Source organism: Colossoma macropomum, unplaced genomic scaffold, assembly GCF_904425465.1.
Source record: "Colossoma macropomum unplaced genomic scaffold, Colossoma_macropomum, whole genome shotgun sequence".
NCBI classification, from domain to species: Eukaryota; Metazoa; Chordata; class Actinopteri; order Characiformes; family Serrasalmidae; genus Colossoma; species Colossoma macropomum.
This window is the reverse complement of record NW_023494805.1, coordinates 16,062,083-16,182,504: the sequence shown is the minus strand read 5'-3', so window position 1 is coordinate 16,182,504 and position 120,422 is coordinate 16,062,083. Positions and strand designations below refer to the sequence as shown.

Here is a 120,422-nt window from a genome sequence, read left to right as displayed (position 1 = left end):
AGCAGGTTTGCCTCCAAAATGCCTTCGCGCACTTCTGAGGTCATGGTCCTGTCAGTGAATACAAGCTCACCAACACCAAGAAAAACAGACCCAGACTTTTCCTGATGTTTCCTCCTCTGTGCTTTACAGTACTCTTAGTGCAGTGTGGTTGGAGTTCCTGGAGCATCCAGAAAAGGCCTCATCCTTTATGAGCAAGGAGTGGTCAAAACTCACCATTTTGCCCAAAAAAAAGTGTCAGTGAGTAATCCAACAGTTTTTGTGATGGATAGCACCACATGGGCATGGGAATACGCAGACAAACAAACCGTTGTCAGTAAACACAATTTGTTGCTGTATCCGCAAATGCAAGTCAAGACTGAACTGTGCACAACAGAGTCCATATGTCAACAATTCCAGATTTCTCTGGACTCAGGCTCTTCTGAAATGGACTGATGCACAGTGGAAATATGCACTGTGGTTTAACGAGTCAACCTTTCAGTTTGTTTATGGAAAGAATGCAAGTTATGTTTCAGGCCAAAGGAGAAAATGACCAACCTCATTGTAACACTAGTGTACAGTTCAAATGCAAGGGTCCCTCATGGTATGGGGGTGTATTAGTGAACTTGGCATGGGTAACTTGCACATCTGTAAAGGCATTAACGCTGATAGATATATACACAATTTGGAGCCACATATGTTGCCTTCTAGACAACGTCTTTTTCAGAAACCTCCATAATTATTTCAACGTGGCACAGCCAAGCCACATACTGCACCTGTTACAACAGCATGGCTGCATAATCAGAGAGTGCAGGTGTGAGATTGACCTGCCTGTAGTCCAGACCGGTCTCCCACGTGTGGTGCATTGTGAAAAGCAAATGGCATACATAGCTGTAGACTTCAGCTTTTAAAACAGTCCCCAAACCAATTTTAAAGCTACACTATGCAGGAAATTGGGGGTTTGGAAACCTCTGTGGTGGAAATGGTTTCATAACATAGGTTGTGCTTCAGACCCCCACAAGCGTATGAAGCTGACCTTTGGAAGTACATTGAAAGAGTATTCGAAGATAACTCGGTCAAAACTTGGTGCAGGACATTTTTTTCCAAGGATGTGAGTGAATTATCTACTATAGTCATATCTTCATCCGTATAATGTTGATTTTGCGTTTGAGACCTAACATTAAGTCAGACCTTCTTTTGACTCTGTGCATGTGACATGAATACGTAAAGACATGCCATAGTCCGAAAAACACCCGCCAAATCTGTCCTGGTATCTCTGACTTTTAAATGACTATTTCAGGCTTTGAGGGGTGACACAGCAGCTCACACAGCGACACTATATTTTCAGTATGTATTTACATAATCAGTAATGCTGCTTCTTTCAGTTTTAACAAAAATATTATATAGTGCTGCTTTAAAAGGAAAGATGCAACACAGTGGTAAAACATGCTCCAGTCCTCTTGTTATGCAGCTTTTTTGGAACATGTTGCAGGCATCAAATTTAAGCCGAAACATCAAACATTGTGTTTTTGTACTGTTTTCAGTTTAATACAGGTCAGAATTTACTAATACCTGCTTTCTGTTTTGTCTTAGCATTTCACATGCTGCCCCAACATTTTGGGAATTTCAGTTCAGATATGTTTAACATACAATATAGGATCCCATACACATACATAAATAGATCACCCACTTCTTATACATTTCTGCGTCACAGCACAGAGGAAATATATTATTGTAATTTCCTTCTATGATTTGTGCAGCAGATTACATTGAAAACTAAGTTGGCTATCAGTGTGACTAAATAGGAAAATGCTTTTTGTTGTGTCAAAACCACAGTTCTTTCAGAAAAATAAAACACTTAGAAAGCACATTTTAAAACAACACATTCAGACAAAATGTTCATTATGGTTTGCAAATTGTCAGTTCAAGGAAACTCTTCACACTTTATGGTGCTGAAGCAACACATTTATATGCCTCTGTGCAGGCTTTAGAAATATCACCCTTGTGATACAGACCTTTGGTGAGTAGAAAAGATGCAATCTCACATGACCTATTTCAGACAGATATGCTATGTGACAAAGTTTCTGTTTTCAGTTTCTTTTTTTATTCTTCTGTGAGACCCTTACTAAGAATTCTTCTTGTTCTAATGATCCGATTGGTGTAATAAACATTGTCTTTTTTTATGTGGTTTAATATACTTTAGTGCCTACAGATTATAAGGAACATTAGGTTATCACCTCCAATGTCAGTCATTTTTATATTTATTGTTCAGGGCAGACAAGTGTAGACATTTCTTAAGCAAAGTAGGCTGATATTTTTAGAGGTAGTGTGGTTTTCTAAGGAATAAATGACTCAATTATAATTCCATTTGTAAGTATTAAAGTAAACCTTTAGGTAAATGACAGTAAAGCCGAGTTCCCCAAAGGCAGTATATGTTTATCTCACAGCATTAGCTTGGCATGAAGAACAGCTCAGAGACTTCTATAAGACATTCATGTCACTGTTCAGACAACTTCCTGACTTCTGTGAATTATGCTGAGATACTGTGAGGAGTTTACTCAGAATGCTGTTTGCAATGCCAGTTTGGCTTATTTTCTAAAGGAATTCTTCACCATCCACGTGACAAAATGATCGACTTGTAACTTGATCCGTTGAATAGACTCAGTTGATTTACTATGCGGAAGCCAACAATGCTGGAGGCTTACGGATGTGGTTCAGTGAAGAGGGAGAAAGAAGGCCAATGCGGCAGAACTGACAGGAAAGAGTGGTGGGCGATCAAAATTAAGGTGAAGGGTAATTTTTTTTGGTTCCTTTTTGCTGTTAAAACTGCACAATTAAGTCAGCAGAAGTAGTATCTGTTTTTACAATAAATTCTTTAAAAAGAGGCCAAGATATTGGGTAGTTATAGACATCACACACACACACACACACACACACACACACACACATATATGCATCATAGCTTGTATCAGAGGGATTTCTAAAATCCACCACAAAAGTAAATTTATGTCATTTCAACTTGGAGAGTCCCTTATTCGCTTATTCAACTTGCAAAATGCCAGTGACTTCTCCAGTGTTTCATTTTTTAAAAAAACCACAAAGTGGTAAGTTGAGGTGTTTTACCTTAATGCCACAACCACAGCAGTAACAGACTATCACTCGGTCTTTTTGCCAGAATTCCTCAGACTGCAAAAAAAGAAACTGTTTAGTTTTTGCTCACACAGGCAGCTCTAATCTGATATTTTGGCCTTATTGTCTTATTTGAGCAGGAAAGATTTTCTGCTGTGTGAATGGCAAAAGGCCAAAAGAAGTCATGTTAGATTCAAGCCACATTGGTATGTGCCCTTGATGTGGCACTGTGAGCAAATCCAACTAGTCTGAGGCTTGAAGTTTGGTTACTTGTAACTCGCAATGTGACGGCACAAATCCAATTTGCCCTGCTGTGTGAACAAACCCTTGTTTTTAATGTATAAATGGTTATATCTTAAAGGGCCTATGTTATTGAAAACTACAGTTCCCTCACTTTTTTAAAGTGAGAGAGTTTGATGCAGAATGTAACCACATTACTTTCATGTTTACTTTCAAACATGCCGTCAGCTCTCCAATCTCATACGGTCCGCAGATGGAAACTAACCTGCAAAAACAGGTTTTTTCAAAAAATTTGGAATTAATTGTTTTTGTAATGTCATGTTTGCTACACATTTATGCATTTACATAGCTGCCTGTTCAGCAGTTTAGCCCTGCCCATTCACTTTGAAGTCATAAAGAGTGTTTCAGTCCAGACTGCTTTTTCAGTGTACACAGAACAGGACATCCAATCAGAACATTTACACTTATTGTGTGTATTTACACACACAATTCAAAGGTACTCTTGGAGCACATTGTGAATAGAATTTATGTTTTGGTTTACTTTATTATTACTTTCTTACTTTCAGGAAAGTTATAACAACCAGCAATAACCACCAGGTTCACTAACTGAAACTCAGAATGATCTCAGTAATTCATTAAAGATTTAAGTAAGTCGTCTAGGAATGGACTAGTGGTCTGATGGTCAGCCAGGCCTCTTGGATGTTCTCGTTGATGACCAGAGCAGGTTTTGAACACTTCCTGAAAAAATATTTTTGCATAAATAATTTTTTTTTTGCAATGCAGACAACAATTAGTGTGTTTTTTATAAAGATTTTTATTTCACATACATTTTGCATTCTTGATATTACTGCAATATTAAAAGTAGCCTGTTTTTGTATGATATTTTAGGAAGGCGTCAGGTAAAAATTCACTTGAATATGTGTACGTTCACGTATCAAGTGTTTCCCCCCTCTTACATAAGCTGGTAAAGCAAAACAAATTAAGACAGAATACCTTAGATAATACAGTAGTATATACAAGAAACTTGAGTAAAGGGAGCACAGTTTACAAGTTGACTGATCAGTCTTCAGATTGTCGCTGTTCAAAAAAAAAAAAAAATCTCCAGAATAGTAACTGTACAGGAGAAAGCAAAAACTTTCTTAACTTTTACTGTAAGTTAATGTAAAAAGATTTTAGAAGTGATTTTGAAACATTTCAGTTGGTCCATGTCATGAAATTGGCCGTTATGAAATGTTTACAAAATGTAATAGACGACTGTCATGTTCAAATATGTTTAAAAATTAAAAAGTATTAAAAAGTAAAAATGAACAAAAATGTGTTACTAGTTGATTTTTTTTTTTTTTGGACAATGACGATAAACATCATCAAGATAACAAAGAAGAGGTTATTATTTTATCCACATTAACTCTACTTTTTATATAAAATCATGCTGCTTTCAAGTGGTCTTGCTTTTACCAGCAAAACAAGTTTTCCACTAGGAAACACCACATGAACACCAAAAATAATAATAATAAAAAGTTTGAAATTTTTGCTACACAAATTGGTATTGAGTTGTGAAGTCAACACCATTTGTAACATGGCTGAGGAAAGAGGTGAACAGTGCATTAAGAGAAAGCAAATATATAACACTGTACACTATAATAAATGTAATAATAATGACTTCAGACTACAATGAAAACAAACATTTCACATCCTCCATGTGTGTTTACTTTCTACATAAACCACATAAACGTGAGCAAGCTTGGTGAACTGGTTCCTCTTCTGAGAAACCACCAGCCAATCTGCATCTGTTCCTCTTGCAGGTGACCAAAGTAAGGCAATTCTGAATGTGCTATTTCTTTGCTGGCCATGTGCATCTATTTTTGTCAGTGAGGAGGCCACAGGAAAGATGTTCTTGTTGACATAAATGGACTAGTTCCTCATTACCCTCAGTAATATCCAAACTAATGCATAGTATCTTTGAATGCACCTCAACTCAAAAATCACTTTAGAGTAGATAATGCTGCTGTGATGTTTAGAAACATCTTGTCATTTTATTTTGTCTTTATGCCGTGCAGACTCTATACAGTCATTAATGGCATGAAGTTGCTTTGGAAAAGTTAAAAAGACAAAGGTCACATACAACTCAGTATTATAGATTCTCTTCCCGTTTCTCTACCATATTGCTGGATGTGGTTATGATGTATCATTGCATCAGTGACGCAGATTTTGTGTAGCATGCTAAAGTGGTCACTAATCATTGTTTGATAGCTTTAACTGAACTTTCCTTATGAATCATCCTCCACTGAGTCAAGATAAAATGTGCACGCAATGCCAGCGGAAATCATGCTGTATTGTGAAACTGATCATAGTACTGGATGTACATTTTGCACACTACTCCTAAAACAGAAACAACAAAATGTGTACTGTGGCACTGTGTAGTTACATGTTTTTGTGAATGATCTTTGCAACATCTGCTTTATTTCTCCATATATCAGTGTATAACATTATGCCACATTGTTTGGCTGATGGCAGAATTCCAAAATGTTGAGGGCCTAAAATTTAAGGTGACTGTTTCACGTACACTCTTTATGGTTCTTTAAGTGCTCTTTAGTAAAGAAAATGGTTCTGTATAGAAAAACCCTTCTCATGATTAAACGGTTCTTTGCATGGTGAAATATTCTGGTGGAATTCTTCAGATAGATGGAGAATGTGCTATAAACGGTTCTATACACAACCTTTTAGAAAAGCTTTATATAGCACCAACAACATGCTATATATTGTTATTTCGTTGTCAAGTTTGTAACAACAGAAAGTCCCTTTTTATAAAGGTTCTGTATAGAACCATCTATAGCACTTTCTCCATCAATCTGAAGAACCATTTCACCATGCAGAGAACCCTTTAATCATATCAACTGACAGTTTTGAGTTAGTGGAACTTTTTTCTGTTGTGAAAACAGGACCCTGACAAAGCATTTCTCAAGTTCATGATTATTACGTAACTGTTTGTGGACAGTAATTTTGACACCCACTAGGCAACAAGCAAAATTGGAGCCTTCAGGTATTGAGAGGCGCTCTGGAACGGGTGGCTCCATCTGAGCTGTGACTGTTCATGGGCCACATCCTCCAAACAATATCAATGTCGACGTTTTTGCGGAACGTCTCTGTGGTGAAGTAGTAAGCCAGTGGGTCCAGAGCAGCATTCAGGCAGGCTATCATCAGACTGTATTGGTAGGCAGATATCGCTGAGCATGGCATGCTTTTTGTATGCCTACTGTAGGAGTATAGCACAGCCAACATGAGATGATATGGCAGAAAGCAGAACAGAAAGATGGCCAGGTTGGTGCTAATCATCTTCTGGATCTTGCGGCTGTTGACTAAGCCATCTGTCTGTGCAGCAGTGCTTTTCTTGATGGCCCGAACAAGTCCCCAGGAACAGAGAACCATGATAACCAGTGGGATCCCAAATCCTATGGCTATGGAAGAGGTCATGGCGGATGTTTGTGTGGCAAAATGTGGAAAGCTTCTGAAACAATGCTCTTGTCCTGTCTTGTTTATTTTATTTTTCCCTCCATCCAGGTACATGGGCAGGCTAGCTCCTATGGTTAGCATCCAAATCCCTACGCACACTAGTGGTGCCTTTTTGCGGCCTTCACGCACTCGGGAAGACATAGGGAAGCAGACGGCCAAGCAACGGTCAAGGCAAACACAAGTGAGCAGGAAGATGCTTCCGTACATGTTGACTAACAATATAAGCCCAGCAATTTCACAGGTCTTCTGTGGTAGCTTGTGGAAATAATGATAGATCCTTAATGGCAGAGTGCAAACTAGAAGAAGGTCTGCTAAAGCAAGATTGGTCATGTAGACAATGGTGTGTGAGCGTGACTTGGTTTGGAAGAAGAAAACTAAAAGCGCCATAAAGTTGAGGATGAGCCCAGCGACGAAGACGAGAGCATACACCACGGCAAAAAAGAACGTTTCATGTCCCTCTGTTTGATTCTTACACAGTTCAGCTATGTGCTCCAGGCTGGAGGAGTTCAACATTGTTCTTCTTTGGATGGAGTTTGAGCTCAGTTTAGCTTTCAATAGGCTGAAAAGAAACACAAAAAAGATGTTACCACAGGATGTTAGCATGGCTCCTACTGTAAGACAAGCAAATGCATGATTTCAAGCAATTATGTGTAGTCACCAGTGCTAAAAATAGACTTGAAATTTCCTGCACAAGAAAGCGATGTCCTTCTAAATGTCTTTGAAAGAGAAAGGCGTTCCACAGAAAAAACCCCTCACCACTTATTTTTTCCAGAAATGTCAACTGACACGTGTGTTACTAGGGTTCGCATAAGTAGTAGGCGGCAATGGCTTGCGTGTTATTTTGAAGACAAGCAACATCAACTGATGCTCTTTCTACATAATGTTTACTTGTTCTTTTCACACCTCCAAAGTTCAGTCTACAAAGTTGGTTACATTTTTTGCTTCTCATGATCCAAGTAATCCCAAACACATTCAGTTATATTGAGGTCTGTTGTTAGGAGTCCCATTTTCTTTATATCTTTTTAATTATTTTATGGACTTTTGGAAAACCTATTTTCCTTTGACTCTCCCTTCCTTACGCAAGTGGCTTATCTTATATTTAATCTATTCAGAAATGTCTCTGATTTTTGCACAGTACAGTGCGTGATTTTAAAAGACTTTTTGAACTGTGACATTTTCTGGATGTAGGATGTGTAATATCAAATAGGACATCAAAGCCTTTCTTAAGAGGGTAAGAATTCATAAATTTTCATGGCCGATTCTGATTGTAGTTTGTTTACAGCCAAATTACCCAGTATATATTACCCAGTCTTCTGTTTAACAAAGTACCTGGAGCTCAGTCTTTGTGGGTTCAGTGAACACATGAAACACGCCAGTGCCAGTTCTTTCCTTAGTTAAATTTGCGACATAAACAACACCATTTGCTCTTTACTTGGCACGTTAAAATCATAAACAAAAAAAAAAAGTTGCCTATTTTAAGACACATGAAACCAAATAAAGTGCCACATCAAAAGTAAGAGGAAACTGGCTATGTAGCATGATGATTCATGTATAATCATGCTACATTTTGGTATACGTGTAGGAGCAGCATTTAAATACAGCACAAGTGCACTTGGCTCACATTATTTACATCATGAAATTGCAAAACAGATTGGCCAAAATCAAAATAATAAATCAAGCAGATGCTAATTGTTTCACATTAGCAATTCAGATTGTGCAACCCTTGTACTGCGCATTACTTTATACTTCAGGTTTTGCTTTTTCGGATGTTGTGTCTCTATCCTATATGAAACTACACGTCTTCTGAAAATGTAGAAGGCAGTAAATAGTAAGGTTTTGGCTACTTAACAGTCATGACTATTTAAATATGGCTTAGAATATCAGCACTCTTCCAGCCTGCTTTTATATGTTCTACTTTTGTATACAGAACTGTGCAAAAGTCAAAAGCACCTAAGTAACTTGTTTAATATTAGTTATCTGGGCAGTAAGCATGTTTTGGTTGTAAAAACACTGCGTAACATTGGAATAAATGCAAACATTAATGCAGTAAAAAGTTTACATGTCTTATTTTTAAAAAGCAAAACGTAGTGTGTAGTGCCAGGTAAGTAGCTTTTTAAATCTAAATTTCTCAGGTGCCTAAACATTTGGTACAGTCCTGTATATACCACTTTGTATAAATGTATATACTGTATACTTTTGTCTACTTTTTTGTAACTGTTCACAGAAAACTTCATGCTGTTACTTTTATTTTTTTTTAAAAATCAATATTTGAGCAGACCTGTCCAGGGTGTATGCTGCCTTCCGCCCAATGACAGCTGGGATAGGCTCCAGCACCCCACCGCGACCCAGAAGGATAAGTGGTTTAGATGATGTATGTATGTATGTATGTATGTATTTGAGCAGTATCATGTAAAACTACAAACAAGCTACCATCAGTACTGCTATCAGTACAAGCTACCATCAGTTATAAAGGCACTGAAAGGCGTCCTTCTTGAAATAGAATGAAACAACAAAACTCTCATATCAGTAGGTTCAAGTCATAATTAATGAATGACTCTAATAAAAATATAAAAGTCATGTTTAGATTTAAACAAGAAAACCTTTAAAATAGAGAAATGCAGTTTAACCATTTCAACATTAAATAAAATTGCATAGCAGATTTAACTTGAAACACAATTATGACGTGGCTTACCTTCTGTTTATATACACAAATTAATTCCTGCTTGGTTAGGATATAAATTTTATTGAACCTGTGATACAAACAATGTATTGAAAATATTGTAACAGGTCCAACCTAAACCTCATATGAAAATAATAGGTTCTCAGGCTTTGTTAGTGTTATGATTTGTACAATGTTGTCTACAACATATTTCCAGTGAACCTTGTCATCCAGATCACCGAGTCGTCCATAAGTTGTAAGTCAAGGCTACTTATGGTGAAAGTTATTTCGAGTAACTACTGTTTGACTAATCCAACATAATATTTGCCCTTTCTTAGAAAGTTGTTGGGTATTTGCTTCAATAGTGAAAATAAATTGTAAGTCAATTTTATATTAGATTAAATTTAGACCTTTTCCTATTTTTACCCTCAGCCACTTCTGCTGTCATGTATGTATGCACACTGTAAACTTAAATTAGTTCACTTAAAAATCATGTAACTTTATTGCCTTGAAAAAAAAAGAAGCAAAATTACTTAACAAGTTTAATCTTAAATAACTTTATATATGAGTTAGTTACTTTCTAATTTTCAGTGATCCACACTTCTGCAGCAAGTATGGTTAACTCAGTCAGCCCAGTAACTCTAAATAGTTTTCACTGAGCTGAGAGTACTCTATTTTCACAAACTCTTGAATTATTTAGGTTAACTTGAATCTAATAATCTTCTTTATGTAAAGTATACACATCGGTAAAACTACTCCATTATATTTAATAGAATGCCTCCAAACTCAACTGTGAGATTATGCTATGACACAAAAATAACAGTTTGCAAAGAGAATTATATCTACAAAGTAGAAAAATATAGGTTAACAGAAACCAACAAAACTGCTAAGAATGCTGGGAAGCTTCTTGAGCACCTCTGCAGTCTCATCCAACATAACTGTAGGACTGATCCAAATGAACTGATCTTAACTACATTTACCTTAGTGAGTCAGGATTAGACAAGACATAGTATGTGTTTTTAGATTTGTATTAGTAATTTTACCCAATACGTAAACTAAAAAAAAAAAAAAACTTACGGCAATTGTAATGTTTTACAGTGCAGTGTAAAAGCCTAACCTCACGTTCTCGGCCCACTCAGCACCAGGCAGTATTTCACATCAGAACTTGTCCGTTACATTCATTTTCTCACTGGTCACCCACAGAGCCACCCACATCTTCACTGCTAGATATCTCTCAGCAATACTGCTGATGTCTGTCATTTTGTCTTGCTGCTGGTAGAACTGTACTGATCATTGTACCACCTAATCTGGTTTAGTACTACTGTGACAAAAGGCTGCTGTGAAAGCGCGACTTCAGAATATGTCCTTGAATTCATGCGGAGGCCTAAGTTTCAGCACTCAGAAAAGCACATTTTGGGTGGCCACTTCCTTAAGCATTTCCTCTTGTGTCTGAGACAGTTACTTCATTTCTACTCCATACTCTGAGCACACTATTTGAACTAAATAAGTTTTTTTAGATGACAATTACTGTAACAAAATTTCAGCAGAGCATTTTATCATATAGATTTATCAATGCATTTTAGAGCAGCTTTATAGTTTTTAGAATTATGTTATCCTGTCTGCATTAAACTGCAGCTTCTCTTTTTTTCTCCTTTTAACAATTGAAGAAGCAATCTGTAATACACTTTCTGTATTTCATGTATCAGCATCACCTGTTTTAATGTTAACATCCAACATCCAACATCTTCAAATCCTATTTGATTTACATTTAATTACAGTATATCCCTTTCAATAGTTCTCACATAGTGAATGTAAAATAAAAGACTTGACTAGATGTAAGATCTAATTAAAAGACTTAACTAGATATGAAGCGTAAAGTTGCTCTTTCTTATCAGTTGCTAAGTGGCTGAGATGATTCACAGCCCTGAACAAACCGCTAGATCTTCACACTTACCCAGAGAATATTTTGTAGAATTAGTTCTTAACTCCACAGAAGCGTTGAGCCGTCTCTATGCTGCTTGCTTTACTTCGTCATTTCTCTTTGCATGTTGGAGGCTGTGTACACTCAGGAAATACATCTCAGAATCGCATAGTACCCTACTTTTTTTTTTTTTCCGTTTTCGTTCACTGTGACTTTTCACAAAGCTTCCTGAAAAAATAAAAAGCTACCGCTATCTCCTAGATGCGAGAACACGGCCTCTGTTCCAATCCACACAAATTCTCACTGAAAGAGAAGCATACCCATGGCACCCTATTTTCGTGACTGGAAATGAAAATGGGGCATTAGAATTCAAATCAGCTGGAATGTACCTACCAAAGATTTTGAGGACCCAGACACCACAAATGACAAGTAAATGTGAAACTTGTGGGTGTGACATCTGCACGGTTCACATACAGTGTGAAGCCACATTTAATGAACAAGATTTCATTTCTCTTTACAAGACATGGCAAGCACACATTGAACTCAAAATTAGTACACAAGCAGTCCAAAATATATGACTAAAAAGGTTTTACTTACAAAATGCAACCAATAAATGTAGCAAATTCACAGTCTATTGGCGGTCTAAATAATACATAGTCAAAAACTATTATTTTGACTGTTTTCCATAAAACATACAAATTCTTTGCAGTACAATGTCCTTCAAATGAAGAAGTTTCCTTATTTTAAAAACACAGTTGTTCACACTAGAGCTATGATATTAGCATTGTGTCAGCATGTGTTGCAGCTAGGGCTAGGCAATAAGATGGTATTTATTATTATTATGATAAATTATTTCACAACATGCTTTTCTATTGTGAATATCGTCAGTACTTCTAAAACACTAAAGAACTGCCTGTTTTGTTACAGTAGGAGCAGAATTAGTCACACTGGATTTAGTGCAGTGTGCTAAACATTGAATAAAAATCATAAAAATGAAATAAAATGGTTTTATAGTCAATATATAGTATTATATAGTAAATATTACATAGTAAATATAGTAAATATGCCAACACTCGTCCTTTTAACCATCTGTTCCAACTTATCAGAAGTCAGAAATGATGAATACCGTGAAATTTCTTTGGAACTGAAGTATTGTGATTTTTATTATATTGCCCAGCCAGTAATGTAGCCGAATAGGCTGCTGATATTTCTCGAGGCACTGAGGTTGCCGTCGGGGTGGATTGTTGATGATGTCTTTATGATCAGGCTGTCCCTCCTCTGAAAACATTTTACACCTGTGGATAATCAAAATTGTAAGACTGATAGACTTCATGGACAGAAGATTTTATGAAGAATGCACCAACATATTGACAGCCCTCTACTTTCAATAAACAAATAGCTGATTGCGGTTTTCAGTGACACTTGCTGTGATTGTATTTGAGAGACACCGGTTGTGGTCAAACAACCATCAGTATCTGAAAACCAGAAGTAGTTATTTAAGATGAAAGGCTATCACTTCATTCTGAATAGCAACGGACAGACTAAATTAGTTGTTGAAGTCGGCTGCTGAAGCCTGCAGTAACCGGTGCATTTACGGGCATATTTCTTGAAATCATACTAAGCTGTATGGTGTCTCACCGATTTGCTGTTGCAAGTACCACAGAGGCAACCAAAGAGGCCATTGACCGCCTGGAAGCCGCACAGTATCACTTCCAAACAGGAAGCCACCAGCAGAGTGCTGAAAAGGCCAATGTTAAACTGAACCACATCCTTGGGCTCCTTGCAGGTATTCCAGATGTCAGGATTTTGCAGGTAGCTGCCATTACTGTAGAGAAAGAAAGAGTTGGTATGCACTTAATAAGAAAGGTGCCAGAGAGGGTCCTGTGGAATGAGAATCTTTTTGTTTATGGCAAGGTTGCCAAAAGTTGGCCCATGAGGATGTTTGAGTTGGCCCACCAGTAAGTTATCCTAACCCTACCCCCTCACCCAAAGATAATTTATACTAGATATATTTTGTTTGATTCTTCATTTTGAAACAAAATGTGATGTAATGTTATACATTTAAAAAAAAATGTGTTTGTATATTGTTTTGTCTTTTTGGCTCTCAGCATACTACAGACACTATATGGCCAAAAGTATGTGGACATGTGACCACCATGTCACTTGGCATTGTGTGTGGTTGTTAGGCTTGTGTGCAGCTGCTCAGCCATGAAAACTCATTTAATAAAGCTGCTGATGCACAGGTCTTATGCCGATGTTGCTTTGAGGGGCAGTTTGGAACTCTGTAGTGAGTGATGCAGCAGAGGATAGGCCAATTTTACACGCCACACCCTTCAGCACTTTGTGGCCCCACTCTGTGAATTCGCATGGTCTGCTGCTTTGTGCCTGAGCTGTTGTTGCTACATTTGACAATAATATCACTTGAAGTTGACTGGGGCAGTTCCAGCAGCGCAGAAATTCCACAAACTGACTTGTTGCAAAGGTGGCATCCTATACCACTACGTTATGCTACGTTTAAAGACCGCATGATTATGTGCTTGATTTTATACACCTGTAAGTAATGAGTGTGGCCAAAACACCTGAACTCAATATTTAAGAGGGGGAATCCACATATTTTTGGCCATATAGTGTGCATGAGCCTCCTACATATAAACATTGCCCTTTGGCTGCCAAAGACAAAAAGTTTAGGCACCCCTGGTATATGGCATTGCTCAAAAGAACCAATTCTGGCAGCTTTGTTTTTCAAAATGTACCATATCAGCTTGAGAACAGAACAGTGTTATCTCTCATACTTGTCATAGAATGGTCTTCCCCAGATGCCTGAGGCATTACTGCAGACGGGTCCATTAGCCAATCCTGCTGCAGCCACACCCAGGCTGTACAAAGCTCCAGCCACACCAATTGCAGCGAAGCCAATAGATAAGAACATCTAAAGGGCAAAGTGCAAAATATGCTGTCAGTGACAGTGATGCTGAAAGATACCCCAGCAAAGACTGTTACATAATTTGTTATAGCAGATATTTTTGATGTGATTACGGAACTTCTGAAGGGTGTTTTAAGTCAAACCTAAAATAACATTCCCAGACTTCCATGTGAAAGTACATTCAAATATATAGAGTATAGAGTGATGTTCATGTGAAATATGGGCCAGGGTTAGGGTAAATGAAGTAAAATGAAAAGCATGTAACATAAAACTCACTCCACATCGGTTGGCACAGCAGCCCTGTTTCCCTGTCAGGTGGATGTGAATGGCTGGGATCAGCACCTGCAGACCAAAAAAAAGAAAAATTCACTGCTATACCTTGAGCCAGGATAAACAGCAAATTGTGCCAGGACTGGAAACCATTTCATGTACAGGTTTAATCAAATGCAGGCCTGGAAGTGGCTTAGAGTATGACATATTCTGAAAAATGAATTAGGCCTGCTAGGTTTGGGGTTAGGATTAAGACCAGGGTTAGTTTAAGGGTTATGGTTGGTTTTAGGATTATATTCAGAGCTAAAGTTAAGGTTAAAATTGCAGCAAGTGTTAGATATACAGTTGGGGAAATTTAAGATGATGTTAATAGGGTTTAGTTGAATGTAAGTTTATGACAAGGTACAAATCTATGAAGTAGATCTACAGTGGACCATCCAAAAAATGCTCCACAGGCAGTAAGAAAGTAATAGAATCTGTAAAAGTGGGTCATGTTTGATTGGAACTCACCAAAATGCCACCTCCAAGGACACCTCCCATGTATTTGACTTCATTTGTAAGACGTGGGGTCTCTTCTGAGTCGTCCTGTGCATACTTTACCATCCAGTCAGGGAAGAACAGCAGTACGTTACAAAGGATGGACACAACAGCCAGAGGATAGAGTGTAATGCCGATAAACTTGGAGCACTTTCCGGTACACATCGTTGCACAAAGGACAGATTAGCACCCCACAAAAAATGCAAAAATTAAGGTTTAAAAATGTATTGAGAAGGAGAAAGTCCGAAACTCGAAAAATTGTGTGTCAAAACTGAACTTGGTTGCAGATCCAGTTCCCTCTTGCTTTCCAGATTTAACAGAGTGTTGAACGAGACCAGTGAGCATAAATACTGTTGATCCAGGAGTTCATAGACGGTGGTGGGGGTGATGAGGTGATAACGCAAACACATCCACCAATCACTTTCCATGTGCATGAGAGAGGTACATCCTTATCATATATGAGCTGTTATAAATGAGACTGGCCAATATATTGTAAATGTTATAAGTTTATCGAAAGCCATGAGTGAGTAGGCAATCCAGATAAGGAAGGAGATGTTCTCAGATGAAACAATAGAAAGGCAAAGTTGAAGAGATTGAGGTGAGAGTGTAAAAGATTACTGCAAAAAAAAGTTAAATAATTAACATCTGACAATTAATATAACTAAATTATCTGACAATCATAATTATTCCACTCACATCCAGACAATGTTTTTATTGTCACTGGAGTTCAAATTGAAATTGTATTGTTGCTGTTGTTGTTATTATTATTATTATTATTATTAATAATAATAATAATAATAATAATAATAGAAGAGGGAGAGACACAATTATTTTTTTAAAATACTTTTTTTTTAATATTACCTTTTCTTTTTAAATATTTGAGCAAGATCCATCTTTTAAAGAAACAACCTATGCATCTCTGTAGGTTTCAAGAAGTTATCATTTCTGAACAATTCAGTCAAAAGTGGAGTGTGAATGTTACTGCTTACACCATAGGCAGGGTTAATTGTAATAGACTGAGAGGCTAATTGTTGTTTGAACCAGACAAGCCTTCCAACCTAAATACATAAAAACATATTCATCAAAATAAATAAGATTAGTAAAAAGAGGCTGTGTCAAATACGGAAATTTATTTTTGACCACAAAGTAGAAGAGCAAGTATAACATTAAATATTGACATGAAAAGAACATAATTTTTATAGAATCTGTGGAAAAAAGTTTTGAATATATATGCAGGGAAATTAAGTTCTTTCTTTGGTTACTTTGGGAGGCCGTGTTAAAACTCCACCAGTCTGTACTTTAGTCTGGCCCTCGCTTAATGTTTAGTTGTTTATTTGCTTCAAAATGGTGCTGTATTACAGCCACTAACAAGTTCAAGATAACAAATAATATTGTGACATGTCTCAGTAACTGAATGTTATACATGATGAAAACACAGTCTTTCATAGTGAATCTAAGGAAATATCTTTTTAATTAGTATTAAATTTGCAGATAAGGTTGCTTGGGAATACCAGAAGATGACCAAAAGCATGTTTACCAAAAACCTGTTTACAGTTGTTGGGGTCCAAAGCACAACTAAATTTACAAAATGTTCTGCCACATGTTGTGCACAATTACACCTTTCCACCAGGGAAGTCTCCAAATCCCCAAAACTTACATAGTGCAGCTTTAACAACATAAAAGGTCTGTTACATTTTGCGCCACTCTCCCTTAATAATGATAAACAATCAATTTTAGGACAGAATCGTATTTTAAAACTATCTTAAAACAATGTCCCAGGCATCAGGCAATGCATTTGTAACCATTTCTTTTAATAGCTAACTCTGAGGGGGGTTTTAGAGGCATTAAACACTTGAGACGTCTGGTTCCTATCACCACCACTGTGAACAATTCTGACTCAGTAAGTTTTTCTAGTTGTGGTTTCACATCAGATCACTCTGAATAACTTTTTTCTATCTTAATGGTTTGATTGCACACACATGTTGAGAAAGATAATAATGTAAATGGTGAATGGTGGTCTTAAACATGCACCCCCATGTTATCTGTGTGTTCTGTCTCTGTGTCCATAAATTCTGACTCTGGATGTGGGCAGCCTGCAGGCAGCCTATCACTTTGGACACTAAAGTGCACTTTATTGACTCTGTGTTCATGTGCATATTAATGTCTGTGTCCTTGGAAAAAGGTGGACTCTGGATCTTATTGATGTGCAGATAACTGCTAAATACGCTGTAATCAAAGAGCCCATAAAGCGTCACTGGAAATTTTTACAATTTATTCAGTGCGCAATCATAAAGTGTTAATCAGCACTTTTTATAATACATAGTACATTTAATGAAATGATAGGTACAATCAAATCAAGACCTTTGTTAATGTTTTCTCATCAGAAGAGAAAATAATTAATGCTAAGAGTCTTAAGAGATCAGTTTGAGTATCTGTACTATTTCTAAGAACAATTAATGCTAAGTGTCTAAAGATATCTATTCTATTTGACAGCACAAAGCATAAAAAGTCACATATTATACAAGTCATACATATTTATGCTGTGAAAACAACCTGTTTTGAATTCACTCTTTCTATGATGTCACAAAAACACAACACATTTACATACATCTGCCTGTTTAGCTTACTGCAGTTTGGCTCCACCCATTTATCTTGACGTTTTAAGGAGTGTTTCAGCATGGACTGCTTTTTGAATAAGGCACAATACAGGGTAACCAATCACAACAGAGAGCCAATCACAACAGAGATTATATATATATATATATATATATATATATATATGTGTGTGTGTGTGTGTGTGTGTGTGTGTGTGTGTGTGTGTGTTAAACGCACAGTAACAAAAACAGCCTGGGTAATTCTAAGGGATAAAGAGATGTTGGAAAATTATCTTGAAAAAATGAATTATGTTGTTGGTACATAAATATATACATAAGATGAAGTGAAGTGGACCTCAGACATTAACTAATCTGAGGTCAGCAGCGTATATTGGCTTGGATTTGGTGTGTGGTTGCAGAAGCTGTTTTAATATCACTTTAACTGAACCTAGGCAGTAGGAGTTTTGGCAGACTAACTTCCTCTCTGAATTAATTGCCACACCAAAACCGTTTCCTTTTAATGTTCTTATGTAACTGAAAGGAACTGACAGTGTAATTTCATTGCTCATTCCAAGCCACATGTTCATAAACAAGCTTTGATAAAATTTAGATAATGTGCTTTTACAGATCAACCACACCCTGTGAACATGCGTTTAGTAAAACTTTGTAGATTTAAAAAGTTGGGAAGCAAGTCTTTAGAACAAAACTGATCCTGCTGCTGGTCCTGTTCTCTTGCGGAGGGTAGGGTCATACTGCCTCCTCATTTATAAGCATTTTATTCTGGACTTTATTAATGTTTTGCCCTGACCGTCACAGTCTCAGTTTACAAACTGCCCAACTGAGAAGAAGAAAGTTCATTAGCATAAACCTCAGACACAACAAATATCTTGAAACATTATCCAAGATTCTTCGAAGTGTGTAAATCTCTTTGTTATCTTAATAAACATTCAGTTATAGAAATATAGTAGGTTCAGTGCTGCTATCTTTGCCACGGCACGATCATTTGAAAACTCAGGGAGAAGTACAATATATTTCAGTAAGGACACAGATTATTTTCTACAGTCAATTGTTACAAATGTTTCACTAAGTTTTAGTCATGAGTGTAACACACTGGGAAACTGGCTATGATCAAATTACATTAGGTGGGCTAATAAACTGGTACTGCATCAAACAAAAGCAAAAATCTATTTAAAAACAGGTCAAATGAATAAAGAAATTTTAAAAATCAAAAAAAATAATTACTGAGTGGTTAAATGACTGAATGACTGGATAACAGATCACAAAATCTTTTGACGTCACTTTAGATGTCATCTTTAGACGTCACTGCAAATCTTTTATTGCATTACTATTTTTACCTTATCATGCTCATCAGTGAGATCTGAGAGAGCGAAACCGCATATAGCAGCATAACACTGCACCCACGCACAATGATCACTAATAAATTATTACGGGAAGTTGGTAGATATATAACCAGGCTAATCTGGGACAGCTGAGCTTTCATACTTCTCTCACAGCCACTCTTTTCTCAAGGTCATTCAACTTTAAAACTATCACAGATCAGTTCAGTTGTTTTCCCTGTAGTCTATTTATATCATTTTTCTTTAATCTGAACCATTGGTCACATCTGGAGTAGTGTAATGCTAAATATGCCCAAAAAGCAGTAAATGTGCAAACACTATCTTGAATAATGACAAGGCCCTTTGTTGTCTAACATTGTTTTTCCACTGAACCACTTTCCACCTGTGCAGTACAAACAGAAAACCATTCCATCTGTACCATCATCCAGCAAAGGTTTCCATAAATACTGTGATGCTGTATGACCACATAATGTCCACTATCGGTGTTCCAGACATAGTTCAGAGGTCTGGATAGGTCTCTGGTCAGGACTACTCTGAACACTTTGAATGGAGGTCCAGGTCCAGGAATGATCACATTTATAGCATTCACATGAATACATGAATCACATGAATAGCATCGGTCTTGCTAGGATTGAGCTTCAGGAAGCGAGCTGTCATCTGTAAAGAGATGTCAGCCAGAGATGCTGTGATATGGCTAGAAAACCTGAGTATTAGTAGGTGGGAAGGAAAGCATTAGTTGGGTGTCATAAGCATAGCAGTGAGAGGAGAAGTCATGAAAGGATATTACATCACCAAGCAGATAAGTGTACAGTGAAAAGACAAGAGGACCCAGCACCAAGCCTTGTGGGACACTGGTGAAGAGCCTGCATGGAGCAGATGTGGACACTCTCCATGTTACCTGATAAGTGGGGATGTCCTGATCAAGTTTTTTTTTTGTCCCAGAGTAATTTAACACTGAGTATCTTCCAAAATAGAGTCTCGATCCGATACTTGTATTTTCCTAGATAATACTGTTATACACTTCAAGTACATTACAGTTATTAAACTCAATCCAATGTATATGCCTGACAACCAAACCAGTGCATTAAGAAAAAAATGCTTGCATCCAAGCTATTCATTAATAATTGATTTTAATTTTTACAAAATAAAGTAAACAAACTAAAGGTTGTCTTCATAAAAAGCTCATATAAATTCCACTTAGTGCAGCATTGCCATAGTAAAACTATAACACTTAAAATGAGTAATATAATCACAGTCCACTTAAAAGTGCTGTAATAGCTTAACATTCACAGTCACAAAAAATAAAAACACAATACTGCTTAGTGCAGCATTATAGTAAAAATAGTATACAATGAACAACAGAAATCTCAATTCCACTTAAAAGTGGTGTAGCAGCTTAACCTGAACATGAAAAAAAAAGGTTTTCAGTAAAACCTGAATATCAAAATAATGAAATCGCATGGTATTCTTTTGTTAACAAGGAATGTCAGTTCTTAAAGCTTTTCTTGGAGCTGCTACAGTTTTTCCTTACTCTCATTCTGTTATCTATATTCTTACTCTCACTTCAAAATGAAGTGAAGGTTCTTTTTGAAGAAAATGAGCATCTCTGCCGTGTTAGCAGCCAGTTCCTCATCTCACCAATGATGTTTGAGACCTCACTAAAGAGGCTCTCACTGCCCACACTTGTACAGGGAGCACAGAGCAGCCATTTAGGAAAATTGTGTAGTATGTGCCCTCCAGTACTGTAGTGGATTTTCTGACCTTGGGATGGTTTGCTCTGTGAGGTAACTCTGCACCTGAACAACTGCTGATGAGGTCTCTCTTTTCTTCTAAGATCTCACCAAAGACACTGCAAAGGCTGCTGCTTACTGTGCTTTGACGTGGTGCCTTTTTCATAGGCTCTGCCACTGGCGGCCCTCCTTGCCTCCATCTTCTCCACCTCTTGAATGAGAGCATGCTTAGCATGCCTCAGGTTATCTGAATTTGTGAAGTATCTGCAAATAGAAAAAAATGATATGTATTTAAATAAATAATAATAAAAAAAAACATCTAACAATTAACAGAACTAAATCTACATAAAAAATAAATAGCTAAAGGGAAAAAAAGAAATTGGCTTAAATGATTGATACTGGTGACTTACATTTGATTCATTATAAAGCAAAATAGACTTTATCATAGCTTTCAAATGATACATGTACTGGACTTGCCTGTCTTTGTATCTGGGATCCACTAAAGTGACGATGCAGTAGAGTGGCTCAGTGTCAAACTGGCTAAAGCGTCTATCCACTGCCACTAGGAGAGTGCTTCTCATCGGCTGGCATTTTCATATCAATATATGATAGTGATTCCAAATGTGTGTAGGCCTGTGGTGAATGCTTAAAATGCCCTACAATCTTCCTTGTGTTAGCCAGTGTGTCTGTGATGCTGCGCTGAGAAAGCAGACCCTCATGTACAAACAGCAGAAGCATATCTCTTGCATTGTCCTGCAAAAAGACATGGACCCACTGCCTGTCTATTTCCCAAGTATTCAGCTTCTACTCGATTGCTTGTTTCATATGCTCTGCTGTATGAGACCCATGAAACTGATGTGTGCAATACTGCACGTAATAAATCAAAAGCAGAGTCAATCCAGTGTGCCGTGAGGCTAAGTAATGACACTGGGGAAACATCAGAACTCCAAATGTCTGTGGTAAAGCCAATAGCAGTCAGATTTGTTGGTCACAAACTTTGTTGTAAATATCCAGCAGGACCCTGATTGAAATGTAGTTGTTGAAAGGTGTACTGTGGTTCCAAAAGCTCCAAATGACAGTGAAAACCTGTATTTCCTCCCACAGTGATAGACTGGTCATCCAAAGCGATGAATTCAGTTACCCCCTCTAATTTTTCTGGCCATGTCGCTGTCTCAAAAAAATTTCTCTCTTCTTTTAGAGGTTTCCTCTGGTGTGGTTGGTGTGGTTGCTTCAGTGCAGCTGAGCTCCCTGAGTAAACTAACTGTACTCTGTTGAGTATTTTTAATGCTGCATCAAATTGGCAGAGTTCTGTTACTAAATCTCATAACATGCTTGCATTGCATCAATCTCCACTTTAAAATATTTCCACATTGCAGACATTTTAGCCACAAATTGTGCTCTCCGTTTCCGCCACCTGTGTGACCGCTGATGTAAAACAAAGAATCAGACCTAGGTTCGTGCTCAATAAAGGCATTACCAATCAGTTAGAAAATGCTTTGATCAGGCCCAATACCGATCTTTGAAACATCCCTACTGATAAGACTGCCCCTCCAGATGGGACTCAAACCACTTCAATGCAGTGCCAGCAATTCCAACAAATAAAAATTTTAAATTTTCTTTAAAAATCATGGATGCTGCATCCTCCAGGCTAAAGAGGAGAGGGACTATCCAGCTTGTTATCAGCACACAGTTCAAAAGCTAGCATCTATGATGGTATGAGGGTGCATTAGTGCACATGGCATGGGTAACTTGGACACCATTAATACTGAACAATATTTACAGGTTTTGGAGCAAAATGTGCTGCCATCCAGATGACTTTTTCAGGGAAGCCCTTGATTATTTCAGCAACACAATGCCAAACCACATTCTGCACATATTACATCAGCATGGCTCCATAGTACAAGAGATCAGGTGCTAAACTAGCCTGCCTCCAGTCCAGATCTGTCACCCGTTGAAAACATTTAGTGCATTATGAAACAAAAAATACAAAAAAGACTCTTTTTTTGAAAAAAGAACTGTTGAGCAGCTGAAATCCTGTATCAAGCAAGAACAGGAAAACATTTCACTTTCACAACTACAGCAGTGTCTCCTCAGTTCCCAAACGCTTACAGAGGGTTGTTAAAAGAAGAGGTGGTACAGCACAGTGGTAAACATGCCCCAATCCTAACCTTTTTTTCAACATGTTACTGGCATCAAATTCTAAATGGGTGTATATTAAAAAAACCAAAAAAAACAATCAAATTTCTTGATATGTTGTTTTTGTACTATTTTCAATTAAACAGATTTGCACATCATTGCATTCTGTTTTTATTCACATTTTGCACAGCGTCCCGACTTTTTTTGGAGTTGTAATAACAGCCTATATCTACTTTACTAAAGCCCACATTAAAAGGCCTATATCTTGGAAAACCACTTTCCTCACTTTTTTTGCATAAAACACTTAAGTTATGCAGATTGTTTCTGTCTCAACTATGTTTTGAACAAAGTACAATACAGGGCAGCCAATCAGAACAGATGCAATTTACATATGTCCATCTTTAAGGCACAATAACAAAAACAGCCTTTTAACTAACAGAAAAAAAGTAATGTAAAAATGAAATATTACTACTTTTAACATCTCATGTAGGATATAAACCCTTCAAGGCCTCTCTTACACTCTGACCCACAAGTTGGTTCTTTAAGGGTTCTTCAGTAAAGAAAATGGTGAATGAAAACTCAAAGAACCCTTTGCATGATTAAAGGGTTCTTCAGAGTGATGGAGAATGTGCTGTAGATGGTTCTATGTAGAACCTTTTTTGAAAAGGCAATTTGCATATATCATCGGTCTTTAATACAGCACCAGAAAGCGTTCTTCTGTTATCTTTAGGCGTTTCTCTGTGAGTTTGAGCAGAGGTCTCACTGCAATGAGCCTCCGTGAGCACTGAGACAGTCTGATGGCGCTCAGTACGAGGCTGTGTTTCAGATTCAGAGCTCTACACTGATCTCCACACTGATGAAGGAGCACTTTGTTTACATTACTGACTACAAAACACAGCTTATATGAGTTCGGGTTGGATTTACTGTAGCTGGTCTAAATCCTCAGTTTTATAGACTAGTCTGTGCGATTTGGTTTTCTACGGAGTCGTGTGAGGGACAAACTGCTGCGTTTCGGCTGTGCTGTAATTGAACTGTGTTCAAACAGCGCCCTCTTGTGTTTAGGTCAGTCGGGTGGCGGGTAGATTTCCGTGTTTACAGAAGAATGAGAGTGTTTTTGCAATTTAATCCAGCAATGTAAATGCAGCGATAACGTGCAGTATTTGTCTGTGCTGAATTATGTGGTTATCTTGAGTTCTTCTTAAAACAACTGAGCAATTAACTGGTAAATGTGTATAAAGAGAATATTTTTCTAGATATGTGGCAAAGTCCGCAGAAGTCCTCCTTTATAATGTCTCTGTATGAGCTATTTTTTCATAGCCCATGACATGTGTCAATGCAATAAATAAATAAATGAAAAAGTGAACATTTCCAGTATGTAATAAAGTAGGTCAAATCGTACAGCATTCGTTTCGTTATTTTTTATATTGTATCTATAACTTTTATGGAGACACCTCAATACAGGGAGACCTTTCAGTGAACAGAGCTGTGGAGACCTAAAGAAATTATAACAACAAGTAGTCTGAAAATATGATCATATGATGTGAAGACAGTATGACAGTTATATTTAATCTTCCTTTAGAGTCCATTTCTGCTTTTCTTACTGATCAAAATACACAGTCAGTGCTCACATGCTTGTCATGCACTGATGTTCAGCAATTGTTTATGTGTTTGTGCTGTCTGTACGTTCCAACAACACAATGCAAGATGGCACACAGTTTTTTAAGTAAAATTCAGCAGTGTGAGGTTTTCTTCAAGACTACATTAGCTACAAAATGCTGATAAGCACTATACAGCCTTTGAATCACAGTTTATTCAGCATTTTTGTGGCTCCTTTAGCCTTGAAAAAACCTCACAGTGCTTTTTCATATCTTCATAACGTTTTTAAATTGATTTAAAGGAACTGCTTCCCCCACATTTTCACTGCTGTCCACAGATCATCCACAGCATTTGAATTTTACTTCTCCACACACTTCCTAGTGTAGGCCCACAAGATCTCAATGAGTTTTAAGTCATGTCTGAATTTCACCTAATGAACTGTGTGCCGTCTAGCACTGTGTTTCTGGAATGTCAGTGTCGTGTTGGGGTTTTCCTCCTTTAAATGTATGGAGTAAATCAAATTGAAAAGCCTGTTAAGCCTAAAAATTTGAGTTAATTGAACTTCAAATAATAAGTTAACAAATGTAACACAAATTCTTCTGTTAATAATGGAAGTTCAAGTAACTCAAAATTTTCAGTCAACCAGGTTACTTACTTTTGTACAGAAGCCTGAAGGCCAGAGATTCACATCTGTTTTTTTCATGATAACAGAATTACCTTCATTTGGTTATTTGAGATCTCAAGTTATTTATATCATTATCACGACACAAAGAACATTGTTTTCTTGAGATCTCATGATATAACAAATGTTATCACAAGAGCAAGAATGTGTCTTATATTCTGTAAACTTTCAAATTATTTCAAAATGAAAATGATTTAAAGTTCAATTATAAAAACTTTAAGGCAGCCCAGTTACTAACCTTTCTAAGTGAAAACATTGTTTTTGACAGTGTAGTGTTGTGTGTGTGATAACCTTTGTCACACACCAGTCGTAAAAATGTTCCAGAATCCTCCCTGTCAAAGTTCAGTGCCCCATTTGTTTTGATCTAAGACAGAGGAAGGAGAGGTATGTTGCTCTTTTCTAAACAAACAATTTTGTTTTGTTAATTTTGAATGTTGTTTTGTTTGTCGTATGTGTTGTTTGGGGTTAATCTTATTAATGTTAGATTTTAATGGTGTTGTAAAGAATGTAAAATAAATAAATCATTTCTCGTCCCTAGTTATGCCATTTTTATGTAAGCGTTGCACCGAGCTAGTAACATGATCTAAGATATTGATTAATTTCACAACTGTACCATTGTAAGTTATCTTTATTTGTCAAATCATGTGTATGATTGATTTGCATAATATGGATTTAAATCACAGTCTGTTGGTAGAGGCTAAGGACAGGTACAGTTGTGTGATCTGATAAACAGTTTTAGATAAACAGATATAATTAAACACAGGTTTTTAACCTGTAATCTTTTCCTCAGACAATGTTCCCAATCAACTGGACAAGCGCACCCTCAAAGAACCCTGAGAATTTGCCAGTGCAGACCGATGCTGCACATTCTGCGCCATGGCATAAACCAATGCTCAATAACAAGAAGGTAGGTTGGACTCTGGCCCTCTTTTACCAGAGGGAACACAAACTAGGTAAATTCCAATCAGCTGCTCCCTGGCAAGCTGTGTCATATTGCATTATTAAAGGGGAATTCCACCAATTTTTCTAAATATCTGCATAATTAAATCATAAAGATGTAAACAGAGTCATTCAGAGTGGATTGATGTGAAACAGTGCACTGTAGAGAAGCTTACAGAGTCAGAATTGTTCACAGTGGTGGTGGTGATTGGAACTAGCACCCAAACATCCAAAATGTTTAATGCCTCCTAAAGCTCCCTCACATAAAGTTATTACACAAATAGTTACAAATATGCTGCCTGATGCCTGAGACATTATTTTACAATATTAGGTTTTTATCGCTATTTATCACCATTATGAATAAAAAGTCAGAGGACACATAGGTTTACTGGTCATTTTGGATAGTAAATAAAATGGTTATATTTGCACTGCAGACACTGCAACACCTGGCTGTTGGGAGGTTTCACATCAAAGCACTCTAAATTACTTTCTCTCAACAACTGAATTATGCATTATTGAATTATGTTGAAAAATAAATGTAATTTTGAACAAAATGAAATGTTCAAAATGGCTAACAAAAGGTCTGGAGTTGGTAGATGTAGCATCTGTGGTCAAATCAACTGTTTGGTACATTTTTAAGAAGCATTAGCTTAGCAAAAAATGTGGCTGATCACAGAAAACCACAGGAGAAGATAACTGAGGAAAAACTCATGAACAAAAACTGTTGAACAAATCAGAAACTCCGTCCAGGGTGTAGGCGTAAATGTGTTTAAAGAGGTAAAAACCCCTAAAGCAATCAAAACAACAGCCAGACTTCTGAATTCAGCCTGAATTCTCAATAACAGAAAGACCAGGTTTTACTTTTATAAAAAATACATGAAAAGCCTGTAGAGTTTAGAGTTAAAGATCATCTGTACCAGAGAGATGGAATGAAGAATGTAAAAGAAGCTGCTCATGAGCCAAAGCACTCTTATCTGTGAAACATTGTGGAATAGGCTTTTATTGGCAAAGCCACTTTAACTTTTAACTGGGGCTACAGGTGGTCATGGGGCCTATGGGTTTAGGTACCCACAGCATCCATAAAAATCTAGAAACTTGTTTTTACTTAAAGTGCACACACTGTCAGCAACTTCCTGTTCTGTCATTCAATCATCTTTCCATTGCGGTACAAACTTAAGCAAAGCTAAAGTTAGCTTGTTGTTCGCCAGGTTCTCATTCAAATTTTCTGTTCCACCTTAAATGGTGCTGTGACTGCTGCACCATTTAAGGTGGAACGGAAAATTCAACTAAGAAGCTGACAAATAGGACACCAGGAATATTCTTGATTGAATCTTATAATGTAGTGGAAGCTTACATCTCACCAGTAAGTGTTGGGCAAACTGCATCTCTAAATTGTCACCCACTTGCCTCAAACTATGTTGAATTGTGACATCATCAAAAAATAGACTTACTTATAGGGTTTCTGATACTGTGTGGCATACTGTTATCCTTAAAAGTGGGCAAAGTACAGACAAAATCAGCCTTCAGATGGACCCCTACTGTTTTTAGCTGTTCATTGTACTTTTTTATCAGTCAAGACATGTTTGGTGGCTGAAGTTTGTTTTTGTAGTTTTGCACTGTGCAAGCATGTCTTGGCTACATTTGGAGTAAAGGGGGAAGATGAAACTCAGCTACATTTGGCGTGAATGTAGGGGGAAAGTGTGTATATTCAAAACAGTCATGGTTGCATTGTATCTCTATAAACTGAGAACCATCTAAGTTCCAGAATACAGCAACATGATGGTAAATTTTTTTTTGTTAAAATGAACTTTCTTTCTGTTGTAGCCTGACCTCAAGCCAATTCAAACCCTGGAAGAGTGTGTTCGGTTTCTCACAGACATGGCCAAGGAGACAGAAGATATTAGCAAGGTATTTGGCATTTCATTTCCATCTGTCCTTTAACAAATTTAGAGAGTATGCAGACATTAATGCAGTATTAAGTTAGACCACAATAAAGAGATCAGGCAAGAGGAAATGCACTGATGTATACACTTTATTACCTTCAGGCCAGGAAGAGAAGTACGGAGGTAAAAGACAAGAATGCACTGGGTAAATCCACCAAGCCTGATGGTGTGGATCATAGCAAGAGCCTAATTCTGTCTTGGGCTAAAGAACTGAACAGCCTCAACCTCTCAAAAGGAGTGACAAAAAGAGGATCAGTTCGAGAAGAGGTTGCACACAAAGTGAAGAATAAAGAAGAGCCTGACAGCTCAAAGGACAGTGAGATGATCATGAAGTGGGCAAGAGAACTACAGAGTGTCTCAAAGGTTAGATAAAACTACAAATTAATTGGTAAAATAATACCACCTGAACTGTTCTTGACTGTCCGATCTGAATGTGCATGTATGTTGTACATACAGAGTCTGGGTGTAACAGATGATGACTTAAAGCAGATCCTTAATAATCACAGCATGGAGCAGCTGAAGCTAGTTGGACTTCTCCCCTTCTTGGAGTTTGTGGTATGGTCTCTTCTGTCCCAACAGTCTGAGGTAAGAAGAGAAGACATTTTTCTGCATATTTTAAAGCACATTATGCACATGATGTGACTTTGTGTTTGATTAACTTAAAAAAATTGAAAAAATGAAATAGTATTTGTGACTTGAGCAAAAGTTTGGAGATCCCACTATGTCAGTTCTTAGTAACACTCCCTTTGGCAGATATCAGGCTTACAAACGTTTTTTCGTAGCCAGCTAGGAGTCTTTCTATTTTTATTTTTTCTTGCAGAACACTTCGAGTTCTCCAATATTCTTGGGCTCTCTTGCAAGCACAGTATATTCAAGATCTACCTACAGATGTTCAATGATGTTTGAGAACAGGGACAGTGAGGGCCATTCCAAAAGCTTCAGCTTGCGTTTCTTGAAGTAGTTCATGGTGATTTTTGAAGTATGTTTTGGATCATTGTCCTGTTGCCCGCCAGTTTTCAGAACGAGCTTCCAGAATTTGCTGATATTTAGTGGAATCTATTCTTCCATCTACCCGTACAGCTCCCTGTATCATTGGCTGCCATATAACCCCCTGAGGCATAACAGATTCACCTCCATGCTTAACAGTTAGCAAGATGTTATTTTCATTAAATGTTGCTCCTTTTTTCTACATATATAACTTTAGTGATTCTGGCCAAAGAATCCCTTTTCTACTTCCTCAGTCCACAGCACCTGTTTTCCAAAATTCCTTTCCTTTTGTTTTCCATACTTCAGACATTGACTTTTGTGAAGTTTCCTTCTGATGACTCTTCCATGGAGATCATGTTTGTGTAAGCAGCGCTGCACAACAGCATGATGCACCACCACTCTTGTGTCAGCTAAACCTTCCTGCAGGTCCTTTCCTGTCATATGGGGATTTTGCTTTGCCTTTCAGGCCAGCATACAGGCAGTTCTATTGGAGAGTTTTCTTGGACTTCCAGATCTTGTCTTAACTTCCACAGTACCCCTTAATTGTCATTTTAATGACATTTTAAACAGTGGAAATTGTGAGACGGAAGCACTTTGTAACCTTTTTATAGCCTTTCTCTGCTTTGTAGGCATCAGATGCCTTTATTTTCAGATCCTCAGCCAGCTGCCTAGAGAGGCCTATGGTTGTTGAGTGTTAGCACAAGGACTGAATTTATTACACTCATCAACTCAGTTTTAGTAATTATCATTTAGTTCTGAATTCCTTTTTTATGACATAACTGCATTATACTTTGTTGAGTACAGCTTCTGTACTGCTTCATGTCCTCTTAACTTGGAGCTTTAGCATTTTATTTTACATCAAAGTCAAAAAGGCAAAAATAGTGTATAGCAAATTTCAGTTTCTCTGCTGATATATGCGGTTTTATGTGTCACTCCTACTCAAGTTGTTTTTTGGAAAAGTACATATATTTTTACTTGAGTCATTATTTCACCAACGTAACAACACTTTCACTTGAGTGTGGGTTTAGGCTACTCCCTCATTTTTGTACTTTCTTACTCAGGAGCACATTTCAAAAATTTGGTTGTCAGCCAAGCAGAGACGATGGAGAACAGGTAAGAGCTTTCACTGTGTTTACATTAACATTATTGATGGATTTTCACTGAGTACGCCTAAATCTCCTGACTGTTGGTGCTTGTTTTGTGCCCTTAGTCAGCAAGAAATATATTCCAAATTCAGGTAGGAAAGAATCATACTATGATAATAATACTGATGCATGCATACAACATGAAGATTATTGATATAAAACAGATTTAAATAATGACTCATAATGACCCATAATTTCTTTCATAAAGTTTGGCAGTGGATCCAGAGTGCATCAGGTAATAAACAAACAAATTATGTACATACAGCACATATACATTAGTACATGTTAATCCAGTAAGAATCAACAATATCTCTTAATGTGTTGCATCAGCTGACGTCCATCTAGATTCCAGCTCCTGCCCTCCTTGGTTGTGTGTGTCTGAAGACAAACGGGAAATGTGTGAGCGGCACAGGCCACACTACCAACAGGACAAGCATCAACAGTTCGACGAACTGTCCTGCATTCTTGGGCTCAATGGCTTCTCTAATGGAAGGCATTACTGGGAAATACTGGTACCAACAAACGGATGCTGGAGGTTAGGGGTGACGTCTGCATCCGCTCCCAGAAAAGGCAAGTTCCAGATAACTCCAGCAACAGGCTATTGGACTATTTATAATGGGCCCAAGAATCTGTGGGCCTGCACAGACCCTTATACCAAGCTGCAGGTATCTCTACAGCCTCAGGTGGTTGGAGTCTATGTGGACTATGAGGAGGGACAGGTGTCCTTCTACGATGCTCAGAGCAGGCTCCACCTTTACACATTTACACAGATATTTGGGGAAGCGCTCTTCCCTGTGCTCATGTGTCGAGATGGGAACGCTATGCTGAAAATCCACATGCCACAAATGTCTGTATTTGCTGAAAACTGAGCAAAATTAACAAATGCAAGAGAATGAACATCATAAGACATCTGTTCAACTGCAAATTACAGTTTTTTTCTGTTTATTGATCATATTATATTCTATCTTCTCTCTTAATGATTATACAGGAAAATGATACAAAATGATCTAAGGATCTATAAAAGTTCTATAGCATTGTATAATATTTCTGTATAATATTTCTATAACAGTCTATCATCTTCATATATTATTCATGTAGTGCTGTCTATAATATTTGTGCAGTATCCTGTTGTAAACTACGGAAATTGTCTGACTTTACTATAACATTCTTACTGGAATCCTATAAACATTCCTGAAAAATTACTTGTTTTTTAAAACCTGTATTGCACATGTTGTTAAATACGTCGTTCACTTTGATCAGAACAGATTTACAGAATCCTTAATATATATCTTGCACTGATATTTTTTTACATATGTTGGTTATCATGTAAATGAGCTTTTGTATTCAGTATAATCATTGTACAATAAATAGAAGTGCACATTACACTGTCATTCTGACTTGCTGAAAGTTTTATTTTTTATGAACTACATTATAATGCAGAACATATTGATGTAGGATTTCTGACAAAGAAATGCAACCTAGACCAAATATATAAATAATTACACTTTAAATTAATCTGGAGTGGATTTCCAAGTACTGATCTTTCCAATCCCAGCAATTGTTCCTGACAATCATTCTGCACACGAACACGTTGTTTTCAGGTGTTTTCTTCAACCAGTAATGAGTGTTTCTGTCACTACAGACAGTTAAAAAAAACTGAAAATGTCTTTACCATGATAAAGACCTTTTCACTGTTTTGGGGCATAAATAGTAAACACAATAGCCTGTTACATTAGCCTTAGCAGATAGCTAATATATATAGCTAGTATATCAAACTGTATATTAAGTATAATAAAATACTTTACTTTAAAGCTATATGGTAAGGCGATGGAGCAATTTTTTTTAAATTCAGAAACACCTAGACCACAACTGTGCATGTGCTCGTTGTCTAATTTATGTTTCCATTAAAAGTAAGTTAGTTAGTAAGTGTTGTGGTAAGGACATGTGGGACAGACATATTTCTAAAAAAAAAAAAAGACATAAGCACTTACAATGAACACTATTTCAATATGTTTTGATCTAATATTTATATATATATATATATATATATATATATATATATATATATATATATATACATATATATAATGCAGAAGCCCAGTGTAAGGTCAGTACTGAGCTCTTCTCGTCTCCAAACACACGGAAGGTTTTAACTGGCGAACACACCGTGTGACGTCACGCCTGCGCATTCGGTACAATGGCGGCGTCCGAGGGAGCTGAAGCTGCTACCTCCTTTATGGATCCCTTTAAAGACTTTCTGGTGAATTATTTAATGCCAGAAAAATGTTACGACGAATTTTTCCTGAACTTTAACTTCCTGCACGGTAAGAGGGGTTATTTATGTCTTAAAGGAGACCGAGACTCTGAGATGTTGTGTTGAGTTGTCGGTGTCTCTGAACTCTGAGCGGAGGGAGACAGAGAAACTCTCTCAAGCGGCTGATACGGAGGTGAAAACCTGTCAGTGTCAGCCGATTCGGGACATGGTCACGAAGAGCTGAGTGAAATGTGACTCGTTAATTCGGTATTAAAGAGGAAATAAATATGCTGGTTTCATCGCTGGCTAACTTCAGCTGTTCTTTTGCTGCGACCTGTCAGGACCTGTCATTCTCAGCCCTCAAGGACACAAAGAAGGATTTATCCTGGTTATAGTAACATTCATTTTATATTAGTTCATACTTGGGTAAACTGTTCCTTTATTAAACTGAAGCACACATGTAAGGGATTATTTACCTTCTGTGTTTAGCCTCTGTATGTTAGGGGCGTGGTTTTACACAGGGCACATTTTCATTGGAGAACTCTTCGTTTATCTTCGGCTGTTTTCGTAAACGTGGCCGAAAGCAAATTTCGTTCTACCAACGTATCCAGACGTCCCTTCTAATTAGTGAGTTCGGCTGCTTTAAGGTACACCCAATAGAATGGGAAGCTCTGGAGCAGCTGCACATGAGCCTAAGGTCACCATACTCAGTGCCAAGTGTTGGCTGGAGGGGTATAAAGCCCCCCCAGCACTGGGCAGTGGAGCAGTGGAACTGTGTTCTCTCGAGTGATGGAGCTCCGTCCAAATATAACGTACTCACCTAATCTTAGTTGTTTGAGATAATCGCAATTATTTAAGCTGACTGCAATCATTTTTTTCACAGTCATTATTTTACTGCAATAAACAAAATGTGAATTAATTTTGGTGAATTGAAGCAAATAAATGTAATAAAAGAGAGCAAAAAACAAAATGGTTGTAATTTCTAACTTGGTGCTCTAACATTTAGAGGGCACTGCTGAGTAATGTTTCTTTATTTAGCTATGTAAATATGTAGCTAATTATAATGTATTTAGTATGTTTGCTGGCAGAATGAGTGCGCAGAACAGTGCGCGCACAGTATTGATTCAACAGTATAACCAATGTTATCTACTAAGTAAACACAGCTATCAAGTAAGGTAGCTAATCAGCCAGTTTGGGCACTTTAGGTTTGTATTTTAATAGTTACAAACAATTAGTAAGCAATTATTTATATGACAATTAATTGTCAGCTAATTAATTAATTGACCCTGACAGCCCAAGTACCTGACCTCACTAATGCTTTGAATGAATGCAATCACATCCTAACAACAATGATCCAATATCTAGTGTAAAGCCATCACAGACAATTAGAGGCTGTTATTCCAGCAAAGGGAGGACAAACTCCTTATTAATACCCTTGGTTTGGATATATAGTCAAGACCCCATCAGAACTAGAAGTTTGGTGTCTGATGGTTGTTTTATGTCTCCCCACAGTGGACTGTCTGAAGATAATTATAAGCAAAGGTCTGGGCATTGGAATCATCCTTGGCTCTGTACTGGGTAAGGAAAAGCTACTGTTTACAACCTTGGCTATGTTTTGCCTTCTCTTACCAGAAGTTTCTGCATTCTTTATGGTTCATTTTCATTTTGCTCTTCACAGTAAAGCTGCCTCAGATCTTGAAGCTCATTGGTGCAAAGAGTGCTGAAGGCCTGAGTTTCAATTCTGTGCTGCTGGAGCTGTTTGCAATCACAGGCACTATGGCCTACAGCATCGCCAACAGCTTCCCCTTCAGGTAGACCTGTATGTTATGCATCAGCAAAGCACTTTTGTTTATTATATGTACCTACACTGAGGAAGCAGCATCCACTTTCATTCATTCCTGGGGCATCTACTTAGCAGCACATTTCCACACTTTTGTTCCAGAAAATCTGAATGTAAAATTCACAGGGACTAAATTACTGTAAGCATTCATTACATTTCTAATCCACAGTGCCTGGGGTGAGGCCTTATTCCTGATGTTGCAGACAGTGGCTATTGGGTTCCTGATTCAGCATTATGCAGGATGCACCATCAAAGGTACAGAAAGGAACATACAAGCCATACAAGTTTTGACAAAGTTAACTAGATGGATTTGCAAAAGGGACCAGTTGCACAGATTAAAGATGTATCAATAAGATATAAAGATTTGTCTTTTTGTAGGCTTTTCATTTGCATATATTAGCTCCAATAATTTTATGTTTTTTTTGTTTTTTTTTTGCAGGATTGAGCTTTCTCGTAATCTACTTTGGCCTCTTGGCTGTCCTCATATCTCCTCTCACTCCTATGTCTGTTGTTACCGCCATGCAAGCCTCCAACATGCCAGCTATCATCTTTGGACGGGTATCTGAATAATAGCTATAGACTGCCTGAACTCATTGAAAACCTAACTTCATTAAAGAGTGAATCGAATAAAGGAGTTAACTCACCTTTTCTTTCTATTCTCTTGTTTCAAGCTCATTCAAGCTGGCACAAACTACAGCAACGGTCACACAGGACAGCTGTCAGCCATTTCTGTGTTTCTTCTGTTCGCCGGCTCCCTGGCACGCATATTCACCACAGTGCAGGTACGCTTACAGAACTTTAAACAGGAGATACAACATCTTATTTACCCTGCAAAAATATATATTAGCAAGTGAAAATACCTTGAATGTAGGCAGTGTATCCAGTTCTTAACAGTATGAGCTATTCTTAGCTAGTGCTTAGCACATTACTCAACCTATATCTAGACAGTCTTACTTTTTAAGGGGCCCATGTCCTACATTTTGTACTTTATTACCTCCCCTGAAGTCCTCTTAAGACATTTGTATGGTTTTATTTACCCAAAACAGTCATAATTACATGATCACTGTCCAACCTCTCTTTATTCCTTAGTATTAAACAGGCTGTTTTTGTTACTGTGTCTTTAAGACAGATTTATGTAAGTGATTTTTGTCCTGATTGGCTCTCCTGTATTGTGCCTTATTCAAAAAGAGATATGGGCTGAAACACTCGTTATAACAGCGTAAATGTCGAGGCTAAACCACTGTAGGCCGAATAGGCAAATATTTGCATATGATTTGGTTTTCATGACATCATAGAAATGGTGAATTTAAAACTGACTGTTTTTGCAGCTTAGTTCCCATATATGGACTGCGTGCACTGGGAAGTGAATAGTTAGTTTTGAAACTTTAACAGTGTTTACATACTTATTCAAACACTTTTATTTAAAAAAACTGGGCCCTTTAAGGAAGCTTACCAAGTGGAATTAATTCATTGCACTGGGAGATTTAGGCATTTCTTTCTTTAAAAAAGTAAAAATGTCCAGAAAAAGATTGAAGAAGCTCAGGTGCAAAGTACTAAGACAGTGTATCTCAACATTGCATGTCACCTATATATATATTTTTTCACTTAAGAAAATGTTTTTTACAGTGTAAACTAGTCATAACACAGGAAAACTGTTAGTTCACTGTTTTTGCATATCCCAGTATATCAGGCCTAGAATGTAGCAATGTTGGAAAGTGGTACATTCACCCTTTCACACTGATAAGGAGATCACATTTAAGATGCAGTCTGAGCATGATTATGAGTGGCACAGAGAGATTTGTTGAAAGAGACACTAATCTATGCACATAGACTAACAGTCCATTCTCTGTTTTCCTGTGTGTTTCTACAGGAGACAGGTGACTCTCTGATGGCTCTCACGTACATCATCTCTTCCTGCTGTAATGGACTGATAGCTGCTCAGGTCTTGTATTACTGGAATATCAGTCCAGCTCTGAAAAAGAAAAAGGAGTAAATCAGCTCCAGAAGAGGCTTTCAGTGACGCACTGGGAGGCTAATACCTCTACATCCATTCCAGTTAACGTGCTGCTCTGAACAACCGTAGAATCTGCTTCTTATCTTAGACTGTAATCGGTTATCAATGACATTAGATCTAGTTGATTAGGGCAGCAGGTTTCGCTGTATTGGTAAATGCACACTTCGAGCAAGCAAATGGGTAGAGATGAATGTATGCAATATTGTATACAGATGGACCCCCATCGTTATGCTCATTCTCTAAAGTGCACTGATGAGGCCTGAAGTGTAGGACCAAAATGCAATTCTCAAAGATGGACCCCTTAAATTGAACAACTGAAGAACTAATATTTTTTTTTCCATTTACTATGTAGTATCATAGCTTGCTATAACTAATCTATTCTACTCTTTCATAATTCCTTAGCTCAGGGAAGGGAACACTGTCTATCCATGTTTTAGGAACTTCTTCACTCTCAGCATTTACTTTAGACTTAAAAATGTGACTCTATGGGGTTTTCCCACGACTTTGTTTGTGTGAGAGTGTTCCAAGTGTTGAGTATTGCCTCTCTTGAGTTTTATTCCAAATACATGTAAACTGCACACTCAGAATTTTGCTTTTTCCTGTTGTTTTTCATATTGTCGCTGTCATAACTCTCTTTTTACTTTTTTATTACACAGTTTGAAAATGTCAGCTTTGTCTGAATATTTCATGATAAATGGACCAGTACAAATACAGTCTATGGTAGAAATGGTCATATTAATTAACATACCTACAAGTTAAGAATTTAATAAACTCAGCATTTCTGAGAAACAAGGTTTAGTTATGACAGTGATGATATCCAGATTTCATACTGTCAGTTTTATTGCAGTACGGAACAGACTGAATTACTTTAATTGTCCAAATGGGAGCATACATTTTAGAATGTAGTAAAATCTAAACAGATAACTGAGCGATGCCCTTTGCACTTTGTCTTCCCAGCATGCCTACATTGCTGTCTTGAAGGGTGAACAATTGGAAAACACAACAAAATAAACAAACAAAACAAAATAAATGGTTGCAGGAAATTGAAATCCTTGAACCGAGTGCATTTTTGTTTGAACTGGTTTAATGCTGTTTTTGTTGCTTCGTCTGTAGTTTCAGTTTTTCATTTAAGCTAATTCTGATTGGGCAAAATAATCAAATTTAATTTGCAGTCCATTCGCCTTTTTCAGGTGTATTGGTTCCACATATATTAATAGCAAGAATATAATAAATAACACTATAAAAACATATGAATTTGTTTACTGAATTAAGCATAGCATTCACCCCAAAACCGTTTTTTCTGTTATGCCAATGCTTAGTGCTTCTAAGCAAAACAGGAAATGGCGTGTGCTTGCGTGGATTGATTTTTGCCTGTAGATGGTAGCAAAGTAACTGCTTGCTTACCACACATACTCTCCACACACTCACACACACTCACACACTGGCCTGATCACAGTTCAGACTTATATTAAAGCCCCTCTAACTTAATTCTGTCCTTTTCATCTGTAGTATTTCATGTTGTGGCTTTGACCGGACTTCTATTTTGAGAGGAACGGTGCGTAATGGCGTGCCTTCTTTCAGGAGTCACTTTGAGTGATACTTTGGTTAAACTAACAATGCCCATTGAAAGGCATTACCTTGAACAGCAAATGCTGCACCCTTTGAAAACAACAATGCTGCATCTACATTAGTGCTGGACAGTACAGTTGTGTCTGAAAGTCTGAACACTCTCAGTCAAATTACTTGTTGATTTTGTAAGAGAACATAAGTCACTTTTAACAGGTCAAAATATATATTTTAATATTTTTTTTCCCAATATGCATTAAAACGTGAAGAAGTGTGTTCTCTATAGAGGATGTGTTGACATTTTTAAATCAACAAAACATGTAATGTAAATGGGGCACTTAAACTTTTGCATAACTTTTGTATATTGTCTATGCCGGTATACTGGCACTGGTGTCACACAAAAAAAATACAATTTTCATTTAAGTGATATCGATAGATCACAAAAATTGAGTTACCTGCAGTGTCATTTACTGGCTGCTTCAAATTATTTTCAAAGAGCAGTTCATAAAAAAAATCCATACAAACCAAAAGAAACATATATTTCCCTTTCTGGAAATGTGCTTTCTGTCTCCTTAACATTCACAATGCTGTGTACCTTTGGTGTCATTTTAAGAGAAGCAGAACAAAACTAAACTGTCCGATTAGAACAAGGTGTGTCAGGATTGTAATACATTCCTTAGTACTCAAGAAGCGTGTGTTAATTCATTTATACTAACATTAATGCAGACTTAAATATCATCTGATATCAAAATCAATCAATACAAGCCTCTTAATTCAGTACGCTCAGTTAATGAACAATACATTCAGCAGACTGGAGCAAATATAGAAGGGGAGTGCGGGGCGCAGCCTAGCATGGGTTAAAATGTAACATGGATATTGCAGTTGAACAGGTTCAAGTAGAATGTGCTTTCTCGTATCCTCATACGTCATCATCTGCAACTTTTGACAGCTCTCATGCAGATATTTCTCAAGATTCATATTTCATCATATGTCTTTTTTTTTATGCTCAGTTGTGTCACAACATTTACTTATGTGTTATTTGAATCACTCTGTTGGTGCCTGTAATATAGCACAATTTTGAAGCATGTAAATAACTCTCAGTAAAAGCCAGCCAGGCTGATGTACAGCCTTCACAGTGCAGGGTTAGTTTTAACACATTGTTACAACTAAGCCTCCCAATGAAAACAATGAGAGATGTCTATATCCTCCCATACACATTCAACACAGATTTTAAAACATACAGTATGAGTCATGTAAATGTAAATAAAATCTATTTCGATTTTATTGTTCTGATATTTGCTCTTCTACTTTGTGGTCAAAAATAGATTTGCCATATTGGACACTTTCTTCAAGATTTATTTATTTCATTATTGTTATTTATTATGATTATGTATGTTTATGTATTTAGGTAGGAAACCTGGTCTAGTTCAAACAGCATAATAATTTGAATAAATTGTGTTTTGCTTCGATTAACCTGACGTGTTTCAACAACTCTCAGTCTGTTACAGTTAGCCTTGCCTGTGGGGTTAGTTTGCGCGCCTGCCTCTTCTGGCTGAATTGTTCATAAGTGGTAGATGCTGGAAACAAAATTTATATTTTCATTTGTGGCAGAGATGTATAGGTTGCTTATATAAAAAAAGTAAAATTATCATAAATGCTAAAATGATTCGGCCAAAAACGTTTCAGGTTCTGCATCCATTCCTACATACTCAGTTTAATAGTGACTGTATTGCATAAAGTATAATAACAATTAATCAAGCAAGCTCACAATTAGTTTTTCTCTTCTGAAAGGATCATTTCCTGTTTACCTCAAAATCAAGAGCCGGGGGAAAAACATCCTCCATATAAGCATATAATAGCTTGTGGCTAGCGCAATATTATAAAATATTGCACTTTTATAATGTGGAATGCTGTCATTAACCTTCCTGTTATCCTCAAATTTACTAACATCTTTTATTCTTGGGGTCAATTTGATCCCAATGATTCAAACCTCCGAGAAATATCAAAGTTGTAGGAATTATGCTCCCCATGTTGTGTGAACTATCTGTGGTTGTCGCACTACTACATGTATGCTTATGTTAGGCTAGGGCCCTAAAGCAAGGGGGAAGTGTTTTGAAGATTATAAAATTGCATGTTATAATGGCCTCAATATCATCCAAAACAGCCAAAACAAATGTGTGTAAAATGTTGATATTTCTTATATGTTATACAGCTGAAACAGCCTGAGGTCAAACTGACCCCAGAGAGCCCTGATGTGTACAAAATCTGTACAAGACATTGAAAACATATCATCATGTTAATTTTATGTTTACTCAGTTGTCCCCATTAAATTAAGAAAAGTCATTAAATATGACGCAAAAAAGTGTCAATCATTTATTTAGAGATGTTAAACACTGAATGGGATGTTGACCCCAAAGAGAATAAGAGATCAGCTACTCCTTATTTTTGCTGCATCAAAAACCGAACCAAGACACCACTGTATCATATCAAATCTAATTATGAATTTTGATAAACTGTTACACCCCTACGTGAAATATATTTGGAAAACATGGTCATATTGAATTTTAACAGCACTGCCCAGAGCTAACACCGTAGATGCCCATAGTGTCACTACACAGGAGTTGCAAAACAGTAGCATTAGAAGAGAGCAGAGGGAGGGTGATCAGTCCACCAACAGGCTTAAACAGGGAGGTGTGCGATAGTGGAACGCGTGCAGTGCAAAACTCTGCTTTATCACCTGTGTGTTCTTGGGAGGTCTGCACTTGAAGGTGCTTTTCCATTGGTGAGGTCTGTCGGCTTTCCTCAAAGCCCAGCTGTTCAGATCTCTGCAGTGTGTGGCCCGAGCTCTTATCTCCCCCGCCTCAGAGAGCGCATTTTCTACATTCATATCTTTTAATCAGTGGAACGCACCACTGCCCTACCTATGCGGGGGTGACTAGTGATAACGGCCAGACCAGTTCCTGTGACAGACCGGTTTGTCTCAGATTTTTTAGGGATCTAAACAAACCTCAATTTTACAATATAAGATGATAAAGAATAGGAAGAAAAACGTTTGTCACATATCGCCACTGTTGCAACAAAACTCTGCATCTCTGAAATAATAACAATGCAGAAAGAAAAAATCAAAAGTTCTTAACTTTAATGTGAGTTAATGCAAAGACATTTCAATTCCAAGTATTTTTGGACTGTATAAATGATTATATTGTTCCATTTAACAATTAATTTTATTGAGAAATACAGTGTAAAAGGTAAATGGCATAAACAAACAAATAAAACAGAAAAAGTTATTTGCTGAATGTAACAAGTAGGAATTGGAAAAAACTTTAAATGTGACCTGTGAAAAAGCTATGAAACATTTTATACAGTATGTTTTATTTCTTTAATATGTTAAAATCATCAAATAACTGGTTGTTTACTATCCAGAAAACCAGTGAGTCTACACACATCTGAGTTTTTACACGTAATGCTGATAATGTTTTTTTTTGTTTTTTTTTGTTTTTTCTGGGGACTACTTTGTCTTACAACATCCTGCATTTAGCTCTTCACTATGAATGTATTTAAAAATGGCCAAAACTCAAGACTGTTGTAAAACAATGTCAATCTAAGGCATCAGACAGAGTATTCATAACTTCATGTAACTGCGTTCTGTGAGGCATTAAACACTTCAGACGTCTGGTTCCTATCACCTCCACTGTGAACATTTCTGACAGGGGAAGTTTCTCTACAGTGCACCATTTCACATCAAGCTATTCAGAGTGCCTTTGCTTGTTTGTTAACAATTGAATTGAGTAGAAATTTTGAAAAAATTAGTGGAAACTTTAAATTCAAGTGATTTGCAGAAAAATGCCATATCTAAGAATTTAGAGGGCAAAACATGTCATTTAACCAGGGATCCCTTTTGCATATGACTCTAATCTCTAAAGTACAAAAATAGAGATTTTGCGGTTAGCAAAGAAGTTTTCAATTGTGGTTATGTACAATCCTTTCTCTCTCTCTCTCTCTCACCCTTGCCCCCCCACCCTCCTTCTGCTTGCTGCAGGACCAGTCTAGTCCAGGGTGTGGCTCATTAGTGTTAGTTGTCAGTCATTCTCTCTGCACTTGGCAAACACTATTAGGTGCATTAGCCCTGCTCTAATGTACACATGCTCTGTCAAAGCTCTCTGCAGCTGCTCACAAAGCTGGGCTCTGACCTCATACCCTCCTGAGCTTTCAGTTCTACACCTCCCTCACTCCCATTCTGCACACTCTGCTCAGGTTTATTTGCGCTTCATCACAAATAAAGAAAAATCAAATAGCAACGGTATTAAATGCTTACAGTTTAGTCTTTTGCTTCCGTCGAAAATCTCTGAACATATTAGTACTTGCATATTGCTCGATCTGGATCATCATTAAGCAACTTTCAGCGCACTGAAAAGAGGGATGCATTGCATTTACCTGATTCAAATGTGATTATGATTTAAGCACAACCTTTGTCTTTTAGTTTATTTACTTTTGGTAATAAATGTGCTGATTCAGTAATATATGTTACTGGTGTAGAAATGATTTACACATTTGAAACAGAATTTCACAGATTTTTCAAAATTGCTGCGTAGTTCAGTCATACTAAAACAGATTTCTTTACAGCGGTGCTGATAGGAAGCCTACAGAAGGGAGGCCTACAGTGCAAATAAAGCCATTTTATTTATTATCCAAAACAACCAGTGAATCTACATGTTCTGAGTTTTTATATGTAATACTGATAATGGTAAATCAAACAGTTTTTTTTCTGGAGACTGTTTTGCTATTTAACATCCTGCATGTACCTCTTCACCATGAATATACAAAAAATTGGCTAAAACTTTATCTCAGAACTATTGTAAACAATGTCAATCTAAGGCATCAGTAATCGCTTGCTGTGAGGCATTAAACACTTCAGACGTCTGGTTCCTATCACCACCACTGTGAACAATTCTGAGAGGGGAAGTCTCTCTACAGTGCACCATTTCACATCATTGGTAGAAACTTAAGTAAATTCAGTTTCAGCCAGATGTTGGAAAGTATTTTATCCCTCCACATTTGGTGGGCAAACCAAAGTGGGTTAATTTCAGTATTTAATGCTCACAAATCTGGTGTATTCTGCTTTTTTTCTTTCTAATTATTCAGGTTCACCTTTAAGCTAAAACTATACTGGATATTTTTAGAGCAAATACTTTGGCTTCACAGAACTATGACAGAAATGGCTTCTTACATGAGGACCTGTCTCATCAAACACCACTCATCATGGTGATAATGCATCTCCAGCTTGCCAGTGAAGAGGTAAATGAATGGCTGATGCTTGTGTGTGGCTGAGTGCCAGTCGTTTGAAGTTGAGCCGATATGTTTCAGTGACTAGCTGGAGCCCGCGTGTCTCATCTGATCACGAACTGTGTGAATCAAACATAACCAATCAAGCAGTTACAAACACTACCAAAGCAACTTGCCTACGTCCGCTCAGCGCGCTATCCTCACCCATCTGCAGGCAGCAAGAAATGTAACCCTTCACAGCAACTGCTGAGAGATTTGGCAAAAACTTCCCTCCCACTGTGAGCAGACCTGTCTAACCCCCCCCCTCTCTCTTTTCTTTCTTTTTCCCTACTTCTTTCTCTATCTATCTCTCTCGATCTGTTTCTCTCTTGCCCTCTTTCTCACATTCTTTCTCATTCTCTCTTTCTATCTCTTTTTCTCACTTTATTTGTCTTTCTCTTTCACTCCATCTATATTTTTCAGTCTTTTTCTCTTTTCTCTCTCCCATCTTTCTCAGTCTCTCTTTTTCATCTCATATTTCTGCCTTTCTTTCACATTATATATTCTCTCCCTCCCTCTTTCTAGTTCCTACTCTCTGCTTCTCTCTTGCTTGCTCTTCTCTCTTTTTCTCACTCTCTCTCTACTGTTATCTCACATATTCTTTCCTTCTCTCTTTCTTTCTCATTCTGTCTCTTTCTCTTTTGCCTCTCTCTCTCTCTTTTTCTCTTTATCTACTCTATCCTCTTTACTTTTGGATGTACAGCAGTGTGCAGACATCTTAAGCCACCTGAGCAAATCAGATTTACAACTATTTATCTGGGACGTAAGCATTCATCTACTCAGAAAAAAACCACTAACATAACATAGTAAATACAAATAAAAACACGCTTACTGCCCAGATAAATAGTTACTTAATAATAGTTTCTTGGCTGGACTGAGCACAGTGCTTTAGATGCTGATAGCAAAGTGGACGGATATCCCCACCACCCATATTTGGCCGCTAGCAGACATAACACACACCTGTTATCAGTCTGATCTCCCCCCCTCCTGCCTCAGAGCTGCCCTGTTATTGCGTGACAGCCAGCGTTCAGCTGGGCCATGTGAGGGTGAGTCAAACATGCGTGTACACAGCGCTGGTGGCATGTCAACCAACCGTAGCAGCTCTATTAAAAAAAGGGAAGGGAAAAAAATCCTACGCCCACTCACTCACCTGCGCGCAAACAAGGTTTGGGCAAGGTCTGTCAACACATTGTGCAAGTAGGTGATGGAGTAGCTCTGTGTGTGTGTGTGTGTGTGTGTGTGTGTGTGTGTGTGTGTGTGTCTGTGTGCGTGTGTATGTGTACTCAATAAAACAAAAGCGTCTGCTCCCCGCAGAGAGGAATCTGGAGGTTCAGACTGAGGCATATCACTTTAAGGAGACAATTAAATACAAATTTGGGTGGATTAAATTGTAGTTCACTATTATTTAAATGTTTGTGTACTGTTATTCAGACATTTCACTGTTGTTGGTATGTTTAGTCAGGAATGGGTAGAACAGGTAGGCCATAGATCTTTGCATCTTTGAATTTTCTGCTGTTTTTTCAAGTGTAATCTTTCAATTTCACAAATGTCACAAAATGTATTTGGATGTTTGTGCCATACTTAAAAATGCAAGTTCATTGTATTACACCACAAAATGTAAAATCAAGTGACTTATTTTAAACTGACCATTCAATGGCTGTAGTTTTTTGGCAGCTCTTTCAGATTGTTATCATGTGAGCAGTTTCTTTACAGACTTCTCCAAGTTGGCCTCCAAAATGCCTTTGTGCACTTCTGAGTTCATGATCCCGTCAATGAACACAAGCTCATCCACACCACTGTTAGAAAACCAGACTTTGATTTTTCCTCCTCTGTGATTTACAGTACTCTTAGTGCAGTACAGCTGGAGTTTTTCTCTAGGTTTTCTCCAGAGTCTACCATCGGTTTGGGTTGTGCTAAACAGTGTTTTTCTCTGAGGAAAAAATCATTTTGTTAAACATTTTATGAAGTAACAAAGAACTTCATTAAATTTACCAATGGTTAAATGGTTAAAGTGTCCAAATACTGTACTATATCTACAAATCTCTGTCTCTCTTCTCTCTCTCTCTCTCTCTCTTTTTCTCTATCTCTCTTTCTCTTCTCTCTCTGGGTGCGTGCGGGATGGGAGTGGCTTTAGGCTTCCCTCGGAATGCAGGTAAATAGTGCGCACCCGTCGCCATGGTAACCTTTCATGTTTGGTTTCCTGCTTTACGGTACTGACAGTATTACAGCTAATCGCCGATAAAACAAGCCTTTGAGAACAGACAGACTCTGCGAATCAGACGTGGCCCGTCAAGCGCATTCACGAAGCATTTTTGTTAACCGACTTAACTAGCTCCTCTGTTCACAGCGGAGTTTCTGCTAATTGCCATCAGCAGCACGGTGGCCACTTGTTGAGGCCTCGCTGCTCGTTGCTAAGAGACAGTTTGTGTGGCGGGAGAAAATGCTGCTGCCCCCCCAGACCACCCTTCCCCCCCAACACACTCACACAAACACGCACCCCCCATCTACACCTACTGCACCGACCACTCCGACCCTGTGGTCTGCTGCCTTCTCCATTCCTCTGCGTCTTACTGTTGTCCAGAGTCGAGGGGAGTTTGGCTAACAGCGTTTCGAGGTAACAGTTCATGTTTTCAGAACTCAGAGCTACAGAACCAACTGTTTTCTCAAAAAACTGAAAAAGTGACGCAGTACAGGCAACACCGTGTGTTAAGGAATCTCTGTCGCCGTAGAGAAAGTAAGACTGAAGGCTTTGTGCTCTAAAAGTTGAGGCTACTGGGTGCAGGCTAGTAACTGAGATGCCTAAATCTAGTTAGCCAGTTAGTCAAGCTGGCTAAATCTTAAATGGCTTCCTCCCATAGCTCCTAAAATAACGACCTTCGCATCCAGATAGTGTATAAAATGTTATACATTAAATGAGATGCATTTTGGATACAACCATAGGCTTTAGCTAGTGCACTATTTAACTGTAAAAGCCATAGTTTTTGCGACTTTGGAAAGGCTGTAGCAAAAACAGCTAACTACAATTCTGAAAATTAGCTCTAAATGGTACACCGCCATTATTAGTGCCCTCGTTAGAGTAGTATGTATAGTATTATACAGTAGTGGTGTGGATTTGGACGCAGCCTAGGCCTCAGTGTCGTCTTCCTCCTCCTCCCCTCCTCCGATTAGCAGAAGCGGGCACCACTATTTCCATGACAATAGCGGGACGTGGAGAAAGGGTTAACCCCGAGCTGGAGAGGGGGAGAGGCCGGCAGCAGTAATTGAGTGCTCGGCGGGGGGGGCATCGAACAAAGCGGCCCTTGGGGGGGCGCTCTGGGTTCAGCGGCTTTACCCCGCACACCTGCGAGCTGAAAAGAGCCGGACAATATGGCTCCGAAACGGCCTGTTACGAGCGGGATGGGTGTGTCGAGGGGGAGGACAGAGAGGTTTCAAAAGAAAAAAGGGAGAAATTTAAATCGATTGCCCCTCAATTATTCTCTCCCTCCGCCCTGCGACGGATGTGTGCCCAGCTTTCTCTGCACATGGTTGAGGGTCCTCCTCTCATCTTTAACCCCGAACACTGAATAGAGCGGGAACTCTAAGACCATCTGAAATTACACTGCTCTAATTTATAATACATACTCTGACATCCTGACTGTAATTGTCGTGCAATGAACTTAAAATGAATACATAATAAATAAATACTTTGAATAACGAACTGTCCTGAAAGGGCAGACTAAACACATATTAGGGAAAGTTCCCTTCATAGAGGAACCAATAAATGTTCATGTGTACACACATTGCATTTAAAGAACACTGGTAGAAAGATGAAGCTCACACTTTGAACAAACTTTGACACACGCATTTGGATTTTTTTTTTTATTATTTACATTTTTTGTAAGATTTTTGTTTTACGAAAAAAAAGGACCCTTAAGGGCCATAAAAAGTTTAACTGTACAAAGGCTATTTACAAACAGCATTAATAAAAACACAAATACATCAAAACAGCAAGCTGAACACTCACTTGGATGGCAAATGTAAACATTCACTCATTTCATTACTTTTATATAAATTACAACATTAAACTTCTTAACTCATTAGTGACTAGCAGATTCCTAAACTAAAACTGTACTGAGAACTGAAAAAACACGCTAGACTTGACTGTAGACTCGAGTTAGACCATCAAAACAACCCAAAAAAGGCAATACACTTCAGCTCTTTCTGCACTTAGCAGCACCTGCGTACCACTTTTGGCATTCGGGTTCTGCTGAATCTGGCATTAGCTATACGAGCAGTAAGCAGGCTTCTCACTCGCCCAACGGACGTACAAGTTATTCTGAAACACACACCCTCCTTTTCTAAAATCCCACAAATAAGTGGTGAGAGTCCCTTCAAATGGACTCAGTATTGAAACTCGGTCTAAGGCAATACTTAGTATTGACCAGAGGGTAAAGATCAGTGCATTGATTGGTTTAAAAATCAATTACAGGGGAGTCATAGTGCTAGAGTCTCACACTGAAAGGTAAACATTTATACAGGCAGAACTATTGCTTTTTAGTTTTGTTGAAATGCATGAATTTCCTTTTGCACGTTATATTTTCCAAGGCTATTCCGATAGTACATTTGTGCAACCAATGCATAGCCTACTCTATTAAAAGGGTGCTGCGGAAGTACTCTCCATGATCAAAATTTGGTACAATAAGGCAATAGCCATTATGTGATTGCTCTCTCTAAAATGTCACTCCAACAAGAAGTTAAACTGTGCCAACTTCCAACGCTATCATGACCACATTTCCAATATTTCTACAAATGTCACCACCCCACAACTACTGAAAATGTAAATCACTACTGGTATAAGGCACTAAAATGGTTCAACATTGAGTCAACCATATAGTTAACCAAGCTATTCCAGTTTTCGGGGGCACAGTGGTTCACAAAGCAAAACTAGTTTAGCCATGCTCCATAAGGTCACATGATTTGTATATCCTTGGCTATGAGGATGGCAATTGGCTGACATGTTTTCAGTGCGCCTATGTCCTCTTTTCTATACCCTAGTTTGGTTTTTGATTGCCCATTACTGCATGAATGACCTCAACCCCGTTAATGAAGCATGGAGCACAAAGGCACATTGTCAGGTTCTGAGAGATAATATATACACAAGGGGAACGTCCTACAATGAGAACTGAATTTTTGAATGTTGTGTCCAAGCACAAATATTATGAATGACTGGCTCGTCATACCTATCTTTCCTGAGAAACTCCTCTGGGAAGAATCGGTAAACTGCAAAAAAGGGTAAAATTCAGGGCAAAAAGGAAAAACCACAAGATTTGAGGGAGTTAATGAACAAACTGAACGAATCTACAGTTTAAAAAAAAGAAAAAAAAATGGGGTGTGATCACTCAAAGAGGTAGAACATGCTCCTATGTGCAACGGCTGCTCAGAACATCCATCAAGAATCCATACAGATTACTTGTTGCATGACAAGCCTACGTTATGATCCGGCTGAGCTAGTCCCAGTCATTTTTCCCCCCCAACCTTAAATGTGCGTGAGGGGCACAGTACTGCCCAGGTAGTGCTGCTGGACACTGGGGTAACCCCTCTGGGCCGTAGGGTCCCCTACGTCTCCTCCAGGGATGTACATGCTGATCATGTCCCTGAGGTCGCCCTGAATGGCCCCGCGGTGGTGGTTTGAGGCTCCAGTGGGGGAGTGGGGCAGGGGCTCTGGTTTGACCATGGACATTACCGGACTGGGCTGCTGGGGACTGCTGCTGTACGACATCGGACTGTGGAGGAAAGATCAGAGTCGGATGGTCAGAAACTGAACAAGCAGGGAAATAGCCAACAATTGCTGATATAAAATGATAGTTTAGCTTTTACATTACAAACAAAAATGCATTTAAAATGTAGGCGAACAATTTAATCCTAATAACTTTTTACAAGTACATAAAACATTAAAAAAGTATTGAAAAGTTAAAAAGTTCATTTAATTTCCATTTGTTAACCCGTATTATTTGACTTAAAACACCAAGGTGGGTTGTGTATGAATTTTTGTGGTGCGTTTTAAATTAATAAATAATTTGTTCACCGAATACATTTATTACATACTAAAACTGAGCAACTAAAGTACATGGATTTATTTACACTACACATGTATTTTTGCACATTCCGTCTTGCTATATAAAATACATTAATTAAAATATTAACATTGTCACATTTAAAATGGCTGACAGACAAATAAATTAGCGTTAAGGACATGCTAGCCTTAAGTTATTCCCTCCGTGCGGACCCCTTGCCCACCTGTAGGAATTGGCGCCGTTCATGTAGGTGTGAGTGGGGTACTGCAGTCCGCTGAGGTCGTAGCGGTGGAGCTGCTGTGTGTATCCCAGCGCGTCGCTCTGCATCGCGGTGTATCCTCCCGCGGGGGCCCAGCCGTACCCGTCCATCCTGGGGCTGAGCGCCTGGCCCTGCGCGGCCGTCAGCGGGTACTTGCCGGGCGGCGCGTCCTTCTTCAGCAGCGGCTTGGTCTTGCGGCGCGGTTTGTACTTGTAGTCCGGATACTCCTTCATGTGCACGGCGCGCAGCCGCTTGGCCTCGTCGATGAAGGGCCGCTTCTCGGCGTCAGTCAGGAGCTTCCACTCGGCGCCGAGGCGCTTGCTGATCTCAGAGTTGTGCATCTTGGGGTTCTCCTGCGCCATCTTCCGCCGCTGGCCCCGGGACCACACCATGAAGGCGTTCATGGGCCGCTTCACTTTATCCATGGGGTCAGGGCAGGAGTTTTTCTGAGCCTGCTGCTGCTGGTGCGGCGGCGGCCCGTTCCCACATCCACCGCCCGCCTGCAGCACCTGCCCGCCGGGGTGAGAGCTCTGCTGCACCGCCGTGCTCTTCAGCTCGTGCTCCATCATGCTGTACATCATCTTCGCCAAATAGGACTAAGCACTCACCCTAACTGTACGCTTAAAAACGAAAGAAAAGAGTCGAGAATCAAACTTGTCCGAAGTTTTTCCCTCAGGTCAAGCTAATCTGGCGCAGGTGCAGCCTATTGCCACATGCTAACCGGCAACGCCAGCCGCGTTTGCCTGACCAGAAAAGAAACAACTCGAAGAAGAAGGAAAAAAACACGTGTCACAAAGTTTTCACCATTTCACCGCCTTCAGTTTGAGTCAGCGCAGTTTTTTGTCTGGGAGAAAAAAAGAGAACGTTTTCAGCCGCAGCGCTTTCTGTCCAAAGTTAGGAGCGCACAGAACCACTTGTTGAGCAGTGATTGAGGGTGTGAATAAGTGACTGGGAGGGAAACAAAAACACACTCTCGCCACTCGCGGTTTTAGGCAAATTTGTATTCCGCGGTGGACCAATCAGAAGGCGGGGCGCTGCCCTCAGCTAATTTACATTTAGGATAACTATAGCGGGGGGCGGGGCCTAAAGGCACTTGTTGCCTGAACTCAGCTGAGCTTTACTGTTTCTATCAGAGCAGCAGAGACAGAAAAGAGTGGTTTTTTTTTAAAAGAAACCATCGAAAAGAAATCGCTTTTATTAATCGAAACTAAATCAGTCTCTTGATATGAGCGTACTAGCTTGTATTATTTATTATTATTATTATTTTTCTCGCCAGTAGAACTTTTAAATAGAAGTGTGTGTTGGTGTTGTTTCCATGCTAAAAGTATTTATGTATTAAAAAAACTGTTTTATTTTTTGGTCGAGATCAGGTCTAATTTTTAAACAATTAAATGAATAATTCTGCTTTTGGATGGGGATTCCTATGATTAATCCATAATCCATGATCAATCCAGCAGTTCTAAAAAAAGTTAAGTGCCCTTTTTTCTTCACTTTTTCGTCTGTTTAATCTGTTTATAATGATATTAACTTTGTGTACTTGCGGCTATACTCGAATTCTGTCATGCTTTGTTTTGTATAGAGTGCTTCTCTATCAGCTGGTTTCAATAGCTTTACTTTCATTTTACACTTCAGCGCCTTTCATTGTTCCTACACAGGCCAGTCATTGGGTGACCACTGGGAAAGCTATACATGGGGGCGTAATCTTTATTGCGTAATAATTGAACATCAAAATTGCAGTTAAGATCCTCAGTAATATCAGATCAGACAAATCCTTTGCAGGTGCACAGTAACACAGAAACAAAGCTTAAGCCTACACTAAAGGAAAAGCAGTGCGCTGAAGTTACTTGATTCAAATGTGCAAAAGTAAAGAGTGAACTGAAGAAACTACAACGTGAGTAAACTGTGTTAATGTGGAAATGATTTGCACATTTGAATGAAGTAAATTCAGTGCATCATTTTCTGTTTGTTAAAAATCTCCTAAAAAGTCAAAGACAAATCCTTTTCCTAAAGTTTAGGCCTTGATTCAGTCTTTGTCTAGAATGGAAAAAAGTGATAAACATTTTCAGCACTTCCTAACATGCGTCCAAAAACAGCCAGCACATTAACAAAAAATTATTAATACATTAATATAAACTGAATTGGGAGTGTTGTACACATGTTCTGTTGTTGTGCGCATGTACTGATACATGTACTGTAGCAAATCATTGCTTTCAGAAAAGTGCCAAAGGGCCATAATTACATGGCGGGAGTTTTGTTCCAAACCTTTCCTTTGATGATAATTTATGATGTGTGCATGTCAAGAGTTTCTATAGGTGTGGGATTCTCACTGCGTCAGCCAGTGCTCGGGGAAAAGAAAAGGTGTGGGTGCACGAAAGTGACTTTGTGTAGACACAGGTGTGTGACGGAGTTTGCAGGTGCGTGAGCTCTGAAAAGTCTGCCCGTGATTGACCGTTACACCCTTACGTCAATCAAAATGAATTGTGGGGCTCCACTCTCCCGTTTCCGTATCCACGACAACGTCTTTTTGGAGCTTTTCCAGCACTGTCTTCCTTTCTCTTCTCTCTCTGCTTCCTCTCTCTCTCTCACTCACTCTCTCTCTCACTCTCTCTCTCCCTTTTGTGCTCAACTTAATCAGTCTGATTTTCAACAAAGGCGACTCAGCAGCTCAAAGTTGGGGCTTTACATTCATAAAGCCTCCCCCCAGCCCCCCACCATCACCCCACCACACACACACACACATATACACACACACACACAAACACACACACACACACACCACACACCACACACACACACACATATATATATATATATATATATATGTGTGTGTGTGTGTGTGTGTGTGCACATATACATGCCATGTAAAGCTGTATCTTTATGTGTGCATATATAGACACCAGCACTAGCTGACTGTGACCATTCTGACTTTCAGTAAAGCCCAATGTTTCAGGAGTTCAAAAATGTAAGTCTTAAACAAGTTAGGACAGCGCTGTTATTCCATGCCGTGCAAAAGAAAAGCACTCAGATGTCTGAGCTCTAAGCTCTGCTAACAGAGCTATCTGAATGATATCACCTGTGCAGGGACAACATTGAGTTCAATGGCTAAAAAAAAACACTCTTTTGTGGGTATAGTGACAAATAACAGTATCATCGTTCACTTTAAATATTTGTGTTTGAATCATTACATCGAATCAAACACGAAACTGTCAAACTTGGCAAAGAAATGCAAGCCTCAGATAACCTCTTCTAAGCGTATGTTAATAGCGACGTCTTCCCTTTTTAAGTTGGGACGCGTTTTAAAGAATGGCTCCTTATTTACAACTGAAGGACTACTGAGATTTCTCTGCACGCTTTGTTTGAGGTGTCTGAGAGGAGCTCTTGTAACTTAATTAACATCATTTGGTGAATGAGGAGAAACATTTTAGATCAGATTTATCGATTCAGTGTAAACCTGCATCTGATGACAAGTCATGCATTTGATTTACTGGATTCAAAAGTGCTCAAAAGTAGTTTTTGGGTCAGTTATATCATCATTAGTTTTTTATAATTATTTAATTTGTTAATGTATTGTGGAAATTGTGCTTTACCACGTTCAGAAGTACATAATTTCAGCTGCAACGAATTAATCAAGAGTCCAATTGAGCAATAGCAAGCTAGAAAACATTTTTCTAACCCCTATTTTACTTCACAATACTTTGGGACACTAATCTAAATGCATACACATTCAAACCAGAGATCTCCAACACACCATCCAACACACCTGACTCTACATGTTGTTAACATTCTGAAAGAAAGAGAAAGTTGGAAATCTCAGAAAACTTATTGTTGAATTAATCTGACAAAAAATATTGTATTTTGGTTACAAAATGTCTGTGAGAAAGATTAAACATGCTAAAAATTTCTGATTCAAGAGTGAAAAATGTACTAAAATGACTGAAAGAGATAAGAAGTATTCAAAACCTGCCACACTCTGGCCATCTGAAAGAGAAAATTCAGCAAGCCTGCTTGAGTATTGTTGTGCAAAACTCATGCACTCTGTGCTTAGAAAAGTTCAGCAGTCACCCAAAAGAATGAGATGCAACAAAATACCAGCCTAAATAAAATACTAAATACTGACCTACTTAAAGAAAAGAGACACTAACGTTTTTCCTGCTTATTTTTCAGTATTTTTACTTGCCTTACATAAGTTTTTTAAATTATAGGAATCATTTAGAGTTTCACTTTATAAACATGGTTGTCATTTATGGCTGTTATAACTTTTCTGGTGGAACCGAACAAATAAATTATACATTTAACTGAGAAAATAGTAAATAAAAAGATGTAAATTGTATTCAGGGAGTGTGTCAGGACTGCCTTTGAGCACTGTATAACATTTCCTCTTGAATAATTACATTTACATTTTACATTTGTTTTTTTGTTTACAAAATTATGTATTTTAATAATGTGAAAGAGATACACGTTTAAATCAAGTAAATTCAGTGCATCACTGGTTTTAGTGTAGTATTACACTGACAGCATAATTTAGCCCAAAATTAGATTTAATTAAAAATATCCAAATTATCTCTATATTTACCCAGTGATTTTAAACACATTACTTATTTAAACAAGATCACTATTTATTGGCCCTAAATATATAAAAACCCTTTGTATGATTGTATTCTTTCTTTTTAACTCCTTAAAAAGCTATATTACATTTGTAAAAGAGAAAAGAGGGGTATAAACTTTGGCAGCTGTAGTGCTCAGTGTGCTTGTTTTAAAGAATTAACACTTTCCTCAAATGGAAAAGGCGTTTTACAAACCGTAGTAGTTAGTCTGTTGGTCTTCGCATAAATCGGTTCAAATGAGAGAGTTTTAACACAGATTTCGGTAGGGGCCCGTACTCACACGTTTCTCCATTGTAAAGTCGTTGAGCTGATGGTTTCGGGATCATTAAGTGTGATCACTCTGACACCTTGGTGACTGTCCTAAGTGTGTAATATCACATCTGCCTTCACTGTGGAGGTGTTAATGGCCAGTAGCCAAGCTGATCTAAATCTGTTGCTGCTAGCCCCCACTTGTCGAATGCAGATGATGGCGGGTGGACCCTGGCCACATTTAAATTGGAAATATGTTGGAGAATTCAGGGGCACTTACTCTTGCTGTGAGAATGACACGGGGTGGGTGGGTGGGGGGGTGATACACTGAAACATAGCTGTAGATAAGAGGACTTTTCAGATTTTTAGATGTGAGGACCCATCAAAAAAACAGTTTTAAATGATCATACAAGTTTACTCCATGGCGGGCTAACTATAGGTACACAAGACTTGGCTAATGATACAGAACTGGGAAATATATAGCTCATTAAATTAATTAATTCCCCCATTTATATACTCTTTTGAAAATACTCTTAAAAAAATAAAGGTTCTTGGGCTGGATGTACGGTTCTAAGAAAAACCTTTTAATCCATATGTGTAGGTTTTTTAAACTTTAAAAAGATTCTTCAGTCTTACATATCTCATTTACAAACAAATACTCTTTAAAGAATCATCCATTAAAAGGTTCTGTAGGTAAACAAAAGTGGTTCCTATATGGCATCACAAGAATCCTTTGTGGCACATTTTTTAGGAGTGTAGCTGTTGCTATGGGGACTTTTAAGGATGGAACAAATTCTAATACATGAGGTCCCGTCAAACTACAGTGTTGAAGTTTACTCTATGGTGGAATAAGTATAGACATTAAAGTCTTGGCTAAAAATACTGAACTGGGAAATGTATAGCTATAGACAATTTTTAAGTCCATCGATTTGGTTAATTCCCCCATTTATATGCTCTGTTGAAAATACCCTTAAGAATAAAAGTTCCCTAATGGTTCTTGGCTTGGATGTACAATTCTAGAAAAGACCATTATATTCTATACATCTTTAAAAAGCTCTTTACACTCACATAGAAAAATTGGCCTTTGAAGAACCATAGATTGAAAGGTTCTTACATAAGCAAAAGTGGTTGTTCTATGGCATCACTCCAAAGACTCATATTGAGTTCAACTTGGCACCTTCATTTTTAAGTGTATTTTAGTTTTTGATGAAAAGTAGACACAAATCTATGCTATGAAAGATCAAGAGTTTTGTATCGCAGCCTATCAGCTGTGCTGAAACAGCAAGAAGAAGATTTGTTATTAAATGGAAACAAATCTGAAAGCATGGAAATGAAGTGAGACGGGATGGAAATGAAGTGGGATGAAAATGAAGAGATGAGGTGCGTGGATGCATCGGGTGAAGGCAGAATGAAGAAGGAAGGATGAGGGGGGAGGATAAAGGAGAAAGCGGGAGCTCGGAGGGGAAGGTGGAGAGTTGGAAAAGAGTGCAGTTTGTCCCCGAGTCCTCCCTGACAGGCCGGCTGAATGGGCCCTCTGTTCTGCCTCTTCTCATGTAAATCGGGTCTTCAGTCTTGCAGCCATCCGTCACTGCACAGAAGGACCCTGGCAGGCCCTTTACGAGCCTCCCACTCGCATAATCCCCCCGGCCACAATCGCACGCCCAGCAGGGGGGTGAGCTGTGGTGGGGGCAGTTGGTGGGGGTTGCCATCCAGACATGGTGAAAGTGTTGGAAGGGCCACCTACACTGAAGATGCATAATCAAAACAACATCCTAGCCTGGGGGGGGTGGGATGGGTTTCGGGGGCTGTTTTGGTTTCAGTGCAGGACTGTAATGGTAGGAGAAGAGGAATGCGACTATAGAAAAAGCAGAAAGGACAGGGAAATAGCGTGGAGTGAATGAAGTGAAGGTAAATGAGACAGGAGTACATGATGCGGGAATTAGCATAGTGTTTCCCTGATGGATGGCTGAATGAGACCACGTCTTTGTGAGCAGCACATACGTGTCAAGGGACGGCGGTTGGGGGGGTAGCGATTTGGCCAAAGTGATTAAAAGTTGTTAGCATGGAATTAAAATGACATACGGGAAGGGCTGCAAACCACTGGCCAGTAACACTCTTGGACAGCCAGGCCTCTGTGCAGTGTGACAAACGCAGTTTAACTTTCTCTCGCTGCCACCTTTAACAGCTTGCCTGCCCCCCTGTGGACAGCATTCTAACAAGGTTTAGTGAAGCCAGCAACAGGAGTGGATGGACATTTACATCAGAATTCATGTAAATAAGCACTGACTGTGCACTAAGCATGCCTTTTAGAAACTTCACAGCAAAAAAGTAGTTCTTAAAAAACCTTTAACTTGTACTTTAATTTCGGGATTTCATTCTCAGCAGAGAACTATTTACTAACACGGCATGTTGGTGATGTGTTCTCTCGCGTTACTTTCCACACTTCGAAGTAAAGATGTATTAGATTATCACGTCTCCAATCTACATCTTCTATAATTAGACGATGTACAGACTAAACATGATGTGGGATAAGAAAGAAAAAAAAAATCAAACAGCATTCCTCCTGTGCCACTCCTTTAGACAAGCACATTAGAAGACAACATACCACAGCAATTTCCATCACGCAGACAACTTGTAAGTGACTTCATCACCAGACCGGTTACCAGTGTGAGCCATGAAGTCCATTGACAGACTATTGTTCTTAACTGCACTTTATTACACAAGCGTTATTTTGGAAGATTTGTACTTTAGTCAAGTAGTATTGAAATTAATTGCTTGTTCTTTCACTCATTTATAATGCTGTGAACAAGTATTTGCCCCCTCCTGATTTTCTCAATGAATGCTTATTCATCAGAGTAGATACATTTAGATCTAAAATATAACAATAAACAATGAAAATCAAACACAAAACCCACTTTTAAATTATTATTCCATTCATGTAATGAGCACAGGTATCCAACATGCAAACCACCCATGTGAAAAAGTAATCGCCCCCTTAGCCACTCAACAAATTAAATTACATTTAATTGTTAATGAGATTCAGCTGACTGAAGACAACCCTGTTGAATGTAAACCTCATTCATATTGCAGTTTACCATCAGAATGACAGAGTCACAACCACAAACATTTTTTACAAGCGCACAAGGCCGCGATCGAATGAAGTTTCTAGAACATTACCGAACGACAGTGAGAGCCATTATCTACAAATTGAGACACATTGGTGAAACTTCCCAGGACTGGGTGGCCTGCTAAAGGGGCACAAAGGTAAATCATCCAAGTAAAGGTTCCAGGAGAACACCCAAGGGCCATTCTAAGTTCAGCTGAAGTTCCTAACTCCACTGTAAGAAATGGACAGAGCAAAAGGGGCATTTATGGGAGATCAGCAAGCCGGGAAACACTGCTAACCCACAGAAACATCAATGCTCATCTCACATTTGCAAAAAATGCACATGGACAATCCCCAATTCTTTTGGGATAAAGTTCTGTGGACAGACCAGTTCCAAGTGTAACTTTTTGGACAACACACGTCCCTTTATATTTCCCATAAAGCAAGTCACGCTAGAAACATCATACCAACACTTAAATGTGGTTTTGGACCTGAATAACCTGCTATTACTGAAAAAAACTTAAGGCGAATTCTTAAGGAGATTGTCTGTTCATCTGCACAGGGACACAATCGTGTGAAGAATGAAGAAAGACAACAATCTAAAACAGAAAAGCTATTTCACATCGAAATGGCTGACAAATAAACAAAATCAATGTTTTGGAGAGGCCTTGTCAAAGTTGAATTCAATAGAGATGTTGTGGCAGGGTTTCAAACAAGCAGTTCATGTTCAAAATCCTACCAATATATCTGAATTACAGAAGTTCTGCAAAGAGGAGTGAGCTCCAACTCTCCCACAACAATGTGAAAGGCTGATATCAGATTATAGGAAATGTTGGTTGTTATTGCTGCAACAATCAGTTACACAAGTTCCTGTGCATGTTATCATTGTTTTTTATTTAAATAACCATTCAAATCCGTGTCAGCGTAAAATGAATCTTCAGTAAATCTGCAATGAGTTAGTGATGAAGATGAAGAGCAGCAGTGTAGTGAGTTAGTGATGAAGAGTAGGAGGACAGTGAGTTAGTGATGAAGATAAGCAGCAGGAATGCAGTGAGTAATGATGAAAATGAAGAGTAGGAGTGCAGTGAGTTAGAAATGTGAAGCAGCAGTGCAGTGAGTTAGTCAAATCAAATCACGTTTATTGTCACATCACATTTACACAGGTGTGAAGGTGAGTGAAAACCTTAGGTGTATAGCCCCCTTGTAGTACTTAAGTATACAAATATATAAGAAAAAAATATATATTTATACACATTAGACTAATTATATACACATAAACACAATATACACATTTTTGGACATACTTTCATATATGCAATTTGTGAGTCTGAGGTAGATCAATGAGATGCAGGGTACACAGTGGATAGCACATATATACATACATACATACATATATATTTATATATATATATAGATTTGCTAGAAATTACAGCAAGATTGGAGTGAGTCTGTTTGAGGTGTGCATGTGGTGTGGATTGTCCATGGAGATGATGATTCAGAGCTGTAGAGAAAGGCCCACTGACTGAAACACCAGCATGAAGATGAAGAGTGGGAGTGCAATGAGTTAGTGATGAAGATAAGGAGTGGGAGTGCTATGAGTTAGTGATGAACATGAAGAGTAAGAGTGCAATGAGGTAGTGATGAAGATGAAGAATAGGAGTGCAGTGAGTTAGTGATGAAGATGAAGAGCAGCAGTGCAGTGAGTTAGTGATGAAGATGAAGAGTAGGAGTGCAGTGAGTTAGTGATGAAGATGAAGAGTAGGAGTGCAGTGAGTTAGTGATGAGAAGCAGCAGTGCAGCAAGTTGCTGCAGGACAGACTGAGAGAGGAGATAACTGTTCAATGTGGTGGTTATGACCATCATATATGTACTAATTTTTTTAAACAAGGAAGATGATGGGGGTGATTGGCACATGCCAAGCACTGAAGTTACTTTCATGTTGAAAAAAATGCCCTGACGACATTTACTTGTATATACTCAAGTATGTTTAAATATAGATCCTTTTTACTTTATCTCTTAGATTTTCTGCTCTAAAATTCCAGTCTGAGTACGATTTTGGCACAGTGCCCACAGCCATTTATATTTACTATCCAAAACGGTAAGAGAACCTACTCATCTGAGTTTTATATGCAACACTGAGAAGGACATAACAGTGGTAAGTTTGACAATAACTGCCTTTCAGGGCCCTGCATGTGAGAAGCACTGTATATTTTGGACACCTAATACCAATCACCACCACTGAACAATGCTGACTTCAAATTTCTATAGAACAGTGCAGTTCACACCAAAGCACTAGTTGGCAGTTTACATCTTAATTTTAATTGAACAGAGAAAAAAAAATAAAATAAAATAAAATATTGGAATTACCCTTTTAGAAGAGTTCCTGCACACTCTTCCCACCCACTAAGTTTCATTTATTAGTGTCTGAACTCAGGACCAAGACAAAACTCCCTAGTCAAAATCAGTGGTTTCGAACACCTTTGATAAATATATTAAGTCTCATTTCAAATGAGTCAAAGAAAACATGTTTGACTTGTTAAAAAGAAATACCTTTATTTAAGAGAATTAAAATAAATACTATACAGAATCCAATGTAGAAAAGGTTTAATACACGGCTTCTGTCTGAAAAAGGTTAACAATCACATTCTTAATAAATTCATTTAAAAATAGCACTGACCAATGTAAATCCCCACATCCCCACAAGACAGGCATTTTAACAAGCAGAAAAAAGTAACATTATAATCTCTATATACTCAATCATTTTGTAGTTTGGTCCTTTCAAGACCCCTCCAATATATTTTGGTGAGGTAGGTTACTGGAGCAACTCTCCAATATGTAGGACTTAATACAGTGAATCTATACAATACGCCATGTGGTGGTAACCTGCCATCTTAATTACACTTAGCCACCTGCCCTACCAGTGAAATAAGAAATGTCTATTTAGAGGAAATGCTACTACAAAACAGCACTATACAAGTGGTTTATTTAAAAAAAAAAAAGAAAAAAAAAAAAAAAAAAAGAAAAAAGGGGGGAAAAAATCCTGATCACAACAGTTTGGTAATGACAGTTATTGATTTTTCATCCCAGCTGTGCACTAGCATTTCATACAGAGAGGGCAGGAATTTTGTTCGAGCACCATAAAAGCCTAAAACTTCAGGTTCCAACACCACCTGCCCTCCCCCTGCGCAAAACCCCACACAGCAGAGTTAATACTGGGAATACATTACGGATTCATATCTGAACACCCAGCTGAGTGAGATGGGCTCCACCAGATATAGGACTGTGCCACCGACACCCTATGTAAACATGATAACAATAAGAGACTATTAGAGCAACCATAACTTGTGGCAAAATGGCAAAACAATGTCCAATACAGCCATTTGGTGCCAAGCTCTTCAGATGACAGAAAAAAAAAACATGCCCTGCACGACTCACTTTAAAATTACAGATGGCACACCTCGTTTAAAGATCAACTTGAATGTGCAAGGCTCACTCCAATCATAAATCCTAAGAACACCAAGTTTTCAAAAATACAATGCAAATTATCATGTTTTGCTTTGAACAGCGATAGAGTAATGATCTCTGGGTGTTAGCCAGTGGAATTACAGAGCAAGGGGAGTAGGAATGAGTCCAAAAATAGGAGCTAAAGGAATGCAGAGTGAAGGAGTGGGAAGAGTTCTAGATCAAGTCAGCCACATTCATGGGCATCTCCTCCACAGTGGTGTTGTAGAAGGTCTCAATGTCCCGGAGCGTGCGCTTGTCATCTTCCGTCACCATGTTGATGGCAACGCCTTTTCTGCCAAAACGGCCACCACGCCCAATCCTAAACAAAGTACATCAATATAGAACAAATGATGAAGCCAAAGAAAAGGATGATTACATAATATTTTTATTATAAATTGTGTCATGGTACAGTGTTGAGTACTGATAGTTTTTCAACACTGAACTGCATATATCAAACACTGATCTAGAGCTTTACAGTAGGCCTGCCAACTACAGAATAGTAACCGCATAAACTGCACTGAACACAACACCCATTTACATGCTTAAATGGTTCTCTGCATGGTGAAATGATTCTCCAGACGGATGGAAAATTTATGATTCTATATGCAACCTTTTTGAAAAATGGTTCTAAACTGCACCAAAATGAATTCTGTTACAAGCTTGACATTGTAACAATAGCAGAACTTTCTGCTATATAGAACCAAACCAGAAAAACTAATGCATATTGTGTAGCTTGAAAGACTTCGTGTTATTTTTTGCCTTACTGTCCACCCCACATCAGAGCCAAAAGGAGGTACTTGCCTGTGGATATAATTCTCCCTGTTAGTAGGAAGGTCATAGTTGATCACCAAGGAAACCTGCTGCACATCAATGCCTCGAGCCTAAAGGAGGAACACACAGATTAACAAGTGTACATGAATAAGTTAACTTCTAAATTGGCTTTTCTTAAAAAAATAACTCACCAGCAGATCAGTGGTGATGAGCACACGACTAGAGCCAGAGCGAAATTCCTTCATGATCAAGTCCCTCTCCTTCTGGTCCATGTCACCATGCTGCAATCCAAGGAAAGTTAGTCTGATTAACTCAATCTTCTGCTAAGGACTTCCCAAGTTCTTTACTGTTAAGAGTCTTGTGCCCATAGCATGAAACAGTCTTACGCTCATAGCACTGAGTAGACTGGGATGAATATGGGCTATTCACAATTCTCTTCCCCTACCAGATATAGGACTTTGTGTCACTGACAGACACCACCTTGCCCAGTTGGTAAGGGTAGAAAGAGGACTGTAGCCAAGTGCTACAGAGTTGATGCTGCATTACCCCACCTGAAATTTACATAGCTAACTCACCAAAGCAGAGACTGTAAAGTCTCTAGCATGCATCTTCTCCGTCAGCCAATCCACCTTCCGGCGTGTATTGATGAAGATGACAGCCTGTGTGATGGTCAAAGTCTCGTACAGATCACACAGAGTGTCCAGCTTCCATTCCTGTCAGGGGCAAAGGGAGATGATGTATATTTTGCCATGTCATCCAACTACTGGTCAACAACTTAAGAAGGAATGAATACTGCCCCATGATAGATACAGCCAGCAACACGGTTCGGTGGTGCTATTCTGAACTTTTAATTTATAATTTAATCCTGAATTTTGTAAGTCACTTGTAGGTATAACATGTATGACCACAGTGATGAAAAGGCAGGACTGGAAAAGAAATTCAAGGTCTAGCATTGAAGACTTACTGTAAAATCATTAACAGCCATACTGGCAAGGAACAGCCACAAGATGGTGCTATTTACAGCCTTAGACACTGATCACGAAGACAGACGTATTGGCTTGATGACAGTGGCTACCAGAACACTGGCCAGCAACTAAGTACTTCAGAAAGATTTGGCATCAGCTGACACTCATTATTACAACACAGCATCAATCCTATTCACACTAACCAGCTGTCAGCCAGCTACTGGTTTGAAACCATGTTCAGAGTACTTAGCTAGACATCCAGAGAGTAAAAGTCACGCAGACAAGTAAAAGGAGAAATGCTCTCTCACCTCCTTCTCCACATTAATGTAGAACTGACGAATACCCTCCAGGGTCAGCTCCTCTTTCTTGACCAAGATCCTCACAGGTTCCCGCATAAACTTGGAGGTGACATCAAGCACCTCCTGGGGCATGGTGGCTGACAGGAGAATGACCTGTAGGAAGATAGATGTCCAAGACAGTGCTTTTACTGCAACTGCATCAGCTTGACCAGTTGTTCTCAAACCAGTCCTCATGTCCCCAGTCCACATTTTTGCTCCTACCAATCAGAGGAATAGAGTAAAAATGTGGACTGTTGAGAATCACTGCTCTACAACATTCAAGACATTATATTGTACATGTCTACTGCTTTATAGTTGTGCTGAGGTACAGGGAAACCCATCACTGTGGAGAGCAGCAAGAATTCTCTACCAAAGAACTTGATTCCTTCCACAGCACAGAAAGCTGGGGGGAGAGGGAACTTTGGCCAAGACTGTTATGCTTCCAATTACTGGATTTCTTATGTATTGTGACTAGTTTACGTGAATTAATAAACCATCTGGGGTGCGAGGCGTTAGTACACCCACTTGCAAGAGTAGGAAAAGCTTTACCTGAATCTCAGAAGACAGCTTCTGGAAAATCTCATAGATTTGATCCTTGAATCCTCGGCTCAACATCTCATCAGCCTCATCCAGCACAAACACCTTTATGTTTCGGGGAGCTGATAAAGAAAATGGTACATAAAACAAACCAACATGTTTACACCTTCAAAATTCATGCCAAGTAGTATACTAAAGGAATGTACTATCAATACTGAACTTAGAGTATTGTGCGGTTCAACTAAAGAAATAGACTCATAGGTTTTACACAGTGCTAAATGTGTATTATGAACAAGGGGCAAAGCTGCATTCAGGTCAGTGAGGTCTGATCATGCCTACAGAGACCTGTGGCCCTGAGCGCACACCCAGCAGAACACTGGGGAGTGGCCAGGGAGCACAGGGCACTCTGGAGTCAGTTGACACGCATGGGGATCATCATTACAGCATTTAAGTCCTACAACACCTGTCACAATGTTAAAAGATCACATTGGTGCTTACAGAGATACCGTCGGTTGAGCATATCAAAGACCCGCCCAGGGGTTCCCACCACGATGTGTGGCACATCTGCCTGCAGCTTCTGTACTTCATTACGGACATTAGTCCCACCGATACAGGCATGGCAGGTGGCGCCCATGTAGTCTCCAAGAGCCAGGACCACCTTCTGGATCTAAGATGGAGCAGAGAGATAAGTCATAGGTTAAACAATAGAGCCTGCTTTTCTGAACAAGTCAAATTTTAACCCACAAGGTGTTTCCAGAGAAACAGTTTAGTCAACACTGAATCAGCAAGTTGAGTAAACCTTCAACACTATGTCTTGTAAAATTTCATATCCCAGTTCAGTGATGAGTAACACTGAAAATGCAACCACAGAATGAAACAACCTTCAACTCATCACACTGAGTAGACCGGGATGAACATGGGCTGCGTTTCCTATTCCCCTATGAAATACAGGACTACGTGCCACTGAGACACTAACTTGCCCAGTTGGTAAGGGAATTAATACAGCTATTACAAACCCAAAGCTACACATGTAACTATTCTTGACAATCATGTCTCTCTGCACATCCTTTGCTGCTGCTGTGTGTGTGTGTGTGTGTGTGTGTGTGTGTGTGTGTGTGTGTGTGTGTGTGTATGTATATCTCTGGAACAGAACATGTAGTGGATCTTACTTGTTGGGCTAGCTCTCTGGTGGGGGCCAGGACCATAGCCTGCGTTGCTTTCATCTCAATGTCAATCTGCTGCAGGATTGAGATGGCAAAGGTGGCAGTCTTCCCCGTGCCAGACTGAGCCTGTGCAATGACATCATATCCTACAAACAAAGGGTTAAAATTATTGGGACATTCTACCAGATCAAACCCGACAGGCGTCCCAAAATAAAAGATCCAGAAACAGTGCATCAACTGTGCCCATAGCATGAAACAGTCTTGTGCTCATGGTGCTGAGTAGACTGGGATGAATATGGGCTGCATTTGCTTTTCCCCTACCAGATATAGGAATCTGCCACTAGCAGGCACCACCTTGCCCAGTTGGTAAGGGTGGCAGAATGGCACTACTCTGATGAGAGCTCAAAGCCCAAGACTAGAGCTCAAATCGTGAAGGTGTGCCCCATTAACATTGTGAAACAGTGCATCAGCTACGCTGTGTTAAATACCACAATTAATCAACTGGGAAAAAAAAAGGAATGAACCTTTCCAAACAAAGTACAGGTGAATACAGCAGATCAAAAAAGAGAAAAGATACATACCCCTGATACAAGGGAGAATGGCCCTCTGTTGAATAGCAGAAGGTTTCTCAAAACCATAGGCATAGATTCCTCTGAGAAGATTCTCACGGAGGTTCATGTCATCAAAACTATCAACAACTTCCTTCCAGTTGCCCTGCGGAGCACAGTAAGTGTTAAGGTCATCCTCTTGCTAGAGGTTTCTTATAAATAGTTGCACAATACTTGGACAGAAGACAAACATTACAGTGAGCACCGACAGACAGAAGACTCATGACAACGTGTTTCAACATCAAAACACCCACCTCAATGATTCCATCTGGCTCCATGCCCTCGGGGCCATTGTCTCTAGGTCTGAAAGGACATTAACCCATCATTAGTGCAGAACCTTGTGATGGCTAACAAAGAGAGACCCAGTTTCTACACATTTCAAACCCTGAAGGACAATTGTGAGGAATTCCTTTTAAAACTAATTTTTAACGCATTTTCAGCCATTCGTCTACACAAGCTCAACAATGTGTCAATAGTAAAAAAATATATGTATATAAAATAAGGTATTCGTGTTGTCAGTGGATTAGAGCGCATCAAAAAGATGTGGCCATAAGAATTAAGATGGAGGGGAGCGGACACAGCCAGACACGTCGCAGTTTTCTGTGAAAAAGGCTTTGGAGGGCGCCATCTTTGCCCTCGCGTTTTAGGGAGTCTAGCTGGGCGAGGACATCGATTAAACCACACTCAGACACGAGAGACCGACAGAGACGGCGATAAGGACATCAGATAAAGGACACATAAAAAACCTTTAAACATGAAGGAAGGTGTATAAACCAAGTTATTAACTTAGCTAACCCGGAGATAACCATCTAGCTAGCTAGATTAGCTCGCTAATCAGGCGACAACCGTTTGAAAACGGGGATTAATGTGACTAATGAGCAGCTGGACTCGGAGCCGAACAGCATTTTGGGGATGTTTTAAATCTACCGTTACTCCGGTCTCTACTAACCCCGCTGCAGGCCAGGCCGGCTGTGGCCTACCGCTCCACAGCGGATCTCTCCATTGTCCAGACCGCAGGCCATGTGCTCCGCTCGGTCTCCTCGACACGGCTTCACACACGGCCACAAATACCGCTCACCGACGACAAATTCAGACTGTTCGGATATTTCTAAAGTGCAATCTGGTGTATTAAAGCTATAAACTGAAAACGAGCGGTGTTTTAAAGCACTGCGGAACAGAGGAAGCAGCAGCGCCATGTGCGGCCCGAGAGCCGGCAACCAGCTAACCAGCGCTACTGCGGCTAACAGCTAACGACCTCAGTCACGTTGTTTCACAGGAGCCGGCAAATCTTAACAGATCGCCAGGAAAAGAGACAAAAACACAATCCACGCGTGTCTGAACGCTCGATATTGGACTAAATACACGGAAACTAGCCTGTTCACTTCATTTAAAGCGGACCTCCTTTGACTTCTTATATACGACCAAGACCGTTTTAACGAGCCACGCCGTTTCAGACAGCCCGACTTAGTCTTTTAGTGAAGGATTAACGTTGTAGCTACGGGCTAGAAACGTTCCCGAAACCGCACTGGTAACTAACCATACACATATACACCACATGATCGCTTTAATGTTACCCGTAAAGCCTTATTAGCCCTCATGCTACGGTAAGCTTCACTTACCTGTCCTCATGTTCAGCCGACATTATCACAAAGAACAGCACAACGGCGGAAATGTGCTAAATACGCCGAAGCGAAGCGGACTGGGCGCTTTTGATTGGTCAGGAGTCCCATCGATCAAACACAAGGCTCGCCATTCTGACACCTCATAGGCTGAAGCAAACACGTCACTACGCAAAGACACCGCCCGCCTTACGTTTGACGTCAGGACAGTGTTAGTCACATGCGCAGTAAATCAAAACCTCGCTCGTTTCATAACTGTAATATGGTTTTATAAAGTACTTATAGAACTCCATAATTATATCAGTTATTCTGAGTAAATCAGAACCCCAATGTTTCCTTGTACCCAAATATTATGATATATAATGATGAGTTTCAGAATTTATGTGAATACTGTTTCATATAGTTTCTCAAGCCACATCATCATCTATATTAATATAACTGAGATCATCAGAATTTAATATCAAAAGGGAAAACCTATGTTCAGGCACTCTGACCAACTTGTAATTATTTGTCAGGTCATGGCAAAACGTTAATGCACCACTCATACTTTGCGATAATGATACTTCAACAAGCCTCTGTTGAAATGGCAAACCACTATAATAAAAAGTATAAAACACATTTGTGGCAGATTGTACTAAAGGAAATGTAAGCATTAAAACAAGATACATAAAAGGATTTTGACAGGTGAGAACATTGTGGCTGTTTGTGTGAGAATGACACTACCAGCCAGGAACATGTATTAAAGGACACAAACTTACACTGTGCCACTTTCCCGTTACATTGTTAAAGAATCCATTAAGAGATCATGCCAAATTATTACCAGAGAAGACTGAAGAAGCAGCAACCAAAAAAATAACTGAACATGTTCGGCCGACAGAATAACTACGTTGCCAACAGTTATCTGACCAAACCCACTCATCGGTTTTCATAAGGCATGATTTATTGAAAAATAAGAGTGAAACATGATTACGCTTGCACATTTGAGTAACATGACACTTCCCACGCTTAATAAAAGCATTAACACCTTTACAGATGGAGAGAAAAATCATAGAAAAACACTGTGGAAGCCAAGAGTTCAAAATGGCTCCCATCAAAATGCCACATTTCAATAAAGTAGCCGTTAGAAAAGACATTGGCCTCTGACAAACACAAGAAAGTAACACTGATACAAAACAAAAATGAAAAAGTGGGTTTGAAAACGCAATGTCCAGCAATGTCCTGTCTTTGCACAGATGGGAGTTTCCACATGTTTTTTCAACCATCCACTTTTTGCACTGCCATTAGGTATCACAGTGAGAGCTTGCAGTGACAAAGCTCTTTGTACATGAGTCTCCTCAGTCTAGGCATGTCCTGCTGACTGAAGCTAAAGGGCAGTCCCAATGCCAGACACTTGCAGTACTACAACAAAAAAAAGACAGATTAAAAGAGTGGGTTAATTATACTGAACAAAAATATAAATGCAACACTTTTTACTGAAATCCTGCAAAAAAACAGGGTAAGTCCTGAAACAGAATTCTCACATTAGTATCTGGTGTGACGACCATTTGCCTGTAGCAATGTGACATGTCTAGGAAAAACATCCTGGGTTTGCAAAATGGGAGCAAAAGCAAGTGTTGCATTTATGATTTTGGTCAGTATATTATTAGTCAGTGTAGTTATTCTCCTGGTTGTATTTATTACTGTTTTATTCTTTGATGTATTAGAACCTTCAATCATTCTTTTAGGAGTGACATTAATAACTGTGCAAAATCATACATGTCCCAATAGCAAAAACTGGCTCACCTGAAGGACAAATGCCCCGCAGTCACTGTCATTATTCTGCCTCCCTACATTCTGAAACACAAATACAACCTCTGTTAGTTTACAAACACAAACCTTCAGAAAGTCAATACATTTAAATAACCTCTACAAACTGACTTATGAAATTTACATTATCATCAGGGGTGGTCATAAAAGGCATAGGGGCTTCTTGTGGCTAGACTATCCAGACACCCCTTCTAATTAGTGAATTCATCTACTTCTAGGCGCACCAACTGCACACATACAGTTTGTATAATCTCCATAGATAAGCACGGCCAATGCTGAGCGTCACCTACAGGATATAAAGCACCCAGCATTTTGCTGTGGAGCACTGGACCTGCATTCTTTGGAGTGATGTAGTGCCACCCAATACCTCTACGATGAGTTAGAGTGATGTCTGTTATCCAGAACTAATCATCCAACATCAGTACCTGACCTCACTAAGGGTCTTGTGGATGAATGCAATCAAATCCTCACAGCAATGTTCCAACATCTACTGTACAATCTTCCCAGAAGAGCAGAGGTTGTTCAAGCAAGCTCCCTATAAACATCCCTCATTTCAGAAGAAAAGTGGGATGAGCATGTGTTTACAAACGTCTGGACATTTAGTGAGTTAACATTATAGTGGGGTGGATACAGGCTAGCAACTAGGAACAGTTGAGCCTTACATATTCTTCTCTATGGACAAAGGAAAATGCTTAAGTGCCAAACTTTCTAGTAACACGTAAAAATTGTTAAAAAACTGTTAAAAAAATAACACCATTGTAAAAGTAAATGTTTCCTATACAACAATAACGACTTTGCACAGACACAGCATTCAGCACGCTCAGAATTCTATTAGCTGACCTGACACACAGTACACAAACTGCTTTATACAAAAATAAACACAAAGCAGCTTAAGTACAGTCCATCCATAATTTCCTTAAGTCGCAATTTGTGGTCAGTGGTCAAGTCTTAAATGACTGACTCACCATTTTGAAAAAGCCTCTCCACCCTGTGAGGAAATCCCTCTGCTGCTTTATGATAGCTTCTGCCTGGAGGTACTTAAAAATGTGCTGCAAGGAGAAAGGGAGAAAGAAGTTGGTTTTTTAGAGGACTGTAGTTTTGAACCACATGCAAGTTAAAGGCCAATTTATTCTAAATACATGAGGTTGGGAGAAAACCAATACATTTCTGATATACGTAACCACAAGACGTTCTGACCTTGGGACAACGACGGTTTAGAGTTCGTTGGGAGTCAAAGTATGTGATGGAACGCTGCTTGATGTCCACTGATACTAGTGACCAATGCACTTCCAGATGAATGGGAATCAAGAGTAGGTCCTTGCTGAAGATGTCAACCTGAATCAGAATGTGCAGAGAAGCTGGATGAATGATACATACACACACAAGCATGAGATGGTGATCAAATTGAAGTTCACACATTTGTTCACAAGGACTTCAGCCTGTATCTTCAAAAAAAGGCAAACTTTGAAAATAAATGCCCCAATACTTGTTCAGTCCCTCATGAAGCTCATTGATATACTAGCTGGATCAACTCAAATCATTTTCTAACATTCATAGCTCGCTCTATGTGAACAGTCCTATGGGCGGTGAGATTAGAGGAAAAGTCTTACATTTTTTGTCCACCGTTTCACACCATCATAACCTTTAGTTCTCAGCTTGTCATAAAAGAAGCTGTTGAAGAAGTGAACCTAGGACACGTGGATTAACACACATTTAGACCATTACATTACATTCATACATTATATTAATACTGATATTACATTCACACTGAAAGCTAGCCTTAAAGCCAGAAGTAATCTTCATATCACCTTGTCAGGCACTGAATCCATTACAAGGTCTCCATACATGTTCATGACCTGCGGAGAGAGAGAGATAAATAAATACACAATAGATATCAGGTAGGACTGAGAAGGAGAAGGATTGTACAGGAGTTCACAGTAATACACAATACTACACCAACTGATTAATTAGAATGTACTATACTTTACCTGGTCATTGAGCCAGTTCTGTCCATACAGGGTGCTAAGATCATCCATAGTGAGGACATGACGCTTGTAGTTTACACTGAACCCTCGTAACATGCTTGTTCCTGGCGACCGCTGGTAGGACTGGATTATCTGCTGCACTTCTGCCTTCCTGAAAGACCCAATCACAAAACCATTTTTGTAAAACGTATGTGCAAAAACAGAGCAGAGGGTGAAATAAAACTGTAACATTAAATTCTAATTCACTAAATATATCTGTATGTTAGTATGTGTATTTGTTATGAGTGCAACTTTTCACTACTGATCACAGCAAGAACAAACTTCAACGTAACACACTAAATAAACAAGTACACAAGACTATTTAACATATATTCTAAAGAACATACCTGTGAGGCTGGGAGAAATTCTCATTGAAAATCTCTTGCAGTTGCTCTACAATGTCATCAGCATGTATAGGGATTAGACTGCCATACTTATGGAGAGACTCGTCCAAAATGCCTGAAAGATAAACAAATGTTTACTGAACTGTTACTTTGTGTAGGTAAGCTGTAACATCAGGGCCTCATGCAAGAATTTATAATGCTTTTCTGGTCCAAGTGAAATTTATATAAAATACATATAAAATATGAAATAGATATCAAATTAAGTTTATAGACTTATAATTATAAAATGTTTCCACATTTTGGTTCTTGCATGCAGAGTCTAAAGTGTAACTTTTCAAATCTGGGAAGTGCACCAAGTCAACTTTTTTCAGTGACAGGGCTATAACCTAGCTGCAACTTAGTTCTTCTGAAACATCTATTCTGAAAATTTCTGGGGCTTTAAAAAGGAATGGTTTGGCAAAAATCCAAATTACATAATTTTCCATTTACTCCAAATGCAGTTGGTCAGCTAAGACATGTTTGATGCTCAAATTTTACTTCTTGTTGATGTGGTTTGGGAGACAGTGTTACTTACTGTGAACAAAACTTCAACATTTACCTGAACACTGAAGGCAGCCGTTTTACACAACAGATGCTGTGCCTAATTACTGCACATAACCTGCTCCTTGTCTGCACAAGGTCATGCAGATATATGGATGCTGCAGAGTAGCTATTTCTGTCATTTTTTTTATTAATAAATGTTTAATTTTGACTTCTCACACTGCAGATGTACAGATAAAAGCAATCTAGCATCCTAAACCTGCATACTGTGTGCGCGTGTGAAGGGCTGTCTGATTCTACAAAAAGGTGAGATTTGAAGTGAAATCTGGTACAAAACTGTTTAAAAGCAGCCCGCAGCATTTAGCGACGCAATAACATTTTGTTCATAAATCATGCTGTGATCTAAACCACAAGTCTGCATGACCTTAATGAAGACCTGAGTCTGGATTCACAAAGCTTCTCAGAATAGGAGTTCTGATCCAAGATCAGATTCCTCTCCTATTTTCCATGACTTCACTGAAGGCAGATCCTAGACCAGCAATTACATGCTGAGAAGCTTCATACCTTGGATGCGCTTTGAGAGAAGTTTTGGGGATGAATTTACGGAAAAGATTTACATGACTATTGACGTCTAGTGTTTGTTAGCCTTGTAGCACCAGTTCTAAACTAAAGAAACAAAATACGGACACCAAACATGCCTTGGCAGATTGACTATATCTGGGGAAACTGGACAAACTTTGGGTATATCTGACTTTCTGCCAAACCATTCCTTTAACTACAGGTAAGAGTCTATAGAAGCGGTTACCTTGGACACAGGACACATGCTCTTCAGTGAGGGCCACCTCCACCTTCTGCTTGGTCGGTTTCTCAAGCATTGAGGAAAAATTCCACCCTTCAGTTTTCCCAGCACAGATTGCTGAGCTGGACTGTGAAATGCCATGATAACCGTTCAAGTCACCAAACGGAGCTTCTGAGGTCAAAAGAGAGTACATGAGGATTTCATGAGGATATCAAATGTGACAAAGTGAACAATGTCATCTGCTTACAATTTTCTATCAAAGTCCCCTGTTGACCACTACTGTGCTTCCATAAATGATAACACTCATAAAAACAGGGAGCTCAAAAAACGGTTCTTTGGAGTGATACGATGGAAAAAGCACTTTTAGTTCCCTAAATAACCCTAGTGGAATTGATCACATGATGTTAAGACATGCAAGACCGATTTCCTACAGCAGTACATTTAAGCCAATAACCAGTTTATTACCGTTAATTTTAAGCGAGTTACTGGTTCAGTCAACCCTGGCAAGTCTTACCTGTCTCATTTCTAGGTGCGTTCTGAACTACTAATCTTGAGCTGCTTGGGCCAGGATCCCGTCTCTGCCTGCTTGCATAAAGACTATACTGGCGCCACCGCCTCGCCCGCCTGTGCCCGAGCGTGCCCACCCACTGTGCACGCTGCCGCCATGTCTTCCAGTTGTGTGCGAGCCGGAAGCGCAGCCCCATGCAGGCACGAAGCCTCTTCCATCGCTTTAGCCTCTGCTGCCTGAGCCCTCGAAGACGAACCCGTAGAGGGCTCTCAGGTAAGTCTCTGGCTTCAAGTTTGGCCTGCTCCTTATCTGACAGAGACAGGTTCTGGCATTGCTGTTCTCGTAACTGTGATTCATGTGGGGCATGCCAGTCCTCTACTCCTTCCTCCTCTTCTAACGGCGCACATTCAGAATTGATCTCTTCACCTTCATCCATCTGTTCATCTTCTATTTCCTCATCCTCCTCTTCCTCCACTTCGTCTTCATCATCTATTTCGTCTGGCTCAATGTACTCTCCAGTCCAGACCTGCTCCTTCTGGCTCAGTTTTAAGTGCATGGGGCTTTGAGTATTGTGAGGAGAATCAGGGCTCAACAGATGCCCTCTTGCCATTCCTCCAGGAGTGCCCTCGTGGCTCACAGTCAGCGAGAGCTCGCCCTGCCAGCGGTTATGAGCCAGGCTTGCCCCGCTGTCTCTCATGGTCCACGGGCACCCTGCTACCTGCGCCAGCTCGCCGTCTGGAAAAGCACACATGATCATGAGATGTACATGTTTTATACTAAGAGCCTTTAGTGCTTCAGTTCTGGTTCTGGAGGGCTGTGTCCAACACAGTTTTCTGATTTCCCTTCTTCAATACAACTGATAAATCCGATCAGGAGAATAAGATGCGTTTGAGCAAGGAAATCACCAAACTGTGCTGGAAACTGGCCCGAAATTGCTGAACCCTGCTGTAGTGATTTTTCTTTTAAACCAAAACATCAGTGGTTCCAGATAGGAAACTGGACTCCCAGATGTGTGCAGAGTAATAAACAAGCAGTTAAGAGGGATTTTGCTATTTGAAGCAAATTCAAGCAAAACATGATCATTACATCAACATTAGTTATATGTAAAATATGTGGAAATTTCCAGGAACCATTTGTTTTAAAAAAAACAGCTCTTCATTTCGGAACAAACCAGAGCAAAGTTTCAGAATGATGATTATTAAAAACACACAACGCATATGTATCTTTATCACTGATCTCGACATAAATATAGCTAATCAAAATTAATCGGAGTATTCTGTGATAAAACACAACGTTGCCAGCTGAATACAAATTTTACCCGTACAAATTTCAACAAGTTGAATATTTTAAAGCGGGTGGTGTGGAAAATACAACTGTGGCTCTCTGCACAAACAAAACCCCTCAGCTAAGCTAGCACCGCACCGAAAATCACTCCCGTTTTCCCAACCAGCTAACGTAGCATTTAGCCACAGCGAGCAGCATGTTTATAAACACAGCCTGCTACCTCTGTCTCTACCCGTTAAGATATCTCTTATTTTCGGTTCTTGTCCGTTTGTCGTGCATGTCACAGTACTGTAGAGACTGCTGACACGATCCACGTTAGAATTCAATTTGCTGTGTGATGTTAATAAAGCGTGCAAATTAGCCAGCTAGACAGGTTAGCTATCTGAACACACTCTGGTTAGCACGCCGTGCCGTCTCTCGTTTTCTACATTTATGTCGACAAAACACTCACCGTCCGCCTGCAGCTTTATATCAGTTTCAGTGGACAGAGGGTCTGTAGACGGTTTACTGAGTGTTTAAGGGATTTTGCACATTTGGCAGCTCGAAGATTCCAACCCTAATCAATGAGCTCCGTCGCTTTCTTTCGGCGAAGGCATGACGCCTCTGCTGTCGGCGTCAGCACAACTCCCGCGGCCGGAGCAGAAAAGCGGCTGCGCTCCAATCTGCGGCCTAGTGAGCTAACTAGAGCGCTTAGGGGGCGTGTTCCAAACCGCTAGAATTAAAGGCGGAGTCGCTGATTTTTTTTTTCAAGTCAGTTGTTAATACAATATACGCTCAAAGGAAGAGTTCTGTGAACAGGAGAAAATACTAATGAAGTGGGCCGCAGTCTGTCAGTCACTCAGGACAGGAAGATGTATCTACTTCATTACACTCATGAACATAATTGAAAAGGAAACATATGAACGACCTAGTGCAAAGATGATAGTGAACATCGGTGTAGCAGCACTGGAGAGAACGGTTATGAAGGAGGAGAACTGGTTGAAATATGAATGGGAAAGCTCGTAACACTCAACATGGCGTCTAGAAGCCCCAGAACAACCAGAAAAAATATATGTTTTTTGTGTATTACTGAGCCAAAGGCTACAAATTATTTATGAGGTCTTTTGTCAGATTTAGCCAGTGATTTCAAATATGTTATTGAAACAGTAATTTGACAAGGAATTTCAAGAATGTTCGTCCCTCTCCATTCAAGGAGAGAGGAGTCTGGTCTAGTATGGCTGGAAATAACTGCCTGGTGGCGTTGCAAAGATGGCCACTGAGCGAACACATTTTCTTATAAGGACTTCGGCTTAACCCTCAGAGACCCAGGAATTGATTTTTTGAAGAAATAAGTTTTTTCCCAGTTTGAAACTGTTTTTCAGAGGTTCCTAATCATAAAAAAATATATTTTACATCTTTTTATTTTGAGGTGGATTTTGGGGGAATGTTGCAAATGTTACAAAATTTTCTCTCTGTGATTTTAGCAAAGTTTAATTTTATCTTATTTTAATGAGTCTACAACACACAAATATGTTATTTTATTTCTAAACAGTAAATTACTTCATGAGTTCATTTACTGCATTTTTATTTTATTTTATTGCTCTCCTTGAGGACCACTTGTATAGAGTTTATATACTGTAAATATATTATGGACGCCCGCACAAAACCTTGTTGTTTCTTGAATTCCCTGCCACCAAATAGCTGATCCAGATCATAAAGGGTTTGATAATTAGCTGATGTGCTGACTCAGGTGTTTTAGAGTGAAAATGCACAAGGCAGGGGGTCTGGAACATCAGAATCGAGCCCTTTGATTATAATGGAGACAAAGGGGTGTGAATGGTGCTAAAAATGGTGAACATTAAGGCCTTTACAAAAATGACTTCAAATTTGTTTATGTACATCTCTTATTTATTGTATTTTTTATCGTTAAACATGTTAGAATGAAATAAAAATATCACTGTTCAGATACGTAATTGGAAGATAGATTTGCTCCAGAACACACTGGAGGAGTGTCAACAGAAGGTAAACATGTTGATTGACTTGGCACTCAAATTCAGAATTTTTTTTTCACAAATGGTGCTATTACATAGTTTATACTGTATAATAATAATACTGTTCAGACATTAAACTAGTGACCATTGCTTTTACTCTGTAACTGAGCATTTACTGAGCAAAATATAACCATATTTTGCTTGACTTATTTATAATTTGCATAAATGTATATCTGCTTTGTCAGTGTTTATGTTGGAGATATATGAATATTTGCTTGCACTCTTTTCTCTCTTTCTCTCTTACTCTCTGTCTCTCTCTCTCTCACACACACACACTCACCATCCTCAACAAGACTGTTGAGTTCTTCAAGTTCCGGGAATGACAATCACCTCCATCACACTGGATCTGCAGAAAAGACCACTGGTATCAACCTACCAACCCACCCTGCTTGATTCGCACATTTCACACCCTTCACACCCAGGTCATCGCCTGTTTCAGCACTTCCTTCAGACAGGAGCTTCAGACAAACAACCAGACTCCAGAAAAGTTTCTTCCCTCACATCAGTACACTTCTCAACAGTTGTTTCACACAGTTTCATAGCATTGGGCCTCATTTGCCAATATCTTCCGAAGTTTGTTCTAAATTTTGGTCTTGAAAAAGAGTTCTATGAAAAAGTCTATGTCAGATTCATGATGTGTTCTTAAACCACAGAACTGTTCGCACCTTTGTGCTTTTGATTGTGTGTAGAACAAATCCAAAATAAGAAAACAATGGTGAATGTGTGTGAATACTGTGTAAGTGGATTTTAAGAAGAAATTTCTTCTTAAGAATGGTTGGGGAATGAGGCCCATTGGTGTGTTACTTGACACAGTGTTTTCGCACTTAATTCTTCTTATTTTATTGTATATTGTTGTACTTCTATTGTCAGTTTCACACATTTCAGTTACCCTGTAAACATGAGCTACTAACCAAAGACAAATTCCTTGCATGTGCAGTCATACTTGGCCAATAAAACCCAATTCTGATTCAGACTCTGTAGCAGGACTTGCCTAGTTAGAAGACATATCGAAACTCTGAGATGACTTATTTCTCTGCTGGAGATAATGTGGTTAACCTCTAGTCCTAATTTTCTATTCTCATCAGTCAAGATTCAACAATGTTGTGGACAAATCATGCCAAAGTAGCTGCTTACAAAAGAACCATTCCTTTAGATTACTTGATTACTGACTCAGTAATAACTAAACAGGAAGTCCTGTTTGATAGTTAATGAGGGAACATTTTTGGCTCATGCATGTTATTAAGAAAGTGTATTATGGAAGGTAGCACATGAGATGGCAAAAATACTCAAAGAGAACAACACTGAACCTAAGAATACTTCAGCCGAATGTCAAAGCACTGAAGCTAATCAAAAATGGATCTTGCAGAGTAGCTTCTGAAGGAAGCATCTTCCGCTGATGTTCATCTCAAACACACCTACTAAACCTGGCAATTAACACATGAGTTGAATCAGGTGTATTTGAGCAGGGAGATCACTGAACTGTGTTGGATGTCAGCCCTCCAAGACTGAATCTCTGAAATAAAAGCTTAAAGGGGCTTATTTATATGAAAAGAGGCAACAAAAGATGTAGAAGTGTGAGACATGCTGGGTTTTTCTTCCACTCTGTACAATTATCATTTGTACTGATTTTGTAGAATAGGCCTAAATAACTGCAAAGTGTAGCTTTTTCATTTCATTAAAAATGAAATCTCCAGTATAGCCTTCAATGCTTGACATGTATTTCATTAAAGCATGAGGAGATAACCTGCAAGCTGTGAAAAGTAGCAAATGTTTGTCTATGTCATACTTTCAAGAGTTTTTAGGCTGTAATTCCATAGGAGGGTGGGAAGGCTGCTGATATCGTACCAGGAAGTCCGAGGCACAGTGTGTGTGTGTGTGTGTGTGTGTGTGTGTGTGTGTGTCGAGAGGCTGAAACTGTCAAAGTCTCGTCAGACTGGATTAACCAGGTCGCGTAGTGTGAATGGAAAAGCCTCGTGTGACAATACCAAAACCTCTTTTTTTCACTTCTGTCCTTGTCATAGGAAGTTTCAGCATAATGTAAAGGAGTGATGCTGTGTGTGCATGTGTAAGTGTGTGTATGTGTGTGTATGTATGTGTATGTATGACTCCAACAAAATGGTCCCTAAATTACACCTGTTTAATCCCAGTCTCATCAAATTTAAATTAAGTAAACATACAAACATACAAACAACTAAATAAACAGATAAATACACAAATAAATACATACATTAATACAGAGACAAATAAATAAAAAGGATCAATATATAAATGAATAGAAAACATGCAAACAATCCAGTAGATAGATAGACAGACAGATAGGCCTGTCTGATAAAGGCGGTTTATGGGGAGAGTGCAGTGTGTGCTGCTGAGGGGGTTTGGGGAGAGTGCAGTGTGTGCTGCTCAGGCGGTTTGGGGAGAGTGCAGTGTGTGCTGCTGAGGGGCTTATGGGGAGAGTACAATATGTGCTGCTAAGGGAGTTTATGGGGAGAGTGCAGTGTGAGCTGCTGAGCGCTGTGTGTGCAGTGAAGACTGCTGTGCAGGTGCTCTAGGTGGGGAGGCGGAAGGGGCGGAGCTGCAGCTCCACTTTGAGGAAACTCAGGAGGACGGTGAGCGAGTTCAGGAGCTGAAAACCTTTACGGAGAGAAACTCAGGAGTAAACATGCGAACTAAGAACAGACACCGCTGACGCGACGTGGATTAAACAGAGAAAGCCGAGAGAGCTGAGCTCGGAGTCTGGAGCTGAGCGCTGTAATGAGAGCAGGTCGCAGAGCCGAGCACACACCTGACCTGTAGAGAAGATCACCTCAAGGAGAGAGAAAACATCCAGCTTACAGGGGAAACACCCAACACCCAGCTGAAGGAGCGGTCAAGTCGGACATAAAGTGTAAAAATTGTAAGTACGTGCAGTTTAAGGAGCTTATATAGTGTTTATTTACGTCACGGTGTCGTAATAGCGTGTGGCCTGTGTGTCTGTGAGTCTCAGGTGTTGAATTCTTCACCGCATCAACACCGGGAGCTTTTTAATCTTTCACACTCTCTCAGTAGCTTCACCGTCAGTGCACTGACTTAACTAATATCGCTGATAATCTAGTACTGTCAGCTTAGCTTGGAGACCTTTCAGGTCTGTGTTGTTAAAATGCAGTTTCTGTTTAAGAGTCTATGTAAAAATGAAAGTGTCGTCATGAGAGACACATTGCCGTTCAAAAGTCCGCAATGTCTTCAATAATGTAAATGTATAGTATAGATAATTGTGTGCTGTGTCACTTCTCGAGTTTATATACTTACAAATAATTAGTGTGAAGCTGAAAAATAAGTAAATAAATCAAGATATTTTAGATCTATCCAGAATGATGAGCAGAACTGTAAATGATTCTAAAATGGCTGTATAAAGTTAAAATAAATGAAATATCCACAATGCCTTGTATTTCAAAAGTGACAATTATATCTTGAGGCAAATTAACCAAAATGTATATTTTTTTGCTTTTCTATTTATAATGTTTAAATTATTAATTCATTACCATGCCCATGTACAGCATAATCAATACACCATGCACAATAAGTGTAAAATATTTTTGCAGTGTACAGATTTTTTTGCTTTTTTGCTATAGCACTGTGAATTTCCCTGCTGTGGGACAAATAAAGGATGATCTTATCTTAAATAGATAATTAAAACATATTATTTGTTCTTTAATAATTTTATTGTTGCCAAAATACTTGGAATATTATGACATCCCAAAGTACCCCTCGTTGTCTAGTTCAGAGTATTTAAATCTGGTCTGTATAAGTTATTATTATATAAAAAATATTAATATGATGAGTGATTCAAGGCTTTTGAATGGTAATGTAGGCAGAAGAGCCTAAACCCAGACTCGGGTAAAAGCTGTTACTTCAGTGAAATAATGACTCAAGTAGAAACAAAAGTAGCTACCGAAAGCCGGGCTCCTAAAAGTGCTGAGTAACGTATAGAACTCCAGCACCTAACAGCATAGGAAAAAGTTTGAGTTAAACGTTTTTTTTAAAAAATAAAATTGACAGGTGTGAGCAACAGCAAAGCGATCTAATGACTTAAGTGAAGCAGAGTAAAAAGTAGACCCCTTTAATAATGTAACATATTAAAAAATAGAACAGTTCATTAAAATTATTCTTAGGAGTATAACCTGTGTAATTCATTGCTCTTCGCCACTTTTCCATGATGAATAATGTGCTTCAAATCATGAATCATGATATGTGAATCATTGCTCTTGATGATGCTCAAGTGAGATCAGTGGTGTACGTTATAAGACCAAATGGTACCTACATATTTTTCCTCTGACTGAAACTGAAAGTTTCACCTTACACACAATTCATGGAGGCTAATGGTACTGTTTAACATCTTGAATTGGAGAGAAATCACAGTGATAAACATTGGAAATGAAGGAGTGCTCGCACACATACATACATACATACATACATCTTCTAAACCGCTTATCCTTCTGGGTCGCGGTGGGGTGCTGGAGCCTATGTGCTCGCACACAGTTATTATTAAATATAATGTCAAATTTACATCAGCACAGCATATCATCACATATTATCACAGAAAAAAATGCTAGGACATGGGGACACAAAGGAATTATTCCACATCAGATTGCTTAAGATGGACAGTGCAGTCACATTTTAGATTTGCCGTATAAAAGAGATGAAGTAACGTCCATGGCAGTGTTCCAGCTTTTAGGTGAAATATTTGTGTGGAGGCACAAAACCTTTGAGGTCTAGTTTAGAAAAGGAGTTTTCCTACTAAAAGATAAAATCTCACATTAGTCCCTGATTGCCAGTTTCTAACTTTCAATTAAACATCATATTATAGAACCGACTTGTTTTTCGACTGTGTTTCATCAAATATAGCAATGACTGATCATTATCGGTTATTATTATGTGTGATGTTGTAACATGTCAAGTTTTTGTTATTTTGCAAAAAATGGACATGTCCTGACACCATGGATGACATGTCTTGTATCACATGGTACCACAATGTAAATTTGTATAAGAAAGTGAATTACACAGCTTGATTATTATTTCTTATATTTTGCCACTATCCAAAAATGTTTCCCCACATATCTCCATTTTTGGCAATTTTTATTTTTATTTTTAAAGGACAGCACTTTTACATCATGTGAAAATTTCATGATAGGTGGACCGATAGAAATGCTCCAAAATTACTTGACATTAAATCTCTTTACATTAACTTCCATTAAAGTTAAGAATGTTTTTTTCCTTCAAAGTAACTAATTTGGAGATACATGTTTTTCTCTGAACAGCAACGATATAGAACCATCTTTCATTATCCGTAAATAATAATTTTATAAGATCCGTACTGTAATAGTTCCGTAATAGGAAAACACTTGCTAAAAATACTTCATTTATTTATCTTAAATCTTTTAAACTCTACTACATCTGTGTATTGTCCGAATCTGAAGACCAGCTATTGAATTATTTTGAAATCAAAGGGAGCTTCAGGCCCGAATGGTGCTTTTGACATTAATTTGCATCATCGTATGGCTAAAAGGTCTGTTATAGGTGAGGCGATTTGGCACAGAATGACCTGAATAGGCCTCTGTGACTAATTTTCCATTCGTGACTCTTTACTCTACATGCCTGTATCTGCTTCCTTATAGATTGTAGAAGCTTAAAATCACTCAGTAAGACACACCTGCTGTTATCATTCTTAGTTTACTTCAGTAACAACAGCCTGCATATATATATTTTGAAGCAATACCATAGAAGGACTACTTTTTATTTCCTAAAAAACCTTCCAAAGAATGGTTCTTTATAAACTTTTTAATTGAAATAACTAAAATGAAATAATCTTTAGGACTGTGGTTCTCAGACCAGTTCTCAGGACACCCCAGATAGTCCACATTTTCCTCTATTCCTATGTGTTGTGAGTTGGGTTGAAGTAAAAGGCTGACCGTCTTGAAGGCCCTGAGAATGATTCGAGAACCGAAAGTGGTTCTTCTACAGCATCACTTCAAAAACTCTTTTTAAACCCTGAATTTTTCCTTTTCTTATTACCACAGCATTTCAAGAGACCAACCATGTGATTGGACATTACATAGCTTTTTCAAAGAAAAGACTCCAGTGTAAACATATATGTATTTGCTGATTTATTTCCTGTTTGACTGTTTTGACTATAACTGTAGCTCAGTGAGTATGTTTTGAATGGAGACTGTATCAGTCGTGCATTTTCTTGCGCATCATATTTTCGTATTGAAGACTCTTTTAAACAGACTGGTGTTTTCATGTCCTATTTTGACTGTTGTATAACTTAGCGTTGCTCTTGTATCTCTTCAAGTCTTGCATGGTTATTTGTAGATTCATATGAAGCATAATCTATGGCAGCCTGAATAAAGATTGAGAGCCTATTGTGAGTCAGTTTTAGTTAAAAGTAAAGTTTAGTCTTCAGCTGAGAAACTATTGAGTAACTTATAAGAGTAAGTGTGATACTGTGTTCGTTAAGGTATCGTTATTTCTCTTGTGAATATTTTGGGTGTGTGTGTTTTGGGTGTAGTCCTGGAGAATCTTATGTTAACACTGTCTCTGTTTTTCTACACCTGCCTGAACTAGCCCCCATGTTTTTGACTCAGACTCTGTACTCACTAATTGGTGCTTCAGTTGCGTTTCGCTTAATCATTCACTAAAGGTTTGTGTGTGAGGCCGGAGTGCGCTTTTTTCATCCTTCCATTCCAAAAGAGGAATGTAGGAAACCTCTGCATGCAGCTTCTGCTTTGTCCTTTTGCACTGACCTTATAATGGGTAAAAAACACAGCTTGGTTTGGCTGCTCCTACACAATTTGATGTGGAGGAATGCCCTAGAACTGGTGAGCCCAGAACTGTTCCTGGAGATCTACTTACCCTGCAGAGTTCAGTTTCAGCCCTAATCTAACAGACCTGATCAACGTAATCAAAGGTCAGAAACGTGTGAACATTAGAGGTAGGTGTGTTAAAGTGAAAGTAAACTTTGTGGGACAGTACAGCTTTAGGCCTAAGATTGGGCTGCCCTGCCACAGGAGAACCACTTTTAGTTCCCCAAAGAACCGTTCATTGGATAGTTCTTTGAAAAAAAAAATTATGGAAAGATACATTTTCAAAATAAAGGATTTGTGTAGGTTGTAAACATTGATAAAGTTTTAAAATGTAACATTCACTCCCCAATCCTATTATGTAAAAACAGCCAATGCATTATTTTTGAAAAGCAACTCATTTACATATCCACTAATGTGGCCTACAGCAGGTTAGCCCTCTCCATTAATGCTGAAGTGTTTCAGCCTGGGCTGCTGTTTTGAATACATGGCAGCCAATCATAACAGAGGTCATCTGTGTATGTTAGTCTTAAAGGCACAGTAACAAAACAGCTTGTTTAATTCTAAAGAATAAAGAGAGGTTGGACATGTAAAAATGAACTATACAAGAAAAATGTAGGATATGTGCCCTTTTTAAAGAAGCATTTTTGTAAATGAGATGTGTGAGTGTGAAGAACTACAGGCAGTGTTTATTCTCCTCCCGTCTCTCTTCTGATAAAGTGCTCACTGAGTGTTTTATTGCAGTAATGATAACAGGAAAGTTCACAGACATTTACAAAGCTGACTAAGAAGTGTAATGCAAAATTAATTTCACTTTTCCTTTTTGCTGTTTCCATACCAGTAAATAATTATGCAAATGTGGTGCGCATTGTGGCAGAACTTCCTACTTTAGCTTTGTTGTTTTGTAATTATAAGAGATCATTGTAACAGCGTAGCACAGCCTGTGTAGTAGTTGAACTGTGTTATTGTTGGCTAAGTGTAGTTGTACAAGTTATTTAGTGAAGTTTTTGGGGTCATTCATTACATAATAACCTTTTCTGCTTTGGTGACATCTCGCTGAACAGGTATAGCGTCTTTTCAGGCAGACAGACAGACACACACACACACACACACACTTGTCAGAACGTCCCATAGTACGTGTGTGTGTGTCGGGTGTGTGTGTGTGTGTGTGTACATATATATATATATATATATATATATATATATATATATATATATATATATATATATATATATATACACGTACATACATACATACATACATCATCTAAACCGCTTATCCTTCTGGGTCGTGGTGGGGTGCTGGAGCCTATCCCAGCTGTCATTGGGCAGAAGGCAAAATACACCCGGGACAGGTCGCCAGTCCGTCGCATGACTACACTTTTATGTATATAAGATACATGTGTGTGTGTGTGTGTGTGTGTGTTAACCTTAGTAACCAAAACTTTTTTTTTTGTTGTTTGTTTAGGCCTGTCAATTTTTATTATTACATAATTGTAGCAATTATTTTAAATAATCACAATTATTTAAGCCAACCACAATTATTTTCCACAGACATTTTCCATATTACATCACAACAGTCAGCATGTGAAATAGATGTGTTTTCTGAAAGACACTGAGAGTTATGGATCGTACAGATACAACACAAGTTCTAATGGTTAAAAACACGCTAATTTTTGCATGTTTGCTTGCAGTTCAAGTGTTTTTCACACACATATAAGCTTTGGTAGTCTCTCCATGATTCTCTGTAACTGCAGACTTCTATGGACACTCAACAATGCAGTATATAATGTCATGTTAGTATTTTGTGTAAGCTACAAAGTAAAAAAAAAATAGAAAGCAAGATAGCTAATCAGCTGATTTAGCTGCTGATGCTTTTAGTTTGAAAGTTGAATAAAATAGAATGAATAAAAAAGATTGAAAGAGATTAAATCATTAATCGCAATTATTTATAAAACAATAATCATTAGCTAAAATGTTTTGATCGTGACAGTCCTATGTTTGTTAAAGGACTCATATCCTACTTTTTTCCCTGAGGTCCATTTGTAACCTTTGTATGGTTTTATGTACCAAAAACAATTTTTACCTGATCATTTTCCAACCTCTTTTTATCGCTTGGATTTAAACAGGCTGTTTTTATTACTGTGCCTTTGACAGATATGTGTAAATAAACTCTGTTCTGATTGGCTGCTCTGTATTATGCTTCATTCAAACAGCAGTTCAGGCTGGAACACTCCTTATAACTTCAACATAAACTGCTAGAGGCTCATTAGATGGATATGTAAAAATGTGCTATCACAGAAAACCATTCAAAACAGGATGTTTTAGCAGATTAGGTCCCATTTATGGACTGTACTGGAATGTGAATGATCCATTTTGAAAACCGAACATTTTCATATTCCAAGCTCATTTATTTAAAACAAGACTAGGTAAGCTTAGTGTTGCCATTAGCTGCATAGCATTTGTCATTTGGCACTTTACTTAGTGGTCATGTACTAGTGCTTGGTGACCTCACCAAGTATCCTCACCTGGAAGAGTAAAACGAGCTAAATAAGGCTGCTTATACAACAAGGGAAATTCCAGTTGAGTCAGACACAGCTTGAGCTAAAATTCTACTGTGTTATGCTACTGTGTTGCTTCACCTGTTATTAGGTTTTCGTAGGACCTGTGATGTGTTTCAAATGAATGTGTTTCTGCTTTCTTTCATTATTTGTTAGCCATATATTTGTAGCTTTCAACATTTTGCCAGTCAGTGATTGCACCATTTCTAGCTCCACCCATACATTCCAGCTTGGTACTCCCAGCCAGAAAAGAAATTCAGCAGTGGGAATGATGATAAAATATGTGATTGTGGATTAATCACCCTAACGTACCACGCTGCCTAGTGCTTATCGTGGGAGATGCTTGCGTGTGCACGTTTAATGGACAGCAGTCACTCAGTCAGTGACTCAGCAAGAGACATCGACTCTCATAAAAATGAGGAAAATTCGGTTTTCCATGATATTGACCCTTTAAAAGCTAAGATACATGGTTACATGGTTAATTGGCTGTTTTTCTCAGGTGTTACAGGGAAAGTCAGGCCATTCAATGAGACAAAGGTAGTTAGCTTGGATTATAAATGCTGGTACTGTTTCCTTCCAAGCATGCTCTAAACCACAGCTGTGTGTCGTAAGCATGCTGTGGGTGGGGTGCTGTGCTTTTATCTGCCCATTTCCTGTCCCTCCCTCTCACCTGCTCTCCATCTGTCCATCTGTAGCCAACCCTGTAGTTTCTTTGTTTCTTCTTCTTACTTTCTTATAAATTATTCTGTCATATATATGTTGTGTATGTATGTGCAAATACAATGAACATACAAAGGATCTATTTAACAGAATGTTTGCAGAATAATAAACAAGGAAAGAGAAAGAAGAGGACTATCTTAAAGCGAAGGTTCAGTCAAAAATCAAATTTGCACTTAGCCATCATCTCACATATACTCGATTAGGCTAGACATGTTTTATGTCTGAAGTTTGCTTCTTTAGTTGTGCGCTGGAGCTAAAAGACTAATTTAGTTAATACGCTGTGCAGCTTATGTCTTCAATTAGCATTGTGTGCCTGTATACATTATCACACACTTGCCTCAAACCGTGTTATCTCAAACAGTCTTTGTTTATGTGGTTTCACTGCTATAAAAATGGACATAAATATGTTTCTTATCTAAAAGCAATTTTAGTAGTAGCAGTCATTTAAAGTCTGAATCTAGTCTTTACTTTTGTACATTTGTATAGGTAACAGTATATCATACAGTTTTTTTGGTGCAGTGGAAGTTCCAGGTAGACGGAGTATGTGTTTTGGGCATTGGAATGTCCACTCCCATCTCTCCCTCTATTTGTTTAATTGTTCCTGAGCCAGAAAACCTTACTGCTGGATGCCTGTCTGATGTCCATAGCAACCCAGGGAGGTCCCTCAACATAGTAAGTCCATGAGTGGTCCAGTGCAAAACACTGCTCTCACTGCTCTAACACTGCTAGCGCTTTTTATCAACAAGTAAAAGTCATGATTCCCTTGAAACGCATATGGAATTGAGAGATTTGTGATTAAGGTAAGCTACATTCTGGTTGGTTGTTAGGCTTTATGTGCTTTAGTTCTTTGCTCTCAGAGTTCATTTTGGTTCTAGATAAAACTGATACACTTTTGTATTTGTGGTTCTACATCATTTGCTTCAGTGGAAGCAAATGCATTTATTGAAGAACATTTATACATAAAATAAGTGGTATGGTCTTGCATTCTATTAAAATAATGCATTAATGAAACAAACAAACAAAAAAATGTACAGTGACGTTACCGAGCAAGCAAGCATCACATTATTTGTATGAGTTGGGGTCACCATGCAGGATGTGCAGTAAAAGGGTGGGCAACATGATGATTTTTATCATTAGCGTGATTATTATGTCACGTTACGTCACAGTATGCTTTTCTGAGCATATCTTGGATATGGTCAGTACTTAAAGTTTATTAGAATGGAAAATTAGAAAATTAGAATGCATTTTTCTTCACTAATGTGACATATTTCTGAGTGAAACAAGCAACTCGGGCAAGAAATAATGAAGGATGCGACATGATTTTATTCTTCAGGATCTGATTGGATCGTGAAAAACGGGCATTGTGCAAGCCATATTGAAAAGCCACATTGTTATATGAAAATGGGTAAAAGTATGTTGAAGCACTAAAAACAGTACAAGCAGCCACCTTGAAACTTGAATTCTTTGTGTACTTCTGTCCATCTTTATAAACACTACCTTCTGTCAACACTACCTTTCACCATTCAGGTTGACGGCTATGTTGAAGGACAATGTAATTATGATGGATCAAGACACTCAGTGGCTGTACCAGCTTTTGGCCGAGGTGCAGCTGGAGCGTTTCTACCTGAGGGTCCGTGATGGACTTAATGTGACACGCATTGAGCACCTAGACTACGTGAAGGAGGCTGACTTGGAACAGATTGGAATCAGCAGACCAGGTTTGCAGCAAACTTTGATTTTTTTAACTTTTTAATTGACATACTGTGTTTTATTTAAAGCATTACTTATGCAGCATAGTCTCTGTAATGTCTTTGTTGAATATATATTGATGAGGCATGTACACCACTGTTTTTATAGTCTTTGCTTTTGTGTCAACAGGACAAAGACGATTATGGGATGCAGTCAAGCGTTACAAAACCAGCACGCGGCCGCGGTCATGGATGGCCAAGGTATTACATCTCTCCGGCTTCTTTTCTTATCATTTCTTATTGATTAGCCAGGCAACCTATCAATCATCCCATTCTTTGCCTTTAACAGATGTTCAGTGTGCGTGGTCCAGAAGGAGGTGACCAGTGGAGTGGTGGTGGGTCTGGTCAGGGGCCGGAAATAGGGCGAGCTCTCACCTGCCTCATCCAGGACAGTGAGCTGGTGTTTGGAGAGAGACTGGGCTCAGGCTCATTTGGGGTGGTGAAGAAAGCAGAGTGGCACATGCCTACCGGACGAGTGGTGAGTTCATCCCCACTGAAAGTTGTTTCACATGAAGACAGTAATGAGACAAACACAAAGCAGACCTTCCGCACATGAACATCCTGGAAGGAATTTATAATAGACTCTAGATGCTTAATAGACTCAAATATAGAAAGTGGTTGTAATATGAAGGCATGACCCATATGATCCTATGAAAACCCTTGAAAAATCCTGAAAAACAAGTAATGTAGGGAGGTTGATCAGCCATGTATTACTATGCTCTATAAAAAACTAAAGGGTTATTTAAGTGATGCCATAGAGGACCATTTTTTGTTCCCTAAATAAAGAGAAAGACATATTTGGGTGTTTTTAAAGGTTCAACAAACCGTTATGTAATATTTTTCTATATGTAGGTATGTGTATGTTCTATTATGCAGGTCCTATACCAATTTATGGGTTTTTCCTAGATACGTAATGTACCTTTACTAACTTTAAATAAGGTGCTTCAGACTCACATCTCCTTAATAAAAATGGTCTTCTGAAGAACCATCTATTGAAAGTTTTTGTAGGGAACCAAAAGTGGTTCTTCTGTGACATCATACAGAGAACCCTTTTTGATACTTTTTTGTTTGTTTGTTTAAGAGTATACTAATAGTATTCATCTCATAACCTGTTGGAGTTCCTGCCTGGTGTTCTTGTTTGGCAAATGAAGGACACTTCCCCATGTAGACCTGTGACAATGATTACATAATCAACTACTCACAGTTATTTGACCTGAATTGCAATTATTTAAGTCGATGGCAATTATTTTCTATAGTTGCTACAAGATTTGTGTCACAACCAACAGGATGTGAATTAGTTGTGTTTTCATCTTTTAGGTTGAAGAAAGTGCATGGCAACAAAAGAAAGCAGATGCTTTTATTAAGCCACGTGGTGCTGTAACATGTTAATTAAAATGTTAATGCCAAATATTTAAATTGCAATCAATTGTCAACTAAAATTCATGACTGTGACAGGCCTAACACCATATTTAATGTCTTGATCCAGCTCATTCCCTTTCAGAATTAGATGAAGTGCCAAACTAAGCTGAATCCTGCCCCCCAGCAGTTGTAGCTTTAAGTTTAGCTTTATATTTAATGCTAAATTCAGAGTAAAACATTGTTTCTTTTGTAACAAAACCTTGTCTAGAACAAAGACAAGATGCTCTGAACTTTAACCCTCTGGGGTCTGCAAACTCGCCCGTACATCAACTTTGATGTTTTGATATATGTTTCTCTATATTTGCAATAATGCAGTGCAGAAATACATTTCAAACATTTCCTGAATCTGTAGAATCGCCCTTTCCATTTCATCGTATTGCGAGATCATATGTGACTCACATGTGGAGTTATGAGTCATCTCCCTCTGTGTAATTGGTGGATCCATGTGTTCATCTACATTTTGTGTGAAACTAACCAATGGACACTCAGGAAATCACTAAGCACTGACCAGTCAGGCTGGAAGCCCTTCATTCTTCATTAAATTGACATCATAGACACATGTGAAAAGAGTTTACAGCCACTGAAGTTGCTGCAGTAGCTAAGCTGACTAGGTCACAAGATCTACCATCTTCTTTATCTCTCTGGACTCACAGAACTATCTTTATTTTTGTCTTCATCATGCTCTCTCCAGATACCCGTAGCTGTGAAGAGTCTGCGAAGCAGTATGTCCAGGGAGGCAGATACAGTGACAGACTTCCTCCAGGAGGTCACCACCATGCAGTCTCTGGACCACATCAACATCATACGCCTGTATGGTGTGGTCCTTACACAGCCTCTCAAAATGGTGAGTTGTGCTTGCTTGGTGTTGTATTGTGAACAGTTGGTTCAACTCGATTCTGAATTTGAGGAGCATTATGAAGTTCAGTGGAGAGTTTTTGTTGTTTTGCTCTACCTTTGATTCACATTACATAGTTATTTATATGTAATTACATAATTAATTATGGAGTTAGTTACATAATGAATCACATGTACAAGTGATCTCCATTGCATATTGACAAAATGTGACAAAAAACATGGCAAAACAGTAAAGGATGTGACACATGCACAATGGTAACTAGTCAGCATATTGTCATTGTTGTGACAAAACATTATGTCTTCAAAATGCTAACTTTACAGGAGAAAGAAAAAACTTTGAATGTTCATGGAACGAAGTTTTTTTCCCAAGTAATTTTGGAGCATTCCTTTTGCTTCATTCATCATGAAACTTTATAAAGATATAAAGGGAAGCTGGCACTTTTAAATTATGCAAAGAATTCAAATTATCATTTGAAAGTTTATAATCTGCACTTTTGGCAAAATTTCTCCACTTGGTTCAATGAGCTGAATTAAACATTAATAAAAAGTAAGAAGAGGCATTTCAAGACACTAATTATGAACGCGAAAGTCAAATGTTTTGTTGATTTCCTAAGTGAAAATAAGTTCACACATTCTCTACACAGAACAAACTTATTTCTGCAAATTTTAATGCACAGTTTCTCTTCATTTGCTGGGTTTTGCCTGTTAGAAAAAACACAGCATATAAAAGGTGCCATAACTTTTGCACAGACCCCATTTTATTTATTTATTTTTTTTTACCAATATGCAAAGTTTAACAAACAAACAGTAATGGTGCATTAAAATGTGCAGTGTGTTCTCTGTAGAGGATGTGTTAACGTATTTGCACTTAAGATCAACAAAACTTTTTTTCTTGAGTGCCTTGCTGTCCCTTTGCTGCTGTAGCACTGAGAATTTTCCCATTGTGGGACTAATAAAGGCTTATCTTATCTTAAAACATATCATTTGACCGGGGTGCACAAACTTTTGCATTTCACTGTATACAACATGTGAAACCTAGTTGTGCTGAATTGTGATTTTAATTCTTTGACAATTTGCACTTCTTGGTTTGCAGTTATTGAGTGAAATTTAATAACTCATGTATTTGTCCATAAAGATGTACCCCAGCTAAGGTTCTGCAACTGTAAATACTCTAGGCTCTTCCATGATACCAAGTAAATTCTGATGCACTTGCTGTAAAAACTGGCCCTCATTCAGTTTTCACTCCACTCTTGTTCTCCTTAGGTGACAGAGCTGGCTCCTCTCGGCTCTCTGTACGACACTCTGCGCTTGCGGCAGGGTGCGTACCCGCTGGCCCGTCTTTGGCTCTTCAGCACTCAGATCGCTGCAGGGATGGAGTATCTAGAGACGCGGCGCTTTATCCACAGAGACCTGGCAGCCCGCAATGTGCTCCTGGCCTCCAGAGAGCTGGTGAAGATTGGAGACTTTGGTCTGATGAGGGGTCTGGGCCAGGACAAAGACCACTACATCATGGGAGCCCACAGACGCATCCCATTTGCCTGGTGAGGGGTTTATTAAGATTATTACTGATGAATTCTGCCTGGATTAGAGTCATGGGCATGATGGCTGTGTGAATTCATGTGTTTTTAATGCTTTGATTTTCCTTCTGTAGTGTGATGCATTTCTAAGTGTAACATCTCTGTAACAATACATTTTATTACTTTCACACAGGGAGTGTAGAAATACAGTCGTATGTAAAAGTTTGGGTACCTCTGGTCAAATGACATGCTTTGTTGATTTTGTAAGTGTAAATAAGTGCACATCCTCTACAGAGAACACACTTCTGCACATTTTAATGCAAAGTTTATTTTCACATAGAAATAAACAAAATGTAATTTGACTGAATTTAAAATAGTGATAACACAAAAAAGTGTGCTATTAATTAGCAGCTTATCTATCCCTCTCTCTCCCTCTCTGTAGGTGTGCTCCTGAGAGTTTGCGTATGGGCTCCTTCTCACATGCCTCAGATGTGTGGATGTACGGGGTCACCCTGTGGGAAATGTTCACTTACTGTGAAGAGCCCTGGCTCGGGTTGTCTGGAAGGCAGGTATGAGTGAGACTGTAGAAATGTATTCTTCACTGAAATGAAATACTGAAACTAGCTAATACATCTACTCTGTATCAGTTCAGATCATATGGCTATTGAATGCTATGCTGTGCTGTGTTAACACTGTAAACTGCTGGAAACTAAAGGAGAACAAGCTTTTTTTTCCATACTGAATGCTGCATAATTTGCCGTGTGCAGATCCTGTGTCGTGTGGAGCGAGATGGCGATCGCTTGCAGAGACCACTGGACTGTCCACAGGAGCTGTACTCTGTAATGAGGAAATGCTGGGCCTACAATCCATCAGAGCGGCCCACCTTCTCCCAGCTCACCACTATGGTATCTGAGGTCAGTGCCTGAGGGAACAGTAAAAATTGTCTGAAATAGCCCCATAATTTACATATTCTGCCCTTCAAAGTTTTGGGACACCTAGCTGTCAAAATGTTTTAAATAAACAACCTTGTTTTCTTTGTGGGTTTGCGATAACTTAACATGTTAAATATTGACTAGGCTCATTTTGTGGAAAACAAGATTATATGTGTACATTATTGTGATAACTAAAAATAAAATATACATTCCGCAATTCACTCCGTAACTACTCGGTAACACACACTTTCTTCAAGCAAACAGTCAGTGATTGCAGAAAAAATAAAAAAAATGTATTCTGAAAAAAAAAAGTGGACCAGGGCAAAAGTTTTTCATCTAAACTAACTAGCTACCATATTTTTAATGATTTAATGAACATATTCCATCTTTTTTTTATTATTGTCACAAATATACACCTATAAACGGTCGGTTTACATGTATAATATTGTTTTCCTCAAAATAAGCCTGGTTTAGTCTTTTAATATGTTAAGTCATTGCGAAAACATTTTTTGAAAAGCTAGGTGTCTGTCTTTGACAGGCAGTCATGGCTCAAAGGATGAATTTTACACCAGTGTTAATTACATGAACTGTATTGGATATGCAGTCGTATGCAGAACACCTCTGGTCAAATTACACATTTTATTGATTTTCTATTTAAAAAAAGGGAACATATCATCTACAGGATAGAAATATGAGATTTTTCTGCAAATTTCTATTTATTTGCCAAGTTTAACATATTCTCAAAAGAGGATGATAGAAAATCAGCAGAACATGCAACTTGACCAGGGGTGCTCAACGTTTGCATGTAACTATAATAACTAAGAATAAGTGAAAGTATGTACATTATTTATGTCAAATATGGAGCAAATTTAATTTCCATATACTTCAGTATTCACTTTTTCACATACTTTTAGTAGATTTGGTTTCCCTTACTGCTTAGAAGACTTCATATCAAATTAAGCCATTAACATAAACAGTGCAGTGGATGGGATTTGTGGGCTGATTGCCTGTACATGTTCTTATAGTTCTCTCCTGTATCTGTCTAGGCTCAGCCTATGGAGATGCGTGCATTGCAGGACTTTACAGAGCCCAGAAAACTTGCTCTACAGGCCAGTGACCTAGTGACTGTAATAGACCATGGGTAAGAAAGGGAGCTGAGAGCAAGGAAACAAAAGGAAGTAGGGGGGGAAAGTGAGGGGGACAGGGGAGAGCTTAACTTACTTCAACCCCCTAAGAAGCATTCCATTCATATTTTAAACACCAGTCTTAGCATTTAGGCCTCCTGTGAAATGGGTCTTTCAAAAACAAAACAAGGCAAGCTTTGCTCTGCAGTGGAATAATCTGTTTCCTTCATTAAGCATAGCTTAGCTTGATGGACACACGACTGAATCTGAGATTTTTTAAGATCTTACAAAGGAATAAAAGCACACACTTCTTGTTTTAGTGATTAAATGTGTTTTCATTTAGCTTATTTTTGTTATTTAACTTGAAAAAAATCTTCCATAGCTGTCAGTGAAGCTTGTGTAATTTTTTATTGTTCATATGGAAAGACTGAAGTACAGACAGTATTTTGACTGGTGGTAATTTCTCTGCTCTCTGTCCAGGCTGGAGTTGTGTGAGTGGAGGGGTCAGAACCAGAGGACACTGAGTGTTGGCTGGTTTCCCCCATCGCTGACCGCTCCTTCTGTGTCTTCACTGGGCGCACTGAGTCCTAGTACTAGTCCTGCTGTCATCTCTCCTCCACTCAGAGGAAGCTTACAGCACACTGGACATGGAGATGTGAACCCAGAACGCAGCTGGGGAACCCCAACACGGCTTGATGAGTGAGTGATGCTTGTTCATTGTTTGTCACTAAGTAACTTCACAACATTTGTGGAATATTGTAATGTTTGCACTAACTGCTATGGAAACACATTGTCTTATGATATTGTTTTCAGCCCTGGAAACTGGAAGGTACCTTTGGCAAAAGAGAAAGAAGGATCCAATCTAAAGAAAATGGCAGGTTAGAGCAAGAGCTCCTGAATATCATGGCTACACCCTTCCAAATGCTGCTTTATAAAACAGTTTCAGTTCTGAAATCACAGTGGCTGTGATTTTTATGTTTGATATACAGTTGACATACACAACTGTTACTGCACTTATTATTATATTAAAATTCAGTTTTTGTTATATTGTTATATTGCTTGGCAATCACAGTGTGCTGTTTACAAATGATCATAACACATTTTGAACAATACTGTATGTCATCACATTTTCCATATCGTGCCTAACAACATCCCTAACCATGTTAAAATCACTGTAAACCACAACCGTTTGTGTCTTATTGCTTAACTGAAATGCCACAGGAACATTTGCCATGTGGTGGTGTGAAGGTAGCTTGCATGGAAGTTACCACCCATTGTTTCAAATTCCTATCCTGCTGTCGTTTTATTTTTTTTTTATCACCATTATTCCATACCAAATGTCATATCCCACCCTCATATTTTCTCTAGGCATGTCCCGTAGTCTTGAGTCTGTCCTTGGGGTCTCAAATGACAAGAGTCAAGGTGGAGGTGGCAGCCTGGCTCAGAGAACCCACGTCCGCAAAGCCATCCCAGCTCACCTAATCCAGGACCCTCGAAGGTTCAGTGACTGTAGTGGCATCACGCCTCCTCCACGACCACCACCCCCCAACTTCAAGCGCATCAGACCCCAGCAGTTGGTGAAAAGTGATCGGAGGGTGGCAGTAAATGCAGCCCCAGGGTCCTGGCCTTCACCTCCTCATCCAAACCTGCAGCCCCAAGTACAGCAGCAGCAGGTTATGGGGGTCAGCAACCTAGTCAAGATGACCCAGTTAGCAAAGTCAACTCCCCAGGTAGACAACGACTTTGAGAAAGAGAGGGAAAGAGAGAAGGAAAAGGAGCGAGAAAAAGAAAAAGAAAGGGCACGGGAAAGGTATCCAACTCAAGTGCAGACAGATAAGGAGGCACTCATAGCACAGGTATAATCATGTACTTCCTTTTTAAATCAGCCCATGTTTATTGGCTTTTTCATATCACAGATTTCAGAGATTATTTGATACTGCTAATAATAATGACTTCATGTTGAATAATTCTGTGGTCCATTGTGATTGGACAGGTGCAGGCGGCCGTCCATGGAGTAACCCTTGAAGAGGTCCAGAGAGCCCTACAACGCAGTGACTGGAATCCAATGCGGGCAGAGCAACAGCTGAAGGTGAAAAGTCATGTTTCCATTATACCGTTGGTTGTCAAGGATTATGATGGATTCTACAGAACTTTGTAATTTTGGAACCATTTCAAAACTCAAATTTTATAAGTAAACTCTTAGAGCATGTTGTTTTTAAATAATTATGTGTAGTTGGTATATAATGTACTAGAGAAATTCCAGTCACATTGTCGTTCCAACCACAGTACAGAGATGGCACTGGCTCATGTTGTGAATGACCTGAGGCTGCTGATTCACTGCTGATTCACGTGTTACTCAATCTCAGTGGAGCATTCAATTCAGTTGATCATGAGATCCTGATCCATTGACTTTAAAACTGGACAGGCCTCTCAGGCTCTGCTTTAGAATGGTTTAAATCAAATTTGTTTCTTGAGAAATCATTCATTGAATTATTTGGCACAAGGTTGCATTTTAGGAGCGCTGCTTTTCTCACCATACCCACTGCCTTTAGAAAATGTGATCAAAAAACATGATCATTTTTCACAGCTATGCTAACAATATTCCATTCCCTCTGAAAGTCACTTTGGTCCAGATGGTCCCCAGTTTAACATACCTGTCCTAAACTGTTGAACTCTTTACCTTTCTATTAGGTGGTACACACTTTTAAGAAACATTTGTCTTTTCATTTTGTCTTCATTCATTCATTCACTTTTTCATTTTATTTCATTTTATTACTATATGTATCTTGTGTGTTCTTGCTTTTATTATTTAAAAAAAAAAAACATGCTGTTTCATTTTAAAGCACTTTGAGCTGATACGTGTATGAACTATGCAGATACTTTTGTTTGACAGCAGGCATTGCAGGCTTTGAAAACATTTTGTTTGACAACTTTTATTTATGTGAGTCAAACAATATGTGTAGTGTATAATTAGAGCTTATAGAATGAAAATGTAACGTTGACCTCGTAATGCATATCATTACAAACTACATGATTATGATACTACACTCCTACAATATAGGCCTTGTGACACAGGCATGAGAGACTGTCTTACCAAAGCTGTTCCTATGACCTTTTCTCTAAATTTCACTGGAGCAGTACAGTAAAAAAAGCAGTTTGGGTTACTTTCTTGGTTTTCTAGTTCAGTCAGGATCCTGTGAAAACCTTTTAATACAAATTCTGCAAAACAAGTACCCTCTTTGAAAGAATGAAACATATTTATGACTTAATTTACCAACAGCTTTAACTGAAGGACACATGAATGTTCTACAAAATATATGATTCGCAAAAGCATTTAATGACCAAATTCAGCAACTGCCCAGTAGCTTCTGTGATGATGTCTGTGGGTTTTCTGTTCTTTTTTAAGTACAGGGAAACGTTCAAATTACTGTCTGTGATAATCAGCAGAACAGTAAAGATGGGGCACATAGAGAGCAGGTTGAAAAACGCTGTAGTTTTCCTTTAATCTTACACACTTGTATAACCCGTCCACTTCTGTCCTCCTCACAGACAGAGCAGCTGTACCACATGAACCAGTGCTCTCGAGAGGACTGCTACAAGATCCTGTCACGCTACAACTGGGACCTTCAGCTGGCCAGCCGTTTTCTCATCCGCATGGCCAGAGATGCTGCACTGGAGAGACGGGCAGACAGAGTTTAGAAAAGGATCTGCATGAACTCTGTAAGAACTGAGGATCCAGTGCTGGATTTTGATGCAAGTTCTCAACAGTGAGGGGCTAAAAGTGCCACACGTCAACATCGGAGGGGCCTACACTACAGGAAAGCTACAGGAGAGCATCTCATCCTCACTACTGTGCCAGCATGGTGCCATTCTCTGTCCAGCACGGCATTGAGCCACTGAAGAGCGTATTTATGAATCAGCATAATAAAATACAGAGTGGGAATTCAAACTGGTGCCACAGAAGAACAACAAGAGTTAGAGGACACTTTGGTTTCTATTTTACTGCATGTTGTCTGAGAATTAAGATATTTGCTGTTGTCAGTGAATCATGCTGTACATGTTTGAGCCAACAGTACAAGGAAATTGCTTGGTCTCCTCCCTACATATGAGCCTGTACCAACTCTACATCGCCCCCTGCCAGCTGAACGTGGGCCTGTTCAGTTGTTTCAGACCTCCTGGAAGGGGCCAAGAGACTAGAACTGACGAGGACAGTTTGGATTAGATTTTCTTCTCACTGAAATGTAACACCCAACACCAACACTTATGCTGAATGAAGGAATTTTTTATTTTTCACTGACACACAAGCTTAGCAAAAACTGTCGGGGAAGTGGGTGCAAGTTTCTGTTTCCACAGTGAGCAGTCTCTTACGCTGTTTACAATTTTATACATGGAAAATATAATTGAAATAGGTACTTTTATGGAATATATATTTAATAGATGAACAGAAATAGATTTTAATAAATTGTATACATAGTTCCAGAACTTTTTTATCTGAATCTGTTTTCTAAATTAAAATGGGTACTTATATCAATATATTTTGATGCCAGATGCCAATAATAGTACTGTAGTGTACAGTCAGTTAGGTGTACCACATCATCGACAGCATCTCATGTCATATACAAATGTCTTATTTACATAGTGGCTAATCTAAGATCTCATCAAAAATGCAGTCCAAGCTGGCGCACTGTTCCAAATGTATAATCCATCTGGAGTGGAAATAAAAAATATAGTAGACAAAATTACAACTCACATTTCTGTCTAGTATAGGGCTTTGCTTTTTAGTGTAGAGGATTCAAGTACAGCATCTTTTTTTTTATAACATATCACTTTTGGAACTAAACCTTGTCTTTTTTTTTTTGTTTTTTATTTTTTGATGTAATTTGATGATAACAGCTGTCCACAGTGTGTGAAAGTTTCATGATGCGTGGACTGATAGCAATGCGCCAAAATTACTTGGAATAAGATAAGTTTATATTATGTTAAGAACTTTAACACAAAAAGAAATAATCCTTCAGACAGAAGGATTGGATAGAAGATTTTTGTCCAACAGCAGCGATATTCTGCTAAACTTTAGAGGAATTCCACCAATTTGTCCAAATTACTGCATAATTAGGTTATAAATAACATAATTCAGAGTAGTTTGATGTGAAATGCTCTGTTCTAGAGAACAGAGAAATCCTGAGTCAGGATTGTTCACAGTGGTAGTGATGGGAACCAGACGGCCAAAGAGTTTAAGGCCACTAAAGCTCCCTCACAGAAAGTCATCACATGTAAATGGCAGTTTTGAAAAAGATAGTTTTCTGAAGGTTTTAGCCTAGTTTTTTTAAAAAAAGTCCATTTATAGTGGAGAGATACATGCAGAACATTGTAAAGCCAAACAGTACCCAAAAAATGATGGGCCATTTTTTTTTTTTTGGTTATTTGTTGGTATCTGGAGATGCTGACTGAGACTAGATTCACCTGAATTAGCATTCCAGAGAAATGTAACAGTTATTTCTGTAGGGTTACAAATGCAATAAAAAATAAGATGTAGACATTTTAGCACAATAGCCCAGCGTTGGTTAAATGTTCTGCTCTTCCAGAGTACAATAAATGTCATAAAATGTTGGTTTGAAATACTGGTCAAATCTAGACGTCTGTCCAATGCCAGTATTTGTTTTCAAGCACATATCTGCCGATACTGTTATATATGAGTCTGTGAGTTTCTTTACTATGAACTATTTTACATCACATCACCCGGAAACACTTTAGTTCACATCTCCACAATTGAATTCTGCAGTAATTTTGAAAGCTCGGTTTAATTCCCCTCTAACCCCAAGTAACAGTGAGCTGCTACATGTTATGAAATTTCAATACAGAGAAAGTACTGCAGCCAGGATTCACTCCCATCTCATAGAAGCAAACATACTTAGGGTTTGGAGCTTTTAACTGTGTGAGAGACAAGCTAAAGTAATGAGAAATCTATTAGATTAGTCTCTCACACAAAACTGCTTCAGCACATTTGTCTTCATGCATGTCAACCCCGCTCAGGCCATGTATGTCCTTACAAAAGAGAACACTGCAGTGCATTTTAATGCAGGGGTCCATGTCCTGACTGAGTACTACTTCATGGATTAGATTAAATCCCAAACCCTGGCTAATTTAAAGGCTATTTCATTGAATTCCCTAACATCTGACCAGACCACTCTAAATAAATAAATAAATAACCAGCAAGCTAGTCTCCCATGTTAGGAATGTAAATGATTAACAGATGTCTTGTTTAGTTCGTTTCTCTGCAGTTTTATCTTTCATACTTACAGTGTAGCCTAAACATTACAAAACAAATAGATAGCTCAATCCTTCGAATGAATGTACACAACATTAACATTCTATTTGCTCTGACTTCAGCTTTTCATGTACAGTGACACACCCAGCACTGTACAAAAGCCTTAAACCAGCAAGGTGAGAGTGGGAGCATTCTTGGAAAATTCCTGGAATGGTGACCTGTTGAATCACCAGGGCAGGTTAATTGTGTGGTTATATGATATAACAGGCATTCTAACTATACAAGTAAAGTCTCCACAACATTTTTTTTTACATTATCATGGCATTTTACTAGGGCATATGATGGCACTACATGTACATGTACACATACATAAACATGTCAAGACAAGAAAGCACTGGCAAGATCAGCAGTAGAATACCAATACACAAATGTTGGTTTTTAGCAATTAATCCCTTAAAGGACCCATATCTTACATTTGTTTTGTATTTTATTTTCTCCTCTAATGTCCACTCATAACATGTATGTGTTTTTGTTTACTATTAGCCAATTTATATGACCATTTTTTAACCTCTGAAACACTCCTTGTAAAATCAGCTTGAATGGGAAAGTGCTATAAACTAAATGTTTTTGCAGCTTAATTTCTATATATGGACTCTATTGCTTTATGTTTAATACTTTAACTGTGTTTACATACTACATCAAACTGTAGAAATTTGAATATTTGAAGAAAGTGAAGAAAAGTTTTCCATGATACAGGCCCTTTAAAGAAAGTCTTACTAATACAGGCACCAGGATACAATAATATACAATTCCTATGAAGGCAACTTTTTTTCCTACTTGACACAAGTTTTGATAAGGCTATTACACTGGCTACACCTTTGTTTTTGGCAAATTTATAAGATTCATACAGATAATATGGATAATAAGTCATACAAGAGGGTACTGTAAGGCTATTCATGTAGCACTCGTTTCTAATAAGGTTAGGCAAAACATTATTTTTCTGGACATGGATTAAACATGGCCCAGAGCTAAAATGAGAATTCTCATTAAAGTTGCACTATGTTCGTTTTGGGGATTTGGAGACATCTTTGGTACAAATATATAATTGCATGCAACATGAACATTTAGTAACATGGGTTGTGCTCCGGACCCCTTTGCAACCATCAATGGATGAATCTGATGGTTGCTAATGTGTTGAAAGAGCATTCAAAAAGAGCTCACTCTGACTCTTAAATCGCTTTTTCAGGCTTTACACGGTGACTCGGAGCAGCACCCACACACACACACAGCATATTTTAATGTATTTGTCTCCTGACTCTGTAATGTTACTTCTTTCAATTACATAGTGCAGCTTTAGCATTAATGTATTGGGCTTAATATGTCTGGAAAGTGGCAACCTCATCATGCTTATGTCAAACACATTATCTACTACATCCTCACTATATATTTGTTGTTAGTACATGCTAAACCATGGGAACACAAACTTCAAAATCCTGCTGGTCCTTATTACAAAGCCACATAAAGCTGACAAAGCCGCAGAAGGCTGCTCCATTTCTGGACCAAAACAAAAACGTCTGTTCTCTATTTCAATAAAAACATCCACATGCTGTAGAAGTCTGTGGATTTCTGCTACTTCCCTGCTCACTGGAAAAAGTGTGAGTTCTTTAGGCATTGTGTCATCCACCACAGGGAAGTGGAAAAGATTTTAGAAGAGTTTTCCAGGCACCGCCCCCAGTGTGTCTTGTTTTTTCCTCACTTTCACAAGATCAGAAGTTTGGTGAACAAAAGGGTACGAACATGTCTGTACTTGATTCTGACATTTCAGAATAGAAAAGGTCACAAAATCACAATACAAGAAAACTTAGCCACTGTAACTCTTCATAAAGTAGAGGTAGCACTGTTAGTCTGATCAAACATATCATACAAAATCTGCAAAAAGTTTTAAAGTTGCTGCATGTAGCCAGAAATGACAGTACAGATTATTTATAAAATGACAGTAATTAAAACAACTATTACTTTTAAGTGGCTTTGAATAAAAATGAATCATTTTAACCTGATTTTGTGTAGATTCATACAAAAGATACAATGAAATCATTCACACAAGTTATTAACAAAACATTAGGATTTGTTGGACTGATGCAAAGTCATTCTACCACTAACAACTTAATTCAACTACTTGTGGTCTAAAAGGCTTTAGGCGTGTCCATAAAGTGCTTGAACACAAAGTGGAAAAACTGGTTTTGTTTTATAAGTCTGTGTTTATGCCATGAAAAAGCTTCTGTTTCTAGGTGTTGGTCAGGTGTTTAAAAAAAAAGAAAAAAAAAGTAAAGATACAAAGGGGAGAGAGAGAGAGAGAGAGAGAGAGAGAGAGAGAGAGAGAGAGAGAGAGAGAGAGAGAGAGAGAGAGAATTCTAGTCCCTTGAAAGCAAAGAGCTTATGAGATTGACAGTAGGTTGTTAAATAGGTTGGATTGGAAAGAGTTACTTCAAAGAGGTGAAAACTCTTAAGAATGTTAATTTTTTTATGCGAGTCATAAAAAGTAAAAAGGAATATTATCTATAGACTAAGGCAACCTCTAAGAGAAGACAGTATTGCGTTGGTTGGTGTCTCCGACTTTTTCAAAGAATATGAAATCCTGCAAAGACAAAACAGAAAGAGTATTTGAATATATACCATGTTATTTGTGTGAATTTCTCCAAAATATTCTATTTTACTGCTAGTTTTAGTGAGTAATCTGTCATTTTCCTGGAACAGATTTCTTCTGAAATTCAGTAAACATAAAAAAAACTTTTGATACAATTTTTATTGAGTCACTTTAGGTCACTTTGAAGAGAAGAATGACTACAATTCACAATACTAAGCTCAGAAAAGATAGTTGCTGATGCAGCACTGAAACCTGTCATAAACTTTATACTCACAATCAGGAAGCAAGCTCCCATCAGCACGGCCTTCATTTTAACGTCCATATCTAAGGGGAACTGGATGCCGAAGTTGTCTGCATCGGTGAACACCTCCTTTAACAGTCCACTCCACTGCTTACTGATTCGACCAATGGGCTTTCCTCCATCCTTGCCTCTCAGCTGGGGGAAAATCATGGAGATGTCTCAAAACAGAAATGAGCACGGTACAAGCCAGGCTTTACTCAACAGATTATTTGATTCATGTTAAATAACGTAACTTAGTTTGATTTCAAATATAAAATGCCAGTTTGGCACATAATAAAAAAAATATTGTTTAACATTTTATTTTTTCCAATATGTTAAACAAATAAACAGAAAATGTGCCCTAAACACTGCATAGCCTTGCAATCTCTATAGACAAACACTGGCAGTAGAATGGGTTGTACTGAAGAGCTCAGTGGCTTGAAACATGGCAACGTGACACTGTCATAGGATGTCACCTTTGCCACAAAGTAGTTCGTGAAGTTTCTGTCCTGCTAGATCTGCCCCTGTCAACTGTAAGTGCTATTATTGTTAAAATGAATTATCTAGGAGCAACAATAGCTTAGCCACAAAGCAGTAGATCTTGCAAACTCACGGAGTGGGGCTGCCGAGTGCTGAGGTGCACAGTGCTTATCCTCTGTTGCATCACTCACTACAAAGATCTAAACTGCCTCTGGAAGCTACATCAGCAAAAGAACTGCACATCAGGAGCTTATTGAAATGGGTTTCCATGGCTGAGCAATTACACACGAGCCTAATATCAAAATGCACAATGCCAAACGGAAGGGGGATGGTGTAAAGCATGCCGCCACTGGACTGTGGCGCAGTAGAAACGTGGTCAAGAGTAAAGTTTGGAGGAGGAGGGATAATGGTCTGGGGCTGTTTTTTCGAGTCTGGGCTCAGCCCCTTAGCTCCAGTGAAGGGTAATGTTAATGCTACAGCATACAGAGACATGTTAGTCAATTATATGCTTTCAACTTTGCGGTAGCACTGGGAAGGCCCTTGCCTGTTCCAGCATGACTGTGCCAATTATAATATAAACATTATATTATAAAGGTTAAATAGACTGCCAGATAGCGAAGCGTGATCCAGAGAACACGCTTCCACTGCCCTAGAATCCTTGGTCCCAATGCCTGGCATTGCAGAGAGTGATCTTAGGTTTGTGTGTAGCTTAGTTTAGTTTGCATGGTCTACTGCTTTTTGTGGCTGAGATGTCGTTGCTCCTAAACGCTTCCATTTCACAACAGTAGCACATATATTTGTCCAGGGCAGATCTAGCAGGCCAGAAATTTCCCAAACTGAGTTGTGGCAAAAATGGCATTCTATGACAGTGCCATCTGATTTTTAAAGCTGTGAAGGTACAGACTACAAATGCTTGCAGTTCAGCAGCCAGTTGCACCATCTGAATGCAAGTTTCATCGTAAGTTGGGGTGTAAAGTCCATCCTGAATCTTACGTTGAGAGCAGTTAGTTTAAAACTAGTAACACCAAATTTTGGTTGTGCCACAGACACTTACGGTCCATCTTAACTAGTAGTGCATAAAGTGATCGCAGATCAAAACAGTGTCGCACAGAATGATGATTTCATTCTGCAGCCGAAATGCTACCCAACATAAATAGGAAACAATACACGCATGATCTCCACACAAAATGGCTCACATTTCTCTCTTTTCATGCCACATGAAACGTTTGTTTAAGGTTTGTCTGTTTTTTCAAAGCGTCCATCTCTTGTATATGTGTTTATTCTGTTCTGCTGCTGAAATCTGTCTGATGTTCAAACTGGGATTCTTGTGCACGATATTTTAACAGCACTTCAATAAACGGTCAGTAACAGTAGTGAAGCTCCGGCTAATGTAATATGTGTTATGTATTGTATGATAAGGTCAGTCTCACACACAACCTGAGCACTGATGGAGCTACTCTTATTGGTCTGCACACAGTTGACTTGTGTACTTGATCAGAGACACCCACAAGGTTTTGGAATGACCCTGTAGCAAAACATCTCAGTGCCGGACACAAAGTGGGACTCAGGGCTCCGTTCCTGTCTGTGTTGTGTTGCAAATCTGTAGCTAGGAAGTCTGTGATCTTTTCCATCTCCAATCGACAAAAATGAATGCAATCTATTCTGCAGAAGTGTTTGCTGATGCAAACCGAGCCGTCTTTTGTTTTCTTGCAAGTTGTTCCCATCGATCGAATCAACCATCCATTTAACTGTTTTTTGTTTTTTTTTTTACGGCAGAACTTGCACCTCCTATACGGGTATGTGTAAATTTTACATTATAACTTAAAGCTACGTTGAAACTATGTTACTTGGTGCAACTGATTAAATTCTAGTAGCTCATTAATTTGAACGTAAAGGCAGTTTACATTCAAACTACGCTACAACTGAACTTATGTTCAGCTGGTGCAACTGGCTGCTGTTTATCAGCAGGTTACATTGCCTTTAATCCTATCTGAAAATCGGTGTATTTGAAGTAATAGTGATGACTGAACCACATTGTTACCTCAAAGTTGACATCTCCACAGCAGTTGCAGGCTAAGCACGGCCCCTCCAGTTTCATTACCGTCTCTCTGTTGGGGCCCTGGATGGAGAATTTTGGGTAACAGGGGTGCCAGTCCTGTGACACATAGCCTATGGTGGTCCCGGGGGGCGCTTGCACTTCCATCTTAGGCAAGAGAAGAAAAAATAAAAAATAAATAAAATAAACATCAAATGCATGTTATTCACAGCACAGCAAATCTACACATATAAGAACCCCAATGGCATCTAAAAGCTTCTGCTCAAACTACTCAAAACACTCTACTACCCCACAGGAAGAAATACCCATCACACAGTGTGAGTGTTTTCTGTTTCAGGTTAGATTTGTTACCGGATTAAATCAGATTCCAGTGCAGCATTTTCTGCTGATACTGATACCAGGTATCAGATCAGTACCATCACTACTTGGAAACTACATTGGTTTGGACTGTATAGTTCTCAGTTGAGTTTTTCACATCTTACAGTTGAGCACTTATGCCAGCACAGTTTTTTTTCATTATTAAACAATAGGAGCATTTCAAAGCTTTGCTTGCTTTCTTAAGTTTTGCGAAATACTCACAATTGCTTCCAGCAAAGTTTAAATAAATGGTAACATTATGTTACTGAGATGAGAAACATATTTGACGTAAATGGCAACACATTTTGGGAACTATATTCTTGTTTTTGCTTTATTGCCACACAGTGAATGCATGATGATACTTTTGGTTTTTCTAAACCAAATCAACTCAAGTTTAACTTCTCTCTAGTGCCTTCTGAAACTGGAAGTGTGGGCTTCAAGAGATGAAATGAAAATAATAACATAGTATTTAAAGATAGCACTAAACACACACATAGTTCAACATATCTGCAAAGACAAACTTATTTAATTTTCTCTGTCATTATGATTGCAGTATTTTATTATAAAATAATCCATTATGCCGAATGGCAGTCATGGTAAATGGTATTTGTTGGGACTAGAGATGAAACGATATTAAAATTTCATATCACGATTATCATGACCAGAATTATCACGATTATCGATATTATCGCGATATTGATCAAAAGCGTTGAAAAGTAAAATAAATAAATAAATAAATAAATAAATAAATAAATACTGATACACAAACTGAAATTTGTTTCACCATTACTATTATTATTATTACTGTTGTAAATTATTATTATTATTATTACTGCAGTAATTATTATTATTATTATTATTATTATTATTAATTACAATAATTAGGGATTTCCCTGCATAGAGAATTAAATCTCCACCAACTCTGAGGTGGGTCTTAATGGAAAATTACTACTTCTAAGAAGTGCTGCACTCGGGGCATTTCTGTCCGAACTGCAACTGCAGCATTATTGTGCCGTTGTGGCGCTGAACCCCTAATCAACACAGTGCACCAGGAAAAACAGCGTGACGTGCTGTGAGCTGCAGACAGTGTAGAACTCACACAGCGTGTCTTCACCTGTGGAGCTGCTTCTCTAAAAGCATTTTAAAACTAAAACATAACTTAAAATTAACGCGCATCTGAGCTGCGGCAGAAACACTCCTACAGTTTAATCTCTGAAACTCTGTTTTTCCCAAAAGCAGCACGCAGCGTTTACTTGCGCAAGGTCCCGTCTCAAAGCACACTATCTTCCCTATGTAGTGCACTTCGTGGATCATGAAATAGCAAATCCTTCACCCAAAGAGTGCAGGAAATGTTCGACTAAGTCATCTATAATCAACATTAACAACAGGTTACAAATTCCCTGTTTAAAACTCAGCTGCTTGTTAATGATGATCGTGTTTGTTTGAACAGTAGCGCTCTACGTAGGGGACACTGAGTGATTTGAGACAGTTATTCTCTTCTCAGACAGTAAACACAGCAAGCGAGAAAGGGGCGCTGTGCAGATTGAACCTCTGCAGCGTCTCGTTAACTCAGAGCTCATTTTGGAGACTCTGCTCCACAGAAATATGTGTTACAAGCTTTAGTTTTGATTCACAGTTGATTCACCGATTGTTTTTTTTTGACGCTAAAAGCTTCATTTTATATTATTAACGAACCATAAGCATAGGTTAAACCACACAAACCATGACATTTCTTCTATTTCCAAGTCCCCACAGACTTCTCCGTTAAAGTTAACCTTGCGTTCTCTAAAAAGTAGCGGGTGGTGGTCGCGAAGATGACTCCTAAGGTTTGATGTGTCGCCCCCTTTCGCCGCTATTTTCTTTCGGCCTGTTCTGCAGACAGGGTGGTCATCTTCAATTAACTTTCCTTCTGCATCCTTATAAAACCCAAAACATGACCAAACAAGACCAGACTTGGTCTTCATAGAAGGCTGAAATATCTCCGAATCTCTGTCACTACATTCCGCCATGTTCTCTCTTCTCTCCCTCTCACCACCCCCCGCCTTCCCCTCTACACACACACACACACACACACACACACACACACACACACACACACACACACACACAGAGCTGCGTCTGAGAGATGATTCTTTGAATTCTGCCTTTGTTTGACTCTGTAAAGCGAGTTTTTCACACCGCGGTAATCGACCGCGGTTTTAACGATACTTTAAAGTTCAAACGGTACTACTAACCGTCATTAATTTTACCGCGGTTTACCGTGAAACCGATTACCGTTTCATCTCTAGTTGGGACTTCAAAATATTGCAGCAGTTCAGAGAGGAATGCTGATGTCTGTTTGTAGCATGTCAGGGTGCCATATGTCATGTGAACATGCACACATTAAAATAGACTGACCTTCAGCCGCTAAACTGCCAGAAACATGCTGTGCAGTCATAAATAGCGTTTGCGGGAATGGGTGTACAACTGCTTTAGTAAAAGTCAGACATCCTGACTGGCTTTCCTGTTTGGCTGTGAGCTGAGGATGAGAACTGACACACAGTAACAAAGCCAAAGTGTTTCACATGATAAACAAAGGCTAAGCTGCCTTAAGTTTTTTGTGACACATTTTAAAACCAAGGTGAGAACAGCAGCCACTCCTTTCCGGTAGAAGATTCAGGGCTATCAAAACCAGCACTGCTCAACATGCTAACAGCTTTCTCCCCAGGGTTGTAGCACTTATTAACCACAGTAGAAACCTTACGCTTTAAATTTAAACTGAACCTAATAAACCACACTTACTGAATTACAGTTTAACTCCTTCTACAGTATAATGTTTATTTGCACAACCGTACAATTTTTTTCCATTGTTCATATCATTCTGTAATGTTCAGCTGTTATTATAGCATATGTCTTCTTAGACCTATGTATGTATAGATATTAATATCGGCATAGGTACAGATATTCACACATCTCTTTAGGTTCTTTCACACTGGCCCTTTATTACTCTTTTCTATTAATTATTTTAATTTGATTTGTCTGTTACTCGTCTGTGTGCTAGTCTAGTCTGTTCAATATGTTGCACGTCATACACGTGCGCACTCACCAAGACAAATTTCTCGTATGGTTAACACACAGTGTAATTAAGTGATTCTGATTCTGAGTTCATGAAGAACAGACGAGAAAGCAGAAATCACTGAATACCACAGGGAAGTGAGGTTTGCATGCACAAAGGACATCATAACTATACATTCTAACACCATCGCTACCAACAAGACAGTACAAGGCTAACCAAAACACCTACACAAGCAAATCACCATTCAACACTGAATAAGCATTGAGGAAACTGCAAAGCCATTTAGGCTAAGGTGCACTTTTCTTTACCACCAAAAAGCCTCAGAGTAAGTCTAAGGAGGATTTCTGTTAGCCAGGTAAGTTTAGACAAAAGTTAAAGCAAAGGCAATCCAATAGGAGAAGAGCTATAGATCATTCATACTGAAGAGCATTTGTATTGGGCTAAGATTAACCAGGTTACTGTGAAATCCTGCTGCATCAAACATCAGATACAACTACTAAACCCAAACCAAATATGATTTCCACAAAGAACCCATCAGAACATCACTCGCTCAACCCAGGGACACTATAAAAGTTGGAGAGGGAGACAGAAAACTGAAATATGAATGAAATAGCCCATCATGGCAAATGGTGTTACCATTTACTACCATGTTACCATAGAGCTCAACTGGTAACACTCAATGGTTACTGTATTAAGGAAAGTCCCGCCCGTTAATAAAGAGCCAACAAACTTGTTGGTACAGGTGTAAGAGTGAAAAAGCTACTCTTGTTGTGAAAATATGTTAATGCACAATGGCTTAAACAGTGAGGCAAACACCACAAACTATTTATGCGATTGTTGTCAGATTTTACCAGCGATTACAGACATGTTTTTGAAATGTCATTTTTGAGTTTACACAATACTGCGAAAAAACTTACATTTCACAGACAATTACACAGAAACCTCAACAACTAAATATAATATATTGACAGCTACACATCCTTTCAGACTCATAGCGCTGAGTTGTCTTCTCACAGTGGAAGAATGGACAGAAACACCAGTGAATGTTTTTAGATCTGATGCAAGAGTGGAGCTTGATTTTCTCCTCTCTCTCAAAGATGAGAGCTTTAAGTACTGTTTATAGTTACTGGTGACAGTTTTGGTGGTCTATCAGGTTTTACTTGGTTGTTAGTAGTTATATTTCTCTAAAACCTTTATTTATTTTTTGGACTCCAATTTTGTAAATGCCTGTTTTTTGACTTTCCCCTTTCTTATGCAAGTGGATTATTTAATATCTAATTTCCTCAGAAATATCTCCTGGAAAAAAATGAATAACTTGTACTTGGCTGTTTTGACTGGAAACACACTGCACTGTAGAACTTTCCTCATTCAACTATACTGAAACCTGGTCTATGGCTGGAAATAACCGCCCAAGGTTGTTCCCAAGACAGCCACCAATGACTTTCCTATAAGGACTTTATACACATGCGTACCTCTTGCAGGCAGCAGGGGCACCAACAGGTGGCACAGCGGAAAGGTCGGATGAGCCGTATGACCTCTCGGTCCGAGTTGTCTTTGATCTTCATGTCAAAGCTCCTCAGCGAGCCACAGCAATTCCGCGTGCAGCAGTCGTTCTTCTCCTTGGCCTTGTAGATCTTCTGGCCCATGCTGTTCTTAATCTCATATTGGTTGTTGGTCTCAAAGCCGATAAACGCTATGACACAAATAGGTACAATGATTCTCAAAACATATAACTGATGAATAAGAACTTTTATTCAACCTTACTCAAGAATAAAGAAGCTATTTTTCCATTATGATGTTCAGAGGTTTTTCTCGTTTTTTTCTCTGAAAAAAATTCCTCACCTTGTTGATACTCCTCTTTACAGTAAACACAGGCAAGCTCAACCTGGTAAAAACAAACTCACCCTCCAGCAACTCCACTTTCTGGTGAATCAGGACCTGGTCAATCTGAAATGTTAAAGGAATCAGGCAAGGTTATTTAGAGACTACATGGAAAGGAGAGGGAAACACAAGAAAGCAGAGAAATGTTACCTGTGTTAAATACTCCAGACCGGGAGGTACTCCCACAGGCACGGCTACAGGTGCTGCTACAGGTGCTGCTACAGGGCCGGAGGCAGGCGGAGCTACAGGACCTCAAAACACAAAAAACAGCAGAATGTGAGGGAGTATTTAAGTAAAAGGATGAGTTTCACATAAAAAGGCACATGAATTAAAACTGAAAAGTGAGTTTCATATGAATTGATCTTCACATTTACACACCACAGTAGTTATAGTGACTAACACTGCAAACCGTAATGACAGATGAAGTCAAGCCTAGATTATAGGCACAGTCACATGGAAAATGTAATGTGAAATTACATGTTCTGTTTATTTTCTAAGTGAAAATAAGTTAACATATCTTTTACAGGGAACAAAACTCAATTATGTAATTTTCCCCTAATTTTACTGCATAATTTCTATTTATTTGCTGAGATCAACATTATCAGAAAACAGTAAAACATACAAATTAGCAAGCATGAAATGTTTTTTGCACAAGCCACATTTTATGTTTTATTTTTCCCCAAAATGTTAAATTCAGCAAATATACAGTAATTTTGCATTAATAACAAATTTTAAGAATATATTTTAGACTAAAATCTTATTGTCCCAGGTACCAGGCAGTGTATCTGTAACCATTTCATGCAATAACTTTCTGTGATGTAGCTTTTAGTTTATAAGTGCTTCAGATGTCTGGTTCCTACCACCATCACTTTCTTCAGAACGGAACATTTCATATCAAACCTTTCTGAGTGACTTTGTCAGCAGAATGTCAGCATTTCTTAGTTGATAGTTACCCCCGTAGGCATGCATGGGCACTTGGCCCGGGTGCTGTGGTGGACTGACTGGGGCAGGCTGGTACATAATTGGTTGATCCGGACCTTGCCCATAACCCATGTGGAATCCTGCGGGTGGGGCCTGCCCAGGCTCTCCATAACCTCCTACAGGGTACGGGGGCATTGAGTAGCCACCTGGCTGGGGCATAGGGTATGGAGGCTGGTTTGGAGATTGATAACCTGATGAAACAAGTGAAAAAACAAAACAAAAAAGAAACCATGCAGGGGTTAAAAAACTTACTTTTGCTGGGATTTTTTCTATTTCTCTTGCCAATCAGTTGAGTTCCTTTGCACATGAATTTATTGTATTCACTTAAGTATAATTTCTTTGCATTTTTTCCATCCCTGGAAACATAAGCAATACAGCAGTGATGGGATTCTAAAGCCAAAAAAAAATATTGCATCGTATCAGAGGGTCGCGTAGTATCGTGTCACTACAATACATGGATGGACGAGTGATTATATTTGAATAATCTGTTTAGTTACCACTATTTTAAACACTAATAAACAGAACAGAATTCTGCACAAGTGTTTATTCAAACAGTGACACAGTACCTAAGGATATATTTTGTAACTCTGCAATATATCTGATGTAAAATTGCTCCATCTCTTGGAAAATGACATTGATTGTTGATTACAAACAAGCCCAAAAACAGTAAACTGCAAACTGAATAAATAATAAATAATTCTTAAACAATTAATATATGAACAACAGGGCATTGTACACCAGACACAGGAAGTGCACCACTTGTGCATCACTACTATTGCTGATAGTTGGACTAAAACAGATATAAGGAAACCTGTTCAGCATGGTGAAAAATGGACGTATCAGTAAACTCAGCAAATGTATTACTGTGAGCTGCCTTTGTTAAGATGCAGCAAACACTGAAATATTATTTGAAAGTGCAAAACAGAATTGAGCATCAGCGTGTGTGTGTGTGTGTGTGTGTGTGTGTGTGTGTGTGTGTGTGTGTGTTTATGGGGGGTTTAAAATATGCAGACAGGAGGAGAGGTACTGTGAGAGAACAACAAAGAACTGGTTCCAAATTAGGGAACTGAAGAAGCTATTAGAATACGTAGGAACCCTTACACAACTAAGAAAAGTTTAAAACTCCAGTGACCAAGTTGATACGTGATCCAAGTGTAAATTGCGGCCTTTTATATTGAACAACAAAATTGTGACACTGCTGACTGTGGCACAACTGACAAAGTTACAAAAATACGCTTTTCTAAGCTTTTCTAAACTGTAGTCAACTGTCACTTTCGTTTTAAAGTCACTGTATGTAGAAAATTAGAGCTGTTGCATTCATGTTATTTTATTTTATTCAAATTCATTTTATTTGAATTTTAAACACCACTGACAATCTTTTTGCAACACATGAAGCAGTCTGCATTTTAGCAAAATTGATCAGAAATATAAGATTTCACTAATCATGAACTTCTCAGAGTAAGTCTTTCTTCCTTTAAGTCCTTTAAAATATACAATCAAGAAGCCAAAACAACCTTTCTTGCTTTTTAAAGTAACATTTTATATTTTTGTAACACTACTGATAAAAAAATAATGGGACAAGATTTCTCAAAATATTATTACATTTAAAATAATTGTAACATAGGACAGACAATTTTAATGGATTTCTACAAATAATATCTGAAAGACAGGCACCAAATTTGTTGTTTCATGTGAAAATAATACTTCAAAAAGAAGAATTATCATCATTTGTGTTGGTTAATATAGGAATAGAAAAAAGAACACAGACATCAACTTTATGCTTATTTCGAGCTCATTTTCATGGATTCAAATTTGTGGGACACTATTTTCCACCGCAATGACAGAATGATCCATATATGTGAAAATCAAGACTGGCTTGCAGTGTCTAAATGTGTTTGCATTTAACTCAGGCAGATTTTGACACCGGAAAATAATCAGAAATCAGATGTTTTTACCACCAGCTTGGGAAACTATTTTCAACACACCTATGGTTGGCCAAGTTGAGAATTCGATGCAAATACGTATTTTGAAAATGTCGAAATAGCTAAGAATGAGGTCTAGAACATCTTGTATTCAAATCTTTTTCAAAACACAAACACCTATGACACAAAATTGTGTTTGTCCGCTCAGTGCTCGCTGAGCCAAGAATTCTGCAGTCACATCAGGTTACTGAGCTCCCCTGAGAAACACACAATGGCTCCTAACATGAGCACTAATGGGGTTTAGGAAGTCACTTGACTGTCTAGGCAACAACAGTATGCAGTCCAGGGATGAGCTGTTTTCTGACTGGTGATGGACAGAGAGAGCTCAGTGGTGTTGGTTGCCTTGTTTCAAGCTGAAATCAGTTTTATGTTTTCCTTTATAATGTGTAAATGATGGGCTTGCTTCTGTCAAAAGTCAATCTGCCTTCAGGGTTTAGTTAAGAGTAATGTGAGGACCAAGTAAGTTCACTGGAACACAATAACTGTAAAATGTTCCTCAGAAGAGTACTACTTAAAGTCAACTTGAAATCAAAAAAGATCTAATTAATCTTCTTTGTTTGCATCATACTAGGTGGGACTGATCATATCACTTCACTTCAAAGACAAAATTCTTGTTTTACTGTAATCTTCCATGAAAATAAATGACTTGCGCCCACATCGACAACGTCTTTTGACTTTCCTTTACATCACTGTGTGCCAGCGGGCGGGGAAAAATATTATTAACAAATGAATATCATAGTTCACATACTACCACCTCCACCTATTGTTAAGAGAAAAGAGACCCTTCATAATACATCACGATAAATACATTTTCCAATTCACATTGGCTTTAAAAGATGGTTCTTCAAGGGATACGTATGGAATAAAAGAGTTAGAGGACAACTGTTTCAGCCTACATAACTTTGCTGTCATCTCAGTGCTTCCCAAAGATTCAAACACGCTCCTTTGTAATCTGAGGTATTCTTGCAGCAATAGCACTGAGCTTCAGTATGAGGCAGCAGTGGTGCAGATTCGTTTGCACAAGCTTGCGGTGGACGACCACAAAGTACAATTAAACTACCCACAAGCGATGAAATGTCTTTTCTGGTAGTGGACACAGACATGAATAGATGATTAGAGTTAAAGGCTTCATGCTCCAATTGATAAACTGAATACATTAAATACAATATCCCATGAATAATTCAGTGGCTGCATGGTCCTGTCACAGTGACCTCACCTTAATCAATCCAAACCTTGTCAGTTTGGTTTAAAAGCTCCCTCCACACCCATGCTGTGTTAACTCCAGAAAAAAACAAGTATGGTCAGTTACAAGCAGGCCTAGTAGGCAGGAAAAGCGCTTTACCTGGTGCCGACATGTTGCGGAGTGGCTGGAGGGCAGCTGACTTCTCCCCCAAATCTGGGAGCTGGAGATGAAACATATAAAGGACATGGACTATTAGACAAAGAAGGACCTCAGAAGAGTCAAATAAGCCATTTCAGTTCATGCTGCCTTCAAGAGAGATTGTAAAAACATCTAAAATATATGCCTTGAAGCAAAACAGATTCAAATCACAGCCTGGCCCATGTTGTTCAAAACTTTACAAAGAGGAAACAGAGGCTTTGTAATAATTTGCAAAAGAAATGTCAACTATGTGGGGAAAAACTACATTACGAAACACCCAGCGGTGCTACATACGCTGTAAGACTGTCTAAGCAGAACTAGACTGAGACTCCCAGATGCTGGTAACCCTCCATTCAGCTTATACACTGCTCGTATTCACTTGCATAACACGCAAGAATCTGTACGACCATGACGTCAGCGCGGTGGGTGTGGCCAGCCTCCCACCAGGGTTTCGTTAGAGATTAAAAATAAAAAGCAGCTATCAGGGCCTCACAGCAAGGAAACACGTGGAAAACTTGCAGAAACCACAGGCCTATTTTAAAAAATGATTCTGTATGATGTGTCGGCTTAATAATAGCAATTCACGCAGCTTATTTAAGAGAATTATAGTCCAAAAAAGGCTACAGACTGTTCATTATGGGTTTAATGAACTTTAAACTGGAAGCTACAATGGCCTGTCTGTGTAAGTGTGAGAAGCAGCCTAATTGGTGTCAACGTCTGATACGTTAACGTTAATTCGGCGTTCGTGCGCAAACCAGCAGGCATGTGTTTTACTGGAAGTAGCCCCCCCCTCTCTCTCTCCCTCCCCTCCTCAACCCCCACAAGTCAATAGGGGCAAAACCAAAACAACGGCTTGAACACACAAAAATGGCAGCTACGTTACACTATGATGTTTCTACCGAGACATCGAGCTTCGGTAAGATGTTAAAACCGAACTCACCGACAGACAATAGAGCAGAACAGCAGCCTCACGTCTCAGGAGACGGTCTGATTTTCTTCAGTGCAGCGCACTTTGTCTTAACCTTGATTTCCCGCCAAACTGCACACAGGAACAACACACAACAACGAAGACAGAGAAAACGATAAAAACTTTCGTTTTTCGCTGCAGACTAATGGTCTGTCCTGTGTTTGCTGCTGTGAATTCTCCGCCCAAACATGATCTTTTCTGTTCCTGTGGAGCTCCTCACCCTCTCCCGCCCTCCCCTTCCTGACGCGTTCACATGAGAAAGTCAGCGGACTTCAGTTAGCACTGAGAGGCCATTAAACCCCGAGACACAGCACACAGCATCTTCAACAGGTAGCAGCACTAAATATGTGGATTTCATTGCCATAAAAGCCCTGCAGTTTTCTCGTCTAGTCGCTGGTTTCTTCCTCTTGTTCTCTGGGTTTTGGTCTAGTCGCTGTTTTATCGGTATGAGTTTATTTTTATGTACAAGAAATGCCCGCGTGACACTGTAAACAAGTATAAATGTGGTTAAAACTTGAGATCTCGACAGAGCAACAATCCACCGTGATGAAGCAGCGCCATCTACAGACTGATCTGGTCTGAGCAGCTCATTAACTCAGCCGCTCTCTCACTGTGTGACTGTTCCAGCTCTCCACCAGAGGGCGCTGCAGACGAGCACAAACTCCCTTTCAGTCCTCTGCGTCCGAAACATCACACTAACCACTGCACCACTCACACTACACTAATGAAGGGCCTTATAATAGAGGGGAGTGATTCAGTGTGCGGTTTAGGACGCAGCCCTAGAAAGAGAATACATCACACACACAATCAGATAGACAGGGGGATGGTGGGCTCTCGTCTTAGACTGTCTTTAGATTGTCTTTAGACTGTCTTTAGACTGCCCGTTTGAGAATATGAAATAACTTTCGTGTGTAATTCTGCAGTCATTAGTCTGTTCCTCCACTGAAACATGCACATTTCTAAAAGCAGCTCTTTTCCAGCTTCCTGGCTGGACATGACGAACCCCCGATACGACCAAGGAAACAGTCAGACATTTCAATGTGTGGGTATATATATATATATATATATATATAGTATGTATATATATATATATATATGTATATATATGTGTGGTTCTATCACTTTGATATGTTATCTAAATGGGATGGAAAGGGAGACGGGTAACAAAATTCAAGGACAGACTTTCCTTATTTTTCATTTATTTTTTGACCATCAGTGAGGTGTATAACTTCAGAACTTCATAAAACTCTCCGTCAAGAAATGTACTATAAAAACCACATATAGTATTAATGTAGCCCATTAACAAAAATGCTTATATTTTGTATTTTCTCAATATCTGTATTAACAAATAAGAATCTGTTCAAAAACATTTCATCGCTGATGAAAGCCTGGAACAGTGTGTGTGTGTGTCGTACAGGGTAAACACAGGGAACCTGTAGCATCTAAAGTGATCGTCACTCACTGTATTTAAAGTAAAAATGTGTTTGTTTATTCGTTTATTTATATTTCCTCAAACACACCAATTCTCTTTCTGTAATCATTTTCAAGCGTACACGTCTAGCCCAGCTGAAATAGGGGAGAGCGGGGTGTTTATTTCTGGGTCAGTAGAGGAGCTCTCACAAAAATGTAACATAAACATGTCTGTCCTCTTCAACAACATTCACCCACTTTGTCCAGAGTTCTGTATGCTAACAGTCCATTAAGGTGGGCATAATTTTTTTATTTTTCTGGGTGAAAACAAAACAAAAATGTCTCCCTGACATTTGTGTAATAAATTCTAGAAATATTTCACACAGAAATATTTTTCTCTGTATTTTATATATTCATTTTAGTTAGTAGAAATAAAAACCATATATAATAAAAAATCATTTATATCATATAATCATAAATATCATATAAAAAGAGTATATTACAATAGAATTATTTTTTATGTTTTGTTTATTATAATGGTTTATTCAACTATTTATGTATTAAACATGTTTTTTATTTGAAACTTCTATTGTATTTTATTTATTTTGTTTAAAAATATATGGTTAATATTACTAAAAATAATTCAAAATGTAGCTGCATCCTCTTTTATCAAAAAGCTGCTCCAGTCTTACTCTATTCCATGTTCCTGAGGTCCGATCAGCCGCTCTTGGCTGTTCCACGGTCTCAGCTGAAGTTCGGAGGCGACAGAGCTTTTGCAGTCGCAGCACTGAAGCTTTGGAAGCACCTAACACTGGACGTTAGGTCTGCCCCTCTGTCTCCTCTCTTAAAAGCAGATTAAAAACCTGTTTTTATTGGGTAGCTTTTTTAACTTTGTGGAGGTTTGTGATCCTTTGTGTATTTGGTGTAAACCTTGTGCTTTTATGTATTTACTGCTGTCGGCTTTAGACTATATTTTACGGATCAGCTGTGCACAGCATTTTGGTTTTGAATGTGCTCTACAAACACTTACTTACTAAATACATACTGTTGTTCTTCAATACAAGCCAGTGATACAATATATGTAATGTTCCTAATGTTTAAGTAATTCAGAAGTGTAATTTGGTTGTTACCGAAAGTTATTATTTGAGGGTTGCTTTTAATTATAAGCTCTTATATTTGTTATTCTGTGAAACTATAGCTTTTTAACATTGCATTTTTAACATCCATCCCCATAACACATACCAGTCAGTCCCATGTTCATGAGTGTAGTCATGAATGCGCTAATACTAGGAAATATTTTCTGACGTTGAAAGTGTCTTTTAGCGACAGTGTTCAGCTTACTTTTGCTGCCAAATGGGTGCCAGCCAGCCCCGCTCTGTTCTACATTCATTTTCTTTTGTATGGAAAAACGCTGGTCATATAGATTTGACTACAATTACTGGCAAATATGATGAAAGTGACAAAGTTCTCATAAAATAAACCACACTGATAATAAAAATCATATACTCGAACATTTTAAAAATTATTTCAAGGCTTTATTGTTTTTATGAGGAACAAGAGAGAGAAAACTCTCCAAACCAATAATTATGCCCTGAAGAAGGCATGAGACTCTACACGTGGGCATTTTTACAGTCCAGCTATGATATTTTTAATTTAAGGAGTGCTTTAGAGAGTTTTTTCTCTCTTTTTCCATGAATTTTTAAAAAATTTCCCTTAGCATCAATGAGCACCTGATTTGAACAACACTTAAAGCAAACATTTTTTTCAATACACAGCACGCCTACAACTATCTCTCTAAAACAGCTTTATTGTTTAATGGCTCTCATCAAGATCCCATCAAAAGCAATCAAATACATAATATATTTACATTTGATTCAGTTCAGTTTGTCTTCAGTTACTAATGTGTGTACTTTACAGACTTCCTGTTTCCCCGGGAAAAGCTCACATCCATCAGCATGAGGAAGGTCAAAGAACTAAAAGCAGAAATGAGGCTGGTCAAACAATGGGCACGAAAATAAGTGGCTCCTCAAAATACCAATAATACTGTCAAAACAGTAGTTTAAAAAAATGCCCCCACTGTAACTTAAAGAGAAGAGGACACAGTCCTGATTAGAGCAGCAAATAGTCCAAAGAAATATAAAGATCGGTTTGTCTTTGGGACGTTTATCTAAAAGACACTATTAGATGCTGTTCTGAAGAGTTTTAGAGGAAACTTTTACTGAGAGGATACTGATGTCACATAAAACCAAGCATGGACTTTTTGGCCATATGTTTGTTTAAAAGGATGGATGTATATACTGCTAAGTGTATTGTACCTAAAGTAAAATGTAGTAGAAGATCCTGTAGTCTTGCTTTTGCTGGGGCCCCAGTGAAGATGCAGCATATAGAAGATAAAGCAATAGCAGCAATAATTCTTTCCAGGATATTATGGCAAAAAATTCCCCGAATGGCTGATTTGTGAGGCTGTATTTCAGCCAGACATAGATCTTTCAAAAGGATCCTATGGTTTAAGACCAACCTGATGAACCATCACAGGAGAGAACTTTGCCATGATTCTAGCAAGGGATGACTTCAATAAGTACTAAGTAA

General features: G+C 38.6%; 9 protein-coding genes and 1 non-coding gene across 13 annotated transcripts; 3 read left to right on the top strand and 7 right to left on the bottom strand.

Moving 5' to 3' along the window:
* Window positions 1-4,709: 4,709 nt before the first annotated feature.
* On the bottom strand, window positions 4,710-11,878 carry LOC118826165 (lysophosphatidic acid receptor 6). Of its 2 annotated transcripts, none has more exons than XM_036597054.1 (2): window positions 11,469-11,878; window positions 4,710-7,414 (listed from the first exon to the last, which is right to left on the bottom strand). In XM_036597054.1, the coding sequence occupies exon 2, from the start codon at window positions 7,366-7,368 to the stop codon at window positions 6,382-6,384; it is 987 nt and encodes a 328-aa protein (XP_036452947.1). In that variant the 5' UTR covers window positions 7,369-7,414; window positions 11,469-11,878; the 3' UTR covers window positions 4,710-6,381. The 2 variants fall into 2 exon arrangements, with proteins under 2 accessions (XP_036452947.1, XP_036452948.1); XM_036597055.1 differs by lacking the exon at window positions 11,469-11,878 and adding an exon at window positions 10,632-10,740.
* A 130-nt stretch (window positions 11,879-12,008) lies between these two features.
* zgc:172079 (uncharacterized protein LOC563398 homolog) lies at window positions 12,009-15,514 on the bottom strand. Its single transcript, XM_036597056.1, has 5 exons — window positions 15,139-15,514; window positions 14,635-14,700; window positions 14,228-14,364; window positions 13,074-13,260; window positions 12,009-12,730 (listed from the first exon to the last, which is right to left on the bottom strand). The coding sequence occupies exons 1-5, from the start codon at window positions 15,328-15,330 to the stop codon at window positions 12,725-12,727; spliced, it is 588 nt and encodes a 195-aa protein (XP_036452949.1). The 5' UTR covers window positions 15,331-15,514; the 3' UTR covers window positions 12,009-12,724.
* Window positions 15,515-25,567: 10,053 nt separating this feature from the next.
* LOC118826563 (E3 ubiquitin-protein ligase TRIM21-like) lies at window positions 25,568-31,666 on the top strand. Its single transcript, XM_036597568.1, has 9 exons — window positions 25,568-25,645; window positions 26,052-26,168; window positions 28,025-28,108; window positions 28,246-28,506; window positions 28,600-28,728; window positions 30,192-30,243; window positions 30,341-30,367; window positions 30,484-30,510; window positions 30,606-31,666. The coding sequence occupies exons 2-9, from the start codon at window positions 26,055-26,057 to the stop codon at window positions 31,142-31,144; spliced, it is 1,233 nt and encodes a 410-aa protein (XP_036453461.1). The 5' UTR covers window positions 25,568-25,645; window positions 26,052-26,054; the 3' UTR covers window positions 31,145-31,666.
* A 764-nt stretch (window positions 31,667-32,430) lies between these two features.
* Window positions 32,431-37,413, top strand: mpdu1b (mannose-P-dolichol utilization defect 1b). The gene is made up of 7 exons (XM_036597175.1): window positions 32,431-32,599; window positions 34,042-34,107; window positions 34,208-34,340; window positions 34,539-34,624; window positions 34,809-34,927; window positions 35,041-35,151; window positions 36,240-37,413. The coding sequence occupies exons 1-7, from the start codon at window positions 32,473-32,475 to the stop codon at window positions 36,360-36,362; spliced, it is 765 nt and encodes a 254-aa protein (XP_036453068.1). The 5' UTR covers window positions 32,431-32,472; the 3' UTR covers window positions 36,363-37,413.
* Window positions 37,414-47,148: 9,735 nt separating this feature from the next.
* On the bottom strand, window positions 47,149-50,543 carry sox19b (SRY-box transcription factor 19b). The gene is made up of 2 exons (XM_036597514.1): window positions 49,548-50,543; window positions 47,149-49,033 (listed from the first exon to the last, which is right to left on the bottom strand). Exons 1-2 carry the CDS (start codon window positions 50,162-50,164, stop codon window positions 48,787-48,789), a joined length of 864 nt encoding a protein of 287 aa, XP_036453407.1. The 5' UTR covers window positions 50,165-50,543; the 3' UTR covers window positions 47,149-48,786.
* Window positions 50,544-60,069: 9,526 nt separating this feature from the next.
* eif4a1a (eukaryotic translation initiation factor 4A1A) lies at window positions 60,070-67,126 on the bottom strand. Its single transcript, XM_036596538.1, has 11 exons — window positions 67,048-67,126; window positions 65,683-65,731; window positions 65,402-65,534; window positions 64,827-64,966; window positions 64,156-64,324; window positions 63,670-63,779; window positions 63,091-63,234; window positions 62,393-62,530; window positions 62,009-62,098; window positions 61,848-61,927; window positions 60,070-61,365 (listed from the first exon to the last, which is right to left on the bottom strand). The coding sequence occupies exons 1-11, from the start codon at window positions 67,068-67,070 to the stop codon at window positions 61,221-61,223; spliced, it is 1,221 nt and encodes a 406-aa protein (XP_036452431.1). The 5' UTR covers window positions 67,071-67,126; the 3' UTR covers window positions 60,070-61,220.
* Window positions 63,964-64,102, bottom strand: LOC118826808. The gene has a single exon (XR_005008810.1). It is a non-coding gene; the product is annotated as a small nucleolar RNA SNORD10 (small nucleolar RNA).
* An 839-nt stretch (window positions 67,127-67,965) lies between the features above and the next one.
* Window positions 67,966-74,994, bottom strand: senp3b (SUMO specific peptidase 3b). The gene is made up of 11 exons (XM_036597562.1): window positions 74,804-74,994; window positions 73,075-73,803; window positions 72,567-72,731; window positions 71,225-71,336; window positions 70,842-70,989; window positions 70,662-70,709; window positions 70,464-70,541; window positions 70,051-70,188; window positions 69,819-69,902; window positions 68,830-68,880; window positions 67,966-68,445 (listed from the first exon to the last, which is right to left on the bottom strand). The coding sequence occupies exons 2-11, from the start codon at window positions 73,763-73,765 to the stop codon at window positions 68,335-68,337; spliced, it is 1,626 nt and encodes a 541-aa protein (XP_036453455.1). The 5' UTR covers window positions 73,766-73,803; window positions 74,804-74,994; the 3' UTR covers window positions 67,966-68,334.
* A 3,889-nt stretch (window positions 74,995-78,883) lies between these two features.
* On the top strand, window positions 78,884-101,168 carry tnk1 (tyrosine kinase, non-receptor, 1). 2 transcript variants are annotated; one of them, XM_036597769.1, is made up of 14 exons: window positions 78,884-79,275; window positions 88,027-88,217; window positions 88,378-88,448; window positions 88,537-88,725; window positions 90,358-90,510; window positions 91,785-92,062; window positions 92,481-92,607; window positions 92,806-92,952; window positions 94,017-94,111; window positions 94,575-94,793; window positions 94,908-94,972; window positions 95,463-95,950; window positions 96,088-96,183; window positions 97,644-101,168. In XM_036597769.1, the coding sequence occupies exons 2-14, from the start codon at window positions 88,037-88,039 to the stop codon at window positions 97,791-97,793; spliced, it is 2,259 nt and encodes a 752-aa protein (XP_036453662.1). In that variant the 5' UTR covers window positions 78,884-79,275; window positions 88,027-88,036; the 3' UTR covers window positions 97,794-101,168. The 2 variants fall into 2 exon arrangements, with proteins under 2 accessions (XP_036453662.1, XP_036453663.1); XM_036597770.1 differs by lacking the exon at window positions 78,884-79,275 and adding an exon at window positions 85,381-87,171.
* A 38-nt stretch (window positions 101,169-101,206) lies between these two features.
* Window positions 101,207-116,647, bottom strand: LOC118826723 (phospholipid scramblase 2-like). 2 transcript variants are annotated; one of them, XM_036597771.1, is made up of 9 exons: window positions 116,397-116,647; window positions 115,418-115,478; window positions 112,066-112,284; window positions 111,263-111,363; window positions 111,136-111,178; window positions 110,704-110,924; window positions 105,805-105,966; window positions 103,278-103,439; window positions 101,207-102,994 (listed from the first exon to the last, which is right to left on the bottom strand). In XM_036597771.1, the coding sequence occupies exons 2-9, from the start codon at window positions 115,428-115,430 to the stop codon at window positions 102,935-102,937; spliced, it is 981 nt and encodes a 326-aa protein (XP_036453664.1). In that variant the 5' UTR covers window positions 115,431-115,478; window positions 116,397-116,647; the 3' UTR covers window positions 101,207-102,934. The 2 variants fall into 2 exon arrangements, with proteins under 2 accessions (XP_036453664.1, XP_036453665.1); XM_036597772.1 differs by lacking the exon at window positions 116,397-116,647 and adding an exon at window positions 115,751-115,831.
* Window positions 116,648-120,422: the final 3,775 nt, after the last annotated feature.

Excerpts from the sequence above, each read along its gene's own strand:
- LOC118826165 (XM_036597054.1), bottom strand. The coding sequence starts at position 7,368 with ATGTTGAACTCCTCCAGCCTGGAGCACATAGCTGAACTGTGTAAGAAT.
- zgc:172079 (XM_036597056.1), bottom strand. The coding sequence starts at position 15,330 with ATGTGTACCGGAAAGTGCTCCAAGTTTATCGGCATTACACTCTATCCT. Across the intron at positions 14,701-15,138 it reads TCCTTGGAGGTGGCATTTTG|GTGCTGATCCCAGCCATTCA; the intron begins GTGAGTTCCAAT and ends TTTGGTCTGCAG. Across the intron at positions 14,365-14,634 it reads GCTGTGCCAACCGATGTGGA|ATGTTCTTATCTATTGGCTT; the intron begins GTGAGTTTTATG and ends TTTGCCCTTTAG.
- LOC118826563 (XM_036597568.1), top strand. The coding sequence starts at position 26,055 with ATGTTCCCAATCAACTGGACAAGCGCACCCTCAAAGAACCCTGAGAAT. Across the intron at positions 30,244-30,340 it reads GCAGAGACGATGGAGAACAG|TCAGCAAGAAATATATTCCA; the intron begins GTAAGAGCTTTC and ends TTGTGCCCTTAG. Across the intron at positions 30,368-30,483 it reads GAAATATATTCCAAATTCAG|TTTGGCAGTGGATCCAGAGT; the intron begins GTAGGAAAGAAT and ends TCTTTCATAAAG.
- mpdu1b (XM_036597175.1), top strand. The coding sequence starts at position 32,473 with ATGGCGGCGTCCGAGGGAGCTGAAGCTGCTACCTCCTTTATGGATCCC. Across the intron at positions 32,600-34,041 it reads GAACTTTAACTTCCTGCACG|TGGACTGTCTGAAGATAATT; the intron begins GTAAGAGGGGTT and ends GTCTCCCCACAG. Across the intron at positions 35,152-36,239 it reads GCATATTCACCACAGTGCAG|GAGACAGGTGACTCTCTGAT; the intron begins GTACGCTTACAG and ends GTGTTTCTACAG.
- sox19b (XM_036597514.1), bottom strand. The coding sequence starts at position 50,164 with ATGATGTACAGCATGATGGAGCACGAGCTGAAGAGCACGGCGGTGCAG. Across the intron at positions 49,034-49,547 it reads AACGGCGCCAATTCCTACAG|TCCGATGTCGTACAGCAGCA; the intron begins GTGGGCAAGGGG and ends TTTCCTCCACAG.
- eif4a1a (XM_036596538.1), bottom strand. The coding sequence starts at position 67,070 with ATGTCGGCTGAACATGAGGACAG. Across the intron at positions 65,535-65,682 it reads AGCCAGATGGAATCATTGAG|GGCAACTGGAAGGAAGTTGT; the intron begins GTGGGTGTTTTG and ends TGTGCTCCGCAG. Across the intron at positions 63,235-63,669 it reads AGCTGTCTTCTGAGATTCAG|GTCATTCTCCTGTCAGCCAC; the intron begins GTAAAGCTTTTC and ends ATCTTCCTACAG.
- senp3b (XM_036597562.1), bottom strand. The coding sequence starts at position 73,765 with ATGAGAGACAGCGGGGCAAGCCTGGCTCATAACCGCTGGCAGGGCGAG. Across the intron at positions 72,732-73,074 it reads CGCACCTAGAAATGAGACAG|AAGCTCCGTTTGGTGACTTG; the intron begins GTAAGACTTGCC and ends TTTTGACCTCAG. Across the intron at positions 70,710-70,841 it reads AGAACTGGCTCAATGACCAG|GTCATGAACATGTATGGAGA; the intron begins GTAAAGTATAGT and ends CTCTCTCCGCAG.
- tnk1 (XM_036597769.1), top strand. The coding sequence starts at position 88,037 with ATGTTGAAGGACAATGTAATTATGATGGATCAAGACACTCAGTGGCTG. Across the intron at positions 92,063-92,480 it reads AGACGCATCCCATTTGCCTG|GTGTGCTCCTGAGAGTTTGC; the intron begins GTGAGGGGTTTA and ends CCCTCTCTGTAG. Across the intron at positions 94,112-94,574 it reads GTGACTGTAATAGACCATGG|GCTGGAGTTGTGTGAGTGGA; the intron begins GTAAGAAAGGGA and ends CTCTCTGTCCAG.
- LOC118826723 (XM_036597771.1), bottom strand. Across the intron at positions 111,364-112,065 it reads GCCCATGCATGCCTACGGGG|GTCCTGTAGCTCCGCCTGCC; the intron begins GTAACTATCAAC and ends TTGTGTTTTGAG. Across the intron at positions 103,440-105,804 it reads GTGGAGATGTCAACTTTGAG|CTGAGAGGCAAGGATGGAGG; the intron begins GTAACAATGTGG and ends ATTTTCCCCCAG.